The sequence below is a fragment of the Euleptes europaea genome, chromosome 17, assembly GCF_029931775.1.
Source record: "Euleptes europaea isolate rEulEur1 chromosome 17, rEulEur1.hap1, whole genome shotgun sequence".
Lineage (NCBI taxonomy): Eukaryota > Metazoa > Chordata > Lepidosauria > Squamata > Sphaerodactylidae > Euleptes > Euleptes europaea.
Genome location: NC_079328.1, coordinates 36,020,688 through 36,130,165, shown reverse-complemented (window position 1 = coordinate 36,130,165; position 109,478 = coordinate 36,020,688). Strand labels below are relative to the sequence as shown.

Below are 109,478 nucleotides of genomic sequence, written 5' to 3'. Positions count from 1 at the left end.
TTGGCAATTGGACTCTATGGCATTGAACCCCGCCAACCCCGCCCTCCTCAGGTCCCAAAATCCTCCCACAGGTGGCAAAGAGGGACCTGGCAACCTTATATGGTGCCCTAGGCGATTGCGTAGCTTTGCCTGCTATTGCGGCCAACCTAGCCAGGACCCCTTCTCTGCAAAAGCTTGTTCTTCCTTCTCCTCTCTTGGCACGGACTTGGAACGCAACGTGGAGCCTCCCTTCCTCACCAATGAGGTCATAACTATGGCCCCTCTCCTTCCCGTCGTGCTTGCAGCTCATTGTGTGCCATACTGATTCTCAGGCAGAGGCACTAGTTAAAGTCAGTCCCAAGTCAAAGAAAGTCAAAGAACACTGCATTAGTGTGTGCCTATGTTTTTGGCTCTCTCAATAGGGTTTCCAGCTCCGGGATGGGAAATACCTGGAGATTTGGAGGGGGGGGGGTTGTTGGGGAAAATTCTTTTATCAGAGGATTATGGATCGTATAATCATGGCTGGTGACAGTCAAGTAAAGCAGATGAACACAATGAACAGACAAAGTCCTTTGTCTTAGCAAAAACAAACTTTACTCACTATAATTAGGGTAGGGTAAACTTGAGGTTAAAACAAGAAATCCTTACTACATCTCTAGTTTCCTATACGTGTCAGAAAAAGATCTGACAGTTACTAAGCTTAAGCACGTGGCATCTCTAAAATACAGAGTTGCCCCATCTTCTCTGGTTGAGATTCAAAAAGGAACTGGGTACTGCTTTCTCTTCTAAACGAAGGAAGAAGCAGTAATATGCAGATTGTGGCTACGTGACCACAAACATGTTTACAACTGATCCACACTGACCAATAGCTAATTGACACATTGGAGATTACATCACCTTGTTGAACTGGTCAGCATCAATACAATCAATTTTAACCCTTGCCTGTCTGACATGTAACGAAGCTCGCTATCTAATCCTCAACAGGGTGGAGCCTGAGGAGGGCGGGGTTTGGGGAGGAGAGACTTCAATAGGGTATAATGCCATAGAGTCCACCTTCCAAAGCAGCCATTTTCTCCAGGTGAACTGATCTCTGTCGCCTGGAGATCAATTGTAATCCCAGGACATCCCAAACTGGAGGTTGGCAACTCTATCTCTCAAGGCTCTATCTGGAATACGCTTTTGTACAATTTATTCCTTTCTCATGGAGATGGGCAGTTTTGGTGAGGTGGCTAGCGAGAAGATGCTTACCCAAGGGGGATTTCTGGGGTGCCTTTCCAGTGTGACCTAGTCTCCATTCAGATAACACCTCTGTTATTGCCACACAAGTATCTGTTAGCCAACTTGAAGGGGAAATAGATGAGCCATGTTAGTTCAGAGCCTGCCCCCCCCCCCAACTGCCGGTATCAGCTGTTTAAATGTATCTATATATTTATATTAAAAAGCACTTTTACATTTCTCTTGCCCTGTCCTGTGTTATGCCTGAGGCTCAATCGGGTTGCAAGTATTTTTGCATGTATAACAAGTCTCCAATCCCAGTTGTGATTAGTTGGAAACCAGCTTTTTCGGATTCAGAATTGCAGTTTTAAGGCCTTACCAAGTGAGACTGTCTTCCTTGGCGTGGACATTTTCAAAAATGGGGTATAAATGTCTAAAAAAATAACTTAGGGAGCACTGTGGCTAGAATACTTTTTCTCCTAAAACTGGGCAGGAAATCTTGTTAGTTCTTCCTCTCTGTCTGCCTTCTCTGCATTAGATCTTGGGTTGGAACAAGTTGTGGGAAAACTACCTTGGTGATTCTTTTCTCCCCTTTGTCTTGGTACCCAGAAATGCTGGAGATGTATGGATTGAGGAAGGAGGAGAGAGCGTGTTCCCTTAAGGGCATTAACAGCTTTGCTTGGATTTCCAGCATTGCTTGCCCATAATGTAATTAATTTGCCTCTTTTGCATAAAGCTTCCAGTGAACACTGGATACCCACCTCTTTGTTAGCCCAATTAAGCCCTTGTGTCACGTCTGTTGCCATACTGTGCATCTCCCGACACGTCTATTTGCTGTCTCCAAGGTTAAAACACTTTCCATTGCAATGATGGGGAAATGGTTCTATTTGCTGTCTCCAAGGTTAAAACACTTCCGTTGCAATGATGGGGAAATGGTTCGATTTCCCCCGCAAGTTTTCTCTCCACCCCCCACCCCCCAATGAGCTGAATTACAAGGAGTAAAGTTGGTGGGTAATAGGTTCAGGACAGACCAAAGGAGATACTCCTCTACTGGACAAGTAATTAAATTGTGTTGGGGGGGGGGAGCTAGATTCGAATCCAGTAGCACCTTCGAGACCAAAAAGATTGTCCGGCTAGAAGCTTTTTGAGAGTCAAGGCTTCCTTTGTCAGATACCTGACCAATCTTGTTGGTGCTACTGGACTCAAATATGGTTCTTCCACTGCAGACCAACACGGCTACCCCCTGAAAATTAGTGGGGGGATTCACTGTGGAACTCCCTGCCCCAGGATGTGGTGATGGCTGCCAGCTTGGAGGGCTTTAAGAGGGGAGTGGACATATTCATGGAGGAGAGGGGTATTCATGGCTTTTAGAATGGATACTAGTCATGCTGCATACCTGTTCTCTCTAGTATCAGAGGAGCATGCCTATTATATTAGGTGCCGTGGAACACAGGCAGGATGGTGGTGCTGCACTCGTCTTGTTTGTGGCTTCCTAGAGGCACCTGGTTGGCCACTGTGTGAACAGACTGCTGGACTTGATGGGCCTTAGTCTGATCCAGCAGGGCCTTGCTTATATCCTTATGTTCACTGCTAGTGGATGGAATGATAACCATGGGCAGGGGATGACTTTAGAAGGCAGGTTAGATGGATTCATGGAGGAGAGGTCCTTCTGTGGCTACTAGCCATGACTACTAAAGGGAACCTCCACATCCAGAGGCAGCCAACCTCTGAAAACCAGTGCAAGGAAACAACATCAAGGGGAGAGTCTTGGCTTTGTGTTCTGTTTGCTGGCCCTCCGGTACAACTGGCGACCGCTGTGTGAAACAGGATGCTGGACTAGATGAACACATGAGGCTGCCTTATACCGAATCAGACCCTTGGTCCATCAAAATCAGTACTGTCTACTCAGACAGGCAGCGGCTCTCCAGGGTCTCAGGCAGGGGTCTTTCACAACTCCTACTTGCCTAGTCCCTTTAATTGGAGATGCCGGGGATGGGACCTTCTGCATGTCAAGCAGGGGCTCTACAGACTGAGCCACAGCCCCTGGTTTGACCCAGCAGGGGGGTTCTCTTATGATCTTACCTCTTTGTTTTGGCCTTGCTTTTGTGCCTTCTTCCACAGGGCTGCGTGAGGAAATTGTACTTTCCCCCCTCTACTACAGCTTCAGCATGTGGGACTATTAGGGCAAGAAATAAGGCTACCAGGCCCTCCCTGGCCACTGGTGGGGGTGGGGGTACAGTTGCCAGCTTCAGGTTGGGAAACTCCTGGAGATTTGGGGGGGGGGAACCTGGGGATGACATGGGTAAAATGCCATAGAGCCCACCTTCCAAAACATCCTTTTTTCCCAAGGGAACTGATCTCTGTAGTCTGGAGATGAGCTGTAATTTCAGGGGAACCCCAGGTCCCACCTGGAGGTTAGCATCCCTAGCGAGAAAACATACAGCTAGCTAGGACATAACCATCTCACAGAGGTTTCATGTGTAAAGCAGAGCTCCGCTCCTGCTGGAACATCTTCAATATTTTGGTTGCCGGCTTTTAGAGCTCGTTGCGCCAGCTGCGTTGTGCCAGGAGTGTGTGAATGCCATATGGGGACACAGGGTGTGTTTGGTAGCTGTTTACTGATATGAGCTAGCCGCTGCATCTGTAGCTTTGCTCCATGTGCTCTTCTTACGGTGGAAACTCAGGCTTGCCGCTGTCTCTGGGGCGATGAGCTCAGCATTTTCTGAAAGGCACAAACAAGAGCCGGAGCCTCGGGAGAGCTGTGGCCCCAGGGTCCAACTTTGTTTCCAATTCATGAGCTGTGCTGGCACGCTTCGGGGAGAAGCCGTCTCTTCCTTGTTGAGGCTTAATATAGCCGCAGGTGTGCCGGGGCTACGTGGGAGGGGGATGCTCTGGGCTACCAAGGCCAGGTGGGGAAATCGGTTGTGCCGGGTACTACAGAGGTGCTAGTGTGGGGAGGGAATTATCTTCCACCCTGAAGCCTTCTTCATAGGGTTGCCAGGTCCCTCTTGACAATCAGTAGGAGGTTTTGGGGGTGGAGCCTGAGGAGGGCGGGGTTTGGGGAGGGGAGGGACTTCAATGCCATAGAGTCCAATGGCCAAAGCGGCCATTTTCTCCAGGTGAATTGATCTCTATCGGCTGGAGATCAGTTGTAATAGCAGGAGATCTCCAGGTAGTACCTGGAGGTTGGCAACCCTACTTCTTCAGCTCCGTCACATCCCACAGTGAGCCGTCTTCTGCAGATCCTTTGGTCACCCCACAGGATATGCATTTTCACGGCATCCTTTGTTTTTAAAAAATGTCAGCCATGCTCTTTGATTCCAGTGCTGGATGTACGAGAGGCCCAGTTCCTGAAACCTTTTCCTTGCAGGACTGGTTTTGCCGATTTCTCCAGCCGTCTGGACTGTCTTCCAGTGAATATCACCATTCCAAGGTGATATTCTTGATGCCAGGTATCGAAATGCAAGGCTGAGTTGGGAGTTCTATGGGTTGCCAACTCCAGGTTGGGAAATTCCTGGGGATTTGGGGGAAGAGCCTGGGGAGGGATCTCAGTAGGGTATAATGCCAGACAATCCACCTTCCAAAGCAGCTATTTTATTCAGGGTAACTGAGCTCTGTCATCTGGTGATCAGCTGTAGTCCTAGGAGATCTGGCCCAATCTGGGGTTTGGCAATCCTAGAGCTCTAGGGTGTGGTGATGCTTTAACTTTGGGTTTCTGGTTCTGAGCAGGGGGCTGGACTAGATGGCCTCTAAAACACCATCCAACTCAAAGACTGTAGACCCAGCTTGCAGTGAGACATTGTACATTTTCTCCTCAAAATCAGCTGTGAGGCAGCCCAAATCCTAAACTCTCACAAGCTCTTATGGCTCTTTCTTACATACCCAGGGTAATGCTGATCACCACTTAGGGATCAGGAAGGAATTTTTCTCCAGGCCAAATTGGCTAGGGATCCTGGAGGTTTTTTGCCTTCCTCTGGGCAAAGAGCAGGGGTCACTGGGGGAGAGGAGGGGAGTGAATTTCCTGAGTTGTGCAGGGGGTTGGACTAGATGACCCTTGAGATCCCTTCCAGCTCTGTGTTTCTATGAATCATGACTACTGTGCTCTAAAATGCCGTACCACTGTTTATGGCCCAAAGCTATTTTTTTGTTGCATAAGTCACACTTCAGCATTATTTATTGAGCTTTTTATACCCCACTTTTCTCCCCAACGGAGACCCAAAGTAGCTTACAACCTTGTCCTCCCTCCTCCATTTTATTCTCATAACAACAACCCTGTGAGGTACGTTAGGCTGAAAGATGATGATAGGTTCAAAGCTGTTGTTGAGAATTAACTTCTATTGGCCCCTGCCTTGTGCCTATTAAAAAATTCCTCTGAACTCTGGGTTTTTTTTGCATTTAGCCAAGAAGCAACATTATAAAAGCTGTTACCTGCTCCATGCAGAAAACTTTTCATCCTTTTTTAAAGGAAAACCCCTTTACAATGGAGATGCAATGCAAATTCACGGTGTTTCTTCTTGAAGGATATGGGGTTTTGGCATACAAAGTTCACCCTACCAATTTTTCATTTTCCGTTCTGACATTCTCAATGAGTGTGATGAAAAAAGTAGGACTAACAAATAAAGACTAACAAAATCTCTGGCAGGGTATGAGCTTTCATGAACCACAGCTCATTTCATCAGACACAGCTAGAATGTGTTTCCATCTATTCTTAAGTAGAGATGAGTGAATTAGACACACAATGGCCATGTAAATGTAATAAGCAAGTACATGACATTAGCAGGCGTGATTGGATTAGGTGTGATATGAAGAGGGGTAGCAGGCGTGGAGAAATCAGCATTGGTAATGAGACAGGAATCCCAGATCTCTGTTAAGTCCCTGAGAATGCATAGTCTTGAGCTTCATTATTAGTTGTAATTCAGCAGTCTCTCCAGTGTGATGAAGTTTGCAGAGAACAGGAGTCCAGAATGAAGCCTATGACCATCACCGCACAAGGCCTGATGTCAACATTGTCCCATCTCTCTTCAGACCATACGTTAATTAATGGAAACGCATGCAAATTTTAAAACGCCTTGTGCCAAGCAGTCGGTGGGAGGGGGAGGGAAACAGAGACTGGGCTGCCCTTTATGAATGTAAGCCCAGCACTTCCTGCAGGGTCTTTCAGCATTTAAAGCAGCCAGCAGGGAAGATAATCTGCCTAGTCTTCATTTACAATTTCGACAATCCTGTGTTTAAGAGTGAATTAGTGCTGGATCCCTGCAGGATTCAGCTAAGAGGATCAGACAGGCTACAAGCATGTGTGAAGAACAGAGGACACCCGGCTCAGCGGGTTGTGTGACTTATCCAGGACATGTTCTCAAGATCATTCAACATGGATTAGCCATTCCTTTGTCCGTGTAATTAAAACCTGTGTTGTTGTTTTTAACTCATTCGATATGGCAACAGGGAGATTCTGGGGACAGAACCAGACGACGACTTGGATCCAGTGATGTGCAGAAGTGAACATTAATGGACTGAGCACAGTTCTGCTTGGGCGAGAAATTGTGCCATACTTAGGGGAGTGGTGTCAAACATAAGGCCCGCGGGCCAGATCCAGCCCCTGGAGAGCTCGTATTCGGCCCGCGAGCTGGCTGAGATAGCCACCCCCTCCAGTCTCAATCTGAGCTGGCGAGGCTTTGCTTGGCCCCCACCAAGTGGCATTTATGTTATGTCCGGGCCTTATAACAAATGAGTTCGACACCCCTGACTCAGGGGGTCCCCAACGTGGTGGCAGTAGGTGCCACGGCGCCCACTGATGCCTTTTCTAGTGCCCGCCAAGTGTTTTTAGAAAGTGGGTGTGACCAGATTGGGCTTTTGCCCAATGAGACTTCTTCTTTTTTTTATTGTTGTTTTTATAATAATTAAATATATATATATAATAAACTTAAATCAAAACATAAAAAAGAAATAAACATAAGAAATAAACAGACTTCTGATCAGCCATTGGAGATTTGATTGGCCGAGCAGATTTTTTAACAATGTTCCTTTGGTGGCAGCTGCCACTGCAGCACATGGATCTTTACTGTGTGACTGGAGGTAAGCTGCAGCAGCCCTTCTGTGGCTGGCCCCACCTCCTGCAGCCACCATTTTGTGGGAGCCATTTTGTGGCTGCACCCGCCTTGCTATGTCAGAGTTCCAGAGTTTCCCACAGGCTCAAGAAAGCTTTCCAATGTATATATTAGAGTGCCCAGAAATTGGTCCCACAAGCTTTGGTGCAAGCAGAAATATAAGTGGGTATACAATAAATGTGACTTACCCATTCCTGAAAATACGACGTGCGGAGTCGGCGGGGAAAAGCCACGGCGGTGCCTCTTCCTAAGCTGAATAGCGCATGCTGTTAAACAAAACAAAAAAAGCCATTTTGCAGCTTTTCAACCCATAGTTAACAGCGAGACTGTGCCTGCTAAAAAACAGGCCAGCACCTCTCGGCCCACCCCCAGAACGCACCCCTGCGCCAGTGCGGCCACTGTACGCCGTGGCCTGCGCCACGGAGAGGCCGCGCCAGAGGAGGGGCGAGGGGCGGTCCCGCAGCGCTTGGCCGCCAGCAGGACTGGCCTTGCCATCATTAAGTAAGTGTAATTGCGCGATTACACGCACTTATGCTGGCGGTGAGGTCACGCCGCCTCCTGAAGACTTTAGTCGAAGATTTTCAGGAATGGGCTGTCAGTGCAATAAATAACTGCGGAAATAGCACAAGCAGACATTTTGCACTGGATGCAACCCGATGTTGTTCCAGGTTGGGTGACATGATTGAGTTAATGCTCAGATAGTCCCAACTGGGAAAAGTGAAAGACAGCAAGGCAGGGAAGCCTTACGATGCTCACCTCAACAAAACTATCCCAATGAACTACTAGTAGAAAAGAGTAGGAGTCCAGTAGCACCTTAAAGACTAACAATTAACTAGTGTTGAGATAGAGATGCATCCTCAAGAAAAGAAGTGACTGGAAATGTGATCACCAGTATCTAATACTGGACAAGGGGACGGTGATAAAAACACATAGTGGTCTGATCCCTAAATACGATTCTTTGAGGACATGTCTTTTTGGCTGAAATCCAAGGTTTCTTCTTGCCTAGGTATTTTATCAGAGTATCCTCTGCAACATTGCAAGAAATCCCAGAAATCATTCCTCGGATTGCATGTAGTTTCATTGGGGACCCTAGAAATACTACTGTCCAAAGTAACTGCTTGGGTTATTTATGGTGACTGGCTAACCCTAGAAAACCCTTTGAGTATATAAATAGAAAAATACATTGTATGCATTTTCATAATGTAATCATAATAATCTGGAGGTTGCCGACCATCTGAAATCCCAGGGATTGCAATTCTGTAAGAGGTCAATTGACTGCCCCTCTTATTGTCTGGACAAAACAGATCGTCTTTGGGGTTGTGGAGAGCCTAGTGGGAGGCGCTTTGTTGCACATTCATTCAACATTGACCTACTTGGTCATACACTCCAAATCCCCATCAAATGCTGCTTTTACGTGAACCAAGCACCCTCCCGCATGAGCTGTCCCTGGTTTTGTTTCTTTTAGAGTTTAATTTTCTATTGACATATTCACAGAGCGCTGAACATGAGATGAGAGGAACTGAGTTGGGGAAAGGCTGTTGCTGAGGACAGACAATGCAACAGTGTCCTTTGACGGTGTTCGGTTAGACAATGAGGACCGATGCATACATGGGTGCAGTGAACACAAACTAAATAACCTGAACAAAATGGTAATCTGTTCAGCCCAAGCATGGTCAGAAGGATGCAGCCTCTCTCTGACATTCAAGATAAACAAGATATTCAAGATATTGAACAAGTTCCCTTACTGTTCACATTATTTTCATCTGCTGTATCTTTTGGCTGGTAATGATAGACGTGTTACTTTGTCTATGGCAAAGTTTATGTTTTGTGCCCTTAGAATTAGACGAAGAAGAGTTGTTTTTTATATGCAGACTTTCTCTACCACTTAAGAAAGAATCAAACCGGCTTACAATCACCTTCCCTTCCCCTTCCCACAACAGGCACCTTGTGAGGTAGGTGAGGCTGAGAGAGCTCTGAGAGAGCTGTGACTAGCCCAAGGTCACCCAGCTGGCTTCGTGCGTAGGAGTGGGGAAACCAATCCTGTTCACCAGATTAGCTTCCACAGCTCATGTGGAGGAGTGGGGAATCAAACCCACATCAGAGTCCACCGCTCCAAACCACCACTCTTAACCACTACACCATGCTAGCATATGTTAAAAATATCTCTGGGGTTTAGTGTTAAAGGGATTGTTATTATATTAGTTTCACCCATGGTGCTTTAGGGCATGCAGATGCTCCGATTTACAAACAGGAACAGGATGCGGGAAGGAGCATCAGGTGCTTTGGCTCTGGGTGGGGTACCAACAGACTTGGGGGTAAGGCATGGCCAGAGGATATTGCCCCCCAAACCCCACTTCCCGAGGGCATTGCCCGATTGCAGAGACAGCCACGTAGACAGTGAGCACCCCTCTTGCCCAGTGCCAACCTCTGCCGCGACCTACTTTCACTCCCTGCCTTTGTTCTTAATTCCCAGAAATGGCTGCGCTCCAGATTCTACCCATCAAGGCAAATTAATTGGAGTCAATCCTAATTTGCTCTCTGCTGTTCTTTGGGCAGAAGATTAAATGCTTTGTGGACATTATCCCCTCCTCCCTCTTCCTCCTCCCCCCCCTCAGGGGGGACAAACCTCCCTGAACTGGGAGGGCCGGGGTGGGGGAAGGATCAAAGTGAGGAGAGTTAAAAGGAGATGAAATCTAAATTTGCTCTTTGTAATCGTAGCAGAGGGGAAGGGAACCAATGTTGGGAGCAGGGTACCAGATGGCAACCCGATTCCGGGCAGCTGTGCGACGGCAGCAGACTCATGTGGAACAAGGATATGAGGGCTCTCCCTGCCAGGGACCACTGTGCAGGTCTGATAAAGAAGAACGACATTCCGGTCTAGTCGATTCTCACATTACGGAGAACACAGTTGCCAGATACTTTTGAGTTGCAGGTTCTCTGCTATTCCCCTGTATGTAGTATCCAATCAAAGTACAAAGAGAGTTTAATATGTCCAAGACCAGCATAAAAACATACCAGATATACAAAGTATCCAATCTGAATCACTACTGTTGCATTGGAGGGAGGGGTTTAGCCTTCCCCACGCACCATTTCCCTAACCTGAAATAGTCCAATGGGGGGAGCACTATTTGGCAGGTGGGGGAAACACATGGGTCAAATGGCATACCCCCTCTCCCCGGACTGTTCTTGGTTGGGAAAAAGAAGGCTTTAAGCTTCTCCACATGTGCCATAGTTGTGATCAGAATCAGGCACTGCTAGGGTTGCCAGCTCCGGTTTGGGAAATACCTGGAGATTTTGGGGGGCAGAGCCTGAGGAGGGCGGCGTTTGGAGAGGGGAGGGACTTCCATGCCAAAGAATCCAATTGCCAAGGCGGCCATTTTCTGCAGATGGACTGATCTCTATCGGCTGGAGATCAGTTGTAATAGCAGGAGATCTCCAGCCACCACCTGGAGGTGCCCACATGGGAATTGAGGAGAACGCGCAGACGCTCAGTGTCTTCCTTTGCAAGGGTAGCTGAACTAAGAACTAAGGCTGGCTTTAGGGTTGTCAACTGCATGGAGGAAAACATGTCCTAACCCATTAATAGAGATTTAATGGGATGTTGTTTACTACTGATGTTATTTACCTCTACACCATGAAAATCTTCAGCGGTCCCACACATTAAGCCTCTACTAAATGGAGATAGGGATTTTTTCTCTCTGAGTCTCTTGGCAACCCTATCCCTCAAGCAAAAAAGTCACCTGGGGCCTGTTGCTCTCTTTTAGACTAACCAACCTGACAGGGTTGTTGTGAGGATAAAATGGGGAGGAGAATGTGTATTCTACTCTGAGCTCCTTGGAGAGTGGTCTGGATTCAAATAAAGATTCCCTCTAGGCTAACTTCCACATCAGCCTGTTGAGGCTGGAATTGCAGTTGTGAAATGCTCTCTTACTGCTCTAAGCCCTTAACATAGACAGGTAGCCTCTCTGTGACACAATGGTGTCTGGCTATCCATCGTTTATGGCGGTCTTCTGTCTGACTCCAGAGTCCAAAGGCTGAGCCGCTATGGATATTATACTGTTGCCAGGTGAAATGGCTCCTTGGCCAGGGCCTGTATGCCTTTATCAGTCCCCTGAGCCAACAAGAGAGTATTTCGGCCTGTTTCTGGTTTCCAGGTAATTCAATCTCTAAGGGCTAGAACTTTCCGCAATTAGTGTCCTATGACATCCTTGGATGTGATGTCTCTGTGTACCAGTTAATAGAGGAAAAAATATTCTTTCTCAGGACACTGGGGAGATGATGTTACAACCACATAACAATATGTTCTGTTGGAATTATTTCTGGCATTTCTGTTCGATTAATATGGCTTTCTCAGCCTGAGGTAACACCCCCATGCACTACATGTGTTAGAAAGTTAGGACAGGACAAAGCACACACACAAATCTCAAAATAAGGCCAGTAATTCTAGAAAACTTCCAGAAGAGATAGGTGACAGTGTGGTTGTAGTGGTAAAAGGTGTTGGATTAGGATCTGGAAAACCCAGGTTCAAATCTCCACTCTGCCATGAAATGAAAGCTCACTGGGTGACCTTGGACTATCGTAGCCTAACCTATTGTAGCCTAAGCTACCTCACAGGGTGGTTGTTGTGATAATAAAGTGGAGGAGGGAAGATCAATGCTTTAAGTGTTTTGGGTCTAACCAGTACATGGCACACAGCAGAAAGAGATGATATCTCAACAGTGTCTAAGGTGGGGAAGAGGTAATAATTGCACAAGAGCATATTTATGTTTCATAGCAGAGTAGAAGAGGGAGATGCTTATCCAAAATCTTGTTTATTTTGATGTATTTTTTCACTTGAATCTTTAAATGAGGGTTTTTACTTACAGAATTATGAGCAAAGAACATATAAATCTAGAAGAATCATAAAAACGAGGCAAGAGAAAGATAAGAACACAGAAAGAAAAAGTTAAACAATAAATATTATTGCTCATGGTAGCCTCCCCTATCACAGGATAATTATTTGTGTGGGAGAAATGCCATCTGAAAGAAGGCATATGTAATGGGCATCTGCTGCGTCTTGTTATATTTGTGATATATAATTTTGGTGATATAATTGATATCATTTTCATACCAAAACTTGACAAAATAATTAATGGAGTGAGGTGGGGCAAATGCCCAATGTTCAGCTATGAAATAACCTGTGCTAAGAATGTGAAACCGCCTTTCATGCCAACAGATAGCCAGATCTCTTGCAAATCTGTGTGAGCAAGCACGCAGCTGATCCCAGGTCACCTTTCCCCACAAAACTGGAGTCTTTCAGTTGGATCCTGTGTAGAGTTGAGTGTGCCTGGGAGCACTGATTTCAATGGACTTATTGATGCCCAATGCTACATAGCACCTGGCCATTCCCAAATGAGCAATGTTTTTGGACTGCTCCTCATACTAGCAGGTGTGAAGTTGGGTTTAAGCAGATTTCATGAAACACAAATCCTTCTCTTTTGGCTTCTACCCTGTTTAGCAGACACAAGCCTATTTAGTATCCTGAGAAGGGCACCTTCTTTCCCGCACATTCTCCTTGCCCTGGGCCTGCAGCCTGTTAGCAAAGCCAGTTGCCTTTTGAAGCCTCTTTTTATTGTTGGCAGGGAATTGGATACTGGTGACTGGAATTGGGCTGTCTTACACCTACGCACCTCTATCTTGTGAATTCCTGGAACAATGTATGATGTCATTGTGCAGTGCATATACAGGCCTACTATAAATATTATAAGAATTTTGGCTCAACACAGGAAAAATATAGGTGCTGTGTAAATCAGTAATGAGTGTGGGATCATCCTTTCCCATGCTGTGTTTAGATGGCCTGGTATCTATTGGATAATTAACTGGATCTCACTTATTGTCACGAGAATCAGGGAGTTATAGCAGTGTTATTGTCTAGTGATGCTGCACAAGAGACGCAAGCTTAGAATTTCTCATATTATTTTCTCATTTCTCAGATCTGCTCTACTTTGTCAGCTACATGAGGCAGATCCTCAGTTGAGAAACATCCATGGTATGCAGAAAAAAGGTAATAAACAGCAGAATCACAAGGCCATGAAACGCAAGAAGTATTGAGTGTTATATTAGTGTGTAAAACTCAAATGTAATCAATAAAAGTACAAAGACAGTAGCAGTCAGTCTCCTAGTTTTACTAACCTGTATGGGCGGAGGAATTCCTGGTCGTTTTATGCTCTGTTTAAATTGTCCTATTGTTTCTGCTATTTGGGTTAGCTTTGATTAAAAAAAATGTTTATGTGTAAACTTAAATATATTGTTTTGCAGGTATTTATAAGCTGCCTTTTAAATCCCCAAGGAAACAATGCACAATTTTAAAACCATAACAAATCACCTTCTTAGGAAATGGCAGTTTTACACTACATGCACAAATCCACACATTACCCTTTTCAGAAGACATGGCAATTGGGAGGATTAAGTGTAGCACACTCATTTCATACGTGTGATCTCAGTGCCAGGAATGTAACCACTGAAAAATCAGTTATGTGATGTGCTTTCTAACATCCTTTACAGTACAATACTAAACAGAGTTACAGGCATCTAAGCCTACTGACATCAATGGATTCAGAATGGTATAACTCTGTTTAGGATGGCACTGATAATTCTTCTGGTCACTTTTCCTTTCTTTTGGAAAAGCACTTTGATAAAGCTGTATGATGTAAACCTGGTCACGGTATTCTTGATGCAACTGTTTTTATGAATCTATTGTGCTGTTTGTATTAACAAGAGAAAAAAAAGCCTGTAAAAACAATGATGTAAACCTGGTCACGGTATTCTTGATGCAACTGTTTTTATGAATCTATTGTGCTGTTTGTATTAACAAGAGAAAAAAAAGCCTGCAAAAACAATGATGTAAACCTGGTCATGGTATTCTTGATGCAACTGTTTTTATGAATCTATTGTTGTGCTGTTTGTATTAACAAGAAGGGAAAAAAGCCTGTAAAAACAACGATGTAAACCTGGTCACGGTATTCTTGATGCAACTGTTTTTATGAATCTATTGTTGTGCTGTTTGTATTAAGAAAAAAAAAGCCTGTAAAAACAATGATGTAAACCTGGTCACGGTATTCTTGATGCAACTGTTTTTATGGATCTATTGTGCTGTTTGTATTAACAAGAAAGAAAGAAAAAGCCAGTAAAAACAATGAAAACTGGAGATTAGAATGAAGAACTGCACTCAGTAAAATGGAAATAAAATAGCAGCCAACCAACACTCGGAAGCTAGTGTCAATCTTTACTGTGCATTTTATTTATGTATGCATTTATTTACAAGTAAACCGCCTTTGGGAAATGTTGTAGCTTAAAAGTGGTCTGCAAACGCAACACGCACAAAAATAAAATATAGGAAAAGGAAAAGGGGGGGGGCAAAAGGCGACCCCCCCCCAAAAAAAGACCGCACTTCAGAGGTCCGTCGGATCAACGCCGCTCTCGCGCTACAATTAACAGCCGCCCCGGGCCCCTAAAGTTTCCATAGCAACCTCCACTACCGCTTCCTCCCGCCCCTCAGCGTTAGGCCCGCCCCGAATCCACCTCTGCCAATCGCAGTGGAGGGAGGGACGGAGGGGGCGGGGGAAAGGCTGCGCGCCGTGTGGTGTGTTTCCCTGAGCGCACGCTGATGACGGTATAACGCGCGCGCCGGGCCAGAACCCCCGTTTGGGTTTGGGCTGGACCCGGTGCCCATCTGGCCACAGGCTGAGGTGAGTGTGGGGTTGACCAGCCTGGCTTCAGACGCTACGCAGTTCCGCGTTGCGCGCTTCTTCTTATCACCTCGCAGCGTCGGCTGTGGGGGGGTCCCGGGAGCGCCGGCCTGAGAAGGGCCTGCGTTGCTGTCTCTTCCACTCGCTCCTTGCGCGAGGCCTGTCCTTCAGATCTTTCCTTCCGCCTGGTCTGGAGGTTCTTGTCAGCCTTTGTAATTCTTCTGCTGCTCCTGGCTTTTCCACAGAAAGAGCAGCGCCCCGTCCTAAGGCCTTGCGAAAACAGAAACAAAAACAGCGAATCCCAAACGGGTAGCCTTGTGTACATCTGGTGGAGGGAGGACTGACTCACGGAGCCCGAATAATGCACGTTCATTCCACTTTCTCTGCACCTTAACGGTCGTTTGCAAGTGGGTTTTGCCAGTCCACACAGTAAAATCCACCTTCAAAGTGCATTGAAAGTGCATTGAAAGTGCTTTCTGCTTCAGGGCAGTTTAGTTAGGCTTTAGAGTGGCACAAGGCTCTTGTTAGTATGAAAGTAACCGTGATTCTTGTGGCATCTTAGACTAGCATGTTGTAAAAACAGCTTTTCTGGGCCACAGCCCAGTTTGTTTTTGGCAAAATAAGAAAATGTCTAAAGCAGGGGCCACCAACCTTGCTGAACCTATTGGTGATTTTGAGAATAGGTTGTGGGTTTTGCAGCTGCCATGGGGGCTGGACCCAAACACAGCATGTTAGGAAGTTCTTTTCATTTATTTACAACCGGTCTTTCTCCCAAAGTGGCTTCCATTTTAATCCTCACAAAAACAACCCTGTGAATTAAGTTAGACTGAGAGTGTGAGAGTGGCCCATGATCATCCAGCCAGCTTCCATGGTACAGTGGGGATTTGAACCTGGAGAGTCCCAGATCCTTTTCTGACCCTATATTGGTTCTAAGCCAAGTGTTCCAAATGGGCGCTCCCTGCAGACACAAAGTTGATGTCTCCTGGGTTCTTCTGAAGCACCTGCTACATTGTTGAAGTGCAGGACAGCAGGATTGGTTCTTTGCTTTAGGGAAGAAGAAACAAGTGGATGCGAAGAAATCTGTTGATGGGTGCTACAGTAGGTTAAAGCTATTTTATGTTTGAAGCTGTCAACACCTGGTTCCTGTGATGCTGCTGTGGTTTGTGGTTTACAGGAAGTTGAGACTTCTATTTCTTAAAATTTTTTGGGAAAGCATTAAGTGAGCCTATTCAGAAGTATACGCTTGTCTGAATTTAAAATAGGGTGTGCTTCAAAGCCACAGCTCTCAAATTCGATGCTGAGTGATTTCAGCTTGTGTTGACAGGCAGTGGCCTATAAACCCGAACAAATGGGTACCCTTCCCTTTCCCCTTGGCTCCTGTTGATGAAGAAAACCCTGATGGATGGCATAATATTTTTGAAATTATGTTCTGGTGAAAATGATAATGGGGAAGGAAGTCTAATAGTTGTCCTTTGACAGCCTGCCTTCTTCTGAGTCGGGAAAAACAATTTAGAAAAGGACAGATACAATTTCCAGATGAATACTTGACAATCCTAGTTGCTTTTCAATCATTTGTTTATAGCTACTGACAAGACTAATACTGGAGAACATTTTACTCCCCTAGTAGCTTCTACAAAAGCTTCTAGGCAGGACTAATAATTATACCTCTTTCCAGTACCATGTGATCTGTGTAGGATGGAAAAAGATAGCCCAGGCTCTTATTGTAAAAACGAGAAACTTACTTAAAGTAATCTAATTGACAGATTGCAGCCTGAGAAGAGTTAGTGTGTTAAATCCTTTTACATAATACAGTAGTGCATCCTGTGTAGAGTTACCGTAGTCTAAGCTTATTGACATCTGTGGGCTTAGCCCGGAAGAACTCTGCATAGGATTGTATTACAAAGAAAGGGATATATTCCATAGAGGAGTAAAATCTAGGCCCAGCAACAGATGCCAGTGATCTAAAAGCAGGAAAAGCCTAGATGCTACATTTTCTTATGAGCTTTTCTTCAGGAGGACTGAAATATTTTTGTGTGCATTTCCAATAGCTAAGATATGTATGACAAGAAGTGTTTGTCATCTCTGGGAGGCATACATCTAATAAACTTGTTAAAGTCTTTTTAAAAAATCATTTATGCTCAGTATGACTAATACCACACTTAAAACTATTTTCTGGGTATTTTTTAATGCTAGCCCTGCATGGCTGATATTTATTGCTGGTATTTTAAATTGCCATAGATCTGAAGCAAGCCATCAATGAAACCAGGGATGAGGGAGGAAGGCACTTATACCCCTGGACTTATCTTCATGTTCTAGTTCTTGAGCTTAGGATCATTCAAATCCTATGCAAGGAGGTTTTTAAAGAGATTTTAGGGATTAAATGTTAACCTTAGAACACTGGCTTCCTTAAGTGTTTTTGTGTTCCACCCTACTGCAAAGAAAACCCTACAGGGTCACCATAAGTCAGCTGTGACTTGATGGCAAAAAAAAATCCTATTGGTTTCCACAGGGTTTACTTCCAAGTAAATATGCTATGATTGAAGCCTGAATGTCTTCTGGTTACAGAACTTGTACAAAATTACTACCCCTGTTTTTCATTCCCAGACAAAAACAAAAAAGTTTCAGGAGGAAATATTCATCTCCTTGTTCCTTTCTAAAGGTTGGCTTAACGTTTCTTGGGTAGATCTCATGAAAAGTGAGTGTTGAATCCTTCTCACCTCTGGATTAGCTGGCAGTTTAATTCCCACTCCACCCTATGTGCATGTTTGCTGGCAAAATGTTTTTTTTTGGGTCATGTAAGAAATCAACATACAGTTTGTGCAGTGATTAATTACAACATCACAATCACTTTCAGGTGATTTATATAAGCAAGGTGGGAAGCTGGCAGAGTGCCTTGCAGGAGATACTTGCTTGAATAAATATGGTACACTGATTGCTCTTTTTTGCTCCCCTAGTTTCTTAGGATGTTGTGACGTCTGCAGCTCTTTCAGTCATGTTGCTGTGGTGTCGCCCTGGGAGAACGCTTTGATGGATAATTGACACCCTTCAGTAATGGGCTGTGGGACTAGCAAGGTACTTCCTGAGCCTCCCAAGGATGTTCATTTGGATCTTGTTAAAAAGGTTGAGCCGTACTCTGGTTACAAAAATGACATATACAAGCACTTCATCAAGGATGATGGCGGCGACGCCCTCAAATCCAGCTTCCCTGCTCCTCCCCGTCACACCAACCCTTACGCCGGCGGCTACTCTCCCGCACACCTTGATCCGCCGGAGCCCCGCAAGAACAGAGTGGCTAAATACCGCGCCAAGTTTGACCCGAGAGTGACGGCCAAGTACGACATCAAGGCCCTGATTGGCCGAGGCAGCTTCAGCCGGGTGGTGCGAGTGGAGCACAAGGCCACCAAGCAGCCGTACGCGATCAAGATGATTGAGACCAAGTACCGGGAAGGGAGGGAAGTGTGTGAGTCGGAGCTGTGTGTGCTGCGCCGCGTGCGGCACACCAACATCATCCAGCTCATTGAAGTGTTCGAGACTCAGGAGCGCGTCTACATGGTGATGGAATTGGCCACCGGAGGGGAGCTGTTCGACCGAATCATCGCCAAAGGCTCCTTCACGGAGAGGGATGCTACCCGCGTGCTGCAGATGGTATTGGACGGGGTTAAATATTTACATACATTGGGGATAACGCACAGGGACTTAAAGCCGGAGAACTTGCTGTACTATCACCCGGGAATGGATTCTAAAATAATGATCACGGACTTTGGGCTGGCGAGCGCCCGGAAGAAGGGAGACGACTTCCTAATGAAGACCACATGCGGGACACCAGAGTATATAGCTCCGGAGATCTTGGTCCGAAAGCCGTACACTAACTCAGTAGACATGTGGGCCTTGGGCGTGATCTCCTACATCCTCCTGAGTGGGACTATGCCTTTCGAGGACGACAACCGGACCCGTTTGTACCGGCAAATTCTGAAAGGAAAGTACAGTTACTCAGGGGAGGTGAGTAAACCCAGAGTGCCTGTTGGGCAGGAGAATTTTATTACAACCTGAAATCCATTTTCTACAGGAAAACCCGCTTGCTCATGTACTTCAAGGCCTCTAAACTAATCTTTACCTTCAAACATAATATAGTGTGCTTTGTGTTTCAGAAGCAAGGTCCATGTAATGTAAATACAAGATAGGCCTATAAGGCCATGCGAGGGGTGGGTGAATTTCACCCACCCACCCATTCCTCCCTCCCCTACTACCTTCTCCTCATACTGTGTATTTGTGAATTGGCTTTCAGTTTTAGTGTTCTCTTCCCAGCGTCATGTGCCAGGTGAGTCATTCAAGAGAATCAACTGTATGTCCAGTTCTCCAAAGCACAACGGGAGCTGGAGGTGTCAGTGTCGTTTGCCATTGCTTAGGCAACCCAAAATGGAAACAGATTTTACAAGGTGTTTCTTCTCTCTGCAGAAGAGAGGAGCTAGATTCGAGTCCAGTAGCATCTTAGGGATGAACAAGATTTTGGGGGTATTGGCTGTCAAGAGTCCCTTCAGTAGCGAGTGTTGAGTCCTGACAGCTAATACGCCCAAAAATCTTGTTGGTCTCTAAGGTGCTACTGGACTCAAATCTAGCTCTTCTCTTCTACTACAGACCAACACAGCTACCCTCCTGAAAAAAATATCTCTCTGCAGTGTCTTTAGGGAAAACGGAATTTTTCTCAAATGTAGGGTTTTCTCTGGATTTGTAGAAACCTCTTCCTAGGCCCTTAGGACTTTTGATCTTCATGGGAATTGGGGGTGGGAATACCTGGCTGTTGAAGCGGTGTCTACATTTTTTCAAACAAATGACCCACGATTGTTGTTTTGCTTGAAGCACTGGGAGCAAGTAGTGATTTGCAGCTGCTGTAAGCAGGGATCTCTCCTTCTGTTACTGCTAATACTGTGGAAGCAAGGGGAGGCCAAGCCTTTTCAGAATAGGCATTGGACTCCTTCATCCGTGTGTCCTGATAAGTAGCTCTTGGGAAAGCCAGCACGCTCTAGGGGTTTGCTTGGTACTAAGCCAGGGCAGGTGGATATGCTTGTCTCTTCTGGCTGCCGCTCTTGGATCCATGATGAGATGCCCCTTGTGGTTTGTTTTTTTAAATGGTAAATGCATCCTTGGACAGGGCGGTGGAGGAGGAGGCGTGCTCTTGATGGCAGTCTGTGTGGAAGGCAAGAGAGAGTATGGTATGGAGAGAGTGGACAGGGAGACGTTTTTCTCCTGCTCTCATAATACTAGAACGCAGGGTCATCTGCTGAAGCTGGAGGGTAAGAGAGTCAAAACAGATAAAAGGAAGTATTTCTTCACACAACGTGTACTTAAATTGTGGAACTCCCTGCCCCAGGATGTGGTGATGGCTGCCAACTTGGAAGGCTTGAAGAGGGGAGTGGACATGTTCATGGAGGATAGGGCTATCCATGGCTACTAGTTAAAATGACTACTAGTCATGATGCATACCTATTCTCTACAGTATCAAAGGAGCCTGCCTTTTATATTAGGTGCTGTGGAACACAGGCAGGACAATGCTGCTGCAGTTGTCTTGCTTGTGGGCTTCATAGAGGCACCTGGTTGGCATTGTGCGAACAGGCTGTTGGACTTGATGGGCCTTGGTCTGATCCAGCATGGCTTTTCTTATGTAGAGTTGAAGCTCCCCTCCCACACTGATTTTCTGATTTAAATGCCCTCCCACCCACCTCCTGAGTTGTTGTCTGCCCTGTGAAAGGAAATGTACAGCTGTCCGGTATGGTAACTGTGTGTTGCATCCCTGGCCCTGATCAGGGCCCTCCCATGGGAGATCCTGGTTACGGATCTCTTTCATCACATGCATCTTGGCCAAAGGTGTCAGACAAGGATGTATTTTATCTCCCTATCTCTTCAATCTATATGCAGAACATATAATTAGGAAAGCTGGATTAGATTTAGATGAAGGTGGAGTGAAAATTGGAGGGAGGAACATTAATAATTTGAGATATGCTGATGACACTACATTATTGGCAGAAAATAGTGAAGATTTGAAACAACTACTGCTGAAAGTTAAAAGAGAAAGTGCCAAAGCAGGACTGCAGCTGAATATCAAGAAAACAAAAGTAATGATTACAGGAGAATTATACAACTTTAAGGTTGACAATGAGGAAATTGAAATTGTTCAAGACTTTCTATTCCTTGGCTCCACCATCAACCAAAAGGGAGACTTCAGCCAAGAAATTAGAAGGAGATTGAGACTGGGAAGGGCAGCCATGAAGGAGCTAGAAAAGATTTTGAAGTGTAAGGATGTGACTCTGGCCACCAAGACTAGATTAATTCATGCCATCATATTCCCTATTACTATGTATGGGTGTGAAAGCTGGACAATGAAGAAAGCTGATAGGAAGAAAATAGATTCCTTTGAAATGTGGTGTTGGAGGAGAGTGTTACAGATTCCGTGGACTGCCAAAAAAACAAATCAGTGGGTTATAGATCAAATCAAGCCTGAACTGACCCTAGAAGCTAAAATGACTAAACTGAGGCTGTCGTATTTTGGTCACATCATGAGACGACAAGAGTCACTGGAAAAGACCGTCATGATAGGAAAAGTTGAGGGCAGCAGGAAAAGAGGAAGACCCAACAAGAGATGGATTGACTCAATAAAGGAAGCCACAGCCTTCAATTTGCAAGATCTGAGCAAGGCTGTCAAAGATAGGACATTTTGGAGGACTTTCATTCATAGGGTCGCCATGAGTCGGAAGCGACTTGACGACACTTAACACACACACACACACACACACACACATCTTGGCCATTACAGTCCTGATCCAGGGGACTGATGCACCTGATTTCAGCCTGCCATCTTATTCCTTTGATCTGTTCCATTCTTGGTCACGCGTTATAGAAAGAACAGCAGGCAAGAATGGAGATGGCCCCACTTCCCATTTTCTTCAAGGAGTCACATTCAGAAATGGAAGTTTCAGCTAAGTTGGTCTTGCTGAAGCTTTGTAAAGTGAATCCAAACAAGACTGGAGCACAGCATTTATATATGACTAAGACCAATTTCCCGAAGCAGGGGCTGAGGAATGACAGTAAATGGTCTGAAAAACAAATGGGACTCTTTAATATGTCTGGCATTTTAGAAATACGAGGGTGTGATGGCATTTCAGTGATGGATGTAGATTCTTTTCGTGTAGTTTTGGATTGTTCTTGGTGCAGCATCAGGGTACAAGGTGGCATAAGGAACACCAGTTAACTTTTTTCTTTTAAAAAGATTCTCTGTTCTCGACAGAGTTGTGGGCTGTGACAGAGTTGTGATCTCTTTCACATTTTCTGTAAATCAGTGTTGTACTGTACTTACTGGAAAGAAAAGACAACCCTGAATGTAAGACGATCCCCTAAAGAAAGTTAGGCACAAAAGGTTTTGTATGTAGCTAACTTCTGTGCAAATTTAAGATGTCCCCTTACTTTTCTTGATGGCACATTTAGGGAAGGAAATTCCCGAGTCGTCCTTTCAGGTAAACATGGTAGTTCTTTTGGCCAGAGTTATCCCTGTAAGACCGGTCATCCAGTCAGATTTTACCAGGTGATCTCCAGATCTCCACGTAGACAGTGGACCTGTGTCCACTGCTGTGTCATGGTACACTCCCCACTCCTACACATGAATCCAGCTGGGTAACCTTGGGCTAGTCACAGCCCTCTTAGAGCTCTCTCAGCCCCACCTACCTCACAGGGTGTCTGTTGTGGGGATGGGACGGTGATTGTAAGCCGGTTTGATTCTTCCTTAAGTGGTAGAAAAAGTCAGCATATAAAAACCCACTCTTCTCCTCCTCTAGTTTTTTTTTAAAGAGGTAGAACACAGTATTCAGATTCAGAAGTTGCCTTCCAAGTGTTTCATGATTCTTTAATTTCTGCCTGAACTCCGGCTGATGGCTAGGAGCCAGTGTTAACCATTTCCCCTAATGTTCTCTTTCCCCATTCTTCCTGGAAGGTCAGTAGGTAGCCCGCTTCATAGACATTATTATTGTTCTCTCATTTTTTGCGACAGCCTTGACAGCTGATGACTCGCCCACAGGCATCAGGTGAGTCACACCATCAAGGGCCATTTCTCAAGTTATGCAGCATCAGACCCAACTTTGCTACTGGAAGTAGAACTCAGCAAACGGCAGCAATTCTTTAAAAAGCTGTACCTGTACGATGTGCAGGTTTGCAAGCCAGTGTTGGTCAAATTTGCATATTAAGAGCAGCCCTACAAAAGGTAATAGGTGAAATAGCCTTAAACAGAAGCTTGAGCCAGGAACTCCCAACATTCACCACACATCTGAGAGGTAGGGGAGGGGGGAAGTTGAAAGTATAAAACACAAATTTTGTAGTAAACAAAAGAAATTGTGAATTGCTTAGGCAGAAAGTTTTTTGCAGTCACAGCAGGGCTGAAAGCATATTTAGTTACCAGATTTTATACATTGAAAGCAATGAACTTCAGTGTTGTAGTATCATATTTATAGTATACAGAATTAGACATATTTAAACAATAATTATATCCTTGAAAATATTGTGTACGTCCGTGCTATACAAAGGAATTACCATCGATCATCTTACATAAAAATCTTAACGCACATTTCGTGTGTAAAACCCTGTCTTAAAAATAATTCCACTCGTTCCAAACAAGGGAATATGTTCTTAGACATTTTTTTTTCAGAGCTTCCTAAAAAAATCTCTGATTCCCCCCCCCCCCCCCGCAAATACATTGAGAAAAAAAGTCCTCGGGGTGGATGGAGAGGCTCTGATTTCCTCACACACACCCCGGCCTGCACATCTCTACACACAACAGGATGTACTCCTCCACAGCACTTCAACACCTTTTTCTTCTGGAGTCCCCCAAAACAGAGGCGCTGCAGTTATTTAATCTGTGGGAGTTTTTTCACCTTCATCTTGATAAGTAGAATACTGATGAAGCAGAGAAAGAGCTGCAGGGAATGGTTGTGGTGGTGGGGAGGGGACCCAATTAGTTCCTGATGGATAGGTTGCACCGATCCGTCTTTGATGAGCGGCGTAACCCGTATCCAGGGAGCTAGCATCATCAGAAGCGCTTGCCAAGTTACTTCTCCAGGCTGCCTTAAAGTTTACACCTTGCCCATCAACACTACGCCATGCAGAAACCAAGTAATGATAATTAGAGCAGTTGAAGTCAGCAGGACCTGAACGAGCTATTACGGTCTGGCTTGCCCATCGATCGCCTAATAGCCTCTTGAAACGGGCCTGCTCCTCCAGGAATAGAACCCCCGTGCTGTAAGCTCTCTGCAGCTCTCTCCGATGGCAATCACATTAGTCAGGTGTCAGCTTGTTTCTTGTCAAGAAAACAGGGACTGCTTCACAAGTCAGCCTACATTTCTGCTTCCGTTCCTCCCTCGATAGGACTCTTATGATCTCACTTCAGCAGCAGAGCCAGCCGTCTCTTGGAAAGTAGATCTGGGCTTTGGCGGGGGTGGGGGTGGGAGGCAAGGCCGGGGGAATTAATTCTTTATTAGATTTTTTTACGTGACGCAAGTTTGCCGCTGCCTATGAAATTTGACAACAGCGTAAGTTGCAATGTACTTTCCTTGCTGGATCAAAAGCACCTTTGAGCCTCTTGCCTACAGGATTGCTGCGGGTGAGCCTATGATTCTCTGATCAGGTTTTGACTGAGCCATCTCCTGGGATTGCCTCTCCTGGGTGAAAACATGTTCACAGAATTTGGATTAAGTCTTAAGAAACACAACTCAGTAGTTTTTTGTTCTTCCTGCACTCTTCAGCCTTCATTTTGTGTGTATAGCTTAGTTTTTAAAGCGTCCTGACTCCTGAACAATAAAAATTCCCTTCATTTTATAGGCTGCTTTGAGATGTCATAATAAACTGGTTTGATTAAATCCATAGTTCGTTGCACAAACCCTGCTTGGCTTGCCAGGTGTCTTGAGCATGGCTCAGTTTGTTCATAAAGTTGAGTTTGTTCATAAAGTCGAGTCCTCCCAAGCTTCCTTGCTTTGCCAGGTTGCTGGCAAAGCCTCTCTACCCTTGCTTTATTGATCTTACCATTTGTCTGTTCAATAAAGGGAATGAGGGAGGAGGAGGAGAAACCTAGAAGAAGAGTTAGTTTTTATATGACGACTTTCTCTACTACTTAAGGGAGACTCAAACCGACTTACAATCACCTTCCCTCCCCCTCCCCACACACCCTGCGAGGTAGCTGGGGCTGAGAGAGTGTAAGTAGCCCAAGGTCACCCAGCTGGCTTCGTGTGGAGGAGTGGGGAAACAAATCCAGTTCACCAGATTAGCCTCCGCTGCTCATGCAGAGGAGTGAGGAATCAAATCCGGTTCTCCAGATTAGAGTCCACCGCTCCTAGGGCAAGCCAAGCCTGCTGTTTTCAGGCTAAGGATAATCTCCTATCTCTTTTTAGTGAAGCAGCTAGACAGAAATCCTAAACTTCTTTTCTCCTAAAAACTTTCGCAGTGGGGAAAAAAAGTATGGCAGTTAGTAAGCTGTGAACAGCTTTAGACTATAATAGTGTTTTTTTTGGAGCAATTCCTGTTTTGTACATTGGCAAAGTGAATGAAAGCATGTGATTAAGTAAGATCTTTTGTTGTGCTATGATTTAAATTAAATTTCCACTCAGTTGAGGTTGGAGTCCTGTTAGCTGAGTCATCGCTTGCAGGGAGGGAAGATTGGGGAGAAGCAGAGGGAAGGAATGTCCCAAGGAAGCACCATAGTTAGAGAAGAAGAGTTGATTTTTTTTATATACCGACTTTATCACTTAAGGAAGAATCAAACTGGCTTACGATCACCTTCCCACAACCAACACTCTGTGAGTTAGATGGGGCTGAGAGAGCTCTAAGAGAGCTGTAACTAGCCCAAGGTCATCCAGCTGGCTTCATCTGGAGGAGTGGGGAAACCAACCCGTTTCAACAGATTAGCCTCTGACGCTCATGTGGAGGAGTGGGGAATCAAACTGGGTACTCCAGATCAGAGTCCACCTCTCCTAACCACTGCTGTTAACCACTATACCACGCTGCCCTAATGCAGCTGAAGTGGCAAGGTTTTCTGGAAGTGACTGCCACCACCTCTGTATGCAGGTGGCAAAGAAGGGAAGTGCTACTGAACAAATTGGGTATCCTGCACTCAAATGTTAACGCAGACCACAGTTATTAAGCCAGGAACAAGCCAGGGATTAGAAGCCCAGTTTAGCCACAGTTGAGCTTGCATTCAGACACCTGTTGCCCTAAACTCTGGTTTCATGGAATCATAAAATAGAATCATAGAGTTGGAAGGGACCACCAGGGTCATCTAATCCAACCCCCTGCACAATGCAGGAAATTCACAATGACCTCCCCCACACACCCCTAGTGACCCATACTCCATGCCCAGAAGATGGCCAAGATGCCCTCCCTCTCATCATCTGCCTAAGGTCATAGAATCAGCATTGCTGACAGATGGCCATCTAGCCTCTTCTTAAAAACCTCCAAGGAAGGAGAGCTTACCACCTCCCAAGGAAGCCTGTTCCACTGAGGAAATGCTCTGTTAGAAAATTCTTCCTGATGTCTAAATGGAAACACTTTTGATTTAATTTAAACCCATTAGTTCTGGTCCAACCTTCTAGGGCAACAGAAAACAACTCGGCTCCCTCCTCTATATGAGAGCCCTTCATGCCATCTGACTTCAGCCGTAGCCTGATAGGCAGGTGTCTGGCTGGTCTCTCATTACATTGGAGGAGAAAAGAACAGCCCATTTCCAGGAATAATTAGGAAGTTAAAAGAATTCTTTCTTTGAAACTTATACAGTTCTTGGAAAGAATGCCACAAGAGCTTGGAAGCCTCACAGATTCTCTTAAGTCTTTGGCTCAATTTCCCACTGTTTTATTCTTTATTTCATTGTAGTGTGCAACCAATCCCAATTATGGCTATTATCAGTTTCATTTGGAATTCACCAAGAGATAAACTGTTTCCATCATCTGAATGGGAAGGTCTGCCTTCGTTTAGGTGAACACTGAAAGAAGTAAATGAGACAGGGCAAAAAGAAAAAAAGACTGAAAACCAGGGAGCCTGTCTAAGCAGTAGCGTTGACTTTTTAAGAACAATAATTTTTAGATTGTTAAAGATGTAATAGGGACCTCCCCCCCTTTAAACTATCTGCACCCTTGTTTAAAGTGTAAATGAAGTAAGGTTTGAACAAAAAATATTTTAGCAACATGATTTGTTATATATATTTTTGTTTATATCTTTTTAATATTGTTTATTTACGTTATTTGTAGTCTGCCTTTCTCACTGAGACTCAGTAAGTCAATATGATTAACAAGATGGGACAGCCAATAAACAGTGCAATTGAGTTCCGATCACAGAAATATGAAAAAGCTGAAGCAAACTGTAAGCATGACATGTTAAACAGTGCAGAAATTACATAGTAGGAGCATACTTACAGCAACAGACAGTTCACAGTAGTATAGTCCAAAGCATCTTTCTAAGCCATTTAGTTACACTGCCTGTATAAAAAAGCCCACCTGAATAATTCAGTTTTGCATAGTTTCTGGGAAGCAAGAAGAGTTAGTTTTTATATGCCGACTTTCTCTACCACTTAGGGAAGATTCAAACTGGCTTACAATCACCTTCCTTTCCCCTCCCCACAACAGATGCTCTGTGAGGTAGGCGGGACTAAGAGAGCTCGAAGAGAGCTGTGACTAGCCCAAGGTCACCCAGCTGGCTTCATGTGTAGGAGTGGGGAATCCAACGTGGTTCACCAGATTAGTGTCCACCGCTCTTGTGGAGGAGTGGGGAATCAAACCCAGTTCTCCAGATTAGAGACCCCCTCTCCAAACCACTGCTCTTTACCACTACACCACGCTGGCTCAAGGAGAGTGGGAACATTCCTAACCTCCTCAGGTACACCGTTCCATAAGGTGGGGGCCACAACAGAGTACAGTTGTTGGCCTTGCCCATTTGCAGGGGGGTACCTGCAGAAGGCCCTGCTCAGATGAGTGAAGCTGTCATGGCGGAGCATATGGAGAGACGTGGATATGAGGGACCAAGGCCATGAAGGGCTTTGTGCATGATGGCCAGTGTCTTGAATTAAGACCTGTAATTGATGGGCAGCCAATGGAGCGACTGCAGAATGGGAGTAATAGGCATCCTCACTCTGAATAATAACCAAGCTGTGCTGTTCTGCAACAATCGGAATATCTGTAATATCTTTAAGGGGAGACCTATGGGGAGTGCATTTGTCTACATTCCAATGGAGGTAATCAGCTAAAGCCACCAGAACCATCTCTGTCCCTGAAACCAGACTGAAAAGTGTCCAGACAGTGACTCTTTCAGGCTTACAGAATAGCGAGAGAAACCATTAAAAATAATAATAAGAGTTGGTTTTTATATGCTGACCTTCTCTACCACTTAAGGAAGAATCAAACCGGTTTACAATCACCTTCCCTTCCCCCTCCCCACAACAGGCACCCTGTGAGGGGCTGAGAGAGCTCTAACAGCTGTAACCTACCCAAGGTCACCCAGCTGGCTTCATGTATAGGAGTGGGGAAACAAATCCAGTTTACCAGATTAGCCTCCGCCGCTCATATGGAGGAGAGGGGAATCAAACCCAGTTCTCCAGATCAGACCCCACCGCTCCAAACCACCGCTCTTAACCTCTACACCACGCTGGCTCTCCATTCTGCACCAACATTTTGAGTAAGGTTTGACTGATCAGGGTTGCAAATTTTGGCTAGCGAGTCAGTAGTGGCAAGTCCCCTCCCTGCACTGTTACAAGACCTGGAGGGGGAATGGTGGTATCTTGCTAGTCTCACTGGTAGTAGCTAGGATCTGGTGGGAGATGATGAAGGGCGTAAGCTGTGGCAGTCACTTCTTCGCTTCCCACAGTGGTGCCCGGTGCCAGTTTGGTACCGTGTCAGGCCACTTGGACATTAAACTGTCTGTGGCCTTTCCCATGATCTGCTGCCAGTCCTGAATCCCTGTTCCATCTTCTGTTGGTTTGTTCTGCTGTTTCCACCAATGCTCTGGTGCCACCATCTCCAATTTTGCCTTCTGAGTCAACATGTGCTTCAAGGCATGAAAATAGCACATAAAGGAGCCTTGAGAAAGCTATCTCAAACGGGGGGAGAGTGTGGACTAACAGGAAATATAAGAAGCTGACTGCAAGCGTGCTTTTTAAAGTTTTCAGCTCCTATTTTCAAGAGAGGAGGCATCACCATTTGTCTTAATGGTGCCCGGAACCTACTGTCATTGATAAGTTGCCGGCTTGCCTGAGAAGATGATCCTCCAGCGTCACCCTCTCCATTCCCTCTGCTTTGTGACTCATGCTAGCTTTTATTCTCCGATGAATGCCACCTCCAGATGATGGAGCCCCTTGACGCACAGTGTGCTTTGAAGGGTCTTGGTACAGATGTCTGGAACATGATACTGTGCATTGTTGTTCCCTGGTTGATATGAGCTTGAGTTGGTGCAGAATGGAGGCATTCAGAGTTATCTGGGAAGGGAGAGCACAGGACTTAAAGGCAGTCTTTATGTTAATTCCAACTGTTCTTCCAAAGAATTGTTATATTTGCATAGTTCCCAAATGTGGCCCTTTCATATTCTGTGGCGCCACTGAATCAGCTTAAATGAGGAAGATCCAGATGAAGCATTGATGCTGTACGATATCAGTGATTTTCTACTTGCAGTTATTTATTTACTTAGTTTATATGCTTCTTTTCTCTCCAATGGGGACCCAAAGCAGCCGGCATCGTTCTCCTCTCCTCTGTTTTACCCTCACAGCAACCCTATCTAGTAAGTTAGGTTGCAGGTGTGTGACTAGCCCAAGGTCACTAAGCAAGCTTCCATGGCAGAGTGGAGATTCAGACCTGGATCTCCCAGATCCTAGTCCAACACTTAACACTGAACATGAGTCAGCAGTGTGATGCGGTAGCTCAAAAGGCAAATGCGATCTTGAGCTGTATCAACAGAAGTATAGTGTCCAGATCACACAAAGTGATGTGATCTGGACCCCTTTACTCTGGATCCCTTTACTCTGCTCTGGTTAGACTTCACCTAGAGTATTGTGTTCAGTTTTGGGCACCGCAATTTAAGAAAGATGTAGACAAGCTAGAACGGGTCCAGAGGAGGGCAACAAAGATAGTGAGGGGTCTGGAGACCAAGTCCTATGAGGAAAGGTTGAAGGAGCTGGGTATGTTTAGCCTGAAGAGGAGAAGACTGAGGGGATATGATAACCATCTTCAAGTACTTGAAGGGCTGTCATGTAGAGGATGGTGCCGAGTTGTTTTCTATTGCTCCAGAAGGTCGGACCAGAACGAACGGGTTGAAATTAAATCAAAAGAGTTTCCGTCTAGACATTAGGAAGGATTTCCTGACAGAGCAGTTCTTCGATGGAACAGGCTTTCTCGGGAGGTGGTTAGTGCTCCTTCCCTGGAGGTTTTTAAGAAGAGGCTAGATGGCCATCTGTCAGCAATGCTGATTCTATGACCTTAGGCAGATGATGACAGGGAGGGCATCTTGGCCATCTTCTGGACATGGAATATGGGTCACTGTGTGTGTGTGTGTGTGAGAGAGAGGTAGTTGTGAATTTCCTGCATTGAGCAGGGGGTTGGACTAGATGACCCTGCCGGTTCCTTCCAACTCTATGATTCCTATATCATGCTGGCAGTGCAGAAACAACCTGTTTGCTTCTCTGGGGGAATCTCGCAGCCTATGGGCATGTAGAAATATCTATGGCAAGAAAGAAAACTGTATTCAAGCCTTAACTGTGCGCTTAAGAACAATTGATCTCCACGGGAATTAGCTGTGACTTTCTACTTTGCATGCAGGGCCCTTCTAGTAAAGGCCTTTACTAGAAGGACACAGTGCTTATTTTAATGGCTTGATGCTTTGCTACTAAAACACTTTCGCTTGGACCCCAACTTTGCTGGCATTTTCTGAGTTTGTTTTCTGTTGCTGTCTGTGGGTCTCTCAGAGCCTCTTTGGATGTTACTGTTTTCCTGTATGTTACGGTGAACCATTCCCAGCAGTTGGGAATACTACTATCTCAGACTAACTGAACCTGGATGGTTCCTTCTCTGTATTGGTGATTGATATATTTGTTTTGCCTTGAAAGAGATCTGTTTTACAGGAGCATCTCCCCCCCCCCACACACACCCATTCTCCTTATCTGCATAAAGGATGTTAGGGGGATTTATTAGGATTCACTTTCTCTGTCTTCTGTGCTTGGCCCTACCATTCTGCTTCTTACATACCCAGTGAATGAAACATGCTCAAAAACAGCACTGGTTTGAGGGCCCTTTGGAAGAAGAAGGAGTTGGTTTTTATATGCCGACTTTCTCTACCACTTAAGGAAGAATCAAACCGGCTTACAATCATCTTCCCTTCCCCTCCCCACAATAGACCCCCTGTGGGGTGGATGGGGCTGAGAGAGCACTAAAAGAGCTGTGACTAGCTCAAGGTCACCCAGCTGGCTTCATGTGTAGGAGTGGGGAAACCAGCCCGGTTCACCAGATTAGCATCCGCTGCTCATGTGGAGGAGTGGGGAATCAAACCCGGTTCTCCAGATCTAAAGAGATCTTTATGTAGCCTTTTCCCACCCGTTGATTTGTTTTGGTCCGAATGTGAAGATATGACCACTGGTTTCATCAGGAGATGCTTTGGTATCAACCTATCATTTTGTCTGTCTTCGTAGCATTTTTTCCACCGTAAGATGTGCTACATGCCACACTGAGGCCTGGATTTGTGAATGTGCACAAACGAACAAACAAAACAAAAGCCCAGTCCAAGCTGGAATAAACAGGCAAGAAAACGAAGCTTTTGTTGAGAAGAGGAAATGTTTCGAGTGCATTTAAGAGTCACTTTCTTCTTCAGGAAGAAGAGAAATCCATTTACAGAGGAATGTGCTCTTAAGTCCCAGGGGAAGAGAGGGGCTAGTGAGTGGCAGCGAGGCAAGACAGAACCTGAGGGGACTTTGTTGAAGAGGCAGAGTGTTCTTTTTTTTTCTTTTCTATTTTTAAGGGGAACATTGAATGGTACCTGAAATAGGATGTTCTGTGCCTGAGGTGGAATGCTGAGGTCAACCTGACAAATGCACACTTTGTGATAAAGCTCTGACTCCCCCCACCCCCAGCGTTATGCTTTCATACTTTTCTTCTTTGCTAACTCTTATTTCAGCTGCTCGAGAAAGGCTAGTGCTTGAGTTGTTTTTGTGCTGGTCTGATGAAATGAATCGGCTGGCCGGCTTTCATGCAGCAGCCCAGAACTCTATCAGAACCACAAATCAGTCTAGGTGAGCCGATATGCTTGAAGACCGGACTTGTAAATAGCTTGGTTGCTTATGCAGAGATTTCCTACAGGTGCCCAACTGTACAAAACCATTTCAAGGGAAGCCAAGTGTTGGATGCAAATAACTAAGCAGGGGATGCAGATATTTTGTGGGCTTGTTTGCAAGCTATTTTTTCACATAAATGCACTACGTGCCAAAGCAGGGATGGGCTAATCAGGTTAGGGTTATCGCTGGCGCCTAAATTCGCAATTTAATTGCTGCCACCCTCTGCTTTAATAGATCCAGGCAGGTTAACATACTTTGAAATTGACCATTGAATGGAGCCTGCTCTGGGTTGCCTCTATGCCTTTTAAACTAACAAAAGCTTCTGCCATAGCAAATTTGTTAGTCTTCATGATGCCACAAAACATTCTGTTGTTTTGTGGAAATACAAAACAAGAATACCTGGAAATACAAGCAAGAAGTCTGTTCCCCTTCTGCTATGATAAAACAAAGAGTTCTGACTTTCCAGTTAACACCTAAGAATCATCCAGTGATTGCATTATTTGTTTTGGTGATTGTTCTTTAGGGAGATGTGGTGTTGGAGGAGAGTGTTATGGATACCGTAGACTGCCAAAAAAAAATCAGTGGGTTATAGATCAAATAAAGCCTGAACTGACCCTAGAAGCTAAAATGACTAAGCTGAGCCTATCATATTTTGGTCACATCATGAGACGACAAGAGTCACTGGAAAAGACCTTCATGCTAGAAAAAGTTGAGGGCAGCAGGAAAAGAGGAAGACCCAACAAGAGATGGATGGACTCAATAAAGGAAGCCACAGCCCTCAATTTGCAAGATCTGAACAAGGCTGTCAAAGATAGGATGTTTTGGAGGACTTTCATTCATAGGGTCACCATGAGTCGGAAGCGACTTAATGGCACTTAACACACACATTTAGGGAGAGGCTGTGGTTCAGTGGGAGAGCATCTGCTTGGCGTGCAGAAGGTCCCAGGTACAGTCCCCGGTATCTCTAGTTAAAAGATCTGGCAGTAGGTGACGTGAAGGACTTCTGAGGTGATTTGCCATTGCCTGCCTCCACATTACGACCATAGTATTCCTTGGAGGTCTTTTTATTTTATTTATGTATGTATGTATTTATGTATTGCTATCAAGTCATAGCTGACTTATGGCAACCCTGTAGGGTTTTCAAGGCAAGGGACATTCTGAGGTGGTTTGCCATTGCCTGGCTCCGCATCACACCCCTGGTATACCTTGCAGGTCCAAATACTTGCCTGGATCAGAGCTGAGAGTGTGTTGACTGGCCAAGGTCACCCAGCAAGTTTCCATGGCACGAGTGGGGATTTGAACCTGGGTTTCCCATGTCCTAGTCCGACAGCTTAACCACTACACCACGCTGGCTCTCATTTTCTTTTTATAGAATGTGCTAATTTAGATACAGCAGTACGATCAACTTCCTTTTATAGTGGGAACCTTATTAGTATTTGGTATAAATTGTTATGGCTGAATATTCTAGGTGACTTCAATACTGGCGTCTTAACTCTGCATTGCTCTTAATTGTGTCTTGCATTAGAAGAAGAAGAGTTGGTTTTTATATGCCGACTTTCTCTACCACTTAAGGGAGACTCAAACCGGCTTACAATCACCTTCCCTTCCTCTCCCCACAACAGACACCCTGTGAGATGAGTGCGGCTGAGAGAGTGTGACTTGCCCAAGGTCACCCAGCTGGCTTCAGGTGTAGGAGTGGGGAAACCAACCCGGTTCACCAGATTAGCCTCCGCCGCTCATGTGGAGGAGTGGGGAATCAAACCCGGTTCTCCAGATCAGACTCCAACGCTCCAAACCATCGCTCTTAACCACTACACCACACTGGCACCAATTTTGATAGGATTGAATTTGAGGATCTTGTGTGTGTGCGTGTGTGTTTAGTTATTGTGAAAACAAGAAATTCCGTTAAGCTGTTCTCTGCCAGGCAGCCATCCTCACCACCCTGCTTGTTCAAGTACATGTCCAGCATTCTGTCCGAGGTTGGAGGGTTTGGGGAGAGTTCTTCCCCCTGCCCCCACCTTTTTTTTTTAGTGTTTCTGTTGCTGATGGAAGTCAGTAGCCTTGTTCTCTCCGCCCCCTCCCCTTTCTCTCCCCTGCTGTTCTGGGAGAGTACCAGTCTGGAGTTCCCAAACACGTTCCCCAATTAGTTCTTTGTCTGGGCTTAAATTCGTTTCTGGGAGAAGCGCAGGGTTCCGCTGAAACCTGAGAATTGACTCAAGCGAGTGATCAGTGTTGATTGGTGAAACAGTACATTGTGCAGACGGTTGGTTGCGTGGTGGAAGCTTCCTGCTGATGGTGGTTAGTGACCCCTGCTGTTGTTGCATTGGCTGGCTTGGTTGCGTGGATCATGCCTGTAGGGTGTTCTGTTTGCATGCTCGTGTGGAAATCCGGAGGGAGCCATTATTTTGACGCATTACAGGTGATTGATTTCAGAGACTGATTTGGTAGGTAACCTACAATTGCACTGGAAAACAAAAGGGTTCCAGCTTTGTACAGATCGTTCCTGGAACCAGGCACGATGAATGCATCATTCATGAAGGTCGTCCAGCCTCTCCTGTGTGAGCTTTCTGGGATATATGGGTCAGGTTCCTAGCGCTACTGAGAACTTTTAGTGGCTTGATTACTGGAGAGGGGCTATAGCATCCCTTGTATGGACCCACCCGGGTGGCAGGTGGCATCACAGATTTTCCTTGTAGCAAGTCACCAACTTTGCCCTCATTTCTCTGGGCTCACTGATGTCTTATGAGTCTTTTGCAATCCATCACTGCCTGATGCATTGTCTTCCCCCAGTTTATAAATAGGTCATTTTCAGCATAGGCTGTGACCCTGTGCAGACCCATATCTGAACGAAGCAATTAGTGGTGGGATCAGTGCAGAGCCTGTTGTAAAATCCTAAGCAGAGCTGTTTATTCATTCGGTGCCTTCACCAATTTTGATAGGATTGAATTTGAGGATCTTTTGTGTGTGTTTTTTTCCAAAAAAACATCCATGTTTCTAGCCCTCCAGCCTGTGAAGAGTGGCTTGAAAGTGAATGGAAAGCAGAGAAAGGCCATGTTGAGCATTATTGAATTTGAGAACCTCTGTTTTTCTTTTCAAAAGAGCGCCCATGTTTCTGGCCCTCCGGCCTATGAAGAGTGGCTTGAAAGGGTATGAGAAGCAGAGAAAGGCCATGTTGAGCAGGATATTCAACCACCAGTGACGTACACATTCCTTTTTTTTTGGCCTTCTGCATGACTAGGGAACGAATAATAAATGTATGCGAATAGAAAAAAACTTGGAATTCATTTTTAGTGATGTGAAATTTGGATTTGCTTGGCACAGAAATATTTAGTCTGGAGAACAGACAGCCGTAGCAGTGAGCTCCTCTTTTTCCTTCATCTTTGTACCGTGACTTCAGCAGGGTAATATGATGGTTGGGATCGATATATGGCAGACTTAATTGTTTTTATAATTTTAGTGTATTTAGACCATTTTGTCAGATTGCACAGAGAAGCCATTGAAATTCATAAACATCAGCACAACTTTAACAGAAAAGAGGAGAGTTTAAGAATGAATAAGGCTTGGCTTCCTGTTCTGAAAACCTCCAGACTAACAAAGACAACATTCAACAATAGCCATGCAGATTAGCTTTGGATTACACACATTAACAGATCACTTCAGGATACAATGGTTCCATATTAACATACCATACCCTCATTAGCACATTATCTTGATACTTACAGGACAATGATTAGCACATTACTTTTGCAGGACAATACTCAGCTCAAACCCAACCCCCTTTCTGACTATATATTACTCTTCCTACACCCTTGACACTGAGAGACACTGTCCTTCAGTGTTACTACTCTGAAGATGCCTGCCACAGTTGCTGGTGAAACGTCAGGAAACAAAATTCCAAGACCACGGTTACACAGCCCGGATAACCTACAAGAACCAATGAACTCTGACCATGAAAGCCTTCGACAATATTTAGACCTTTGTTTGTGACCTGATAAGGACTGTGGTTGAGGTGCCTTACAAAATATTTATCCAAAAACAAACTCCATAGCTAAATACGATTAAAATACAAAATATAGTTCAGGCAGACCTCGTTTTATTGCACTTTGCAGATACTGCGTTTTCAAGCAAATCTATCGGTGCCATTTGTCCAACAGCATGTGTTCACTTCATGTCTCTTTGTGACATTTTGGTAATTCTCACAATAGTCCAAACTTTTTCATTATTAGTCTAGTAAATTTTAAAAAGACGTAATGCTACGGCATATTTAATAGACTACAGTATAGTGTAAACATCACTTTTATACGCACTAGGAAACAAAACAAAAAACTCATACAACTTGCTTTATTGCGATATTCGCTTGGTTGTGGTCATCTGGTACTGAACCCGCAGTATCTCCGAGGTTGCTTGTAACAAAACAGCACTAACTAATAGCATGGCAGCAGATAAAATAAAACCCAATTTAAAACAGCCCTGCGCGTTACCCTCCAAAAGCCAGTTGGGATCAAAACACTTTTACGAGATTTCAGAATGTAAGGGAAGGACGAGCTTGATGAGCTTCCCTGAGGGGATGGGTGAGTGTGTGATATGGCACCAGATGGTTGTGTATCCTGAGATACCCTTAAAGGGCTGTGGATTATTAAAGGGGTTGTCCCTCTCTTATCCTTTCTTTCTTCCTCCTCCTTGAGTGCTTGTTGCTTAAGATTTGTCACCCAGATGCTGATAGGATCCCACTTGACTGGCACTCTAGGCTAAAAAGAGGAGCCCTGGAAGCCACTCAGGCAGCCAATTCCTGAGCTCTGGGGCCAAAAGAGCTCAGGTGCACAAGTGGCCGTGCCGGCGTCTGGGCCGCTTACGCTGGCGTCCTGGCCACTTGTGCTGCAGAGAGTGGCACGGATGCCGGCATTGGGGCGCTCACACCGGCCTCCCTATGCTGGCACAGAAGCGCAGCCCTGGAATGCCAGCTTGGCCTCCCAACAGCGTCCTGACGGTGCAAGTCCCTGCGCTGTCGTCCCAGGGGGCGTTCTTGGGGTTCCTGGGGTGGGGGTGGGGGTGGAGCTGCCAGTAGGCAGCTTCCTGATCCCTTTCATGCCAGGAATGCCCCCTCCAGCAATAGCGTTGCTGCGCCAGGTTTTTCCTGGCGCAGCCTCACTGTTTTCGACGGGGGGAAATGCCCCATTTTTTAATTTTTTTACTTCAAAAAGGCTTTTTTAAGCTTTTTGGAGACCCGGGAACCTTTTTGGAAAGGTTCAGGAATGAGCTGCTAGTGTGAGGACTGGTCACATGACACATGAAGCTGCCTTATACCAAATCAGACCATTGGTCCCTCAAGGTGCATGCAGAGGTGCTGCTAGCAGGTCCAGCTTGAACCCCACTCTGGTGCCTTTCCCAAGCAGGGATTCTGACATCTGCTATAACCTCTCCCATACAGAACCTTCTTCACTCCACTTACCTCACTGCCCACTCGCTCTCTGCCTCATCTGGCAGTGCATGGCTGCTAGTTGGACTCGGAAACACAAAAGGGCAGCAAAGAATTCTGTGGCTTGGATCCTGATGACCATCCCCTCTGTCCTGCTTGCAGCCCAGGATAGCCCCTGAAATCCTGCTCCTGGGAGACAGGGCACCCCGGGAACAGTGTGAGGGGACAGTCGGAGGGCTGATTGGGAGAGGGGTAAGCGGGTGGGCAGAAATCCCTTGCATGCGCAGAAATGACTGGCAGGTTGCTTGCTGCAACTTCTTGGGTGTCCAATGGAGGAGGAGGAGGAAGAAGAAGAGTTGATTTTTATATGCCGACTTTCTCTACCACTTAAGGAAGAATCAAACCGGCTTACAATCACCATCCCCTCCCCACAACAGACACCCTGTGAGGTAGGTGGGGCTGAGAGAGCTGTGACTAGCCCAAGGTCAGTCAGCTGTCTTCATGTGTAGGAGTGGGGAAACCAACCCAGTTCACCAGGTTAGAGGCCGCCGCTCATGGGGAGGAGAGGGGAATCAAACCCGGTTCTCCAGTTTAGAGTCCACCACTCCAAGCCACCGATCTTAACCACTACACCACGCTGTCTCTCCACTACTCCATGCTGGATTAACCACTTGTTTGTTACTTCTCTGAGAATCTTTCCTTTTAACTTTAATACAAATCACATGTATTCGTGACTCTTCTCTGTTCTCCCTCCAGGGATCAGTCTTGCCCCCAGGTGGGTACATCCAGTTCAGATGTAAGCCCTTGCTGTAGCGAAGTTATTCTTGAAGAAATACAGGCTGCCTAATTTCTTTCCCCCCACCCTTGAGGTTATTCTGAATTGGATTAAAACACAGATCACAGTTCATTGTGAATTTTGGATTTGCAAACCAGTGTTCTGTCCAGTTTGGCAACACAACTGAACAACGAACTGTGATCTGTGCTTGAGAAAAATGGTTCACATAAGTGGGTTGCTGTGAGCAAATTTTTCTCAAGTTGCCTGTTGCATGCATTGTGGTGGTAGTAATTGGCCTTTCTGTTTGTTTTTTTGGATGGGGGGGAGTAAGGGTTCCATAGTTCTGAAAGATTCTTCAGAACCTTGCTCAATTTTTTTAAAAAGTCTTTTGATTAAAAGCAAGATTTGAAAGGTCTGGTGACAGACCCCAGCTCCCAGGGAGCTTACTGCAGGATTAGGAGCATGTTTCTTCTTGCAGCCCAAAAAGCTCCCTTGCTGCTACAGTGGACATTAACTCATTTGTCTTCTGGTGCAAGATTATAATCCTCTTTCCAGTAAAGCAACCCCAGCATTTAGTTCACAGCAGGGCTTTGGGTGAGGAAGAGAGCTGGATCAAGGAATCAGTGAACCGTGTGCAGTTTTATGAGTTTCCTTTCCCGGAAACTTGCACTTGTATGTGTAGGGGAGGGGGCTGTGGCTCAGTGGTCGAGCATCTGCTTGGCATGCAGAAGGTCCCAGGTTCAATCCCCGGCATCTCCAGTTAAAGGGACTGGTGATGTGAAAGACCCCTGCCTGAGACCCTGGAGAGCCACTGCCAGTCTGGGTAGACAATGCTGACTTCGATGGGCCAAGGGTCTGATTCAGTGTAAGGCAGCTTCATGTGTTCATAATCAAGTCCCACCTGCATTTGTTCAAGCCCAGCGTTGCGTCATGTGCCATGGCAAAGAAGAATGGCAAACGTGTCTTGCTCTTAGAATAATGTTCAGCAACTGATTGATTTGGCTTAGTCTAGTTTGTGGTATAGGCACATTTGTGGAAGCCTAAGTGCAGTGGACAAGAAGAATATTTTTTTAAAACACATGGGAAAAAGGAGTGTGAGAGAGAATAAAACAGACACTGCAGTGGCAGCTGTCACTAGAACAATGTTATATTAACCTGTGTTATATTAACCTGCACAGCCCATCAGATCTCCAGTGGCCAATCAGAAGCCCCACTTAGCCCCACCCACTGTTATTTACGTTATTTGTTGTCTGCCTTTGTCATTGGGACTCAAGGCAGATTACACAGAGTGAGTCAATATGATCAACAGGATGGAACATTTGATCAACACTGAAATAGGATTTGGATTGTAGAACCATTCAGAAATCTAAAAAACAAACAAACAGAATTGAAGTTAAGCATAGGTGTTAACATGACACTTCACATGATACACGATTACATAGTAGGATCCAACTTAAAGCAAACTACATAGTAGTATAGACCACAGTCCCTGATAATTTGTCCAAGTAACTTTGCGAAACGTTTTGTACGGTGCTAGCCTGTTGCCCGCTTAGAAAAGCTCTCTTGTATAATTCAGTTTTGCAGAGTTTGAAGAAAGCCAGGAGAGCGGGAGTCTTCCTGACCTCCTCAGGCACGCCTTTCCATAAGGTGGGGGCCACAACAGAGAAGGCACTGTTTATGGGCAGTTGTTGATTTTGCCCATTTGCTGGTTGGTACCTGCAGAAGGCCCTGTCCAGATGGGCAAAACTGTCATGGCACAGCATAGGGGGAGAGACGGTCTCGCGGATATGAGGGTCCAAGGCCATGCAGGTCTTTGTATGTGATAGCCAATACTTTAAATTGAGCCTGATGACTGGCTGGCAGCTGGTGGAATGACTGCAGAATGGGAGAAATATGCATGCTCCGTCTAGCCCCCGATAATAGTCGAGTTGCGACATTCTGCACGAGCTGGAGCTTCCGAATTGATGGCACCAGGAAGGGTGTCCATGGGGGCCGTGACACCCACAGACACCACACTGGGGGGATCCCTGACACAGACAATATTGGGCTGGGTGGACCAGTAATCTAACTCCGTATACCGCAGTTTTGTAGTTTTCGGTGTGTCCGTTCTCCATTAGAAATAAGATGATCATGCTGGGAAAATAATTGCATCCATGGGACCAGTGAATTTGCAACTGTACTGAGCCTGATCAAACCAACCAGCTCTTTCCCAAGAGCCTTTGTGCCACGTCTCACAGGCACCTAGAGAGGAGCAACGTTGGTTGATGAATCAACTGCCACAGATTGCAAACCAATCGCAATAATGAGCACTTACTCAGTCCCAACACTTCTCTTGCTGTGATGTTGTCTGTTGCCTATGAAAGGACGTGCTTAACAGTAGATGGGAGACCTGATTTCAATTTCTTTTGAGTAACAGCTTCTTTGGGGAGCCGCTAATGGGCATTCTTTCATTCTCAGCATCAGTAAGCAGCTGTTTCTTGCATATTGCCTTTGATGAGACAAACAGCCCAGGTTTGCTAGCTTATAACTGTGTGTGGTTATGACCGGTAAGCATAATCTCTGTGTCTGTTTTTTTTTCCTTCTGTGTTTTTCTTTGAGTAAATGACATTGAAAGATGTTTGTCTACGACTCAGCGTTCATTACTTTTTCTTGAAAAAGTTCTCATCTCAAAGTGAAACATTGCCGGCAAAGGAAAAGATAATTACTCATCTGCAAACAAGTCAATGTCTTGTCTTTGATGACCACTGTTCTTTTGGTGGTGGTGAAAAGAGAGACTGACAGCACACAGTTTATTTTGCGAACTCTCAAGAATATATCCAAGGCATGAGATCTGGGCTTCGTAGACAGAGCACATAGCCTTTGCCTGCAGCTCCATATGGTTTGTGGTCCCTGCTGGCAGGTGACACCTGTCCTTGGAAGGGCCCGTAGCTCAGCGGCAGAGCACCTGTACAAAGCCCTATGCTTGGCAATTGGCATCTCAAGCTCCAGGATTTCGGGTAGTGGGACTGGGAAAGACTTCTGAGACCCTGGAGACCTGCTGAGAAAGAATACTCTAGTGGACCAAGGTAGACTCTAGTGGACTGGACATAGCTTAGCTTTATTTATTGAGATATTGAGTTGATAAGTTATTTATTTATATAAATAATCTCCATCCCCTTGGGGAGGGGCTGTGGCTCAGTGGTAGAGCATCTTCTTGGCCTGAAGAAGGTCCCAGGTTCAATCCCCGGCATCTCCAGTTAAAGGGACCAGGCAACCAGGTGATGTGAAAGACCTTTACCTGAGATCCTGGAGAGCTGCTGCCAGTCTGAGTGGACAATACTGACTTTAATGGACCAAGGGTCTGATTGAGTATAAGGCAGCTTCATGTGTTCATCCCACCTCCCCTCTTGGTTGAAGGTGGCTTACAATAATAGTTAAAACATCCCCAGCTAAAACCAAAGAGGAAATAGCAGTCCCCCAAATCCTTCCCTCCTCCCGTCTCTTAAAAGATGCCTGCCGTTTGAACCCCCACAAAAGCCCTGCCAAACAGGCAGGCCTCGCAGTGCCTCCTAAAGGTCTCCAGGGAGGGCCCCCCCTCACCTCTTCAGGGAGCCCATTCCACAGAGTCGGAGCCACGATGGAAAAGGCCCCAGTTTTGGTCAATAACAGGATGGCTACCCTAAGTGGTGGGATTGCCAACAGATGGCTGCCTGATGACCCTAGTTGGCACACTGGGACATGAGCTTCATGTGTTTATTAGGCTTGATCTAAATGTTGCCCATTAGATTTTGGCCCCTTCCTTTTCCTCTGGGTCGGCTCGTTGAAGATTGAAACATGCTACAAGGTCGCAGGGAGAGTCCCTTGGGCAAGTCATTTTGGCTCTCAGTAGAATGAGAAGAATAATGAATTACTTTGCTGTTTGTAGAATACAAATATCGTCCTCAGACTTTCAAAACGTGCAGACGGTCCCTTTCAAAGAGGCTCTTTAAACCCGCTTTGGCTTTTGAAGGCAAACAGATGGTTTTTTTAAGGTTTCACATGCCTTGAGAATAAAACATTGGCTGTTACTGCACTAGGTATTCCCAGCGATGTATTAAGAGTTTGGAAATGTTATAAAGAATACTGTTTGCACTTTCTATGTATTCCCACCGATGTATTAAGTGTTTGAAACTGTTATAAAAAATACTGTTCGCACTTTGTTTGGCCCCTTTAGCTGTGAAGACGTCTTCCAACCATTTTTTAACTGTGGCATCCAAAAACCCTTTTAAAGCGATGTTTTTTATAACATTTCCAAACTCTTGATACATCACTGGGAATACCTAGTGCGGTAGCAGCCACTGTCTTGTCACAGCGAATGAAGCTTTAATCCAGGTTTGATCGGGGTGGTTTTTGATGTTAGGCTTTATCTTTTATGTATGTGTAAAAAAGGATCTGTCTGCCTTCAGAAGCCGAAGCAGGTTTAAAGAGCATGAATGAAAGGGACCATAAGTTAAAAGTATGAATGAGAGGCAGAACAAAATGTGTGCTTGTGGTCAATTCCAGGCTCTAGTAAAATATGGTTTGTAATTTAGGATGCTAGAATGGCTTTTGTAATCCAAAGACAGATACTTATAAGCAAAAGATTCTATTCTGATTTCCCATTTTTGTTCCATTGATCTCTCCCACCCCACCCCTCAATTTCAGCATGGAGGTTTACTTGTTGCAGAGACTAGAGCAACCAATGTGGTACTTTTGCAAAATGGATCAACTCCTCTAGGAACTACACGAAGAAACTGCTACACTCATCTTACTTGTAGCCTCAGCAGGATATATTCTTACTTTCTTTTTTTCAGGCAGGTAGCTTAATTAAATCAAGGCATGGGATACGTACTGTACAGCAGGTAGAAACCTCCAGTAGAATAAACAGATCAATAAACCGATTTGTGTTTGCTGACCAGAAGAGATTTCTAATTACTAGTGCTCTGTACTTCCCCATTTTCTGATGGGGCTGGAGTAATTGGAAGGGATAAGAAATCCAATTCCCTCTTGTGGGGGAGTTTGTTTCTGTTTAGCTCCACTTAGCTGGGCTGGTAATGCTGAATCGCCTGTCGAGGCAGAACGTGGTAATTTATTTCCACTTTTGGGTCTTAGTTCCTTAGTTCAAGAGCAGAGGGTGCTTACTTTGAGAGTGGAAGGTACTTAACACTTTCTGTAGGAGTTATATTTACAGAATATAATATGGACTTGAACTAACTAATACTTTTTTCAAGCTTAAAACGTCTTTTTTTGGCAATCGGCCCAGATTTGCTGGCTACATATTGAATAAATGCTAGTATTTTGGCTTAAAAATAGGAATCTTTGATCAGTTTATATGACACTTAACAATTCTGAATAGCAAGATCCTCTTGAGATTATTGATTTGGAGGGACGATACACCATTTGGATTCTGAGTATACACAAAACTGTGTATAACGACATTTTCCAAGGCTATTTTGCAAAGGAGAAAATAGCTGATCTGAGTCATAATCCAGCATATTTCTTTAGATATGTCAAAGGGCTTGTTCTTACCAGCGGTGCCTATGACTCTTCCTTACCTAGCAGAATTAACTAATTTTATAATGACTGCTTGTGATTTAGCATTGTGGGGCTTCTATTGTTGGGCAAATTTAGTTTCTTGCATGCTTTTCTGAATTTTGGCCCACAACCCTTTCTCTGTTATGGCCAGTTTATATATATTCAGGCGATTCAGCGATGTACCACTGGACTGTACAATATATTAAGAAGAAGAAGAGTTGGCTTTTATATCCCATTTTTCACTACCTTGAAGGAATCTCAAAAGCAGCTTACAATTGCCTTCCTTTCCCCTCCCCACAACAGGCACCTTGTAAGGTAGGTGGGGCTGAGAGAGTTCTAAGAGAACTGTGACTAGCCCAAGATCACTCAGCAGGCTTCATGTGTAGCAGTGGGGAATCAAACCTGGTCCTCCAGATTAAAGTCCACTGCTCTTAACCACTATGCCATGCTGGCTCTCTTAAGGTCCTTACCGCATATACACCTATCTTGCCAGGCCTGGCACGCCGTTTTTCTCTATGTAGGTGTGGTGTTTTGTTTGCTTCTTTCCAGGTATGGGTGATCCAAGTGTAGTGTTGTGGTTAAGAACTGCGGACTCTAATCTGGCTTGTTTCCCCACTCCTCCACCTGAAGCCTACTGGGTGACCTTGGGCCAGTTACAGTTCTCTCTTGTGGGGAGAAGAAGAGTTGGTTTTTATATGCCGACTTCCTCTGCCACTTAAGGAAGAATCAAATCTTCCCTTCCCCTCCCCACAACAGACACCCTGTGAGGTAGGTGGGGCTGAAAGAGTCTGACCCAAGGTCACCCAGCTGGTTTCATATGTAGGAGTGGGGAAACAATCCAGTTCACCAGATTAGCCTCCGCCGCTCATGTGGAGGAGTGGGGAATGAAACCCAGATCTCCAGATCAGAGACCACTGAAGGGGAAGGTAAGGTGACTGTAAGCCTTAAAGTAGAGAAAAGCGGAGTATAAAAACCAACTCTTCTTTTTCTTTGATGCCTGCAACAGCTCTGGCCCGCCTGCAACCTGAGGGGGTACAACCCATACTATGTTCTTACTAATTGATTCTGGTAAATTTGTCAACTGGTCCTTAAAACAACTGCAAGTCTTAATATGGATTTGCAAGGCCTATTGTTCTGGACTCAGGCCCTTCCATAATGGGTTGATGGATTAATTTATCTATTATATATAATTGCGTAGATCAGCAAGCCACAAGGAAATTGCTGAGGAAGTGGTAAAGGACCAAGGCCTTTTGTATCTAGAATCAGGATGATGGAAGATTTGTGTCTTCCACATGACAGGGCAGTTTTATTCACAGGGGGAAATTTAAAGCATTCACTCCACTGAGCAAAGGATGAAACTCAACTAGATGATATGTCTGACCCAAGCCAGGTCAGGGAGGGCCCCAACTGGACTCGTGTTATACATAACATGAGACCACTGACAGTCCCAAGTGATGTGGGGCTGGATCTGGCTTGCAAGCCTGGTGCAGAGGAAGGAGGGACTTCAGCCTTCCCTCCTGTGCCGGTTTTCTGATCTGAAACAGCTGTGGGGGAACCCTCTTTGCTCTGCATGTGCTGATTGCAGAGCGTGGTGTCCCCAGTCAGGGCAAACAGCCTTCCTGTGGCCATTTCAGCTTGGAAAATGGTGTGGGAGGGAGGCTGAAGGGCCTCCTCTTCCCTTGCTCTTGAGCTGAATTGGGCCCTGCAGTGCTTGGGAATGTGAATCCACCCCTGCAGTGCTTGGGAATGTAAGTTCCCTATTTTACATGTACACAAATTGAGTCAGGGTACCCCTGGCCCAATTCATGTTTTGCATATCGTCTTGTTAAGCCTTCAGATCTATGGCCTGTCTGAAAGAGGCTTTAAAAACCTCAACTGAGCATGCTTTGAATACAACCTGCCTTTAAACTTAACAAAAGTGTGTGTGTGTGTGTGTGTGTGTGTGTAGTGCTGTCAAGCAACCCTGCGGGGGTTTCAAGGGAAGAGACTGGTTTGCCATTGCCTTCCTCTGCATAATGACTCTGGCATTCCTTGGTGGTCTCCCCAACCAAGTACTGACCAGGGCCGGCCCTGCTTAACTTCTGTGATCTGACGAGATCAGGCTAGCCTAGGCTATCCAGGTCAGGGCAACAAAAGTGTAGGCCTCTTGGAATAATTTTAAGGTGGTCTGAATGCGGATCCTTTAGAATCCCTCCCTTTTCAGCTCATGCCTGATGGTTAAGAGCACTCCAAAGGATAGCTGTTGTTTTAATTGGATCTTTGGAATTGGCATCAGTTGCTAACTAAACACCATGAAATCTTTTAATCTGTCTTAAGACTGATATGGAGACTGATGGTTAACGCTGCAAAGTTAAGTAGCTGTGGAATATAGGCTTTCAGATGTGAGGGCTGTATATGGTGGTTCCTCCCACCGGTTCTTGGACCACAGCAGCTTTTTAATCCTATGTTTTGCCCCTTGGAGGCTCTACGGCTTGCCTGAACAGTCTCCCAGAGAGCCAGCATGGTGTAGTGGTTAAGAGTGGGGGTTTGGAGTGGTGGAGTCTGACCTGGAGGACCAGGTTTGATTCCCCACTCCTCCACATTAGTGGAGGCTAATCTGGTGAACCGGGTTGGTTTCCTCCCTCCTCCACATGAAGCCAGCTGGCTGACCCTGGGCCAGTCACACTCTCTCAGCCCCACCTACCTCACAAGGTGTCTGTTGTGGGGAGGGGAAGGGAAGGTGATTGTAAGCCGGTTTGAGTCTTCCTTAAGTGGTAGAGAAAGTCGGCATTTCTATGCCAATAAAGGTGTCTGAATCTCTGAAAGTCGGCATATAAAAACCAACTCTCCTTCTTCTTTCGGGGCCAATTCACACACTCTTGGCAGAAGTATGGTAGGCACTTCCCTATGCCACTCCCTGGAACTCTTGGATTCAGGAATAATGCAAATGGTGTTAATTGCATAGTTCCTTCTCACCGTCGTTGCCTGGCTGAAGAAGAAGGCAATGCTCGGGTGGAAGCGAACCATGCTGTTAACCTCACCCGCATGATTCCTGGGCCCCAGTGGTCATGCAGCAATGGTGGCAGATGTTATTGTGAGGAAGCACTCCCTCCACATTGCCAGGCAAGTGTGAATTGGGTCGTAGGCACATGCAGTCGAGCATGTATAGATGGGTGTGCGTAACTGGCAGGAGAGTTCAATTTGGGGACACAATGACCCATGAGCTGCCTCTGACAATTGTAGCTTTGTCTGGGAGGAACTGGGTAGGAAAATCCAGTGTCCTCCTGCCAAGAATACAAGCCAAATTTGAGCGAGGTTTTCTATGTCTTCTTTCCAGGCTCCTCCAGAAAGGTAGGAATGAAGGAATGGCATGGGCATATTACCTCAGCAAGTACTGTGGGACTACTTGCATGCTTGAAACAGACAGCATCATTCACTCATCGCCGCTCTTGCAGCCGCGCCTTTATCAGTTCTTCAAAATGTATAATTACACTTCCCCCCCCCTTACATATGTCTCTTGAATTTTCAGCCATGGCCAAGCGTGTCCAATCTGGCGAAGGATTTCATCGACCGCCTGCTGACAGTGGATCCCAGCGACCGGATGACTGCTCTCCAAGCCTTAAAGCACCCCTGGGTGGTCAGCATGGCCGCTTCTTCTTCCATGAAGAACCTGCACCGCTCCATCTCTCAGAACCTCCTCAAGAGGGCGTCCTCTCGTTGCCAAAGCACCAAGTCGGCCCAGTCCACCCGCTCCAGTCGCTCCACCAAGTCCAACAAGTCCCGGCGGGTGCGAGAGCGGGAGCTGCGGGAGCTGAACTTGCGCTACCAGCAGCAGTACAATGGCTGACCGTTCTGCTGGAGGGTTTTCTGGGACTCCTTCGGTCTGTCCATTGGGATGCATCGTGTGCTGCGTTCTGTCAAGCAAGAGAAGCCCGGGCACCAGCCTCCTTCTTCCCTCTCTCAAAGAGCAGCCTCCATATCTGCTCTCCTTCCTCAAAAGAGGTGGGACTTTCCGGACACTGCAGTATCCTCACTGCTACCAGGATGAAGTCTAACTCACCTGGGTAGCGTCAGACACAGTGTCTTTCCCCCTAGATGGGACAAGTAGGCATATACTTCTCGGAGAGGCCTTGGAAGAAGTCCACAGTTCATTGACAGAAATTCTGGAACCACACAAAGAAGAGAGAGCCCTTCCTCGACCAAGGATTCTTGCTGCTTCTAACTATTTATTGATTCCAAGTGGTTAAAAACCGATGTTTGTTGCCAGTGGGGTGTGGTGGGTGGCTGGCTGGTTTATGGTCTCTACTCAAGTCAGGGTCCAAAGAGTCCCCTGTGTATGGGGGCTCAAGGTTTTTCCCTGTGTGCTCAGAGGTTGCCCATTTGGTTTCCTTCTAGCTGCAGCTGCTCAAACTGCATTGAACTGCATTCTAGAAGTTGCCATAACATCAGGACTGTGTGTTTGCGGGGTGCCCAGGGAGGGCTGTGACAGGGGTGTAGTTGGGGGCTGAAAATCCGGGGATGTGATTGCAACCATTTGTGCACAGCCCTGTTGGTTCTGGCCTGCATGTCTAAATGTCATGGTTTCAGTTCTGCTTTGCTCTCGTGCCAAATGTCTGCTTTCCGTCCCCCTCATGGTAAAATAGGAGCCATCCTCCTGTTGAGATCAGCTGGGGGAAAGGCAAAGACGCCGCTGCTGTTTTTGCTCTGGCACATTGTAGGCCAGAGAAACGGATGTCCTTTAACCACACCAGTCTTAACTGGGCAGAAGGGGAGGGGGCTTGTCCCTCCCTCTTCTCCTGTCGTGCGTTATGCAGCATTATTTCCAGCTCTGTTGTATCTTTCCGTTCACTGCTGGGATGAATGTGAAAGCAAAATGCAGTCATAGCTCCAGGTCTGACTAAGCTGAAGACCTGTGTGTGACTCAGTCACATCATTGTAAGAGGCGGAAGAAACGGCAGGTGGCTTCCCCCCCCCCTTCAGAAATTTCGCACGCCTCTCAGAAGGCCTCCCATCACAGTGTATCCCATCAGAGGTATATTCCTTCCACTGAAGGCTTGGGCTGAAAGCATGAGGGGCTTCACACACCTGCTTTTCCCACCTCTAAAGTTGACCTCCTAGGGTGCTGACAGTGTGGCTTAGGAATCACATAGTTTAAAGCAGGGGTGTCAAACATAAGGCCCGCGGGCCGGATCCTGCCCCCTGAGAGCTCTTATCCGGCCCACAAGCCAGCCGAGGCAGCCCCCACTCCTTCTCTCTATCTGGGCTGGCAAGGCCTCACCTGGCCCAACCAAGTGGCATTCATGTCCTATCTGGCCCTCGTAACAATTGAGTTTGACACCCTTGAAGGGTCTCCAAAATAATTCATGCAACTACAACCTTCCCTTTGGATTATAATCCCTTGGTTTTAACACACACAGAGATCAGACCTGGGTGGCTGATGCCAGAGATGTCTTTACGGACCAAGTAACATGAAACAGTCCTGACCTGGATGGCCCAGGCTAACGCAATCTTGTCAGGTCTTGGAAGCTAAGCAGGGTCGGCCCTGGTTGGTACATGGATGGGGAACCACCGTGGAAGTCCAGGGTCGCTGTACGGAGGCAGGCAGTAGCTAACCACCTCTTTCCGTCTCCTGCCTTGAAAAGCTCCTGCCTTGAAAAGCAAGTCAATCGCAACTCGACGGGAATTTCCTCCCACAATACGGAACGATCCGAATGGGTTCCAGTGAAGAAACTTTGCCCCGTAACAAAGCAGCAGATCTCCAAAATTACTGGCTAATCTCACCTTGGTATAAAAAAAAATACATTCTGTCCTCAGGCATAGTAATCCGTTAGACTTCTGGCACGCTGCAAAACCCACTGATCATTCCACCTCCCCCAAGCTTTGAAGTTTATTCCACCTTAAGGAACAAGCGGAGATCTCCTGGCTTTGCGCTCACACCTGCAGTGTTTGGTGAGTGGCGCTTCCGGCCGTAATTTGGGCTCTCTGCCTTACGCCCAATTGGCTGCAACAGCATCATTTCTCAGAAACTGGCAACTTCCATCATTTAAGGGCATGACCTTTTGGGGAACAGTAGCAGGGGGCCTTGTTTGGGGCATTCGAATGCTGTTGCGTTTTCTTAACCGAGGCTCTTCCTGTTCCGTGGCACAGTGACTCAGCAGAAGGTCTTGGGAGCGTGCCCTGGTAGAAGCCGCCGAGGTTAGCTCCTCTGCGCGAGAAGCAGGCATGCAGACCTAGTTGTGGTTCGGGGATTCTCCTTTAGCAAATAGGCATGTCAAAAGGAACTTGTGTCTGCGTGTTCAAAGAAAGTTTCAGTGTTCTGCTATAATGGGGCTGATTCATCTCCTTATTCTGGCAACAGGGTCAGAGGCGTATTGTGCCAAAACTCATAAGCCAGGGTGACATCTAGTGGTTCAGGCTACTCTTGCTCAGCCTTCAAGTCCCACAACTGTATTGATGGTTTGTTTGCGATTAGAGGTGCGGCGTTGTCTGTTGTCCGCCTCTAGGGGCACGCTGGCCTCCTGGTTGGCATGTGTGCCACATGTATGTGATGGCTTCTGAAGGTACCAAGGTATTTTTGTCTTTCTGGCTCTTCTTTCCTTCCTGCTGATTCTGGTGAAGATGCCAGCTTAGTGAAAGATTGCCCCTTTGTGCCAAAGCTGTTCCCTCCAGAGGTCAGCGTTTCCTAACCAGGAATTGTGAGGCCAGGAAATACAATGTCCCCTCGTGGAGGATAGCTCATGCCAATCTGGCTATGCAGAGCCGACTTGTTATTGTGCGTGTTTGCTAAAACCGGTGGCAAGTGGCAGCACGCGGGCTCAGGGGTCTTCCATCTCTGGCTTTTGAGATTGGACACTGCCTCCACTACCCCTTCAGAAAAAGGAAATGTTGTAAAAATATTGGAACTTAGCAATACTGTGTAAAATTCTCCTCAGACCTGGCTGTGTGAAATCCGCCTGGTCCTTGGGAAATGGGGCAGGGGTCTTGCCTGTCGCTTCAGAGAATGTCTCACGGGCTACTTTGCTACTAAGCAGGGATTCCGGAGATGCCAGGGAGGATGTGGGACATGGCCAGGGGACAGCTGCTGACCCCGTTGTGCCGCTATTGGAGTTTGGCTGTCCTGGGACCTCCGCAGCCTCTCCATGCTGATCTGCTGCTCCCCAAAGTTCTCTTTGGGCAGGACCCCCGATCCTAGTGGTGCCTTGGAGCATCATTGTGCCTTACTGTCAGCTAGTGGCGATGGGGAAGAGGAATTTGGGGCAGCTTATTCTGGCTGTGGCTCAGTGGCAGAGCATCTCCACGGCATGCAGAAGGTCCCAGGGTTCAATCCCTGCCATCTCCGGTAGAAAGGGTCAGGCGTGAAAGATCTCAGCCTGAGACCCTGGAGAGCCGCTGCCCGTCTGAATAGACAGAACTTACCTTGATTTTCTGAGTCAGTATAAGACGGCTTCATATGAGGGCAGCTTGGAGCCTGGCATGGCTGTGTACCAATGTCTGTCAAGCACCTTCCTCATAAAGCTTTTGGCACCTTGAAACCTCCCGCTGTGGGACCAAGTGCATTTCCCTATGGGATGAGGCCTTCGTTTTTGAGGGCCTGGATATTGGAAACCTTGTACTGTGTCCCTTTCGTGCTATGTTACTGTTAGGAGTACTTCCACATGGAAATCTCCCACTTACCTCTAGTGCAGGGGTCCCCAACCCTTTTTTAGCCTGTGGGCACTTGGGGTTTCTGACCCAGGGCGGTGGGCACAACCACAAAATGGCTGCTGTGGGAGGCGGAACCAACCACAAAATGGCCGCTGTAGGAGGTACACACACACACTCACACAAAACCCAAATGCAGGGGACAAGCAGAGCAATTTTTAAAAATGCACCGGAAAAGAGGAGAGATCGAAAGAGAGAATAAAACAAACACTATGGTGGCAGCTTGTGCCAAAACAATGTCATTTTAATCTGCACAGCCAATCAGAACCCCAATACTAGTCAGAAGCCCTGCAGTAGCCACGCCCACTTTCTAAAAACTGGGTGCCAGAAAAGGTGTTGGCAGGTGCCCATGGCACCTGCAGGCGCCACATTGGGGACCCCTGCTCTAGTGCCTACGCTGGCTTTCATCCAACAGTATCTTGGAAGTGCCCAAGTCCTTCTGCAGTGCAAAGTGAGGTTTCCCTCTGATCTTATCTTTTTGTCCTGCACGGAGAGTTATTCCTAACATTTCTACTGAGTTTGGGGGGTGGGGTGACTTGTTGCAGAGCAAATGGCTGCAGTTTGAAGAGAGAGTCCCCCAAAGCCTAGTCATGATGCATACCTATTCTCTCCCGGATCAGAGGAGCAGGCCTATTATATTAGGTGCTGTGGAACACAGGCAGGACAATGCTTTTGCAGTCGTCTTGCATGTGGGCTTCCTAGAGACACCTGGCTGGCCACTGTGGGAACAGACTGCTGGACTTGTTGGGCCTGGGTCTGAACCAGCATGGCCTTTCTTAAGTTCTTATTATAATTATATATAATTATATTAGGTGCTGTGGAACACAGGCGGGACAATGCTGCTGCAGTCGTCTTGCTTGTGGGCTTCCTAGAGGCACCTGGCTGGCCACTGTGTGAACAGACGGGTGGACTTGATGGGCCTTGGTCTGATCCAGCGTGGCCTTTCTTATGTTCTTAAAGCCTCAATACTTGTGTGTGGAAGTTCTCTGCGGGATCCTAGCCCTGAGTAAACTTGTAAGCCAGATGGAAAGTGGACACACAGTACACACAGGCAGTCAGCATGGCACAGTCTTCATGCAAGGAGGTTGCCAAAGCCTCGCCCCCAACCCCTTTATGTCCTCCCCTTCAGTACTCTGGAGCCCTTCAGATGTGACGGTAGTTGATGCCAATTGATGACTTCTGCAGCGGAGGAGGGTTGAAGTTGGTAGTTGTGGCCCCTTTCTAGGAATGCTGGTATCATTGCTGCTGGAAACATACTGTGACTGCAGCTCAGTTCTCCCTCATGAGCTATCCTAAGCCTTCATCGCCCAGTTTCTACCTTAGAAAGGAAGGAAACCTCTTATAGAGCCCTGGTCTCCTCTCTCAGAGGGCCAGCCCCTCACATCACAGCGCAAACCTTTTGACCTTCTTTCCTGTCTTCAAGATGTCATTCCATCATGTATCTCCTCGCCAGTGCTAGCGGAGGAGGCAAAGGGAGATGACACGTTTCTTGGAGAACCTCAACACGAGGAAGGCCGTTTTCGGTGGACATCCTGTGTCGGTCGTAACATGTTGGTGTGGTCTTGAGCCAGCCAGCCAAGCCTTGTGATCAAACAAGGATTCCTGTGGATACAAAACTCTGGTGTGGTTGTTGCTGATGGAAAAATCCAATTCCACCCTTCTTGCCCTGCACTTGTTCAAAATCTGATTTGGAAATCTGGAAGATGTTATTGTATCTCTCAGTCCAACTGTCATTGTTTGACGTTTTCACCAACAAAGAAGCAGCTTCCGTGAGATTCTGGGAATTGGTCAGTAGGTTGTTGCAGATAACGGATTCACTGTTTAGAAGAAGAAGGAGAGTTGGTTTTTATATGCCGACTTTCTCTACCACTTAAGGGAGACTCAAACTGACTTACAATCACCTTCCCTCCCCCTCCCCACAACAGACACCCTGTGAGGTAGGTGGGGCTGAGAGAGTGTGACTAGCCCAAGGTCACCCAGCTGGCTTCAGGTGGGGAAACCAACCCGGTTCACCAGATTAGCATCTCTGCCACTCATGTGGAGGAGTGGGGAATCAAACCCAGTTCTCCAGATCAGACTCCACTGCTCCAAACCACTGCTCTTAACCACTATACCACACTGGCTCTCTGGAAGAGCACCCAGGAAATGGGAGGGCCGGAACAGAGGAGTCCACACTGAGTTTCATGTGCTGCATTTGCAGCTCTAGCAGCCATTTGAAAGGCTTCCCAAGTGCCTGTGCCACATGGCTTAGTCCAAATATTACTCCGCGTGTGTTGCCGACCGGCGCCTTATGTAAACCTCTGGGTTTCTTGCCTTCCGAAATCTAGTGTCAAGTTGCTTCCTGAAAGCAGAATCCAAACAACCACACAGCCGTAATTCGTACCCAAACACAGCTTGGCACTTATTTCTTGTATGCCCACCTGTGTGCTTTATTGCAAGTTGCTTTTAAACCACATTGAACCACAAGGTGGGGGGGCTGTCAAAAGCCACCAGTGGTATGGGGTAAGGACTTTGCTCAAATGAGAAAATAAAAATCTCAGTGGGCGTATTTAAGCTCTGAGCAGTTCTCTGAATCCTGAATCTCATATCTGTTGCTTCTAAGCAGAGGCATTTCAAAGAATGTGAAACACAGGATGAGAAGTCTGTCTTAAACATTGAGGGTGTGACTCGGACAGCCCCCCCCATGAGTGAAAGATCCATTGCTTCCCTCCGCTTTTTTCGTCATGCTTCCTCGTGTGTGCCTCAATTGCCTCGATGTCATATGGTGAAAGGTTTGTATACTGTTGTGGTAAACGGGGGTTCGGGTTAGGGTTAGACAATACAAACATCTTAAAATTGGTGGCTTTCAGATTTTCTACATGCCAGGGACCCTTTCTAGGTCATCTAGAGAGAACGTCCTGTACATCCGTGGGAAACCCCAGCCCCACACAGAAGTTTCTGTGGGTATTTTTTAGGACACACCTTCGGCAAGGGGTGTTAGCCAGGCCGGGTGAGCTTTTTCTTTGCGCTGTGCATGGACCCAGACATATGACTACATGATGTTGGGGAGGGAATCTAGGGACCCCTGGTTTCAGACCTGTTCAGTAGGTGATGTGACAGGCTTCAGAGCCTCTGCCAGTCAGAGTAGGCGGCTCTGACCTTGGTGGGCCAAGGGGCTGACTCAGTAGAAGGCAGTTTGATGCGAGCAGATGATTTGGAAGCTGCAGGTTGACATGAAGGTAAAGTTCTGACTCGTGGCAGGCCGTCGTTCTCCTCAATGCTGCACAAAGGTGACCCTTGGACTGTGGACCACTCCATTGTGACATCCTCCTGTCCTTTGGACTTTTTTTTGTTAGGACCAAACTGTGCCTTTATGGAAGTCTTCCAGTCTGCAGGTTCTGAAGAACTTGCCGTGGCTTTGTGAACATGAGTATTCTCCCCCCCCCCATTGCCTTTTCCACGTGTTTTTTCCCATCAGTTCTGGACCCATACCTCTTTGGTTTATCCCCTGATTTCCACACACGTTTTTGTGCCTTTAGTTTTCTCTTCATTCCCCCCCCCTTTTTTTTCCCTGGATCTTTTGAGACCACTTTTACCTCAAGTGTTTTTCTGGAATCCGATTCTGAGTTGCCTTTTTCCTCATGCATAATGTTTCTTTGTCCCGCCCACTCCCACCTACGTTTTGATGATTGGACTCTGTTGGTCAAACCACTGTCTCTCCTCCTCCCCCAACCCTGAAGACAAGTGGTTTCATTTTATTTTTGAAAAATGGCACTAAAATATCGATATATTGCTAGAGCATTGTAACAGTAGGCTTATCAGGTTCTCTGAATTCCCAGCTTTTAATTTTAAAAAGTCTCTAGCGACTTCCCTCGCAGAGATATGCCTTTTCCCTTATATCTCTGCAAGGGAAGGGGATAGTGGATTACTTTTTTAAAAAATGAAAGCTGGGAATTCAGAGAGCTTGCTGAGCTTATTGTTACAACATCACCAGTGACAACAGCACCTGCCTTTGATGACTGATATTTAAGGCATGTGCGGAAGAAAATAAACTGACTCCACAACTGTGAAAATGCAGAGGGAGGGCAGACTTGCAGAAGAAGTGTGCCCAGCCGATTCCAATGCTTGTGGATTGACTGTCAAAAAAATCAGGAGTAAGTCAAGAGTGCGGAAAAGCCCCAAACTGGGATGGTTTCACGTCTCTCCTTCCTTCTTTCTTAGTGGGTCGGTGGTTTTCTTTGTGTCTCGACCTATTCACGGCTGTAATATTTTTCTTTGGTGCCTCCCTCTCCCCATTTTTTTTATTTTACACACTATGGAATCTCTGTTTTTAGGATGTGATTTGATACATGGCAATTAACCTGTAATGTCAAAATTGGTATATAGAATTATTTATTTTGTATATTCCGTCCGTGTAAATGTGTATGTGTATTGTATGTGCATTCAATAAATGTTGGCTCTCACTCAGTGGCTGGTGGAATGCATTTGGCTGGTTGGCTGTGGTTGCGGCATCTTTTTAACGGCACACATCATGGCAGCTTTGTCTTCAATGGGAAGGTGCTAATGTACATTTTTGGGGAGTTCCAGGCATGCTTCATGAAATCGTCTTGGAGCAGAGCAAAACTTCTTAGCCTAAGGCCCATTTCTCTGATCAATTCTTGGTATTTCTGTAGTTTGCTCTGACAAGATGAAGTGTTGACAGGACACAAAATAGAGTGCTTATTCAGGAATCTGATGACACCTTAAAGACAGACAAACCTTATTACAGTATAAGGTTACATGATTCAGAGCTCACTCCATCAGGTGGAATACATGTTGTTAGCCTTTGAAGTACCACTGGACTCCCAGTTTAATTTTGTTTCAGCGGACTAACTTGGCTAGAATTGTTAGAATAGACTGCCCACATTTTGCTTGTGTGGAACCGGAAACAAAGGGGCTTTACTGGTTTGTACAATGTGAATGTGTTCTAGTATATGTTTACTAACTGGTCAAGATAGCCAAAATGTGATGGACGGGTTTTCAGCACCTCTCTAGATGTCTTGCTGTCATTTCTGGAGGTTGGAATTGATTCCTGGGCTCCCACTGTCGGCTGCAAAATGCTACAGCCACTGGAACTGAGTTCCAAACTGTGTTGTGGGCATCCGAATAACCCCCCCCCCCCCCCGGGAATCGTGTGCAAAGGGAAGGGCAAACCAACGTCAACAAGAGCCTTCATTTTTATTTCTTTCCAATGAAAGGCCTGGCTGCTTGCTTCAGATTTCATCCGGGTTCAGATGTGCTGCTGATCTTCAATCCCCTTCTTAAACAGGAATAATCTCTGGTGACGTTAGTCCTGCTTTGAGTTCCACTGGGTGCAATCAGTTTCTAGCGATGACTTGGTCTATCCAGCTGCGGAATTTGGAGACGCGAGTGTAGGCGGCGGGAGTCCGGACATTGCAATTGGTAGTGCCCCAGGACACTATCCCAATCAGGTTCCAGACTGAGCCTTTCATGCACACGAGGGGACCTCCAGAATCACCCTAGAGAGGGGGGGAGGAGAGAAGAAGAGTTTTCCTTAAACTTATCTAAGAGAGTCCTTACTTAGCTCCCAGATGCATGCCGTTCTCGTGTTTTGGTATCTAAAGCCATTTGGGTAGGAGAACGAGCTACAAGCTAGGGGATGGTTGACTTTTCACATTTAGCTTCCTCTCTCCCTCCAAGGAACTGAGGCTAGCATCCAGGGGGATTTACTCCTGTCTCCTGCTCACAGCCCTGTGGCTTGAGAGTATGTGGTGACGTCCATGGTAAGGGAGCCACAAAAAATGCATCCGTGGCAGCAGCATCCAGAAGAATGGGCATGTGCGGGAATGGCATCCTTACACACCTGTTCCTCAATCACTCAGAAGGATTGGAAATGTTTGCAGAGGATAAGCTACTATTTTTTTTCCCCAATTTATAACCCGCCCTCCCCGGCCAAGACCAGGCTCAGGGCGGGTAACGTCAACCAGGACACATCAATTATCAACAATAAAATTCATAATAATTCTAAAATTAAACAATAAAATCCAATTAAACCTTTAAAACTCCAGATGGTGCCTAATTTAACCCATAGTGCCCGGAATAAGCAGCAGGTTGTCCCCCCTCCAATTAACGAGTAACACAGAGGTGCGGGGGGCGGGGGTAGGGAGACCAGCAGAAGATGATACCCGCAGCTGCCCTCAACTGTAGGCCTGGCGGAAATTACTAGCCATAATAGCTTCTGGGGTGTCAAACATAAGGCCTGTGGGCCATATCCGCCCCCTTGAGAGCTCTTATCCGGCCCTTGAGCCAGCCGAGGCAGCCACCGCCCCCCCCCCCAGTCCAGATCTGGGCTGTCGAGGCATGGCTCGGCCCAACCAAGTGACATTTATATCATATCCGGCCCTCATAACAATTGAGTTCGACACCCCGAGCTAAATGGAACATCCGTGTTCAGAGGCACCATCCCTCTTGGCTTAGGTAGTAGGGCCAACGGAGAATGGCTGTTGCCATCATGAGCTGGTTAGAAGCTTCCAACTAGCCACTGTTGGACATACATCGCTGGGCCAGATGGGCTTTTTGATCAGATAGGCACATAACCCTTATGCCTGTGTAAATGGGTGTAATAATGATCAGCGCCACAGCACTGGGTCACTAAGAGGGCTTCTGAAAAAGAGGAAATTGCTGGAAAGGGGTCTCAGGATTTCCCATGCGTTTAGTCAGTATTGCGAATTGTAAAACTAATTGCGCAAAGCTGAGGCAGAGAATGGAAGGTGGGTTGTGAAACAGGATTTCCTGTATTGTCCTCTCATCCTTGGGGAATCTGCTCTTTGCACAGTAGTAGAAGAAGAGTTGGTTTTTATACCCTGCTTTTCTCTACCTTAAGGAGTCTCAGAGTGGCTTACTATCACCTTCTCTTCCTCTCTTCACAACAGGCACCTTGTGAGGTAGGTGGGGCTGAGAGAGTTCTGAGAGAACTGTGAGAGGCCCAAGGTGGAGCAGTAGGGAGTCGAACCCAGTTCTCCAGATTAGGGAGTCGAACCCAGTTCTCCAGATTAGAGCCCGCTGCTCTTAACCACTACACCACCCTGCCCCGCCCTCTTTTGCTTACAGTCACACCCTTACCTGGCAGGAGGAGGCACCAGCGCCCCCGGCGCATACCATGGAGCTGGTAACTCGATTGCCCCAGTATTGCTGGCACTGATTGACCGTCACCAGGGGTATCGCCACCTGCTGTAACTTGGCTGCTGGATTATTTGCTGGGGGGAAAAACAAACCTCAGGCATCGAAAGGGCAGCCTCCTCAAGAGAACACACACACCCCGTGCCTTCATCAGTCCTGTTACCATCTCTTTGTTATCAGAAGTACATGTACAGAAGTACCTTCACCTACCCTTGGTGAGATCCCTTCCTCTTCCCTCCACCCCCAGACCCTAATCTGCAGCTGTTGATACTTCTGTCTTAGGTAGATTGCACACATGCCGATTCTTCCCTTCTGGCTATGTTCTGACATTCAGATGGCCATCTGTCAGCAATGCTGATTCTATGACCTTAAGCAGATGATGAAAGGGAGGGCATCTTGGCCATCTTCTGGGCATAGAGTAGGGGTCACTGAGGGTGTGGGGAGGAGGTAGTTGTGAATTTCCTGCATTGTTCAGGGGGTTGGACTAGATGACCCTGGTGGTCCCAACTCTATGATTCTAAGCCTGGGTTGCATTTATTCTCTTTTCCTGCACGGCTATTTCCCAGCCTGATTCCAGGCCAGCTTCCCCACATACCGACGCCACTAGTCCGCCCCCAGCCAGTGGTGACGCATTTCAGCCCTTCGGGCAGTGTCTCTGTGGCAGAAGCCAGGCAGACGGGAGACACGCGGGTGTTGAGCTGGGCAGGGGTGGACAGCTTCAACAGGGTGATGTCGTTGTTGAGGGTTCTGGAATCCCAGGAGGGATGGGTGATGGCCTGAAGAAAAAAAAACCAACCAGGAGGTTAAGTAGTATGTGCTTAAAGGTCTCCTCCTCGGTCTTCCTTCAGTGTTATAAACTGGCCAGTGTAGGGCATCCAAGTGTTTGTTGGGGGAGGGGGGGAGTAATAGTTGCTAATTGCTTGGGAATTGATGAGATCATGCCCTGTTGGCAGATATACTTAAAGGGAAGGGCTGTGGTTCAGTGGTAGAGCATATGCTTAGCATACAGAAGGTCACAGGTTCAATCCCCAGCACCTCCCATTTTTTTTAAGGATCAGGCCATGGGTGATGTGAAAGATCCCTGCCTGAGACCCTAGAGAGCTGCTGCCAGTCTGTGTAGACAATACTGGCTTTGATGGACCAATGGTTTGATTCAGTATAAGGCCACTTCATGTATTAATAATTGCCAGGGACATTCTTTGGAGCCTCATGCCTTAGTGAACTCCAGACTAGACTATTATTATACATTCTTTGTGAGACTACTCCTGAATACAATTCAGAAACTTCAACCGATGCAGGATACCACAGCCAGACTTCCACCTGGTGTTGTAAGGTTGGTTAATGCTGGTTTCCTGTCTATTTTCAGGACCAAGTTCAAGGTGATGACCGTGGCTTATAAAAGCCCTAATAATCTATATCAAAAAGCATCCATTTCCATAGTAGCTTCCCTATGGTTTTAAACAGAGAGGCCTTGCTTCAGGGTGCTTCTCACAAGAAATCCATGGTGTACAGCAAGGCCTTCTTGGTGGTTGCCCAGAAATCTAGAATGCCTTTGCCATGTGAAGTTTGTTTGGCTCAACCTATTCAGTGTTCTAAAGGATGGCCAATTAATTCTGGTGTACTGTGGCCTTTTAACACTTTGTGCTTTCCGATTTACTTATTGAAATTATTTTGACTTTAATGTACCATTATGCATTTTTATTTAAAAATTCCAGATATTACCCAAAAAAGGGGGGGGCGAACAAGATGTAACTGTCTCACCTTGGCTATCTTCTTCACCTGGACTTGCTCTGCATTGGAGCTTCGATCATATTCTCCAAGGACAACAACATGTGAGAGGCTGAAGGAAGAGAGAATTGCTTGTGAGGCTGCTTGCTATTATGACCCTCTGTAACTGCACACCTTCTGATGAAGGAGTGTAGCTAAAGGAAGCCCTGGTACTGAACCTCATTCATTCACTGGAATGAGTGTTGTCTTTTGACTCAAATTTGAAGGTGAAATCGCTTAGCAGAGCTATGCTGCTGCTGCATTTGTCCCAAGAATGCCAATTCTTATATTGGGATTATTTGCTTGCATTGAAACCATGGAGAAATACTGGTTGGATTTAGGGATGCCAGCCTCCAGGTGAACCTGGGGATCCCCCGGAATTACAACTAATCTCCAGACTGCAGAAATCTGTTCCCCTGAAGAAAATGGATGTTTTGGAGGGTGGACTCTACGGCATTGTACCCCCCTGAGGTCCAGTGGTGTAGTGGTTAAGAGCGGTGGATTCTGATCTGGAGAACCAGGTTTGATTCCCCACTCTTCCACATGAGCGGCGGAGGCTAATCTGGTGAACTGGATTGGTTTCTCCACTCCTACACACGAAGCCCTGACCTGGATGGCCCAGGCTAGCCTGATCTCGTCAGATCTCAGAAGCTAAGCAGGGTCAGCCCTGGTTAGTATTTGGATGGGAGACCACCAAGGAATACCAGGGTTGCTGTGCAGAGGAAGGCACTGGCAAACCACCTCTGTTAGTCTCTTGCCATGAAAACCCCCAAAAGGGGTCGCCATAAGTCGGCTGCGACTTGATGGCACTTTACACACACACGTACACACACGAAGCCAGCTGGGTGACCTTGGGCTAGTCACACTCTCTCAGCCCCACTCCACCTCACAGGGTGTCTGTTGTGGGGAGGGGAAGGATAGGCTGGTTTGAGTCTCCCTTAAGTGGTAGAGGAAGTTGGCATATAAAAACCAACTCTTCTTCCTCTTCCTCCTCCTCCATCATCATCATCATCATTCCCAAATATCCAGGAGCTTCCCAACCTGGATCTGGAAACTCTACCACCACCCCCATCCCCAGCCGGTGGCCAGGGGGGGGCTTGGAAGCCTTAGTTGGATTCCTTCTCTGAGATTTATCATTCTCCCTTTCCCATTCCAGGTGGGTTTAAGTGTCCAGCTATGCAAAAAATAAAAACACTTTTGGTTACTCTCAGCGCTTTGTCAGGGAAATCAAGAGTTCTTCTCACCTTGGGTTACAGTGAGCAGCGGTAACCACCCAGTTCTCGTTGATCAAGGAACCTCCACAGTAATGGGCACCAGAGCTCGTCTGGAAAGAAAGAGTGAAAGAAAGGGGAAGGAGGTGCTAATGAACTAAAACAATAGATACTCAGTCTGGAATTGACATAATTGGTTCTTTCAGTTTGTACAAACTGCTTGGGCTCCAATATTTTCTGCGTCATTAGGCAATTGTGAAATTAAGATAATGAAAAAATATTAATGACTGTAGGCTTTGGTTACAAAGGGAAAAGCAGTAACTCCCCGCCCCCCAACTAAGCTGAGAAGTAGAAGCTGTTGTAAAACAACAAAAGCAAAAATTGTAAGACACAGTAGTAGAGAGAAGTAGGCCTTTTGGTGACTGGGACTTGCGAGTAAACATATCGTAGAAATTTGCCCATGGGAATGGGCATGCAGATTTCATGAGGGATGTAGTGCTACATTAAGTGCTGTGTGGAAATTCTGTTTTAATTTCATCTACACTGTGCAGATGACATGGTGCCAGAGGAATATTGTTTCTTCACCGCCACAATGTATGCTTTAGATTGAAGACATTGTTTTGAACATCACAATTAACGGGGAAAGCCCATGCTCCTTCTTTGTTTCTTCTCTACCCTGCTTCTATTTAGGGATGGAGTCAGAGGGCTTGGACTGCTCTTTTGTGATATCAAGCCAGTATGGTAAGAGCGTTGACTAGGATCTTGAAGATCTGGGCTGTTCCCACACTATTTCCTCTGGGTGGAAAGCAGCATGACCCCGCTTCATTTCGGAGCTTCCATACAACATTGTGCTGTTTCCAAACATGGCTTGTAGTTAGGATTGCCAGGTCCTTCTTTGCCTCCAGCGGGAGGTTTTTGAAGGTGGAGCCTAAGGAGGGTGGGGTTTGGGGAGGGGAAGGATTTCAATGCCATAGAGTCCGATTGCCAAAGTGATCATTTTCTCCAGGTGAAATGATCTCTGTTGGCTGGGGATCAGTTGTAATAGCAGGAGATCTCCAGCTACTGGTTTTGGGGGCAGAACCTGAGGAGGGCAGGGTTTGGGGAGGGGAGGGACTTCAATGCCATACAGTCCAATTGGCAAAGCAGCCATTTCCTCTAGGTGAACTGATCTCTATCGGCTGGAGATCAGTTGTAATAGCAGGAGATCTCCAGCTACTACCTGGAGGTTGGCAACCCTAGTTTCAGGAAGGTCCAGATTCTCATCTGGTCAGCATTGACAGGGGAAAGCGGAAGGGGGTGGGGAGGGGAGGGGCAGAGACTGGCACTGTGCCAGTGGTGCGTGGAAGCTGTTCTTGCCTACCTCTAACCCATTTGCTGCTGCTTCCACTGTGGGTGGGGGGGCAAAACTTCATGCCCCTTTGTAGAGCCAGCCCTGGGTTCAAATCCCCACTCACTGTCTCACCCTAACCTACCTCGCGGGGTTGTTGCAAGGATAAAATGGGGAAGGGGGAAACCATGCAGGCCACCCTGAGTTTCTTGGACAATCTATGGGATAAAAACGGACATATAGATATCCTTTTTATTCTGGATTTTGAGTCAGCTGCAGTTTCCATTGCCCAAAACACTGGTGGTTTCCAGTCCTTTATTAGGAAGTGGCCCTTGCAAGGTATCACAGTAAGCAATCGGTATACATCCGTGGCTATTCTAGTGCACTGACGTAAATCTGTGCATGGTTCACATTTGGGTTACCTGGCAACTGTTCACCTCTATCATTGATTTCCCTTTCTGTAAAAAGAAGACCTTTTGCCCATAAAAATCTGTGCTCTCCATTCTCTTCACATTCCAGTTAGTCTATTGTCCCATCTACCTAGGGTTGCCAACCTCCAGGTGGTGGCTGGAGATCTCCCACTATTACAACTGATCTCCAGGCGACAGAGATCAGTTCACCTGGAGAAAATGGCCGGTTTGGAAGGTGGACTCTATGGCATTATACCCCATTGAAGTCCCTCCCCTCCTCAAACCCCGCCCTCCTCAGGCTCCACCCCAAAAATCTCCAGGTATTTTCCCACCTGAAGCTGGCAACTTTACATCTACCACCTTCAATAAACGTTAAGTGAAAGATTTAATTTTATTTTTTCAAGAGCTGCATTTGATTCCATACTGAGCCACATTTCGCTCTCGGGCTGTAGGCTGCTGACCCCCGGTCTCCTTAAAGATCGTAAAGTAGTAGCAGGGAGTAGCTTCATTAGTAGGGTTGCCAGGTCCCTCTTCACTACCAGCGGGAGATTTTTGGGGCAGAGCCTGAAGAAGGCTGGGTTTGGGGAGGGGAGGGACTTCAATACCATACAGTCCAATTGGCAAAGCAGCTGTTTTCTACAGGTGAATCGATCTCTGTCAGCTGGAGATCAGTTGTAATAGCAGGAGATCGCCAGCTAGTACCTGGAGGTTGGAAACCCTATTCATTAGGGCAAACTAAAGCGTCACAAAAGAGTAAGCAAGCTTTGGAGTTTGCTTCTTCGGGCCAGGGGTTAAGCGAAACCGAAATGGGGTGCGGGGGCAGGAAAGCTGCAGCTGGGGCTTGGAGCCCGTAGACTGTAAGAATCTAGCAGACAGAGCAGAGGAGGTTTGGGGCAGACTTTTAATTAAGAGGGTCGGCTGGCCTCGCAGCCGAGGCTTCTGGGACAGACGCACACAATGGCCGTTCTCCCTTTGAAAATATAAAGGCCAGCAGTAATTCAGATTCCATTAATTGGAACACATGAGTCCCTTGTCAAGCAGACAGCAGACGTCTTTGTTGGTGGCAGTGCATTGCCCTTGACCCAATTCTTGAGACTCTCTGCTGCCTTGGATAGTTTGCACAATTTACGGCGGAGTTGTATGCTGTGTTTGTCCTGTCTTAGCCCACTGGGCCAAGAGGAGACTAGTCCTGTGTAGGATCATAGTTATGAGAACGGTTTTGTGACTAGGGTTGTCAGCTCTGGGTTGGGAAATACCTGGAGATTTTGGGGGTGGAGCCTGAGGAGGGCGGGGTCTGGGGAGGGGAGGGACTTCAATGGGGTATAATGCCATACACTCCACCTTCCAAAGCAGCTATTTTCTCCAGGTGAACTGATCTTTGTCACCTCAAGATCTGTTATAATAGTGGGAGATCTCCATCCATCACCCAAGGATCTCAGGATCTTCACGTCACCTTCTTACCCAATTGGGGTTGCCAGCTCTGGGTTGGGAAATACCTGGAGATTTTGGGGGTGGAGCCTGAGGAGGGTGGGGTCATAGAGTCCAATTGCCAAAGCGTCCGTTTTCTCCAGGTGAACTGATCTCTATTGGCTGGAGATCAATTGTAATAGCAGGAGATCTCCAGCCAGTACCTGGAGGTTGGCAACTCTATACCCAATCCTTCTAACTAGAGATGCCGGGGACTGAACCTTGGACCTTCTGCATGCAAAGCAGCTCCTCCGCCACTGAGCCATGCTCTCATAGAGTTGCCAGCTCTGGTTTGGGAAATACCTGGAGATTTTGGGGATGGAGCCTGAGGAGGTTTCGGAAGGTGGGGGGACTTCCATGGTGTATTATGCGATTCAGTCCACCTTCCAAAGTGGCCATTTTCTCCAGGTAACTAATCTCTGTCACCTGGAGATCAGTTGTAAGAAGCCTGAGGAAGGCAGGGTTTGGGGAGGGGAGGGACTTCAATGCCATAGAGTCCAATTGCCAGAGGGGCCATTTTCTCCAGATGAACTGATCTCTAGCGGCTGGAGATCAGTTGTAATAGCAGGAGATCTTGTTGTGATTGAGTAACCTCATTCTGACACACAAGCTACACGCATACCCAAAGAAGCCGCTTGTCAGTGGTCTCAAACCCCCTCTCTCGTTAGCATCAAGCAAGCAGGCGTACACACAAACATTCCAAAGGCTGGAGTGTTTCCTCTCACATAAGGGAACAGCCTTACTCCCCCCTTCCCTCCCCTCCTTTAAGTTTTGTTTCTCCATGTAAGGGAACAATAGAGGTCTATTCAGTAGATGTAGCAATGCTCACACAGGCGGGGTAGAGGCTAATGACGGTGCAGTGACAAGCTACATCGAATGCTATTGGAATGTCAAATGTCTATAAAACCTATTGCATTGTCTTTCCCCCCGTGTGACAAGACTGCAGAGCTCATTAGTCTGTGTCTTGGCTCACCTGGTTATGATTCCTTGATCAATAAAGCAAGCCGTTAGCTCAAATCCAGCCTCCTGCCCTCATTGATCCATTGGACTCTATGTTAATGGGGGACTACGACCACATCAGTCTCCAGCCACCACCTGGAGGTTGTGTAAAGCTAACCCCAACAGGGAAAATATTACAGTCACTCAACCACTCAATATGCTAATAATTTTCATATATATAAATTTTATAAGAATGAATAAGGCTTGGCTTCCTGTCCCGAAAACCTCCAGACTAACAAAGACTACAGTCCAAAATAGCCATGTGGATTAGCTTTGGATTCCACATGTTAACAGATCACTTCAGGATACAATGGTTCCACGTTAACATACCACACCCTCATTAGCACATTATCTTGATTCTTACAGGACAATGATTTGCACATTACCTTTAATACTTTGCAGGACAACGACTCAGCTCAAACCCAACCCCCTTCTGACTATATATTACTCTTCCTACACACTTGACACTGAGAGACACTGTCCTTCAGTGTTACTCCTCTGAAGATGCCTGCCACAGCTGCGGGCGAAACGTCAGGAAAGAAAGTACCAAGACCACGGTCACACAGCCCAGATAACCTACAAGCACCAATTTTTATAAAGTTCCACAAACAGTCGATCACTGCGATATCTTATCTACACACGAAAAATATCCAAGCACACATAAAGTATTACAATGGGATATACCCAAGTATTTCAGCACAATATAATTATAGTTTAACAAACAGTGCAGCCTCACAGCCTCACAATTGAGGAAAAGGAATAAGCGCACAGAAAACGCCCTGAATAATGAAGGAAGAAAGCACTTTGGGAGAGAAGTACTCCAACTGTATTCCTCCAGCACTGTTTGCTAAACTATAATTATATTGTGCTGAAATACTTGGGTATATCCCACTGTAATACTGTATGTGTGATTGGATATTTTTCGTGTGTAGATAAGATATAGCAGTGATTGACTATTTGTGGAACTTTATAAAAATTATTAGCATATTCAGTGGTTGCGTTACTGTAATATTTTCCCTGTTGGGGTTAGCTTTATACAATTTCCTATCAGTACCACCTGGAGGTTGGCAACCCTAAAGATTAGAGCAAGATATTGTCGAAGGCTTTCACGGTCAGAGTTCATCGGTTCTTGTAGGCTATCCGGGCTGTGTGACCGTGGTCTTGGTAAATACCAAGACCACGGTCACACAACCCGGATAGCATACAAGAACCGATTAGAGCAAGAGTTTAGGCAGGCACTTCTTCTCCTGCCTGTTTCCCACACACACACACACACACCCGCCCTGTGGTCCATCCCCCACCTCTTACTGTGGCTCTAGGTATGCAATGCAGCAGGCAGATGAAAGAGACAGGTGGCATGTGTGTGTTTGTGTGTGTGTGTGTGTGTGTGTGTGTGGAACCAGCAGGAGAAGTTGCCACGTCCCTGTCTTTAGTGGCTGCTATTTTTCTTTATTCCAGGCAGCAGAAGCACATCCTCCCTCCCCCACAAAAAGATAAAGCAATCTTACTTGCAGCGAGACCTGCCACGGCCAGGAGCCTGGAACTGCATTCTCTCCATTGACAATTCGCTCGGTGTCCCTCACATTTGGTCTGATCGCAGGGACTCCACAGCCTAGGAAAAGCAACATGCAGGGCAGGAGTTAAAACAATCAGCAGCCTTGTTATGTTTTTGTAGCTCTGGTGGTCCACAAAACATCTCCTAGGGCTCCATGAAGAGACTGGAAAGAAAAATACTGTCATTCGGTTTAGTATATAGGTAAGGTAAAGGTAAAGGTCCCCTGTGCAAGCACCGGGTCATTCCTGATCCAGGGGTGACGTCACATCCTGACGTTTATTAGGCAGACTTTGCGGGGTGGTTTGCCAGTGCCTTCCCCAGTCATCTTCCCTTTACCCCCAGCAAGCTGGGTACTCATTTCACCGACCTCGGAAGGATGGAAGGCTGAGTCAACCTTGAGCCGGCTACCTGAAACCAACTTCCGTTGGGATTGAACTCAGGTTGTGAGCAGAGCTTTTGACTGCAGTACTGCAGCTTAACACTCTGCGCCACGGGGCTCCTTAGTATATAGGTGCTAGGTGAAAATTAGAGCTCCGTGACGAATTTCTCTCCTGAAAAGTGCTCCATGACTCACAAAGGTTGGGAACTGCTGCCCTAGAGCATCCTACTGTGAGAGAATGCAAAAACGCTACCATGGGAATGGAACGGTGAGAGGTTTTTATCCCAGAGTTGTCGTGCCTGTCTGTGCTTGAAGTTGGAGCATAAGCTTAGTAAGGACACAAGTCATATGAAGCTGCCTTATACTGAATAAGATCATGGGTCCGTCAAGGTCACTACTGTCTACTCAGACTGGCGGTGGCTTTCCACAGTCTCAGGCAAAGACCTTTCACTTCACCCCTACCCTAACCTTTTAACAGGAGACACTGGGGATTGAACCTGGGGTCTTCCACATGCCACACTGAGGCTCTACCGCTAAGCCATGGGCTCTTCCCAAAGATGCCAGGAAGTCCCCAAGGCAAGGATAGGAAGTTATCTTCCCTTTCTATTGAATTGCGAGAAAACTGGGCAGAATGGCCTGCAGGGAGGGATATGTAATCAGGTGTGTTCTGGGTAGAGTGGAACTGAAATAATAGCCTGCTCATCTATCTTTGAGCCCCATCAGTTGTGAACAAGGAAGCAGACTAGGGTTGCCAGATCAGGGTTGGGAAATACCTGGAGATTTTGAGGGTGGAGCCTGAGGAGGGCAGGGTTTGGGGAGGGGAGGGACTTCAGTGGGGAAGAATGACATAGGGTCCACCTTCCAAAGCAGCCATTTTCTCCAGGTGAACTAATCTCTGTCACCTGGAGATCAGTTGTAATCCCAGGAGATCTCCAACCACCGCCTGGAGGTTGGCAACCCTAAAGCAGACCCAAAAGGTGGCCGAGTCTGGAGGTGGTAAGAGGCTGACAGGTGCAACTCACCCAAGACTGTGCCAAGGAGGGTTAGGTAAGCAGCAGCCGCAGGTGCCCACAGCAAAGTCATTTTGGTTAGAAACCCCAGGGAGCTACAGATTGCCCCCGCACCACTTATTTTATACTGGCACAGGGTTGGCAGCTGCACTTGCCTCCCCCAGACCTTGAGCTGATAACAGCAGTAGGCCAAATTTAGCCCGTGCCGTGTGCAGGTGCTGTGCCGTGAGGTTTCCTTGCCAGAACCACAGAGCGAGCGACAGCAGCTGTGGCCCGTAACTGCCACATCGTCAGGGCGGAATGGGAGACCCGAGTTCAAAACTAGTCTCTCTGGCCTGGGAGAGAAAAATCTGCGAGTCGAGATAGTCTATGGAATGGATACCATGGAAGTCCATGTGCAAGTAGAAGCGTTCGCCATCGGTTTGCACTAAATGAGAGCTATTGCATCCCTACGATCCTTTTCTGCATGCACAAGGCATAGTGCAAAATATTTCTTTTCTTTTTATAATTTTTATAGTTTTATTAAAGTATGCAAAATATCACAGAATATACCAGAATATACAAAAATAGCGTATTACATAAAAAAGTAAAATAAAAAACAATACAGAAATCGACTTCCAACTCTCCTCATACAGAACATAATATTATATATATTATTTCTTTTGTGAATAACACTTTAATTTTTCTGTTTTTACTTTAGTCATTATTTTGCTATTTTTGTCTTAGTCCACAATTTAGTAAGTTTAGGTTCTAAAACCTAGGGTCATTTTTCTGTAAAATACTGATTCATATATATTGACCATACCTTTCAATCTATATTAAAAAGGGAAACCCAGCTGTCTTCTATATATTTACTTAACTTGGCTATCGTGGCCAACTTCATAACTTTCTGATGCCATTTATGCAATGTGGGTACTTCTTCTGTTCTTCTTTTGATGCAGTTTCAAAACATATGGAATGTTTCTATCCTGTGTCCCGTGAATGGTCTGATCTTATTTGCATGTGTGTGTAAAGTTGCAGCCAACTTATGGAGACCCCAGCAAGGGGCTTTCAAGGCAAGTGAGAAGCAGAGGTAGTTTGCCATTGCCTTCCTCTGCAGAGCCTTCCTTGGTGGTCTCCCTTCCAAGTACTGACCCTGCTTAGCTTCCAAGATCTGACGAGATCAGACTACACCATGCCGCCTTCCCTCCCTGCTCTTATTTACACATTTTTATTTTTGCTAAAAATGGCATTAAAGCACGGTGTGTTGTGGCAGCCCTTGTGCGAGCAGAAATATGCTCAGTACATTTTCCTTTCCGGTTGTGCATGGCTGGATCCAAGCCATAGAGTTGCTTAATTAATATAGTATGTGAATGAACCCATAGTAGTCATTCTGAAGCCCTATTTTACTTTGTTACACTGTTTATACACTGGAATGAATGAGCCAGAGCGGTGTCTTGGTTGGAGCATTTTACTAGGATCTGGGGGACCCAGGTTCGAATCGACACGTTGCCTTGAAGCTTGTTGGGATGACCTTGGAGGAGTGACTCTCTCTTAGCCTAATCCCACCTCTCAGGGTAGTTGTGAGGATCAAATGGAGGAAGCATAAAACAGTGTATGCCTCCATCAGGAAGAAGGGAATTTAAGTGTCCAAAATAAAATGTTATTGCCCACACTAGCCAAGAACACTTGCTCAATGTAGAATAGAATCACAGAATCATACAGTTGGAAGGGGTCAGACAGGCCATCTAGCCCAACCCTGTGCTCAATGCAGGATCAGCTTAGAACATCCCTGACAAGTGTTATTCTGGCCTCTGCTTAAAGAGTGTCAGTGAGGGGTAGCTCACCACCTCCCTAAATAGCTGATTCCACTGTCAAACAACTCTTACTGTAAAAACTCCCCCCCCTAATATCCAGCTGGTACCTTTCCTCCCGCAATTTAAACCCATTATTCCGTGTCCTCTGCTGCCAACAGGACCAGCTCCCTGCCCTCTTCTAAGTGACAGCCCTTCAAATATTTAAAGAGAGCAATCAGGTCCCCCCTCAACCTCCTCTTCTCCAGACTAAACATTCCCAACTCCCTTAGCATTTCCTCGTAGGGTTTGGTCTCCAGGCTCCTGATCATCCTCGTTGCTCTCCTCTGCACCCGCTCCTTCACTATGCTTACTTGGCTCAGCCCTTATCCTCTGCAAAGCCATGGATGGGAAGAGGGGAGGGAGTTTCTGACTGTGTGTATCTGAACTGTCATGTGCTAAACATGTGTGCATGTCCCACGGTCGCTCCTCAAGACAGGTGTGAAGCAAACCTTGCTTTCCCAGGAGCTGGTTGGCCAGTGGTGCTTGGGACAAGCATGTCAACAAGTTTACTTACAAATTTTTGCTCACAAACAGATCTGCAGACAATTTAGCCTTGAACCCAAAGGCCAAACTTGGAAGGGGTGAGTGATGGGAAACAGGGGAAAGTAGCGTCTTTATGAAACTGTAAGAACCCTGAATGCCTTTTCTAAACTCAGCAGATCTTCTGGGCCCCCAATTTAGGAATCCACCTGAGGCTCAATTGCTCAACAGAGATGGCTTATTCTGCAGTGCGTGCACCCCATTCCCCTGATCAGGCTGTTGCTAAGAGGCGGGGAAGAGAGAGGGAGATTCCAGGCCTCAGAGGGGAGTTGCAGCCCTTGGTAAAGCGGAAGCTGTGGCTGATAGTCAGGCAAGATTATGGCGTGCAAAGAGGAGGGGAAGATAAAGGGTCCTGAGGAGATGTTCAAAGATGTCAAGTTCTATGCAGTGAAAAAGAGGGATTTGTCTTGCTTACAAAGCTTTGGGGAAGTGAGTCAACACATCTCTGAAGTCTGCCTCAGTTCCCCCTTAGAACACGACCTCTAATTATGCTCAACCTCACTCACCAGTTTTCTACACGGTCAACAACCTTGCATGGAGATGCGCTGCAGCCCTCTTCAATGCAATGGCAACACGGTGAATGACACAGAGGCCCGGTGGGTGGAGCACATCTTGCCTTGAAAACCCTAAGGGGTCACCATAAGTCAGCTGTGACTTGACGGCAAAAAAAACCCCAACAACAACCCACCCATTGTCTTCAATAAATTTAGAAGGGTGTAAACTTGCTGATAGGAAGTAAGCTGATAGGAAGAAAGTAGATTCCTTTGAAATGTGGTGTTGGAGGAAAGTGTTACGGATACCCTGGACCACTAAAAAACAAAAACAACAAATCAGTGGGTTTTAGATCAAATCGAGCCTGAACTGACCCTAGAAGCTAAAATGACTAAACTGAGGCTGTCGTACTTTGGACACATTATGAGAAGACGAGACTCACTGGAAAAGACAATCATGCTAGGAAAAGTTGAAGGCAGCACGAAAAGAGGAAGACCTAACAAGAGATGGATTGACTATAAAGGAAGCCATGGCCCTCAATCTGCAAGATCTGAGCAAGGCTGTTAAGGATAGGACACTTTGGAGGACATTGATTCATAGGATCGCCATAAGTCGGAAGCGACTTGACGGCACTTAGCACACACACACATACAAACTTGCTTAGGACTGCACTGTTAATTTAAAAAGAACCCTCAAAGTGTGTGGCAGAACTGGCTTTCCCAGGGGTTAGCTGCCCGGCAACATTGGGAAAAAGTGATTTGATTCCAGTTTCTTTCAAACCGATATGTAAATAACTTTGTCTAAACCAAAATCTCGAGGCTGGAAAGGGTTGTGGGAAGTAAATGTCAGCAGGTTTTTATAGAAAAGCTTAAGAAACCATGACCCTTTTCCTAAACACAGTAGGTCCTCGTCTTCTGTACTCCCCACTTAGAAATTGCCCCAGTTCTTACAATCAAGGGCCACCCAACTATCCAGCACATCAGTGGGGTGCAGTGGTGTTCGAGTTTTGGGCTAGGATCTGGGAGACCCAGATTAAAAGAAGAAGAGTTGGTTTTTATATGCTGACTTTCTCTATCACTTAAGAACATAAGAAAAGCCCTGCTGGGTCAGACCAAGGTCCATCAAATCCAGCAGTCTGTTCACACAGTGGCCAACCAGGGGCCTCTAGGAAGCCCCCAAACAAGACGACTGCAGCAGCACCATCCTGCCTGTGTTCCACAGCACCCAAGATAATAGGCATGCTCCTCTGATCCTGGAGATAATAGGTATGCATCATGACTAGTATTCATTTTAACTAGTAGCCATGAATACCCCTATCCTCCGTGAACATGTCCACTCCCCTTTTGAAGCTCTCCAAGCTGGCAGCCATCACCACATTTTGGGGCAGGGAGTTCCACAATTTAACTATGCGTTGTGTGAAAAAATACTTCCTTTTATCTGTTTTGAATCTCTCACCCTCCAGCTTCAGCAGATAACCCCTCGTTCTAGTATAATGGGAGAGGGAGAAAAATGTACAATCTCCTTCCCTTCCTCTCCCCACAACAGACACCTTGTAAGGTAGGTGGAGCTGAGAGAGTTCACAGAAAACTGTGATAGCCCAAGGTCACCCAGCTGTAGGGTTGCCAGGTCCCTCTTCGCCATTGGTTGAAGGTTTTTGGGGTGGAGCCTGAGGAGGGTGGGGTTTGGGGAGGGATTTCAATGCCATAGAGTCCAATTGCCAAAGCAGCCATCTGGGGTCACCTCGCTCTCCCCCTGCGTTTCCCTGCATTTTGCCCATGTTTTCAGGGACCTGTTTTATCTCACATTTGAAAACATGGGCAAAATGCAAGGAAACGCAGGGGGAGAGCGAGGCTACCTCAGACAGTCAGAAATGGCATGCATAATCCAAACAAAGACACCTAAAAAAGGATATTACAGAGCTTGAGAAGGTGCAGAGAAGAGCAACCAGAATGATTAGGGGACTAGAGCAACTGTCCTATGGGGAGTGGTTAGGACGCTTAGGGCTGTTTAGCTTGGAAAGAAGGCGGCTGAGGGGAGACATGATAGAGGTCTATAAAATTATGCATGGTTTGGAGAGAGTGGACAGGGAGAGGTTTTTCTCCCTCTCCCATAATACTAGAACACGGGTCATCTGCTCAAGCTGGAGGGCGAGAGATTCAAAACAGATAAAAGGAAGTATTTTTTCACACCACGCATAGTTAAATTGTGGAACTCCCTGCCCCAGGATGTGGTGATGGCTGCCAGCTTGGAGGGCTTCAAGAGGGGAGTGGACATATTCATGGAGGAGAGGGGTATTCATGGCTATTAGTTAGAATGGATACTAATCATTCTGCATACCTATTCTCTCTAGTATCAGAGGAGCATGCCTATTATTTTGGGTGCAGTGGAGCACAGGCAGGATGGTGCTGCTGCACTCGTCTTGTTTGGGGGCTTCCTAAAGGCACCTGGTTGGCCACTGTGTGAACAGACTGCTGGACTTGATGGGCCTTGGTCTGATCCAGCAGGTCTTATGTTCTTAAAGACCCGAAGTCATTGGAGGGGTGATGGTGAGTGAAACAGCCACGCATAAAAGACCTATACTAGGTATTTTTGTCAACAGAAGAGCCAGATTTTCACATCTTTACATTTAAGTTCCTGGAGACAGCTTTGGGGTATAAGAGTTTAGGCTACAACTAATTGTGCATATTCTCCAAAGCCCATTCTTCACAACAGGAAAGCTAACCGAAATCAGTGTTTTCAAATGTGGAACTGGGGTGGGAGCACTGGTTTTGAGAGAGTGAGACCTGGGGACAAAAATGATTTCTAGCTGTGCTTGCAATGTGGGGTAAGTTGAAACAAAGTGTTCTGGTTTCCCCCCAGAAGTGACTGATCGTACCCTAGCACAGAAAATTCAGAACCAGGGTGTTGCACAACTTCCAGCATCACCAAAATATCTCCTCTTTCGACATTTCCTCCCCTCAGAAGGAAAAACAACTATGAATGTGGCAATGCTGGGACTGCACACAGGATGGAAATATCAGATCCCTCTTGGGCTCATTCAAGATGGTGGGCCTGGGGGAAACGGTTGAACTACACCAGGCTCTTCCTCGTGGCCCATGCAGGAGTGAAACACAGATGAAGCTGCCTTATACTGAATCAGACCGTTGGTCCATCTAGGTCAGTACTGTCTTCTCAGACTGGGAGTAGCTCTCCAAAGCCTCAGGTAGTAGTAGCCCTTCATACCACCTGATCCTTTTGACTGGAGATGCTGGGGATTGAACCAGGGATCATTTGCATGCCAAGCAGGTGCTCTACCACTGAGCCATGGGCCCTCCCCAAATGGGACCATGTTACTTGCATATGGGGGAAATGTCACCTACTATGCTTCTTGGTATTTCCAAGAATATCCATTCATTTTGGTGTTCCTAGCAGATCATTAAATTATTGCTTTGAAATACATTCCTTCTGCAATTCAAAAGGCAGGTATTTTTTAGTTTACTTCATTTATAGCCCACCTTTCTCACTGAAACTCAAGGCAGGTAGCAGAACTGGAAAACAAGTTTAATTCATCATATATATTAAACTTGTTTTCCAGTTCTGCTACCTGCCTTGAGTTTTGTGTGTGTGTGTGTGTGTGTGTTAGGTGCCGTCAAGTCGCTTTAATACATCTGGTGATCCAGACAAAGGCAGAAAGGCTGTGCTCCAATATATGCCTAATTTCTACCAACGCCTTTCTATGATGATTGTTAGCTATTCATAAGTTGGGTAGGAGAAACCTGTCTGGGAAAAGTGTTCATAGCTGTGGGATTAGATCCTGCAGATCAGGTCCATTAGCAGAGGTACTTTCCTCGACTTTAAGGAAGGTAAAAAGCAGAAAGGGATGGATAATACAGAATTTCACTTGGCATAATGTAGGGGGCATCTGAATCAGTGTCAGGGAGGAATGCATGATAGCTCCCATTCCCTTCAGTATTATTGTGTGTAAGGGTAGTGAGTCCCCTTTGATACATTCAGTAGAAGCTAAATGCTGCCATCTGGACCTGGGTGGCCCAGGCTAGTCTGATCTCATCAGATCTCAGAAACTAAGCGGGGGTTTGCCCTGGTTCGTACTTGGATGGAAAACCACCAAGGAAGTAGAGGATTGCTGCACAGAGGCAGGCATTGGCAAACCACCTCTGTTCATCTCTTGCTGTGAGGAGAAGAAGAAGAAGATTTGGTTTTTATACCCCACTTTCCTCTACCAAAAGGAATCTCAAAGCAGCTTACAATCGCCTTCCTCCCCGCCCCCACTACAACAGGCACCCTATAAGGTAGGTGGGGCTGAGAAAACTCTAAGAGAACTGTGACTAGCTCAAGGTCACCCCGCTGGCTTCATGTGTAGGTGTGGGGAAACCAACCCGGTCCCCCAGATTAGAGTCTGCTGCTCATGGAGGAGTGGGGAATCAAACCGGTTCTCCAGATTAGAGTCGGCTGCTCTTAGCCACTACACCACGCTGGCTATCTATGGGGTCACCATAAGTTGGCTGTGACTTGATGGCACTTTACACAAAGGCTGCCACACTGCAGCTGTGGCATCAAAGCATGATTCCAGCATTTAAATATTCAAGCAACAGGATGTACTGGTGCTTCCCCACTTGGGCCCCAGAAATGTTAAGGTCAGCAGTAAGTCAGAAGAAGGCATCTGAATAGGAAGCCCTAGTTTGCACAAGAAAGCAAAGACCGCAAAAAGAGGAATTTAAGGCTCTTACCAAATGTTTCTGAAGCAGAGCCTGTCTATCCCTCTGGTTTTCCCCAGAAGTGCCTTCACCCCAGTTATTTCCTCTTGGTTGCGTAGCTCCTATTTATGCTGATAATCAGTGGTTTGCTTGCAAAAGCCGAGCTCCCCACGAGAAGCAGCATGGCCCTCTACAATGCCTCGGAGCTGGAAGGGAACAGCACAGTGACCGGGGAGGTGCGTGAGTCAATCTCCGTGCTTCCAAGCCTGTTCCTCCTCCTTTGCTTCCTGGTGGGCGTCCCTGGGAACGGCTTTGTCGTCTGGACTATCGTTTCCAAGTTCTCCCAGCGCTCCTTGACCCTCCTCCTCATTTTGAACTTGGCCATCACAGACTTAATTGTCATGAGCACCATCCCGTTCTGGATGTACTCGTTCCTCTATGGCTGGGTCTTTGGAAATGTGTTTTGCCGGCTCCTCAAGTACCTTGTCTACTTGACCATCTACGCCAGCATCTTCCTCATCACGCTGATGAGCCTCCATCGTGTTGCCGCCGTGGTCTTCCCGTTCGCTTCCCAAAAGCTGTGGCGGCCGCGCGTGGCGCACTGTGCGTTGCTGGCACTCTGGCTGGCCGCCTGTCTCTTTGGAAGCCCGATTCTGATTGTGTCGTCCAAGCCCAAGAAGGAAGGAGTGTGCATGGATGAAATGTACTACACTGATCAGCAGCGAATTACGGTGAACTTTGTGGAGACCTTGTTTGGCTTTGTGATCCCTTTCGCTGTGATGGCCGTCTGCTACTCCTGCGTCTTGAGAAGGCTCCGGTTGCTGAAGAGCCATAAGAAAATTAAGACCAGGAAGCTCATCGCAGCAGTGGTCCTCGCTTTCTTCGTGTGTTGGCTCCCTTACCACGTCTTCAACATCCTCATAAGCGTAGCGCTGATGTTGAAAAAGGAACGCCCGGAGACGGCACAAACCTTGCTAGGAGTGACCAAAGTGGCAACGAACATCCACGGGGCGCTAGCCTTTGTAAGCAGCTGCCTGAACCCTATCCTGTATGCTTTTGCTGCGCGGAGCTTCCGGGGAGGGCTACGGGAGAGCAATTTCGCCAAGTTGTTTGCCAAAATTCACGAAGAGTCGGAAGAAAAATCTGTAGAGAAATCTACAGGGGACAGTGGTCTTTCAACAGAAAAGTTATAGGATTAAATATTTTTCTTCTATAAGAACATATGAACATAAGAAAAGCCATGCTGGATCAAACCAAGGTCCATCAAGTCCAGCAGTCTGTTCACACAGTGGCCAACCAGGCGCCTCTATGAAGCTTACAAACAAGACAACTGCAGCAGCACCATCCAGCCTGTGTTCCATAGCACCTAATATATTCGGCATGTTCCTCTGATCCTGGAGAGAATAAGTATGCATCATGACTAGTATCCATTTCGACTAGTAGCCATGAATACCCCTCTCCTCCATGAACATGTCCACCCCCCTCTTAAAGCCTTCCAAGTTGGCAGCCATCACTACATCTTGAATGTAAGCCAAATACATGCACACGCACTCCTGGAGACGACTTCAAAAGTTGCTGGAATAGGCATCAGAATGGTGCAATGTTTCTGGCTGGTGGCAATCAGAGGAGTATCTGAAAACCTAGCAGCTTCCGTCTGCCTGTCAGCGTGGTATTGTGGTTAAGAGCAACGGACTCTTAATCTGGAGAACTGAGGTTTGATTCCCCACTCCTCCTCATGAAGCCTGCTGGGTGACCTAATCACCGTTCTCTCCGGACTCTCTCAGCCTCACCTACCTCACAAGGTGTCTGTTGTAGGGAGAGGAAAGGGAAGGCAATTGTAAGCCGTTTTGAGTCTCCTTAAAGGTATTAAAAAATCAGGATATAAAAACCAACCCTTCTTCTTTTTAATCACATCTTTGATTGAATAGCAGTTTTCCAGAGTTGCCTACTGCAACTACACAATGATGATTTTCTGTGTTTCTGCTGTGAATGCAGAGGTATTCATGGTTGCAACGGAGCAACCACATGGTAGCAGAAGTGTAGACTTCTGAATTTCAGGGATGGGGGGTGGGTGTCACAGGGGCACACCTAGAGAATGTGTGGGGCCAAGATCCAAAAAGACTGTTCAAAGGTAAATAAAATGTAAAGCAGATCTCTATTATATAAATTAAGAATAAATGTACCTCAGCTAAAGTCTTCATTACAACAAATGCATGTTGCTAGGATTGCTTGACAACGAATGTATTTATTCTGCTTCGTGTTCTCTTGATGAGCTCTTTAGCTGTAGTGTTAGTGTGTGTGTGTGTGTGTGTGTGTGTGTGTGTGTGTGTGTGTGTGTGTGAAGTGCCGTCAAGTCACAGCCGACTTATGGTGACCCCTTTTTGGGGGGTTTTCATGGCAAGAGACTAACAGAGGTGGTTTGCCAGTGCCTTCCTCTGCACAGCAACCCAGGTATTCCTTGGTGGTCTCCCATCCAAATACTAACCAGGGCTGACCCTGCTAGGTTGGGTTTATGTAGGAAGAGAAGAAATATCTTGTTTATGTCAAACTCAGACTAGATTAGGAGTGTGAGGGGCCGCCGGCTAATAAGAGAGAAAGGCTTAAGTGTGGTATACCAGTACGGTGTAGACCTGGTTGGCCCAGCTAGCCCGATCTTGTCAGATCTCAGAAGTTAAGCAGGGTTGGCCCTGGCTAGTACTTGGATGGGAGACCTCCAAGGAAATCCAGCATTGCTACGCAGAGGCAGGCGATGGCAAACCACCTCTGTTTGTCTCTTGCTGTGAAAAACCTATGGGGTTGCCATAAGTCAGCTGTGACTTGATGGCACATTACGCAGTCATAATGGTTAGGGTGTTGGAGACCCTGGTTCATATCCTGAGTCTGGGAGACCCCAGCTAGCCCGATCGTGTCTGATCTCAGAAGTTAAGCAGGGTTGGCCCTGGCTAATACTTGAATGGGAGACCTCCAAGGAAGTCCATGATTGCTACGCAGAAGCAGGCAATGGCAAACCACCTCTGTTTGTCTCTTGCTGTGAAAAACCTATGGGGTTGCCATAAGTCAGCTGTGAATTGATGGCATATTACACAGTCATAATGGTTAGGGTGTTGGGAGTATGGTCTGGGTGACCCTGGTTCATATCCTGAGTCTACCATGAAACTTGCTGGGTGACCTTGGGTCAGTCACTCCTTTCAGACAAATCTGCATTCTGGAGTATAGTATACAATGGAGGAGAGTAGAATAGTATACACTGCTCTGAGCTCCTTTGGCTAAGCGTAAGATAGTACAAGTTGAGTATCCCTTATTTGGGCATCCAAAAACCGGAATGACTCAAAAACCAGACTTCTCAGACAAAACCGTTGTTAATGAGGCAGATGACTCTGGAGGGATCATTTTAAAAGGCCATCCAGCAGAATGCCTCTTCATCCCTAGAGGAACCACTTACTGGTCCCTCAACTGCTCCTGATGTTACTGCTCACCTAAAAAAATAATAATACACAGCATCCTAGGTGGAGACTGAAAGCCTGCCATTGTAGGTTGTTTGTTGTTGCTCTTGTTTAACAGCTGATACAGGTAGTCTGGTGAGATGGTTACACCTTTGCTCTCTATTGGTTCAATGTACACAAAATTATTAAAAATATTGTTTAAAATTACATTCAGACTATGTGTATAGAGTGTCTATAAAACATACATAAAACAGAAATGAATTTCATGTTTAGACTTGGGTCCTATCCCCAAGATGTATGTATATTATGTATATGCAAATATTCCAAAATATTCCAAAATATGGAGAGATCCAAAATGTGAAATACTTCTGGTCTCAAGCATTCCAGATAAGGGATACACAACGTGTAACATACTTAAAATATATTGCAAAAAATCATATATAACACAAATTATCTAAAATTAACAAATGCATTCAAATCAGAGATTCTCCGAACGCTAAATGGATAGAATGGGAATACATCACCTGTCGTTGTCATTCATATCTTGGTGATTTCCAGACTGGACTACTAGGTTAGGCTGAGAGAGGATGGTCAGCCCAAAATCACCCAGCAAGCTTCCAGAATGGGGATTTGAATGTAGCTTTTCCCTTTCAAAGAGGGAAAACAGCTGAAACATGAAGGCTGTCGTCCCATTAGTCAGCTTATTTTAGAAGATTTATATCCCACTTTTATGCTTATTAAGTGCTCAAAGCAGTTTGCAAGTAGTAAATTAAAATACAATTTTGTTGCAGCAATATCAAAACATCAAAACTCACACTGCAATAGTAGGATCAAGTTAGTCGTTACTCTGTCCTGTTGAAAACAACATTGCACTTATGTTTGGTGGCAGTGGGAGTTTAGTCAGGACTGACTGCTAGGAATATGGAACTTTGGTAAAGTACTATATTTATTAAAGGCACATCTATGTCACAGACAGACTGGTTTAATTATCCTTCCTTCACCTCAGGGAAACAATGGGAAATTACAGCAAAAGGAGAGGCTAGGGGATTCTACCAATTTTCAGTTCCCTCACCAAAGTAAAATTCCCAGGAAGCTTTGGGGGAGGGAGGAGCATGATTTTAAACCCTGTATAGCCATGTATATAGGTTTGTAGTGTAGGTGCCCCAAATTCAAGCTTGAGATCTGAAAAACAACTACGGCATACGGGCAACTTAACACAACAGTGACTATTCTGTTACGATGGCAGCTCTGTTATGCAGTTGTCTACACTATAATAATGTACAGGTAATAAGAGACATAATAACTCGGCGCTCAAAATAACACAACCATAGAAGTATATCCAGCCAGTGCCTGGCCAACACACGGTTGAGACTCGGAAAAGCAAGCATGGCTGGGGAACAACATTAGAACTTTCTGGTACTTCCTCCACTATGCAGGAAATGGTACAGTTTGATTGAACATTTGATTTGTGGTTAAGCCCTGAGAGAATAAAGAGTCCTGCCTTGAATGTTTTCCAGATAACCACTGACAGGCCAGTCCCGCTAAAGCTTTGCCCCCCCTCCCTCTCCAGTTTCAATCTAGGCAGTTTTGCCGGAGAGATGCAGCCACGGCCAGGATGGCATTCTGCAGGTGGCATCAGGGACATCAGGCACACTTAGGCTTGCCAAGGCAGAAGGGCAGCTCCGGAGCAGGAACCAGAATGTTACTGAAGATAGGCTCGTAGTTCTCTGGCAGGACTTGCAGATTCTGCGCCATTATCTCCAGCACGTTGTTGCGAGTTTCTTTGGAGACGTCGCCCCGCACTTCTAGGAGCATGGAAATGTGGTCGTCACTGTGGGGAAGGGGGAGAATAAGACCAACAACATGTTAACTCTCCTTGGCCCTCGTGCTGACAATCTCTCCCCAAGTATCTTTGGTAGCCAAGAATGTCCGCTTTTTCTCCTTGCTTCATCGGCCGCCCCCTCAGTTACACAGGTGTTCAGAGCCAGGGCAGGTAATTTCCGCTTCCAGCTCGAGAAAGCGAGTTCCAACTCTGGCTGCCTCTAGGTGGGGGCATCAAAACACTCACCCTGCCATGGTGGTAGAATAGGGTTACTGGCTCTGGGTTGGGAAATATCTGGAGAAGTTGGGGGTGGGGCCTGAGGAGGGTGGGGTTTGAGGAGGGGAGGGACCTCAGCGGATTATCATGCCATAGAGTCTACCCTCCAAATCACCCATTTTCTCCAGGGGAACTGATCTTGATTGCCCGGGGATCAATTGTAATAGCGGGAGATCTCCAGGTGCTACCTGGAGGTTGGCAACCCTATGGTAGCAGCCACAAGCAGAGAGGGAACTGCATCCACCCATCTTGTTCCCTTGCTTATTCTGCTGCTGCCCCATCCCTGCTCCTCCCTGTTGTGCTTATGCAAAAAAAACACAAAAAAAAACCCCATTAGATGTGGGGACCCGGAAAAAATCTGGGAAAATGTGGTGAAAAAACAGTTGTAAAAAACACCAAACACCGAGAGTTGTATTTCCTTTGGCAGGCACTAGACGGCGCTACAGATAACTTCCTTACATTCAGGGCACTTTACACACACACACCTGACATCGGGATATTTTGTCACAAATCCCAGCACTTCCAAGCCAAGCATGGTGGGATCCTTGAGGCTGATCAGCTCCTGTAGATCAGCAATCACTTTGAGGGTCTGATCGCTCTCCTTCAAGCCCTGGGGAAAGAAGCAGGTGACGTAGGAGTCAGTGGGGTGGACCCTACCCTTATCCCACCACTCCACTGAGCAGATTTACTTTAAATTTACTTCCTACAGAAAACTGCTGTGGCCAATTACCACCCAATCTGTAATCTGCCCTTTCTTAGAGCTGTGGTGGACCATCTGCCGGTCTTTTTGGATAACTCATCTGCTCTGGAGCCTTCTCAGCCTGTTTTCAAGCTGGGATGTAAGGTTGCCCGCTCCAGGTTGGAAAATGCCTGGAGATTTAGAGCGTGGAGTCTGGGAAGAGGAGGGTTTGGGGAAGGGAGGGACTTCAGTGGGGTATAATGCCATACAGTCCACCTTCCAAAGTGGCCTTTTTCTCCAGATGAACTGATCTCTGACGCCTGGAGATCAGTTGTAAAAGCAGGAGATCTCCAGCTACCAGCTGGAGGCTGGCAACCCTACTGGGATATGGGGTGGCATTGGTGTGTGTGTCTGTGTGGGGTGAACGGGACAAAAACAGCCTGCTCAGACCCCTTAGAGCTTAGAGAATCTTAGAGGGGGAGATTTTGAGGATGAGGTTTCAGAATTGTGGCCCCCTCTTTCTGATTCTGCTCAAGCCTGGCCAGCAAAGTCAACCCACCTTTCAAGAGCGATTCCCAGTATCTGCCACCCCCTTCCCTGGAGAAACAAGGTAGCCATCCCCCTCGCTCACCAGGGTGCAGAAGAGCTCCTGCAGCTGAGAGGTGTCCTGCAACATCCGCCTGCCCATCTGGTTCCTCTCTTCTGCGTTCCGGCACACGATTTTCTTCTGCAGCAGCGCCTTCACGTACTGGCTCATCACCAAGTGCTCAGAATCGGAGAGGAGATTCTAGACATCAAGGGGGGGGGGAGACTTGGTTCACTCAGGCTGGCTACGTCTGGTGGGAGCTGCACTAGGGCGAGGGCAGAAGTGCTGTGCGTGTCCTGCAGAAACAGAGGCAGTGCCATCTGGACATTGGGGGATGCTACATCACTCTAAGTGTGTATAAGTGTTATCTCATAGAATCATAGAGTTGGAAGGTACCACCAGAGTCATCTAGTCCAACCCCCTGTTCAATGCAGGACATTCACAACTACCTCCACCCCACACCCCAGTGACCTCTACACCATGCCCAGAAGATGGCTAAGATGCCCTCCCTCTCATGATCTGCCTAAGGTCATAGAATCAGTATTGCTGGCAAATGGTCATCTAGCCTCTTCTTAAAAACCTCCAGGGAAGGAGAGCTTACCACCTCCCAAGGAAGCCTGTTCCACTGAGGAACCGCTCTGTTAGAAAATTCTTCCTAATGTCTAGACGGAAACGCTTTTGATTTAATTTCAACCTTTTGGTTCTGCTCCGACCTTCTGGGGCAACAGAAAACAACTCGGCGCCCTCCTCTATATGACAGCTCTTCAAGTACTTGAAGATGGTTATCACGTCCCCTCACAGTCTTCTCCTCTTCAGGCTAATCTCCTTGAATGGGATGTCCCTCTCTTTGTCTTAACCTGGGAGCTGCCCTCGGACCCCTCCTCTCTCTGGCCCCAAAGCTCTGGAACTCTCTCCCCGGGGAGTTTCATTTGTCCCCTTCTGTTGCCATCTTCTACCAATGGGGGAAGACTTTTTTTGTTTTGCTTGGCATTCCCTCAGTGACTCTTTCCTGCCCAATGTTTAAAAAAAAATTAAGTCTTTGTTATGTTTTTGTAGCTCTGGTTTTAATGATGTGTGACTGTTTTTGTTTGGTTGGTTTTGAAATATGATTTTACTATGCACGTTTTAATTTGTTAGCTACCTTGGCGGCCCTTGTGATGGCAGAAAGGTGGGATATAAAAGCTGTAAAATAAATATAAGTAAATAAGAGTCCAAGTTTAATCCCTGGCAACTCCAATTTAGAAAGATGTTGGGGCTTGGAAAATATTTTCTCCTGAAATCTTGGAGAACTGCTGCTGGTCTGAGTGCATTGTGCAGGGCTAAATGTGCTGATCTCATGTTGTACAAGGCAGCTTCATATGTTCAACCAAATGTACAGTGGATTTGGACATATAGCTGGCATGAAGGACTCATGAAGAGGGAGGCTATCTTCAAAGACGAGAAGTTACAGTGCATTCCTAAAGAGAGTTACTCCAGTCTAAGCCCATTGAAATGAATGGGCTTAGACTGGAGTAACTCTCCTTAGGAAGGCACTGTTAGCCAGTTAGCAGCAGGGATTCTTCCCACCACCATCACCCCCAGATCTTACCGCGCTGAAAGGTTTGCGAGCCCTGCAGAAACCTTTCACATGGGTGTCGATCACCTCACATACGTTACACATCATCTGGGGGTCAGACAGCCATTGACGGGAGGGCAGCTGTGCAAACAGTGGCTGGAACAGAAAGGGATATTTCCATACATTTAAAGAAGAATTCACATCTCCTCTTCCTTTGAGAAGGAAGCCCACAGCAGCTTACAAAGCAACCATAAAAATACAGGCAACCCTGATATAAAACAGCACAATTAATACATGCAAACAAGTATCATAAATCAACAGGAAGAGATTCAGAGCCTAAAGGGGCCTGTTCAAATTATATGTTTTAATTTGCTCCATTGCAAGTTCAAAGTGTAACGGTCCTCCCATGGGAATTCCAGTGTTCCAGCCTGTTGTAGCAAAACGAAACAAAAGTCCAGCAGCACCTTAAAGATTAACGACATTCATTCCAGCATGAGCTTTCATGAGACAGAACCCACTACGTCTTGTTCAGACTGCATCCGAAGAAGTGACCTCTGTAAATAAATGTTATGCGTTTAAGGTGCCATTAGACTTCTCTGTCTCATGGAGGCTCAATAAATGTTAAGCGTTTAAGGTGCCACTGGACTCCTGTTTTGCTTTCCTGGGTCTGAAGGCACACAATGAAACTCAGCCGGTCTGGTTCAGACTCGATGGAGAGTGAGAACCCCCTGTCTTCTGCCTTCTGCCAGAAATAGGTACCTGAAGATCGTCTAACATCTCATCCAGTAACAGCCGGCATGCCTTCTTCTGGGCCTTCTCCAGGGCAGCGTTCAGTGACGACGGCATCCTGCAGGGCTCTGAGAGGGACGCCCCTTCTGTACAGAGGGTTGAGATCGAAGTGCTGCCCATGGAGAGGAAGAGGAAGAGTTGGGAAGCGGGCTTGTGGCAGACTGCCAGTGAGAGGGGTCTGGGGACAAGATGGCAGCCGTGGAAGGAGAAGTGCTAGTCACCGGTTGGGTGAGTACCTGAGAGCAAGACAGTTGTTGATGGTTGACAGCAAGTACGGGGCGTAGCACTTGGATACAGCGGGCTCTTGTTGATGTCCTCTGTCGAATTCTGCCAGGGCCTCAATCAGGCTGCAGAGAAACACAGCAGTTAACCGGGGCATCTTCTTCACTTAGTTGGACCTCTGCCATGCCATGAGTGCAAAGTTGAGCACATGAGCTTGGAAAATTCTTGAAGATTTGGGGGTGGTGCCTGGGGAGGGTGGAATTTGGGGATGGGAGGGAGCTCAGCATGATGTTATGTCACTCTGGGACTTCCATTTCTCCTAGAGGGACCAGTAGTTTGTCTGTGACATAGATGTGCCTTTAATAAATGTAGTACTTCACCAAAGTATCATATGTTCCTAGAGGTCAGTCCTGACTAAACACCAAACAGGACAGAGCGACAGCTAACTTGATCCTAAGACTGTAGCATGAATTTTGATATTTTGATATTGCTGCAACAAAATGGTATTTTAATTTACTACTTGTAAACGGCTGAGCACTTAATAAGCATTAAAGTGGGATATAAATCTAACATAGACGAAGAGTTGGTTTTTATAGGCCAACTTTCTCTACCACTTAAGGAGGAATCAAACCGGCTTACAATCACCTTCCCTTTCCCTCCCCACAACAGACAGAGAAGAAGAAGAGTTGGTTTTCATACCCTGCTTTTCTCTACCTTTATAAGGTAAAGGTCCCCTGTGCAAGCACTGGGTCATTCCTCACCCATGGGGTGACATCACATCCCGACTTTTACTAGGCAGACTTTGTTTACAGGGTGGTTTGCCAGTGCCTTCCCCAGTCATTTTCCCTTTACCCCCAGCAAGCTGGGTACTCATTTTCCAACCTCGGAAGGATGGAAGGCTGAGTCAACCTTGAGCCGGCTACCTGAAACCAACTTCCATTGGGATCGAACTCAGGTTGTGAGCAGAGCTTGGACTGCAGTACTGCCGCTTACCACTCTGCGCTACGGGGCTCTTCTCTACCTTTAAGGAGTCTCAAACCGGCTTACAATCACCTTCCCTTCCCTCTCCCCACAACAGACCTTGTGAGGTAGGTGGGGCTGAGAGAGTTCTGAGAGAACTGTGACTGGCCCAAGGTTACCCAGCAGGCTTCATGTGGAGGAGCGGGGAATCAAACCCAGTTCTCCAGATTAGAGTCCGCCGCTCTTAATCACGAGCCACGGTGGCAGCACAGGGGACAACTGACCTGCCCAGAAAGGCCTCCAACTCTGCCAGAGCCATGCTGCACACCTTCTGCAGGAGTGCGTCCGAGATGAGGGAGGCCACTCGGATGTTCTCGTCCAGCATCTGACATGCAAGGGGGAGAAAGGGAAAGCGATGAATGGGGATCAGAGCCCCCTGGCCTTCCTTCTGCAACAGAAGATGCTGCCAGGTCTCCTATTCCTCCTCCCCTCCATGAGTCCTCTCCCAGACCTCTCCTTCTCACCTTCATGACAATGATGGGCAGAGTCGTCTGGAAGCAGCCTTGGTAGTCTGACTCTGGCTCGGTTTCGCTGAACCACTCTTTGAACTCCATCTCCAGGGTCTTCTGCATCCATTCAGCAATGCTGGCCTAGAGGAACAAACGGGGGGCCTTCTAAGCCAAGTCTAGCAACTTGTGGCGGATGCCACCACAAAATGGCCGCCGTGAGGCCCGTCACAGAACGCCCAGTCTTCTGCAGTGGAAGTGGCTGTTTCCAAACAGGGGCTCCCTGAAGACACAAAGGTTATTCCATCCGAGCTCTTCTCATGCAACTCCTTTTTCAATGAGGTGGAGGAAGGGAAAGGTTGGCCCTTTGCTTTGTCGAAGAAGGAAGCGGGTTCCAGAAATCACACCTTGGGGATAACCGTGTTAAGTGGTAAAACTTCTCACGTGTGAACAGATATAGCCCCAACAGTTGTTTTGTCTGAGGAAAATCAGTTTCTTTTCTTTCTTTTTTTCCTAGGTAAAGTATGCTCTTTATTGCGTGTGCTCCATCCCTTGCTGAGGCTAACATTTACTTCATTGCATTGAGATTGTGCATAACTGCTTGCACAAACGGTTAATACAGCAGAGACGGACAGCTGCTTAGAAAATAGTGGCCTCTTGGAGTATGCTGTTGCACAGAAGCATGAGGCCTGTACGACTTCCCTGTCTACCTCCATCATGTTTACACTGCATGCGCACAATGAAAGACACTATGGGAGTCATTAGCCTTAATTTAGATACAGTTTGAAAGGAAGGCACAGAATGCAATAGATCATGCAGGTCATTATCATCTGGTCAACATACATTTCTCTTTGTGAATCTATATCATTTTGTACCTTCCATGGTAATGAAAAGCCCCTTAAAAAGGAAAGAAACACACAAACACATATATATGTGGATTGGTGTTTCTTACATATATATATATCTTAGGTATATATATCACTCTTAAGGTATGTATGTGTGTGTATATATATATTCATACCCTACATGATTATTATATATATATATATATATATACTCATACCCTGCATGACTATATATATATACACACACTCACATCGTTATATGTGGTTAAGAAGAAGAAGAAGAAGGTGTTTTTTTATATGCCGACTTTCTCTACCACTTATGCCGACTTTCTCTACCACTTAAGGGAGATTCAAACCGGCTTACAATCACCTTCCCTTCCCCTCCCCACAACAGGCACCCTGTGAGGTAGGTGGGGCTGAGAGAGCTCTAACAGAGCTGTAACATGCCCAAGGTCGCCCAGCTGGCTTCATTTGTAGGAGTGGGGAAACAAATCCATTTCACCAGATTAGCCTCTGCCGCTCACGTGGAGGAGTGGGGAATCAAACCCGGTTCTCCAGATCAGACTCCACCGCTCCAAACCATCGCTCTTAACCACTACATCACGCTGGCTCTCTTAAGCAATGTTATCTAGTTCCCCCTCTTTTTTCTTGTTCTATTTGAATAAACTAGACAAACTAGGAAAATCAGATTCTTGAGCAGAGACATGGTGGGTTGGTGTGTTTTTAATCCTTTTCACACCCAGGATTTTCCCTCTCCAAATCCTCCAAAACTGCATTTCCCCCATGAAGTCCCAATTTATGTTGTATTTACCTGTGTTTGGAATTCTTCGTAGGCAGAGTAGTTTGAGTGGCAGTAATTTGGAATGAAAAAATAAACAGCGGGGGAAAGATGAAATGCTCCCCCCGCCCCCCACCTGCCCTCCTTCATTTAAAAGGATTGTACAGGGTGAGAAAATGCCTGGAATTCTACCTTGCTTGGCCAAGCAGCTGTGCCAAAGAATTAGGTCTGGGGTTCTTTTAATCTGCAGGGTCCTGGCTGTTGACTCTTCCTGAAAAAGGTAAAGGTCCCCTGCGCAAACACCGGGTCATTCCTGACCCATGGGGTGACGTCACATCCCGACGTTTACTAGGCAGACTTTGTTTGCGGGGTGGATTGTCAGTGCCTTCCCCAGTCATCTTCCCTTTACCCCCCAGCAAGCTGGGGACTAATTTTACCGACCCCGGAAGGACGGAAGGCTGAGTCAACCTTGAGCCGCCTACCTGAAACCCACTTCCGTCGGGATCGAACTCAGGTCATGAGCAGAGCTTTTGATTGCAGTACTGCAGCTTACCACTCTGCCCCAAGGGGCTCTTTGACTCTTCCGTACCTGCACTTTAATGACATACGTCTCTTCCAGGTAATCTACTGTATCTGCAGCAAGCAAGGTCCCCAAGGTTGACACATCCACTTCAGGAAGAAGGCTTGGGTGCGCCATCATTTCTGCACTGCAGAACAACAAGGCATGTTAGAAGCAGACATTTTCCAGCCCCTCCTCTTTTGCAGCATGCACATGCTTGGCTGCGCAGTGCGTCCATTGCAGAGTTACATAACCATATGATCACTCTTAAGGTATCGGCTATCACATACAAAGCCCTTCATGGCCTTCATGTTCCTCTGAATATGTGCAGTGTTCTCACCACATCTAGGGTAAGAGAATTAGAGGTTGGATCCTCAGACACCAATTGTCCTCCTCCCTGCAGCCTACATGGCTTTTCCACTCATGGGACCCCTGATCTCCAGCATAGTCTTTTTGGAGGACAAAAAGCAGGCCCCAAATCCTTCTTTAGCCTGTAGAATAGCTGGTACAATCCAACCTACAGTGATAGATTATAGATAGATAGTGATAAGTTTTGTATGCATTTTAGTGTGTTAATTAACTTTCACAATATATAGGTTTAGCATTCAGCACCTTGCGTGATTCCTATTTCATGTACTTTTGGGTCATAATGCTGTTTCTTTTTGTTATAGTACCTGGAAGCTGGCAACCCTATTCCTCATCTCTATTTAAAAATGAGCTATCCCTATAACCTTCCTCCCCCGACCTCCCCCGCTATGACCACAGGATTCCCAAGTATCGTACTGACCTAGGGTAGACACGGAGCGCCCAGTGGAGGATGGCAAAGATATCCTGCTTGTCCAGGTCCTGAGTGAGGATTTGGTGGAGGTGGTGGGTGAGGTGCTGGTGATACATGGCAGCAAAGGTTGAGATTATGTTGTAGTGGGGCGGGCAGCATTGGGCCATCAGGTCTTTCACAATGCACAGCTCAGCCAGGATGTTGCTCTGCAAGGAAGCCAAGTACCTGGAGATGGACCGACCCTGGGCCTCACTGGGCACAGTCTGGAAGTGGGCGGCCACTATGGTGTCCTGGATGACCTGGAAGAACTTCTGCCGCCAGCCCTTTGGCCGTCCCGGCGAGAGGAAACCAGGCACCTGGGATCTCTGCAGCAGGGCCATATCGATGCCCTCCTCCCGCTCGATAATGCGCACAGCAGAAACGAAGAGAGACGGGTCCTCAAACATCAGCCTCATCCCGTGGGCCACAATGTGCCACAGATGCTGAGCCAGGGCCTCGTTCAGTTCCTGGAGGCCCCTGAAGTAGGACTCTATGCTGGCCAGGTATGAAGGGCTGAGCAGGTTGTGGTCCTGCAGCTGGGACAGGATGCCGTCCCGCAAGCTCTCCAGGTCCATGAGCCCCACATGGGCTTCTAGGATACGTTGACATTGCAAGAGGCTGAAGCTCTCAGAAAGGAGTTCGTGAACTGTGCAAGGAGGAGGAGGAAGAGGAAGAAGAAGAAGAAGAGTTGGTTTTTATATGCCAACTTTCTCCACCACTTAAGGAAGAATCAAACCAGCTTACAATCACCTCCCCTCCCCACAACAGACACCCTGTGAGGTAGGTGGGGCTGAGAGTGTGTGACTAGCCCAAGGTCACCCAGCTAGCTACATGTGTAGGAGTGGGGAAACAAATCCAGTTCACCAGATTAGCCTCCACCACTCACTCGGAGGAGTGTGGAATCATACCCGGTTCTCCAGATCAGAGTCCACCACTCCAAACCAATGCTCTTAACCACCACACCACGCTGGAAGAAGAGAAGGAACTCAAGAGTGCAAACCGGAGAGTGAAGGAAATTTTGATGGGGATGTCAGCTCTGAGCAACGCCTCACCTGAGAAAAGCCTGGGCAGTGTGCTGACAACCGAATGTAGCTGGGCCCGTTCCAGCGCCAGTTCCCGTAGCAGCTGCAGGCTCTGGAAGAGGTCTGTGCTGCTTGCCAGTTCCTGCTGCACCCTTTCCAGCGCTCGCCTCACATGATGAATGTCTGCCAGGGCTGAATGGAGCTGCTCCAAGCCGGTGCTCATCCCGTCCAGGTAGGACTGCATGGTAGACTAGAGACAGAGCAGAGTGACGAAGCAAAGCAGTCGTTCACACCTGACAGGCAGTATTAGAGGGGAAATTACATACTAGGAGAGGGGGTGTGGGTCAGTAGTAGAGCATCTGCTTGGCATGCAGAAGGTCCCAAGTTCAATCCAAGCTGTTTTTATAAACTCAGTATGGTCCGTAATTCTTTGAATGTTGCAGAAAGCCCTAGAAAGAATACAGGCTAGCCTAAAGTGTTTTTTTAATCCTGAAAATTTACTCCAGAATAATTTCTGTTGAAATCCGTGTGACTTACATCAAAGTCCATGTATTTTCAACATTGCGAATTTATTTCGGTACAAAATCAGCTCCAGAAGATTAACAAAAATATGTGTATTTAATACATAAGTTGAAAGGGGGCAAAGAAGAATAAAGCCATCCTCCCTCAAACAAGCAGAGTTACTTAAGACTAGGCATATGGATAAGCAGGTATAAAACCAACCAAGGATTGGGTTTTTAAAAACAGGCTCACCATAGGTCCAGGGAAGAAGAAGAAGAAAAGTTGGTTTTTATATGCCGACTTTCTCTGCCACTTAAGGGAGAATCAAACCGGCTTACAATCAACTTCTCTTCCCCTCCCCACAACAGACACCTTGTGAGGTAGGTGGGGCTGAGAGAGCTCTAACAGAGCTGTAACTTGCCCAAGGTCTCCCAGCAGGCTTCGTGTGAAATAGTGGGGAAACAAAATCTAGTTCACCACATTAGCCTCCGCCACTTCTGTGGAGGAGTGGGGAATCAAACCTGGTTCTCCAGATCAGAGTCCACCGCTCCAACACACCGCTCTTAACCACTACACCACACTGGGAAGCGTTTCACTGTGAAGACCACACACCTTTATACGGGACTGGATGGAATTGTTGCGCTGCAGCTCCCGGATCCGATAAAGCCCCAGACCCTCCAGTTGCTCTGGCCGATAAAAGACCCCCGATGCCCATTTTAAGGCAGCGCCTCTTGCTAATTTTTCAGCTTTTTCCACTTCCGGCCATTCCTCCTCTGGAGAGAGAAAAACAGACTCAAGGAGCGAACCTTGACTAAACAGGAAAATCTCTTCCACCCCAGCTGCTTCCCTGCATGCAGAAAGGAAACAGGATGCGGCTGTCTGGGAATGAATAGTCAATGGGCAGAAACAGAGGGCATTTTGCTGGAGAAGCAGCAGGAAGGTGCTTAACCCTTTCCCCACTAGGGTTGCCGGGTCCCCACAGGCTACCGGCAGGGGATGGGGTGGGTAGGGTTGCCTGATCCAGGTTGGGAAACTCCTGAAGATTTGGGGATGGAGCCTGGGGAGGACAGGGACCTGAGTGGACCCTCCAGAGCATTCGTTTTCTCCAGGGAAACTGATCTCTGTAGTCTGGAGATGAGCTGTAATTCTGGGGGGGATCCCCAGGTCCCACCTGGAGGCTGGCATCCCAATTCCCCACTGATCTGGTGATTTCTCCATTGCAAGCTGCCCATCCCTCAAGTGCTGTTTCTGCTCAAGGAATTCGAAAAGCATGTTGCCTCTGGGACGAGCAGAGAGTCAGGAGTTAGCCTGCAAGATGGCAGATGACGTAAAGAGACTGGTACTCATCCGTCCCTCGGGACCAAATTAGATATGACAGCAGAGGCCTGCCTGTCCCATAGCGAGGGTGTGTGCAGGAGGAGGGGAGAGATCTTTTATAGGAAGAGGGAAGAGCCGTGGCTCCTTACATGCTGAAGGTCCCAGGTTCAATCCCCAGCATCTGTTGAAAGGATTAGGTTGTGATGTGAAGGACTTATGCCTGAGATGGGGGGTGGGGGGCTCTGTGGATGCTTCCAAATAATCTATTCTAGTTTGGATAACAAACCAGAGCAAAACCTCAGTATGGAGGGGATTTTAGTTTTTTTCTATTTACAAGGATCTGAAATAAATGAACATAGGGGAGCATCCCAAAAATGTTCAATGTGACCTTCTACATGCTCTCTGGAATACTCTCTCTCTCACACACACACACAAGAAACGCCCCTGATTTTCTTAGCTGGTGTCCTTCCCATGTTTCGCTGTGCATTCCTCACACCCCAGGGGCCGAGACAAGGAAAGTGCAGGGAAACCCACCATGACTACCTCTGCTTCGCGGAGAATCCTAACCGTGTGGAAGCAGCTCAAGTCTTACATTACTAGGGTTGCCAACCTCCAGGTAATAGCTGGAGATCTCCTGCTATTACAACCGATCTCCAGCTGATAGAGATCAGATCGCCTGGAGAAAACGGCCGCTTTGGCCATTGGAGTCTATGGCATTGAAGTCCCGTCCCTCCCCAAACCATGTCCACCTTAGGCTCCTCCCCCCAAAATCTCCTGCCGGTGGCAAAGAGGGACCTGGCAACACTATACATTACAGCTTGTTTATTTCCAGAACCCGCAGGTCTTACTGCTGTTTTCTCCCTGCGGTTCTCCTCCCCTCCACCCCAAAGAGTGGCCTATCCAGAAAACTCACCATGTCATGGATGCGGTTCCTGCCCCCAACCCCACACAACTAGGAAGGCGTCAGAAGGGCAGGGAGTTAACTCTTTCTCCAATAGACCAAAGATGGAGACAGCCGCAGAACTAGGAGAGATGCTTCACCCCCTGCAAACCTCACGACATATTCCTGACAGCTCACCAGGCAGTACTGCCACGGGAACCTCGATCCGTGCCTCCCATTACATAAGAACATAAGAAAAGCCATGCTGGATCAGACCAAGGTCCATCAAGTCCAGCAGTCTGTTCACACAGTGGCCAACCAGGTGCCTCTAGGAAGCCCACCAACAAGGCGACTGCAGCAGCATTATCCTGCCTGTGATCCACAGCACCTAATCTATTAGGCATGAGCCTCTGATCCTGGAGAGAATAGGTACACATCATGACTAGTGTCGAAGGCTTTCACGGTCAGAGTTCATTGGTTCTTGTAGGTTATCCGGGCTGTGTAACCGTGGTCTTGGAATTTTTTTTCCTGACATTTCGCCAGCAACTGTGGCCGGCATCTTGTTACTACTCTGAAGATGCTTGCCACAGTTGCTGGCAAAACGTCAGGAAAGAAAATTCCAAGACCACGGTTACACAGCCCGGATAACCTACAAGAATCATGACTAGTATCCATTTCTACCAGTAGCCATGAATAGCCCTCTCCTCCAAGAACATGTCCACTCCCCTCTTAAAGCCTTCCAAGTTGGCAGCCATCACCACATCCTGGGGAAGGGAGTTCCACAATTTAACTATACACAATTCCACAATTTAACTATACATGTTGCATGAAGAAATACTTCCTTTTATCCATTTTGAATCTCTTACCCTCCAGCTTCAGCAGATGACCCCGCGTTCTGGTATTATGAGAGAGGGGGGAAAGCTCCTCCCTGTCCAATCTCTCCAAACCATGCATGATTTTATAGACCTCTACCATGTCTCCCCTTAGCCGCCGTCTTTCTAAGCTGAACAGCCCTAAATGTTTTAACCGCTCCTCGTAGGCCATTACCTTTGGGGCCGGTGGAATCCTCCTCCTCTGTGGACATGCCCATAGCCTTATCTGCAGTGCCAAGGTTTGGAGTCTAGGGCTGGGCTCAGCAGAGGAAGCGGAGCCTGGAGCCGGCTGGAGCCATTTCCGTCAGTGATACCACTCAAAGCTCCTCAGGGGCCTGTTCTGTTACGCTGCAGATACAGTCAGGATGTAGGAATAGGAGGGCGGGGAAAGCTGCAAATGCACACTTTCGTTCTTGGGGAAGGCAGATGCTGCAGCCCACAGCAAATGGGGTGGGGGCGGCGGCGCCTGGATCCCAGGCCATGCACACAGGCATGGATCGTGGTTGCTGGACTCTGTGCCCCATGCGCGTGTCTCTCCGTCTTCTACTGCGCATGTTGTAGGCTTGAATGTGGATGCTGGGCATGTGTGCCACTGGGCATATGCACCGGAGTCTCTTTTATCAAATACATTGGGAAAGTTAAAGAGATGCTCAGCGTGGACCAAATTACTTCTGCTTTTCAGAACTTAATACAGCCAGTTCCAAAACTCCCTTTTCCTTCTCTGGGCATGTCTAAGGAGAAAAAGAAACCCCTGTGCATTCCATGTGGCAGAAAGGAGGCTGAAGTTGGTTCCTTATTCCCAGTTCGCTCCCTATTCCCAGTTCCTTATTCACATTTCCTAGTTCCTGAATGATTTTGAGGACAATTCACAAGCTCTGCCCCCCAAAATATGGATTGGACCACCACATATCATACGACCCGCACATTCAGGGGACTGTGCTCTTCGAGATGGCGCATGCTGGGTCCTGGTCCAAAGTCCGGTTCTTGTGCCAGCGGCTCCCAAGTGGGGTGACCCAGGACAGATGCACATACAGACACTGCACCCCAAAATAATCTTTGGGCCACCCCAAATGACACATCCCCACACTCCAGAGACTGTCCCCTCCAAGAAGACATACAGCGGTGCCCGGTCCAAACACCGGTTCTGGCATCCAAGAGGGCATTTGCTGTGTCCTGGTCCAAAGCCATGGAAAATTTGAATAAGAAACTGTAAGGGACTTTTCTTGGGAGCTAACTTTGAAAGCCCCAAGGAGACTATACCCTTATGTTTAAGGAACAAGAAAATATATTTACATGCCCTTGGCCACTGGTGGCTATGATGCCCAGGAAGTTGACAATACAGTTAACTGTGAGCCTAGTGTATATGGACCATGTAATAATAAATACAAAATTGCAACTGCATACTTGTTTCAGATACTTTTTATTGACTGTCCCTGGAAATGTGAGTCTATTCTCCAGGTGAGGCAAGGAACATTAGGTGCATGACCGACGTACAGCAACAAAGTGGTTGGGAAATGGACGTCGTTTGAGAATATTGCTGAAGACAGCTTCTGTAGCCTCTATGTTGCCATGTCCTGAGCTCTGTAGTTCCTTCAGTCCATCATATAGATCAGGGATGGGGAACCTCAGGCCCGGGGGCCGTATGTGGCCCCCGAGGACATTTTTTGTGGCCCTCGGGAGCTCCAGGGCCCTGCCACGGAGGCGGGGCGCAGGGCGGTCCTCCCCGAGGCTGTTCCTGGGGCTGCGGCTTACAGGGGCGCTGCAGTGCCCTTTGGACCTCCTCTCGCCGACTGTCGGCTGTTGGTCGGCGAGAGGGGAGGGGGAGGGATGCTTCCCCTAAGGCTGCCCCCTAAGCCCCTCTCGCTGCCTGTCGGCTGTTGAGCAGCGGGGTGGGGAGAGGCTGGCAGCTCCCGGCGGCAGAGCATGCATGCGGGAGCCGATCGGGCTTCAGGGGAGCCTTTTATGGACTCTGGCAGGGGGAGGGCATGGAGGCTGGGGCCTAATCGCTCAGGGCTCCGTGTGCCACAGGGTGTGTGTGTGTGTGTGGGCGGGGAAGGTGGGGAGGCTGGGGCCCGGTTGCGCGGGCTGGCGTGCGCGGGTGTGTGTGCGTGGAGGGGGGAGGCTTTTCTCTCTTTTCTTCCTCTTTTTCTGTCACTCTTTCTCCTTTCTCTCCCTCTCCCTCTTTTTCTGTCACTTTGTTCGTCTCCCACCGTCCTTTTCTTTCTTTCCCTCTGTCCTTTTCATTCTTTCTTTCTTTCTTTCTCCCCCTCTCTCCGTTTCTTTCTCCCTTTTTCTCTCTTTCTCCCTCCCTCCCTCCCTTTTCCTCTTTCTCTGTTTTCCTTCCTCCCTTGCCAATCGACTGCGGGCTGTTTGCTGGGGCCCACCACTGGCTGCCCTCCCGCCTGAGAGGGGGGAGTGGGGGCGCCCTGCAGGCCTTCTCTGTGTGGCCTCCCCTGGGGTTGCCAACCTCCAGGTGGTGGCTGGAGACCTGGCAACCCTAGCCTCTTTTCCCCCCACACCGGGAGATCTACACCTGGTATGGCCCCTGAATGATTTTATAAATATGCAAATGGCCCTTGGCAGGAAAAAGGTTCCCCACCCCTGATATAGATGCCAGTGGCCCTTCATTCCAAATTTATGGAAGCAAACAAAATGTTGTCCTGTATTATAAGTTATGCCAGCAACTTTGTATCTGGAGAGGAGAAGACATAATTGTTTATTATATGTAGTTGTTCGTGTGTTGCACTGTTGGGGTGGGGAGAAGGGAGGAATGCATTCTTATTTTTTTCCCTGTTGACTTTATGAGCAAGTAGAAAGCACATCAGGAGCCCTGTGGCGCAGACTGGTCAGCTGCAGTACTGCAGTCCTAGCTCTGCTCATTACCTGAGTTTGATCCTGACAGAAGTCGGGTCCAGGTAGCCGACTCAAGGTTGACTCAGCCGTACATCCTTCTGAGGTGGGTAAAATGAGTACCCAGTTTGCTGGTGGTAAAGTGTACATGACTGGTGAAAGCTATGGCATACCACCCCAGATACAAAGTCTGCCTAGTAAATGTTGGGATGTGACATCACCCCATGGGTTAGTAATGACCCGGTGCTTGCACAGGGGACTACCTTACAATTTAAAGAAGACATCAGGATTTTTACTTCATAGATATTCAATTACAATAAAGCATAATAATGTGTTTAAAGTTGAAAATTGAGCTCGCGACATACGTAATGCTAAGCACTGAGATCTCAGCTGGGAAGTTCCGTGGGTCAAATTGGTCTTATTTCTGTACGGAGTTTTGACTGCAACAGTAATAAGCAGCATACATGATGGTCCATTGGCAAATAAACTAGAGCCCAATTGGCCTCTGCAGCTTTTTATAGTGATTCTGAAATGGACATTGAAAGGATACTCTTCCAAGAATGCATTTATGATTTTGTCCTCAAAGGCAGGATCATTGTGTCTGGATTTCCAAGGCATTTTAACAAACCGCAGACAATGACAGTGTTACACCAGTTAGATGGGTCTCCTTTTAATTTGGGGGAATCAATATATATATCAATACACACACACCTGTTTGCAGAGTATGTAAGCACGCAGTGAAGGGTCAGTGTCACTGATTAAAGATAAAGTTGCCTTTACTGAGGGAACTACATTTTCGGATAGGAAAGCTGAGAGACAGAGCTTTGCACACTAGACATTGCAACTGTTCTAACACAACCTTCACTGACAACGAAACATTGCCAGGGACAATGAACTGATTGCTTTTATATTACCTTTGAACATTTAGTTAGAAAGGACAGGTGATAGAAACAGAGAGGCACAATACCCAGATTGTTCGGAAAAAGTACTGTTAAGTATTAGCTATACATTTCCAGATGAGTGAAATGGTTTTTGGGAGTTTTCCCAGGAAGAAGGAATGATTCCAAGATCCCTGAATAGAATTGTAATTACTGAGGTAACTGCTGTCAGTTACTAAGTGACCTGCAAGTAGACCTTTAACTCATATGCTAAGGGAGCTGATAACTTCTCATTTGTCCTGGAGCCACCACACTTAGGAGCAGCTGGCAGAAGAATTGGACTTTGAACCAGGACCCAGCACGTACCCCCTTGAAGTGCACAGTACCCTTTTCGGGCTAGCTGGCAGCTCCCCTCGCCCACTGGTACAATATTTATTTACTTATTTCATTTATACCACAGCGCTTTTCTCCCCCAATGGGGCGACCCAAAGAGTCATACAACACCCCTTTTCTATTTTATCCTCACAACAAACCTGTGAGGTAGTTATAGGATGTTCCCTTTCTTTTACTTGCACCTTTGCAGTATTTCGACAGAGACCAATCAACTCTGCTAGCATTTGCGGTCGTCTAATGGGATTTCAGGAAACTCCCATTGTCTCCAATAGGCATTCAATAGAGCCAGCATGGTGTAGTGGTTAAGAGAGGTGGTTTGGAGCAGGGGAGTCTGATCTGGAGAATCAGGTTTGATGATTCCCCACGCCTCCACATGAGCGGCGGACTGGTGAACCGGGTTGGTTTCCCCACTCCTCCACATGAAGCCAGTTGGGTGACCTTGGGCTACTCACAGTTCTCTTAGAGCTCTCTCAGCCCCACCTACCTCGCAGTGTCTGTTGTGGGGAGTGGAAGGTGATTTAAAAAAAAATATTTTATTTATTTTATATTAGGGGTGTGTGCGTCTGTTAAGTGCCGTCAAGTCGCTTCCGACTCATGGCGACCCTATGAACCAACGTCCTCCAAAATGTCCTATCTTTGAAAGCCTTGCTCAGATCATGCAAACTGAAGGTACAAAAGGAAAAAAGGGATGGGTAATCATTTAAAAAAAATTTTTATTATTATTTTCAAATTGATTTACAATCTTGTTTTTCAATTCACAAAGTACATAATATAAAAGATTTCTATCTTATCTCTAAGCAAGTATATATAGTTAACTTCCGCTCTCCCCTCCTCAGTCCATTTAATATCCATGTTTCTCTCTTTGTGTTCAGTTCTAATTCATTATAATAAACCAAATCTGTCAATCCTACAATACATTTTTTAACCTTGATATTTTAATTACTCCTAACATTTTGAATTAGATTAATTCATATCCCTTGATATTTCCCAATTTGTTCAGTTACAGAATATGTTGTCCATGCCTCCCATTCTCCCAAAAATTCAGTATTTTCTTTTTGATTTATTAATGCAGTTTGGGTAATCATAAAGTGATGTCCGTTTAAGGATTTAAAAAAAAACCCGCATAAACACTTCATCTTAAAAGATTAATCTAGCAGACTACATGGAGGGGAAGGTGATCGTAAGCCGGTTTGTTTCTTCCTTAAGTGGTAGAGAAAGTCGGCATATAAAAGCCAACTCTTCTGCATTCTCAGAGGAGCGACGAGCCCCATTGGCCAGCAGGGGTCGCTGCCGGGACGACAACTTCCTCCGGAAAAGCCGGTTTAGGGGGCGGGCCTTATTTAAAAAAAAAACAGGAGGGGAGAAAAGAGGAAAACGTGCTAGGCCCCGCCCCTTTCTCCCCAAGACGGATCCCTCCGTCCCTCCCTCCTCCTCCTCCCGTCGTGCCCCGCGGCGGCCGGAAGCGGCGGAAGGGGGTCAGCGCGCGCGGTGGGGGGGGGACGGGGGGCGCCGCACCGGAGGACCTGGGCGCTGAGGCGGGCGGATGGCGGAGTCCGGGCCGCAGCCGCCGGGGGGCGGCCCCAGCCGGCACGAGAAGAGCCTGGGGCTGCTCACCACCAAGTTCGTCTCGCTGCTGCAGGAGGCCAAGGACGGCGTGCTCGACCTCAAGCTGGTGAGGCGCGGGGGGGGCAGCCCCCCGGGGCGTGTGGGGAGGCCGGGGCGTGTGGGGAGGCCGGCAGCCCCCGGGAAGGGACAGGGGGTGTGGGGCGGCGGCGGCAGGGTCAGGCTCGCCGCAGTGACAGGATCCCGCTCAGCCCTGCCTCTCCCCCCCCCCCCATTGGAGCGCATGGAGTTTGCCGGATCATGCTCGCGTTGCAGGAGGAGGCCGATTCCTACCTAGGGTTGCCAACCTCCAGTATGTTAAAAGCTATTTATAATCCTTCAGTGTTACTCCTCTGAAGATGCCAGTCACAGCTGCTGGCGAAACGTCAGGAAAGAAAATACCAAGACCACGGTTACACAGCCCGGATAACCTACAAGAACCAATATTTATAAACTTTTTATAATTTTTTATTAAGTTTAGACAATTATGTATGTACGTTTGTATTGTATCTCACTTTTTTAGGTCGTTTTTCTGTCTACGGATTGACTCGAAGCTTGAAAAAAAAAATCTGTGAAATGGGAATGTCGCCGGGAACCCATTGCGCTTAAAGAACATTCTCCGTGACTGTTCGATACACTTACCTGTTTGGATGTACTATGTGCATTTTATTGTGAGCACTTTGTGCCCTGGTTCTTGTAGGTTATCCAGGCTGTGTGACCGTGGTCTTGGTATTTTCTTTCCTGACGTTTCGCCAGCAGCTGTGGCAGGCATCTTCAGAGGAGTAACACTGAAGGACAGTGTCTCTGTCCTTCAGTGTTACTGTCCTTCAGTGTTACTTCTCTGAAGATGCCTGCCACAGCTGCTGGCGAAGCGTCAGGAAAGAAAATACCAAGACCACGGTTACACAGCCCGGATAACCTACAAGAACCAATGAACTCTGACCGTGAAAGCCTTCGACAATACTTTGTGCCCTGTTTTGTATTAGGACTCTTGTCCGTGTTGCTCTCTACGGGGATTTGTCCCTTGATTACCCCGTGGCTTTTTTTTGCTCTCTAATATACTCTTATAAGCATCTTATTTCTGTGTATTAGAGTCGCCTTATTAGGCATTTTGTTCGCTTGTATTGTTTTGAATTCTAACCTCTAGGTGCCAGCTGGAGATCTCCTGCTATTACAACTGGTCTCCAGCCGATGGAGATCAGTTCCCCTGGAGAAAAAGGCCGCTTTGGCCATTGGACTCTATGGCATTGAAGCTCCTCCCCAAACCCCGCCCTCCTCAGCCTCCATCCCGAAAACCTCCCGCCGGTGGCAAAGAGGGACCTGGCAACCCTATTCCTACCCCCCCACGCTCCACACGTACCAAGCATGTGTTTATGGTGCCTAGGAGTAGCGTGTAGCTGGATGGTGGTCTCAGTATAGGACCACACTGATTCCTCCCCCTCCCTTGCTAGCATCAGTGTAGGTAGGATGAGGAGGAAGATGGAGCATGCCAGGCAGCATCGGTCCCTTCCCTCCACAGAGATGCGGGTTTAAGGGATGGACATAGCAGGATTAAGCTTGGTGCTCCTCTAACCAGCCCTCCTTGATAGATTAGTTGGGATAAAAGGAGTACTGGTTTATCTGGCTGGATCAAGTTCACTCCTTTCTGCCCTCCGATGTGTGTGTGAAGTCTGGATTCTGCTAGGCAGAATCTTGTCTTGCCTCGCCACAGAGAGGGTGGGTTTAGGGAGTGAGGGGTGGTGGGATCAAGTTCAGACCCCCTCCTCAATAGATTTGGATGTACGGAGTAATAGTGTCTGGCTGGTTCAGGCTCTCAGCACGGGATGGGACTCCCTTCCCCGGGTGTGCACACTGGTGTAAACGGAGCAGTAGTGCTCGGATCATCTCACCCGAGCCATCCTGATTTCCTTTCACTGGGAAAATGGCACCCAGTGACCTTCTTTCACTTTTCCTATTGAGGGCATCTCGACACGAGGGGCCAGCCTTATGGCTGAGGGGCAGCCCCATTGTATAGGCCTTACCTTTTACCTGGGGGGGATTCCTCCCACCCCTGCAAAACAGCTTCTCTTGTCCTTGCCCTTCATCAGCAAAGCATTGTACCGAGGAAAGCATGCCTGCTAAGGCGTAGCATCGGCTGGGGGAGAGGCTGATTTGCATGGCGGGTGTGCAGGAGTGCATGAAGGGCTTTCTGGTTGTGCAGCACAGGTTGGCAGCTTGTCTTGGTTCAGCGCAGGTGTGACACGTTGCTGGCCCAGAAGCGCAACTCTGGCAGTGCTGGGGGAGCCTGCCTTACCACAACAGCAAAGCTGGTGTAGTCTGCTCTTCCTGGAGAGCTTAACTTTAACTGAAATCTTCCTTGGTTCTGCTGCAGTGCGGGGGGTGGGAGGGAGAAACCCCATCAACAGTCTTGCAGTTGAAACTGCTCACTGCAGTGCTCTGTGTCGATCAAATGTAGTTGATCAAGAGAAGGAAAGAAGCTTCTGATGCTGTCAAACCACAAGCTTTTTTCAGTGAAACATCAGCAGAGTGATGTTCTAATTCACATTTGATGGTTTGTGTGTTACCTTTGGAGGACCGTGTCACATTCTGATGGGGAGGTTGGCTTCGCACATTCTTGCCTCTGAGACAGACAAAAAGAAGAGTTGGTTTTTATAGGCCAACTTTCTCTACCTTTTTAGGAGAATCAAACCGGCTTACAATCTCCTTCCCCTTTTCTCTCCACGACAGATATCTTGGGAGGTAGGTTAGGCTGAGAGCTCTCAGAGAACTGTGACTAGCCCAAGGTCAACCATCAGGCTTCATGTGGAGGAATGGGGAAACCAACATGGTTCACCAGATTGGAATCCACCGCTCATGTGAAGGAGTGGGGAATCGAACCCAGGTCTCCAGATTAGAGTCCACTTCTCTTAACCACTACTCCACACTGGCTCTCTGTATCAATAAGAAATGTAAGTGACTTTCACTCTTGCTTATGACCCACTTTGAGCTAGTGACTACTGGAGGTGACTAGGCAAAGCTAGGGCAAGATGATAAGCCAGTGTGGTGTAGTGGTTATGAGCGGCAGACTCTAAACTGGAGAACCAGGTTCAATTCCCTGCTCCACATGAAGCCTGCTGGGTGACCTTGGGCTAGTCACAATTCTCTCCAAACTGTCTCAGCCCCACCTACCTCACAAGGTGTCTATTTGTGGGGAAGAGTAGGTGATTGTAAGCTGCCTTGAGACTCCTTAAAGGTAGAGAAAATAGCAAGGTATAAAAACCAATTCATCATTGTCATCATCAGCGTGGTGTTGTGGTTAAGAGCAATGGTTTGGAGCGGTGGACTCTGATCTGGAGAACCTGGTTTGATTCCCCACTCCTCCACATGAGCGGCAGAGGCTAATCTGGTGAACTGGATTTGTTTCCCACACCTACACACTAAGCCAGCTGGGTGACCTTGGGTAAGTTACAGTTCTATTAAGAGCTCTCTCAGCCCCACCTACCTCACAGGGTGTCTGTTGTGGGGGAAGGGAAGGTGATTGTAAGCCGGTTTGAGTTTCCCATAAGTGATAGAGAAAGTCGGCATATAAAAACCAACTCTTCTTCTATCATCATGAAGGGGCAGTTTCTTTCTGTTGTGAGCTGGCCATTCCTGGGTCTGTGGAAGCCGCATTCCACAGTGCCCAATGAATTCTCGGTTGGCAGCTTCACCCTGGAGCCTCCTCCTGGAAATGTGGTTTTCATTGGGATGCAATGGCTCTAAACTCTGCTACACAATGTCCTGGGAACCAGAGCCAGACTTGTCTTGCCAAGCTAGTTTTCTTGCAAGTGTTGGAAAGGCTTGGAAGCAGAGCATAGTAATTATACCTACCATTGGCCTGAACCCCAGCAATTTCTAGTTGAGCCATCTCTGACAATGGAGGAGTCACACTTGGTTACTGAGGCTAGTAAAGTCTGGCAGAGTTCTCGTGTAGTCATCCATGTAGGCCACTAGCACTAGTTGCCCTTGCAGCATCCTGTGGCTGGGAGTTCCACTGGATTAGTTGTGTGTGAGGCGAAATCATACTCTTCTTATTTCTTTTGAACAAGCTTCCTATTCATTTCAGCTAATGGCTTTGGGTGTTTTGCATTTTGCGGCAGAGTGAATCATTTTTTCCAATGAACTCCACACATCGCTCATGACTTAAGAGCCTCTGCCTTGTTTATAGTTCAAATATGTTTCTTTTGGAAGGCTTCTGAATCGTTTTAAGATTCAGAACATGGAATCTAGTTGACATAGTAATATGGCCTGGGTGCTCCTGCCACAGCTGCCCTGTAAAATCTCTTTCATAATTGATTTGCTTAGCTTCAAATTGAGAAAATGGCAGGATTCAGTTGGGTTCCCAGGAACTTTATGGTGTCCTGGCTCAGGAGCTGTTTGGGAGCAACATGAGTTGTGTTTCCTTTGTGATTTGAGTGACTGTTACTGAATCTAAGTGTTTGCAAAATGGAACTCCTCCAGCTCACTGGCAGTGAGATCAAGCCATCTTGGGGATCCTCTGGAACCCCAAGACCAGCATATTCATTGTTACTTTCCGTTGTAAGCTTGTCATGTACAAACCACTGCACAGAATGGAACATCTGGAGGCAAACAGGTCTGACTTGATTCTTGTCCTGTAGGATGGGGGTGGGGAGAAAAGACTTGTCCCTGGATGCAACTGACAAAGTGGTACTCGACTGGAGGTGGCTTTTCGGTATTATGTTTGGATATTGTGATATCGAGATGCCCTCAGGCAGGGCACAGTGATGCATTCGTAGCACTGCGAATTGTTTTCTGCTTCCTCCTTAGGCAGCAGACACCCTGGCAGTGCGGCAGAAGAGGCGCATCTATGATATCACAAACGTCCTGGAGGGCATCGGGCTGATCGAGAAGAAGTCTAAGAACAGTATCCAGTGGAAGTGAGTACCGATAGATTAGCTGCGACAGAAGAAGACCCTGAAAGCAGGCTTTTATTCTCAGGAGCACCCGGGGGGGGGGAATTGCTCAAGAACTTCCATCGCCGCAAATAGGACTTGCCTCCACGGGCAGCGCAGACAGTGTTTGGCTCCAAGCAGAGCACGGCGTTTAAGCCAGCTTCACCAGCGGCGTTGCTGCGCTCTTGACTTGCTTGGCAGTTTAATTTGAAAATACCTTTTGATGGGAATTTTGAAATAGAGACACAGCACTGTTGATCTGATTCTGTAGCAGGGGGGTTGTTGTCTTCAAAAGATGCATCTCCTCTAAATCCACAGCGGAGTCTCAGAGCAACAGAGGAAGATTCCTTGACCTGATCCTTGGGAAATAGAACGTGATTGGGGTTCAGGAAACTCTGCCAAAGGAATTGTGGAAAAGAACAGTGGGATGGGGGGGGGAACTCTGTGGGGAGCTGGATGGAGGGTGTTGGGCCTGAGAGGGGAGGAAGGAAGCTCTGTCCTAAGCTGGACTGGATAGCGCCCTCATGTATTTCTGTGGTACTCACTTTGTGGTCCTCAGAGAGCCACATTCGCCATCATCACAAGCAACCGAACGAGCAGCAATGGCTACGGAATGCCCTGAGCACCACCTCATTAAATGCACACATAAAGTAATATTAAACACATAACTCTCCCGCCTTCCCTATTTGTCCCGGTTGTCCCCTCTTTACTTCCTCCTTCCAGTGCCCCTTTGTCTTCCTGCACTGTTCTCTATGGTTTTAACTCTAGCTCATTACCAGTCATGTGTCACTTCCGCATAGCAAACCCCCCCAAAGCCTGATATTGGAAAAAGAGCAGCAGAAAGCATGTGAAAGAACCACACGCGGTTCATGAGCCACCGAGTGAGAACCACTGATTGATTTATTGACAACACTTCTGTGCCTCCTCCCCGACAAAAGGTTTTCAGGATTGCTCACAATAGAGTAAAACTTTTATTGAAAGAAAAAAAAAGCACCATACATTCATTCGTTTGTTAAAAAACATTTAATTACTTCTTTTTTCTGGAAACTGGACTCACAGTATTAAGACAAGAGGGAGGGGAGGGAAAATACGTACCTCATTTAGCTTTTGAGGTATGGGAAGATCCAACCTCCTCCACCTGATGCTGAAAACTCAAATGCGTGGGCATCAGACCAACCGATATTTTGCGGACCATGGTGGAGAGGGCTCCATATGCAGTTGTTGGCTGCCCTGAGTCTGACCTTGGTTGGGGGAGGGCGGCATAGAAGTTGAATAAAATGAAAAATAAATCTGACAGCCACCCCACCTTCCTTCAGCAGCAGTGCAGAGCCTTTGCTGTGGAGTTCTACAATCGGGCTGCATATTATGTGTGGTGGAAACGGCAGTGCCTCTGATACCTGCACTAAAGGCAGTATAGGATGCCAAATGGTTTTGTTATTCCAACAGTAAATAAGTAATATACACAAACTAATTATACAGAAATAGCTAAACAGTCCAAGAAGTGCAGTACAGCTACCACCTCTTGCAATAAAATCTTCAAGTGAACTTGTTGTAAAGACAAGGTGGTAGTCAGTTTCACAAACCCATCAAACAGCACACAATAATTCACATTAGCACAGATGGTCTTCTAGAAAAAACAATTTCATTGTCAAACTTCCTCAGTGTGCCTGATGTGAGCTTCGCAAACACAAAAGGCAAATAAACATGAAATTACTAATTGAACGACGACATATATCTGATAAGCACCGGACTTTATTGCATGTACATTTAGTATTGAAGTGCCTCCAATAACCTTCTGAGTCCCCTTGGTGGAGAGGCTGCCCGTTTACAGCTCTTGTTCCCCTCACCTCCATTCCCCCTCTCCAGAGGCGTGGGCCCGGGCTGCAACACCCGCGAGATCGCCCACAAACTGATCGAGCTGAAGGCCGAGATCGAGGACCTGGAGCAGCGGGAGCGAGAGCTGGAGCAGCAGAAAATGTGGGTGCAGCAGAGCATCAGAAACGTTTCAGACGACGTCCAAAACAACAGATATCCTTTCCCCACGACGTGGTCTACTTTCCCTTCTCGCTTTTACCCTCGGACTCTCCTGCTGGAATGGACATGAGGAAAATGTTGGGTCCCAGCCTCTGAAGGAACATTGGAATCAAAAGCTGAGGCAGCAGCACCCTCCGTCCGGAGAGTCAGCACAGTGTCATTTGCAAACATCAAGAGTTCAAGTGTTAACTCGCTGAATCAGGTCTCCAGCAGTAGCCAGCAAGAGGTCTGGGGGTGGAGATAGCCACTGCTTGTGGGTTGGTCCCTGCAGCTGGTAATCAGAGGAGCTGCAACACGTGGCAGAAAACCACCTCTGTTCATTATGGGCTGTGTGGCAGTGGCCTTCTTTTGTGGGTCTTTGCACATCTGTCTGGTTAGTTTGGAGGCTTTGAGGGCTAGTAATTTTTCTTTGAGAGAGAGATTAACTTCTTTTTACTCCCTATCATTCACAATGAATCTATCCCTCCCCCCATGTAGGAACTCACCTAACCAAAAAGCAGGGACATTTTGACCTGTATAAGCAGGGAAAAATAATTTTGATTATAATCATTTCCATACTTACGGAGTTCCTCACTCTTAATGAGGGCAGTTACCCTGTGCCGTTCATGCCTTCCCACTGATAATTTTTTGTAAAGTGCAGCATGTTCTCTAGATAGGGCCATTTTTATCCCAGCTGCATAAACTGAAATTAGCATTTGGGGTGGAATTGACAATTTAATTTCCTTCCTGATGTCCTTTGCTGTGTGGTGTACTGGTTGAGAGCGGCGGACTCTAATCTGGAGAGCCAGAGTTGATTCCTCACTGCTCACATGAGCGGTGGACTCTAATCTGGTGAACAGGGTTTATTACCCCACTCCTCCACATGAAGCCTGTTGGGTGACCTTGGGCTAGTCACAGTTCTCTCTGAACTCTCTCAGCCCCACCTACCTCACAAGGTGTCTTGTGGAGAGGGGAAGGAAGGCGATTGTAAACTGCTTTGATTCTCCTTAATGGTAGAGAAAGCGAGGTATAAAACTAACTTTTTTTCTGTTCCTTTACTGCCAAAGAGAAACGCTTTATTTATTTGCTTCCTTTATACCCTTTTTATACTTCCTTTTTCTTAGCAAGCTTGGAGCAATTCCCAAGGTCTTTTTTTAAAAAATATGACTGAATTTGGGGTCTTTTTGATCTCCCACTGGATAAATAAAGTATGCTTTTTAATTTAAGCAAGGGTTAACAATCTTTTTCATGTCCCTTCTCCTTAGACTAGACTGTCATCGTTCTTCCAGCATGGTGTAGTGGTGAAGAGCGGTGGACTCTGATCTGGAGAACCGGGTTTGATTCCCCTCTCCTTCACATGAGCAGCAAAGGCTAATCTGGTGAACCGGGTTGGTGTCCCCACTCCTCCACATGAAGCCAGCAGGGTGACCTTGGGCTAGTCACAGCTCTCTCAGCCCCACCTTACCTCACAGGATGTCTGTTGTGGGGAAGGGAAGGAGATTGTAAGCCGGTTTGATTGTTCCTTAAGTGATAGAGAAAGCTGGCATGTAAACACCAGCTCTTCTTCTTCCTTGCGTTTCTTGTTTCCTTAATGCTAAAATTAAAAAAATCCATATCAGAAGAATAGTCAGTTTTAAAACTTCACACTCTGTCACTTTTGTTTGACACAGACATAACTGACATTGGAGATGGGGGTGGGGATATTCTACAGCAAAGGTGGATGCAAAGAATAGGTTTCATGTAGCTTCCGCAGCTGTACCTGTTGTAGATCTTGGAATGATCTCTTT

The 109,478-nt window shown here is 46.9% G+C and overlaps 5 protein-coding genes across 5 annotated transcripts in view; 3 read left to right on the top strand and 2 right to left on the bottom strand.

The window, feature by feature from the left end:
• The first annotated feature begins 14,987 nt into the window (after positions 1 to 14,987).
• PSKH1 (protein serine kinase H1) lies at positions 14,988 to 47,906 on the top strand. Its single transcript, XM_056862622.1, has 3 exons — positions 14,988 to 15,025; positions 17,980 to 19,024; positions 47,580 to 47,906. The coding sequence occupies exons 2-3, from the start codon at positions 18,077 to 18,079 to the stop codon at positions 47,895 to 47,897; spliced, it is 1,266 nt and encodes a 421-aa protein (XP_056718600.1). The 5' UTR covers positions 14,988 to 15,025; positions 17,980 to 18,076; the 3' UTR covers positions 47,898 to 47,906.
• Positions 47,907 to 57,087: 9,181 nt separating this feature from the next.
• Positions 57,088 to 69,107, bottom strand: CTRL (chymotrypsin like). Its single transcript, XM_056862805.1, has 8 exons — positions 69,047 to 69,107; positions 67,599 to 67,702; positions 61,921 to 62,000; positions 60,812 to 60,814; positions 60,671 to 60,749; positions 59,505 to 59,685; positions 58,853 to 58,986; positions 57,088 to 57,249 (listed from the first exon to the last, which is right to left on the bottom strand). The coding sequence occupies exons 1-8, from the start codon at positions 69,105 to 69,107 to the stop codon at positions 57,088 to 57,090; spliced, it is 804 nt and encodes a 267-aa protein (XP_056718783.1).
• A 7,670-nt stretch (positions 69,108 to 76,777) lies between these two features.
• LOC130488720 (leukotriene B4 receptor 1-like) lies at positions 76,778 to 77,788 on the top strand. The gene has a single exon (XM_056862359.1). The coding sequence runs from the start codon at positions 76,778 to 76,780 to the stop codon at positions 77,786 to 77,788; it is 1,011 nt and encodes a 336-aa protein (XP_056718337.1).
• Positions 77,789 to 81,682: 3,894 nt separating this feature from the next.
• On the bottom strand, positions 81,683 to 95,304 carry EXOC3L1 (exocyst complex component 3 like 1). The gene is made up of 13 exons (XM_056862793.1): positions 95,200 to 95,304; positions 92,568 to 92,728; positions 91,485 to 91,704; positions 90,403 to 91,078; positions 89,646 to 89,763; positions 87,452 to 87,577; positions 87,212 to 87,312; positions 85,982 to 86,092; positions 85,716 to 85,857; positions 84,990 to 85,112; positions 83,447 to 83,602; positions 82,622 to 82,746; positions 81,683 to 81,869 (listed from the first exon to the last, which is right to left on the bottom strand). Exons 1-13 carry the CDS (start codon positions 95,240 to 95,242, stop codon positions 81,683 to 81,685), a joined length of 2,289 nt encoding a protein of 762 aa, XP_056718771.1. The 5' UTR covers positions 95,243 to 95,304.
• Positions 95,305 to 100,670: 5,366 nt separating this feature from the next.
• Positions 100,671 to 109,478, top strand: part of E2F4 (E2F transcription factor 4) — a 16,512-nt gene continuing 7,704 nt past the window's right edge. The window contains exons 1-3 of the mRNA XM_056862652.1: positions 100,671 to 100,817; positions 105,554 to 105,663; positions 107,545 to 107,706. Of these exons, the coding sequence (XP_056718630.1) occupies positions 100,689 to 100,817; positions 105,554 to 105,663; positions 107,545 to 107,706 (401 nt within the window). The 5' untranslated portion in view covers positions 100,671 to 100,688. The remainder of the gene's footprint in view (positions 100,818 to 105,553; positions 105,664 to 107,544; positions 107,707 to 109,478) is intronic.

Bases quoted from the DNA above. Each gene is read 5' to 3' on its own strand.
- EXOC3L1 (XM_056862793.1), bottom strand. From the start codon at position 95,242: ATGGGCATGTCCACAGAGGAGGAGGATTCCACCGGCCCCAAAG. The intron at 83,603-84,989 runs GTAAGATCTGGG...CTTGATGTCTAG, and splicing joins CTCGCAAACCTTTCAGCGCG to AATCTCCTCTCCGATTCTGA. The intron at 82,747-83,446 runs GTGAGCGAGGGG...TTCTTTCCCCAG, and splicing joins AGGAGCTCTTCTGCACCCTG to GGCTTGAAGGAGAGCGATCA.
- LOC130488720 (XM_056862359.1), top strand. From the start codon at position 76,778: ATGGCCCTCTACAATGCCTCGGAGCTGGAAGGGAACAGCACAGTGACC.
- PSKH1 (XM_056862622.1), top strand. From the start codon at position 18,077: ATGGGCTGTGGGACTAGCAAGGTACTTCCTGAGCCTCCCAAGGATGTT. The intron at 19,025-47,579 runs GTGAGTAAACCC...TTGAATTTTCAG, and splicing joins AGTACAGTTACTCAGGGGAG to CCATGGCCAAGCGTGTCCAA.
- CTRL (XM_056862805.1), bottom strand. From the start codon at position 69,107: ATGACTTTGCTGTGGGCACCTGCGGCTGCTGCTTACCTAACCCTCCTT. The intron at 62,001-67,598 runs GTAAGATTGCTT...CTTTCTTTCCAG, and splicing joins CGTGGCAGGTCTCGCTGCAA to ACGAGCTCTGGTGCCCATTA. The intron at 57,250-58,852 runs GTAAGGGTGTGA...CCCCCTCTCTAG, and splicing joins CTGGTGCCTCCTCCTGCCAG to GGTGATTCTGGAGGTCCCCT.